This window comes from Setaria viridis, chromosome 1 (assembly GCF_005286985.2).
Source record: "Setaria viridis chromosome 1, Setaria_viridis_v4.0, whole genome shotgun sequence".
NCBI lineage: Eukaryota > Viridiplantae > Streptophyta > Magnoliopsida > Poales > Poaceae > Setaria > Setaria viridis.
The window spans coordinates 6328054-6469992 of NC_048263.2; the positions used below are offsets into that span (position 1 = coordinate 6328054).

The 141939-nt window shown below is 45.4% G+C and overlaps 10 protein-coding genes and 1 long non-coding RNA gene across 19 annotated transcripts; 6 read left to right on the forward strand and 5 right to left on the reverse strand.

The window, feature by feature from the left end:
* Positions 1-23517: 23517 nt before the first annotated feature.
* Positions 23518-28206, reverse strand: LOC117865581 (glyceraldehyde-3-phosphate dehydrogenase GAPCP1, chloroplastic). Its single transcript, XM_034749807.2, has 14 exons — positions 28004-28206; positions 27467-27540; positions 27313-27371; positions 27175-27213; positions 26735-26835; positions 26133-26245; positions 25507-25606; positions 25266-25412; positions 25059-25119; positions 24870-24967; positions 24654-24796; positions 24143-24226; positions 23969-24058; positions 23518-23875 (listed from the first exon to the last, which is right to left on the reverse strand). The coding sequence occupies exons 1-14, from the start codon at positions 28076-28078 to the stop codon at positions 23821-23823; spliced, it is 1239 nt and encodes a 412-aa protein (XP_034605698.1). The 5' UTR covers positions 28079-28206; the 3' UTR covers positions 23518-23820.
* A 3985-nt stretch (positions 28207-32191) lies between these two features.
* Positions 32192-39755, forward strand: LOC117850902 (uncharacterized). Of its 5 annotated transcripts, XR_004639894.2 has the most exons (15): positions 32193-32400; positions 33510-33719; positions 34206-34256; positions 34510-34640; positions 34734-34850; positions 34943-35065; positions 35793-35848; positions 35934-36103; positions 36734-36787; positions 37391-37500; positions 37972-38085; positions 38172-38297; positions 38622-38684; positions 39259-39322; positions 39539-39755. XR_004639894.2 is itself a non-coding variant. In XM_034734107.2 (14 exons), exons 2-13 carry the CDS (start codon positions 33543-33545, stop codon positions 38647-38649), a joined length of 1257 nt encoding a protein of 418 aa, XP_034589998.1. In that variant the 5' UTR covers positions 32193-32400; positions 33510-33542; the 3' UTR covers positions 38650-38684; positions 39259-39755. The 5 variants fall into 5 exon arrangements, 1 of the variants encoding a protein (XP_034589998.1); XR_004639587.2 differs by having other exon boundaries at positions 32192-32400; positions 38172-38684; XM_034734107.2 differs by having other exon boundaries at positions 39259-39755.
* Positions 39756-40080: 325 nt separating this feature from the next.
* On the forward strand, positions 40081-41317 carry LOC117852910 (uncharacterized). The gene has a single exon (XM_034735566.2). The coding sequence runs from the start codon at positions 40768-40770 to the stop codon at positions 41170-41172; it is 405 nt and encodes a 134-aa protein (XP_034591457.1). The 5' UTR covers positions 40081-40767; the 3' UTR covers positions 41173-41317.
* Positions 41318-43052: 1735 nt separating this feature from the next.
* Positions 43053-46418, forward strand: LOC117857661 (nuclear transcription factor Y subunit C-4). 4 transcript variants are annotated; one of them, XM_034740467.1, is made up of 3 exons: positions 43059-43210; positions 44667-44724; positions 45294-46418. In XM_034740467.1, the coding sequence occupies exon 3, from the start codon at positions 45334-45336 to the stop codon at positions 46099-46101; it is 768 nt and encodes a 255-aa protein (XP_034596358.1). In that variant the 5' UTR covers positions 43059-43210; positions 44667-44724; positions 45294-45333; the 3' UTR covers positions 46102-46418. The 4 variants fall into 4 exon arrangements, with proteins under 4 accessions (XP_034596349.1, XP_034596358.1, XP_034596364.1 ...); XM_034740473.1 differs by having other exon boundaries at positions 45300-46418; XM_034740458.2 differs by lacking the exon at positions 44667-44724 and having other exon boundaries at positions 43053-43210.
* Positions 46419-51369: 4951 nt separating this feature from the next.
* On the reverse strand, positions 51370-52224 carry LOC140221526 (uncharacterized). Its single transcript, XM_072291297.1, has one exon. The coding sequence runs from the start codon at positions 52222-52224 to the stop codon at positions 51379-51381; it is 846 nt and encodes a 281-aa protein (XP_072147398.1). The 3' UTR covers positions 51370-51378.
* A 4549-nt stretch (positions 52225-56773) lies between these two features.
* On the forward strand, positions 56774-62834 carry LOC117844849 (disease resistance protein Pik-2). The gene is made up of 3 exons (XM_034725657.2): positions 56774-58081; positions 59550-60209; positions 60658-62834. The coding sequence occupies exons 1-3, from the start codon at positions 57020-57022 to the stop codon at positions 62515-62517; spliced, it is 3582 nt and encodes a 1193-aa protein (XP_034581548.1). The 5' UTR covers positions 56774-57019; the 3' UTR covers positions 62518-62834.
* Positions 62835-67821: 4987 nt separating this feature from the next.
* On the forward strand, positions 67822-70295 carry LOC117833918 (MADS-box protein ZMM17). Its single transcript, XM_072290834.1, has 6 exons — positions 67822-68354; positions 69300-69369; positions 69464-69625; positions 69737-69778; positions 69869-69910; positions 70019-70295. The coding sequence occupies exons 1-6, from the start codon at positions 68167-68169 to the stop codon at positions 70262-70264; spliced, it is 750 nt and encodes a 249-aa protein (XP_072146935.1). The 5' UTR covers positions 67822-68166; the 3' UTR covers positions 70265-70295.
* Positions 70296-80679: 10384 nt separating this feature from the next.
* Positions 80680-84080, reverse strand: LOC117865297 (uncharacterized). The gene is made up of 2 exons (XM_034749467.2): positions 82449-84080; positions 80680-81109 (listed from the first exon to the last, which is right to left on the reverse strand). The coding sequence occupies exons 1-2, from the start codon at positions 84023-84025 to the stop codon at positions 81028-81030; spliced, it is 1659 nt and encodes a 552-aa protein (XP_034605358.1). The 5' UTR covers positions 84026-84080; the 3' UTR covers positions 80680-81027.
* Positions 84081-84821: 741 nt separating this feature from the next.
* On the reverse strand, positions 84822-88712 carry LOC117842396 (uncharacterized). 2 transcript variants are annotated; one of them, XR_011897107.1, is made up of 7 exons: positions 88272-88712; positions 87261-87462; positions 86794-87160; positions 86553-86675; positions 85990-86469; positions 85831-85912; positions 84822-85313 (listed from the first exon to the last, which is right to left on the reverse strand). It is a non-coding gene; the product is annotated as an uncharacterized lncRNA (long non-coding RNA). The 2 variants fall into 2 exon arrangements; XR_004637499.2 differs by having other exon boundaries at positions 86553-86680; positions 88272-88709.
* Positions 88713-96089: 7377 nt separating this feature from the next.
* On the forward strand, positions 96090-98091 carry LOC117866981 (uncharacterized). The gene is made up of 4 exons (XM_034751292.2): positions 96090-96246; positions 96348-96485; positions 96670-96731; positions 97556-98091. The coding sequence occupies exons 1-4, from the start codon at positions 96198-96200 to the stop codon at positions 97781-97783; spliced, it is 477 nt and encodes a 158-aa protein (XP_034607183.1). The 5' UTR covers positions 96090-96197; the 3' UTR covers positions 97784-98091.
* Positions 98092-98577: 486 nt separating this feature from the next.
* LOC117866972 (glycine cleavage system H protein 2, mitochondrial) lies at positions 98578-100690 on the reverse strand. The gene is made up of 4 exons (XM_034751282.2): positions 100474-100690; positions 99417-99505; positions 99021-99191; positions 98578-98944 (listed from the first exon to the last, which is right to left on the reverse strand). Exons 1-4 carry the CDS (start codon positions 100562-100564, stop codon positions 98819-98821), a joined length of 477 nt encoding a protein of 158 aa, XP_034607173.1. The 5' UTR covers positions 100565-100690; the 3' UTR covers positions 98578-98818.
* Between the last annotated feature and the right edge of the window lie 41249 nt (positions 100691-141939).

Consider the following 141939-nt stretch of genomic DNA (forward strand, 5'->3'; position numbering starts at 1 on the left):
TACCACCGTGCATCTTCTGAAATGGATGTGTGTATTCGGGTCCCCATACTCGCAAAAGCTACAGCAAAATTTACTATATGCATACATATGCTATAATGTCGGAGTGATTTCTTTTGTCATTTCTTCGGAGCATTTTTTTTGCATCCTAACACTTATTTTAGACACTTATTTTAGGACAGAGGGAGTATTGATTAAATAAAATTAATAGGAGTACTTGTGAGCTGTGCATATCCTATACATATAGTAACTGTTGAGATATAATAGGAAAAAGTGTATTTTTTATCTCTTAAGTATTGTAAAAGTGTGACATTCATCCATAATGTTCCATTTAGTGCAAATCCTAATGTTCCACTCTCTCCGCTCCAAATTGTAGGTCATTTTGACTTCTCTAGGTGTATAATTTTTACTAAACATCTAGATATAGTGTACATCTAGATACATAATATCTATGGAACGGAGGAAGTATAATATAATTGCTCGAGATGCCGCGCCTCCGCTGCGTGTCTTCGTGTTTCCGGCCACCATCCATTCGCTAGCTGCGAGTCAAAACTTAAAACGGCTATTTTTTGACCGTGAGTAACTCGTGCTGCAACTATTTTCTAGCATGGACACTCGCATTATTTTTTTATCTTTTTATTTTAGTGTAGATGAAGACGTACTTAGCGACTTCATTCATTCCAAGATATATTGGCATATACGTAACATAACAATTTTATTATTATTGCAATTAAATCAAATGTGGAGTTGGCATGCACAAGAGACTCACTCCATCACACACAATCAATGACCCATCATGCATGTCCTCCGACTCTCCGGACCCTTGTCGTCAACTCCGCTAATGGCTCTTTCTCTTCTTCCTTTAGTGGCGGCGGTTTACACCCTCCACCGACTGGTAGTTGGAATGGTAATGGCGGGGTGATCGGCAATGGCGGGTTGATGGTGGGCCGACTGGTGGGGCTTTATCTCCTCCCCGTCTCCGCCACCACCATCACATTCCTTAGTGCAAATGCAATCCTTGATTGATATACCTTTGCAGAATCCTCTGGTATAGTGCTCGCTGACGCAGAGGCTGTTGGAATTATCTGCCTAAAATACATTCCAGATTTTATTCGGAGGAAAAACATATAGATAAAAATATGCAAGCATATAAAACATATAAACAGCCAACATACTGACTAGAACATGATTAATATTTAGAAATTAACTCAGATTTGGATATTCTAGCAATTGTATCAAAATCAACATGATTAATATTTAGAAATTAACTCAGATTTGGATATTCTAGCAATTATATCAAAATCAACATGACAGAACCTTGAATGCCATACATCAGCAGAATTTTTATTCAAGGCAGTAGTAATATTCAAACTATAACAAGAATCCATAGTATTTAAGCGGAACAAGCCTCCGCTGGCATAGCCTTTTCCTATAAAAGCCCCAAACTTAGACACTACAACTTTATTCGAGTCGAATACTAGCTTATAACCACTCCTATACAGGAGAGACCCACTCAACAGGTTCTTGTTTATCACAGGCGCATGCTGGACATTCTTCAATTGGATGGTTTTTCCTGAAGTAAGCTCCAGATCCACTGTACCAACACCAAGAACAGAAGCACGCGTTCCGTTTCCCATTAGGACGCTGAAAGCCCTTGCTGCCTGATATGAAGAAAACAAGGAAGCATCAAAACACACGTGAACATTTGCACCAGTGTCAACCCACCAGTCGATAGACTGAAATACAGAATAAACAACAGGAGATTTACCTTACCCTCCTGGAGTCGAGGCCTCGCCAATGGTCAGTGAGTAAACTTTTTGCTCAGTTCAGTGGTCCTGTCCTTGCGGTCACGACAATCCTTGGCAAAATGGCTAGGAGTACGGACACGAAACACGTGAGATTCTTCTTCTATGTTTGCTTCTTTTTTTAAAGCTAGTAATCTTATTCATCTTGGGACCCTCTTTCTTGTTAAAATGTTTCATCTTTTGAACAAAATTGGCACCGTTCTGCACGTTCCTCACCTGCACATCTTTTGCCCTTGCCTTCTCTTCCACATCAAGAGCTGCAATGAGATCTTTAATAGAAATCTCTTCTCTTTTGTGCTTCAGAGATGTAGTAAAATCACGCCACTCTGCAAGAAGTTTAGCAACAATCGCTGTTGCAACAAACTTTGGAGGTAAAGCACATCCTAAATGTGCAATCTCGCCAACCAGAAGCTGGAGGTCGTGTGCTTGAGTTACAATTGATTTAGCACTGTCCATACTAAAAACAAAGAACTTTTCGCACACATACAGCCAGCGACCAGCTTCGACTTCTGCATATTTTTGCTCCAAAGCCTCCCACAGCATGGTGGCCGATGAGTAATTCATATACACATCATAGAGTTGGTCCGCCAAGATGGTGAGGATGCAGCCTAATACGGTGTTATTCACATTCTCAATCTGCATAGTTTGCCATTGCTAGATCAAAGAAATAGACACAATCAGGTTTTTGACTGTTGGAATTATGTGCCTAAAATACATTTCAGATTTTATTTGGAGGAAAAATGCGCACAATTTTATTCCCAAGTCACAAGTCACGCGATTTTCCACGCGAAGATGCGCGCAAGCTGCGCGTGCGTGTAGCAACAGTCTTCTTCTCTCTCATTTGCACCTATTTTGCATAAAGAGGAGACTTTCATATTTAAGCAAGACAACCTCTCCTTGACTTAGCAGTATGGGACTAAAAGTTATACATGCTTTGAAATTTGCAAATTGGGCCACACATGGACCTAAATCCAACAGAGGCAGCACAGTTCTCACTGTGGTAGCACCACCATTTGAAGGTCCTGCTGCGCGAGGAGCAGAGGTCGGCCTCAGCACCTGTATGCACAATCAAATTCGATCAACCACTCTACCATAATGTAGCTACTCCCTCCGTTTAAGTCGTAGGTCATTTTGACTCATACATAGGTTTTACAACAAATTTGGGACGGCGGGAGAGTACTAAATATCATGTCAATGTTTTAAGTTTGGATGAAGTCACTCACGGAAGGTCAGGGCCAGGAGGAGCAAAGCCAAGGCCGTTGCTGCAATCTCGCTCTTCATGGCTGAGCTTAACTGATGGAGCTTTGTTGGGCGAGGAGGAAGTGAAGGGCACATGTGTCTTTTTATAGAGTCCAGGGAGCATCCGATCCATCACCACCATGAATCCGAAAATGGATGTGCATATCCGGATCCTGGATGCTCTCTGATCGATGAGTTACAATATATGTTGCTAAAAGAATTTATTGATGTGCATTACTGCATTATTGCATATCTTGGTCTCGAGTACCCACAGCTAAATGGATACGCTAGCTGAGAGTTTTCTCTCTCACTTTATTACGGTAAAGAAATGCAAACGGTTTCTCCAACTCACTGTATGGTTCTGTCGTAGGGCTAAGGGTTGTACACTTGTACGCGTGTAGCAAGATTCTTAGCTAAGGGCAAGTACATTGCTACACGTCAGCGGTCTCATAGGTCGTCTCATGCAGTGCCACGTAGAATTTTTGATGATGTGGAGGAGAGAGAGCGAGGAGAGAGAAAGAGGTCGTTGCTTCGCGAAACAACCATCTCATGAGCTAAATTGTAGGACTACGAGACAACTTAACAACCATTGTGCGAGTTATTATTGCCATGCAACTCATAATATTTTATTTTTCTTATGCACAAATTAAGGAATTATATACCACTATCAGACAAATTATAGGACAACCCATTGTACGGATTGCCTGTTGAATCGTCTCAAGATTTCATGTCAATGCATGAGACCGCCTATTAGACGACACCAATGCACTTGCCCTAAGCACCTTTTGATTCGCAGCGGTGCCTAGCAGGGGTGTGGCTGGTAGAAGTTTTGGTGTTCTTGCATGCTACTGTTGTCGCAAACTCTGTGCACATATCGTTCTTGTCCTTCGAGAAATCGAAATGCTCTGTCTAGCTGGTTTACCATTTCGTACACCTAATAGAGTTGGGCCCTGCTTGCAGTTACTGATCTTGCTAGTTTCTGATGCCAATCCTGCAATTCAGCGTATACTCACTCCGTTCCAAATTGTAAGTCATTTTGGTATTTCTAGATTCATAATTTTTATTGTGTATCTAGACAAATTATATATCTAGGTGCGTAGCAACCTAGAAATGACATGCAATTTGGAATGGAGGGAGTAGGTACAAATGTGGCAGGTAAGGAGAATGGCAAACCAATATATAATCAACACACAAAGGGTAACAAATCCATTTCATTATTTTCATCAACTCATCAAGATCAGGTTGGCATGCACAAGTCACCCAGTGACACACAAATAGGTGGGCTAGCACGACTGATCTGAGCAGTGACCTAGCACTCTCTCAGTCCTGTGTTCATGGGTGTTCATGGATGTCTTGTAGCTCTTGGGGCCCTTGCCATGAATGCCTTTGGCTCATCGTCCCCAAAGCCATCAACACCTCGTTCTCTTCTAGCCCTAGCACCACCTCCATCTTTGCTGTCCTTATTGCACTTGCACTGGCGCCAGTAGAAGCTGCAGTGGCCGCCGGTGTAGCCCATGCCAATGCAAACGAGGGTACAAATCAAGTCGGAGCAGGACCTGACGTCCTTCGCCTTGGCACCTGCTCAATGAAATCAAATGAAGTGAACCAACCAAGCAATCAATAGCAAGGCATGCAGGATAATAATACAAGTATATACATGACATGGGTGATCGTGCTTTGGAGTCTGGATGCACTCTCGATCACTCACCGAAGGTCAGGAGAAGCAGGACCAGGGGCCGTTGCTGCGATCTTGTTTTTCATGGCTGAATGAACCCAAACTGAACTGAGATGAGCTTTGTTTGACGAGGAGGAAGGGAAGGGGCAGAAGAGACTATTTATGATTACCACCCCACCGTGCGTCTTCTGAAAATGGATGTGCATGTCCTTGGTCTTGGATACTCGCAAGTTATTTCAGGGGAAAATATTTCTTATTGAATGCTGCATATTATGTAATATGATGTATCAGTGATACTCTATAGTCTATACTATAATGCCCAAAGACTGCCACACGCTGACGTCATATCCCACATCTCTATAATGCCCGTCCAATCTTTCGGCTAGCTCTAGATCCTACGCTTGGCCTCCGGCCCCCCGCCGGCGGCCCGTAATCCCCGTCGCCCGGCGGTAACAAATTCCCTCCACCATTGTCTCCATCGTCACTGCAGTCTTTGGTGCACATGCACTCTCGGTGGAAGAAGCCCTTGCAGAAGCCGCCGGTGTAGTGCTCGGCGACGCACACGGTGGCGCAGTTCATGTTGAGGCCGCACCGCCCTTCGAAGGTTCTGCTGCGCTTCTTGCACATGTCGGCCTGGGCACCTGCATTACAATTTACAGCTAAAGCGATCAGCACAAATCGGTCGATCGCGAGGAAATTTTAGTCAATTACAGTTCATGGCTTTCAAGATTTGCAGTTTGGATTAGCTCAATAGTCACTCACCCAAGGCCAGGAGGAGCAACACCAAGGCTGCGATCTTCCCATTCATGGCTGAAGTTTAAACTGAGCTTTTCTGGGTGAGGAGGAAGGAAATGGTAGAGGAATCAATTTATACAGAGTCCACAGTGCATCCATATCTGTCTGAAAATGAATGTGCATATGCCCCTGGTCTTGGATACTAGCAAGTTTTAGAGAGTACTGATTGATTTCAATTATTGCATGCTTATCTTGCATTGGTACCGGAATGAAACTGCTATTCAGTTCAATCCTTTTCAACCAAGATAGGCATGCAATTGGTTTCAGCTAAAAAAATTTCACAAGAATGAAACCGCTATCGATTTTAATCATTTTGAACCAAAATGGTAAACAGTTCATGCATTTGATAGAGGAGTTGTCTGATCATACATGAGTGTAAAATTATAAATATATATATTCATGAGCTTTACACGCCAAACCAAGAGAGGAATTAATCATTCACGAGGATCTTCATGCCCTGGTCGGCTCCACCGACGATGGCGGCCGCTCGCCCTGCGCCTCTTTGGAGCACGGGTTTTCGCAGATGCAAGCCCGGCGGTTGACGCCGGCGTAGCAGGCTCCCGTGCTGTATCCCTTGTGGTAGCACCAGGTTTCGCAGGCGTCCGCGTTGGGGGCCTCGCACATCGGAGCCTCGCTGATGAGCACGCCGCAGTTATCAGCTTCTGCGCCTGTTAATTCAGAGAGAGATTTTTTCCCAAAAAAAATTCAGAGAGAGATTGTGGCATTGTGTATATATAAAAGGGTAGTAAAAATTACTCAGATCAAATTAGATCCCAGCCATAAGATTTGTTTGCATACAAATATTTGCTGAACTTACCAGATGAAGACAAGAGGATTAGCACCAATGTCATGAGAGCCGGCACAGTTCCTGTGATAATGTTGCTGCTACCCATGGCCAAAATTTGGGATTGTTGGGATCGAGTAGATTGAGGGTATGCAAATGCTGATCAAAACCACCTACTTATACAGGACTGCTGCTTATTAGTGATATCTCGTGGAATGTCAGCTGGATGGACAGCTACGCGTACTATTTAACTTTGCCAAGAAATTACTGCTGCCTTGAAAATCAAAATTATTAGAGCCAACTATCTATTCCCATGATCCATTGAAGGTAAGGCGCTGCTTGACATGGAACATTCCATCGAGAAGCATCAATAATGCTTTTATTTGTTGAAATTGCAAGGATTGATGGTGGGTTATAATGATAGTGAGGTAGTACTTGCGCAGAAATGATGGTATGCAAAATGATATATCCTTTTTTTCACAGTGCCCCGTGATGCTTCCTCTCCTGCATCTCCATTTGCCTGCTGTCCTAACTGTTCGTTTCCGTCGACGTTCTATGACGATCCGTTAGTTCCTGAGGGATTAAAAATTTAACCAACACACAATAAATGGTTTTATTTAGTTTTCAAAATAGATGATCTATAATTTCAAATGTACAAATATATTTAGGTTATAGATATTCTGTAGCAAGAGTGCAAAAAAATCATAATTTCGTAAAATGCTGATTTTTTTGCCTTTTAATAGACTAACAAAATAGAGCAATAAAAATGATATAATGCATTACATAGCAATGGAATACATCAAGAATCATCGTGTACTCGCGGAGATCACGGTCACCACACTTCATTCGTTCACGCCCAGTTAGCTAGTTAGGATCTTCGGTTTGTTAGCTGTAGAACCGGTCAAACCTTGCATGAATGTACGATATATGTAAACCAAACAGATCAATACAGGTTGCTGTGTTGGCCATCACTCTCTTTCAGAAATGGCACTATAGCAGACGTAAATGACGAGACTTTTCATCTTAATTTGCTGCAGTGGCTCAGTTAGGGGTCCGATCAGAAAGGCCTCATGTGAATACTTATGTGATTAGGTTTAACACCACAGGCATCCTCATGCCGTTCAAAGTTATGCAGTAGCGTGGTGGTAACAAGCTCAACAGAAACGAAAAAGATTAGATGCTACATGCCGTCCGTCCGGACACAAGAAGTCAACACTGAATTTTCATTTGCTTGTTTTGTTAATTAAAAACAGTACAAATTCGTTAACACGGAAAATCGCTGCATAAACTCGATATCATCAATGATCTTTCAAAAAAAAAGTCGATATTACCACCCATTGTTTCCCTATCATCGATATAGGTCACCGTCGTCCATTCTCAGCCATATATAAGCTACACCGTATTTCCCCGAGACGCCGCCGCCGCCGCTGTCTCCGGCCCGCATGGCCCGGTGCACATGCAGACACGGTGGCCTGGGTCGGCGACGTCCTTGAAGCAGTAGCCGTCCGGTTACCCCTCGCCTCCGCAGGCGGCGACACAGGGTGGCTTGCTCACGCAGGCGCCATTGAACGTCTTGCTGCGATCCAAGGCGGAGCACACATTTCGCCGTTGTTTCCGGCGCTGGCCTGCAGATCTTGCCCACCTGCGGCATACAGTTCAAAAGATACATTACAGATCTTGCTCCCAGAAATAAAGCAATGGAAATATAATAGAGATTTACTTTGTTTTGAGCTCACGTACGTACCGATGGTCAGGAGTAGCACGAAGATTAGGGCAGCTGCTGCTGCGATCTTGCAGAGCTGCAACTCCATGGCTTATAGATCGATTTGATCGAGCTCAACTGCAAGTTTAGTGGTGGGTGGCTATTTGTACAGTTGAGGTTGTGGCGTGTGTTGTATGTCCATTTTATAGAAGGGTGCTAGCTGCAGGCATACTTGTAATGTCCATGATTGGCAGCCAAAATATGGAAGTGCACATATCATGCTTTTGGATACTCTGGTACGTCAGCAACAATTATGCGCATGTGATCATCCTGGATATGTGCAATCAGCGAAATTAATGGGCCTGCGTATCTTGTTTTCAGAGGGATTACTTCTTTAAATAGTCTGACCACTAATGCATACACAAAAATTATGGTTGGTCAAATGAAAAATATATTATTACTCCCTCCGCTTAGATGAGGCATATCCAATACTTTCAATTAAATATATTTTTTAATAAACCTTTTGTTACAAATATATTAGTTAAAGACAACAATGCAAAACAAACGTCACTCTGTATTAATTTTGTAAAATGGTAGACATGGGTAATTTCAAGCTCGATTTGTGGAGGATTCAGATTTGTATTAGGAGTATTTTTGTTTTTTATTTTTGGTAATGGCAAATGTGGACAATTTAGAATAAGTATTGAGTGTGCTGAGTTATATATTGTTTCATGATAATGGTTGGAAAATAGAAACAAATTAAATCCAATAACTATCGTCATCAATTGTAACTGAACCCACTGATACATCGAGATGGGATGTTTCGCTTTCTTATATATATAATTTTTAGGATTCATATTTCTCCTAGCACGTCAAGTGAAAATTAGCATGTTTCGGCAACGATTATAATGTCGTGAATGTGGATTCTGATTCACGCAGAGTATTCCGGTGCGGGGACATCATGCCATTTCGATTCGTTCCGATGACGTGCACGCACTGGCTGTCGTTTTTGGTATATGTAAAACGCTTGCGAATTTCACCACGATGCGATGCATCGATCGGTCTCTCCATGCCCACATTCCACAGAGTTATTTTTATCTCGATCGCACGATACAAAACCATGCAGCGTGCATATGATGCTCGCTGCACATTTCTACTGAGTATTCGCCGCCGGCGGCGGCTCGTCGGCGCACTTGAGACAGACGCAGTCGCCGTTGTCCAAGCAGGCACCGCCGCGGAAGTCATGGCCGACGTCTCGGCACTCATCGCCGCAGGTCTGGACGCCACGGCCGCCTCCACGGCAGGCGTTGATGTCCGGCGCTGGGTATTCTAGGCACCAAGCATCCACACCAGCATCTGCTCGATACATAAAAGATCTTTTTTAACATAAAAGATCTTTCTATTAAACCAAACATGGTTCATAATTTCATCTGAAACAAGAATAGCATGAGTATTTTTTTTATTCCGTGTGCTTACCGTAAGATATGAAGACTAGTGCCAGTAGCAGGGCAGATGCAACCAAGGCTGTGACCTTGCGAGCCATGGCTCAAGCTTGGATCGACTGGCTTGCTTGACTCAAGTGTGACTAGGTATCCAGGATGAGTGGACTTGGGGAGTCTGGAAAGGCCAAAAGGGGCTTATATGCAAATGAAGGGAAGCCTTGCATTAATTAGGTTTCACAAAAGATGCTGGAAAACTTGGACAATATTGATTGGGATTAAAGTCTGCTTCTTTTCTTAATATTCAAATACTCCATCCATCTAAAAATAATCCAATTTTGATTATGCACCTGGACATATACTTATCTTGGTGTTCTTTGCGGGATGGAAGGCCAGAGTAGTTATACAGCAAAAGTTGACTAATGTGTCTTTTGGATAATATAGGGAATCTATAATCCAGCAAAAATAATCACTACGGGAAACATGAAAATTACCGAGTGTATTTTTTTTGCCGAGTGTTTTTTTTCGAGCACTCGGCAAACAAGCTCTTCGCCGAGTGCCAAGCCAAAAACACTCGGCAAAAAAAAACACTCGGCAAACCGGGGCTTTGCCGAGTGTCAAATAAAAAACACTCGGCAAAGAGGGGGCTTCGCCGAGTGTCAAAAAAAACACTCGGCAAACAGGGGGGTTTGCCTAGTGTTTTTTTTGACACTCGGCAAAAAAATAATTTTTTTTCCTCTTTTCACCATGAAATTTTTTCTACTCCCCACATACAACATGTGGTACTCCATGTTAAAATTTGGTATATTTTTGGATTTATTTGCTATATTTATTTAATTAATTGCATTTCAAAGGAATTTTTGGTATAAGTCAAATTTGAACTGCAAGTGATTCAAATTATGGAACAAAATGAGTAGAAAACTGATATTCATGTTTTTTGGCCCAATTTGAGACCAGACCCATGAAATGACAAGAAATTTCGAACATCTTGTTCAGCAAACACGACCACGAACGTGTGGCAGTGATATTTTTAAATTATAAAAAAAATAAACAAAGTCTGAAAATCATGAGATTTGTCATGATGTGATGATATCATAGGTGGAGGCTGTGGAAAAAAATTGAGAATGTTTTGCACATTTCATCACGTACGATGTTTACAAACCGAAGTATTTTCGAAGAAAAATAGTAACGTTGAGAAGGATCGCATAAGATTTGGAGTCAAAATGACGGTCAAGTTTTGATTGGACTACAAAACTTTTTGTACAGTGAATAGAGAATATATATTATTTCATCTAAATTTTTGACAATTTTTTGAAATTGTTAGATATTTTTTAAATTTTTTTTAAAATAACTTTGCCGAGTGTCCTAGTGTAGACACTCGGCAAAGCACCCTTCACCGAGTGTTACCCCTAGGACACTCGGCGACTTAATGCCCGGCCGCCAAAGGACTTAAGCGCCCGCCCCCTCACTACCCCCGGCCCCCGTCAGTACTCCCTCCTCTCTCCCTCCTCTCTCCCTCCCGAAGCCCCCCGCCGCCCGAAGCCCCCCGCCGCCGCCCGGCGCCCCCCGCCGGGCGGCGCCCAGCCCCCGGCCCCCGGATCCACCGCCGCCCGCCCGCCGCCCGGCGCACGGCGCCCCCGGATCCGCCGCCGCCCCCCGGCGCCCGGCCCCCGGCCCCCGGATCCGCCGCCCGCCCGTCCCCTCCACCGGATCCGCCGGCGCCGGGGCCTGAAGAGAAGAGGAGAGGATGGTGGTGGCGGCGGCGGTGGCGGCGGAGCAGGTGGCGGAGCATGACTTTTTTTTATTTTTTTTCAATAACTGGTTGCCAAGTGTTTTTTGGGCACTCGGCAAAGTCTTTGCCGAGTGCCCGACACAAAACACTCGGCGAATCAGTGTTTGCCATCAAGATTTTTGTACACTCGACAAACGCTTTGCCGAGTGTTTTTGGGGCTTCGCCGAGTGCCCCTGGCACTCGGCATCTTCCCTGTTTCCCGTAGTGAATGATTGTTCAATCCGAACAGATTGGATTCTAGCCCGAATTTTAAAAATCCAAAACCTGGATGCTTATAATCATATTATCCCTTACTATCTAGATATAATGTATTATCACTATCCAGAATCCGTATTCTCAGAATCACTATCCACTATCCGAAAATCACTATCCACTATCCGGATTATCATAATCTCAATGGATCCAAACGAGTACCTTAAGATCTATGGTTGGTAAAGAATGGCTAAACCAAATACTACTACTAAGGCCCTATTTGGTATGGCTCCAACTCCGGGTGGAGCTGCTCCACTCCTGAACTCCACATGGAGCCAGCTCCGCTCCAAAACTCCAGAAAAAAAATGGGGTGTTTGGCTAGATGGGTGCTCTCAGCTCCAAAAAAGATCAATTTCAGTGTGGATTGCCATTGTTGCCCCCCAATTAAGGCCCCATTTGTCATCCTATCTATCCCATCTTCTTCTTCCCCTTTTTCCATTGCACTGTGCTGCACACGGGAGACCCACCACGGGCGGCGGGGTGGGTGGAGGGCTACGCGGCGACGGGCGACGGGCTCGACGGCGGGCGGCGGGGTGGGCGGCGACGGGGGCGGCGACGGGCGACGACGGGCGGCAGGGTGGGCGGCGGGCTCGACGGCGGGCTCGACGGCGGGCGGCGGGGTGGGCAGCGATGGGGGCGGCGTTGGGCGGCGACGGGCGACGACGGGCGGCGGGGTGGGCGGCGGGCGCAACGGGGGCGGCGCTGGGCGGCGACGGGCGACGACGGGCGGCGGGGTGGGCGGCGGGCTCGACGGCGGGTGGCGGGGTGGGCGGCGGGCTCGACGGCGGGCGGCAGGGTGGGCGGCGACGGGGGCGGCACTGGGCGGCGACGGGCGACGACGGGCGGCGGGGTGGGCGGCGGGCTCGACGGCGGGCGGCGGGGTGGGCGGCGACGGGGGCGGCGCGGGGCGGCGACGGGCGACGACGGGCGGCGGGGTGGGCGGCGGGCTCGACGGCGGGCGGTGGGGTGGGCGGCGACGGGGGCGGCACTGGGCGGCGGGCTCGACGGCGGGCGGCGGGGTGGGCGGCGACGGGGGCGGCGCGGGGCGGCGACGGGCGACGACGGGCGGCGGGGTGGGCGGCGGGCTCGACGGCGGGCGGTGGGGTGGGCGGCAACAGGGGCGGCGCAGGGCGGCGACAGGCGACGACGGGCGGCGGGGTGGGCGGCGACAGGCGACGACGGGCGGTGGGCGGCGGCGAGCGGCGACAAGCGACGACCGGCGGCGGGCGGCGAGGGGCGACGGGAGGCGGCGTGCGGCGACGGGCGGCGGGCTGGGCGGCGGGGTGGGCGGCGACGGGCGACGACTGGCGGCGGGCGGCGACAGGCGGTGACGGGCGGCGGGCGCGGCGGCGGGCGGCGACAGGCGGCGGGCGCGGCGACGGGCGGCGGGCGGCGACGGGCGACAGGGGCGGCGACGGGCGGGGCTCTGACGGCGAGTGGGGCTCGAGAGAATAGAAGGGAGAATAGAATGAAATGTTTTTTTGTGTAACCAGTGGCATTGGTGGGTAATTACCCACCAACTACACGAGGAGGTTCAAAAGAGAGGTTTCTGGAGCAGCAAAAGAGGTGCTCCAAAACTCCACCTCCATTTGCACTACAGCTCCATGGAGTTGGCAACTCCATGGAGTTTTGGAGTTGGGGTGTTTGGCTGAATTTTTTAATGAAGTTGCTGGAGTTTAGGAGTGGAGCCGTGCCAAACAGGACCTAAACTTGAGTAGTTCTTATTTTGGTGTGCACTAATTCCTAAATAAAGGTTCGACAACCAGCTGGTTAATTAATGTGACCTTATTTTCTTTCAAGAGAGTCATGCCTCTAGGTACAAGTCAAAATTTCGAATATATTTTGATTAATGCAAAACTTTGAAACTAATCAGATTCATCCATGTCTCTTTTTGAATTTTCAAATTCAAATTAGGTGCTCCGATTAACTTGGTAAATTTTCAAGAAATGAACATGTTAGGAAGAAGGCGCGCTACCAAATTTTAAAAGGCCAGCTAAAGAAACTCTCATTTTACATGGCACCTTTCATTAACTGATGTTTCGGAGGACCAATCCACATGCATCACAATCAATAAGATAATGCTTCAATGATCACCAATCAGCCAAACATCCTTGACATGCATTTTCATAACAAAGAACAACCAACCCGGTAACTAAAAATGCATGATTAATAAGTGCAAAATATATATTATTCCCATATACATGGTGGTTTCTTTGTCGAGACGCCGGCGTTGCGGAACGACCCCGGCCGGCCTATCCTACACGTCGATGCCCGGCAGACAGACAGTTGATGCAGCAGTCGCCGGGGCGGCCGTTGGGCAGCATGTCGCAATACCCGCCATGGTAGTGGTGGCTACGACACTGAGCTACGCAGGCAGCGAGCCCGGGGGGATGGCGGCAGGCGTCGATGAGGGCCAGCACAATGATCCGCGGGCAGTCCTGATCCGGGACTATCATTTTATCAATCTTTCAGTTAGCTCCACGAGATTACTTATCAGAAGAATATATAACCCCTCTGTTCTAAATTATGGGGTGGCTTTTCTAGATGCACAGTTTTTACTATGTACTCCGATCCCTCCGTCCCAAATTACTATTCGTTTTGACTTTTTTAATATAAAACTTTTGATATGGATCTAGATGTACGTATGTCTAGATACGTAGCAAAAGTTATGCATCTAAAAAACCAAAATAAGTAATTTGGGACGGAGGAAGTATTTAGAAGCATAGCAAAAACTATGCATTAAAAAAACAAAACCCGTTACAATTTGAAATGGGGCCATGTGGACCAGGTTGATCAGTAAGTACCGATTGACTTGGGTGGCAGCGGTGGCGAGGCTTCACCGGAGTCGGCGGCTTGAGTACCTGCAAGCATACAACGTATGAACAACGGTCCCACTTCTAAACACTCCCACTATTTGTTTGATGCACACGTATGGTTTATATGTATATATGTGCACTTACCAGGAGACAGGAGGGTTATCAGCACCAACATCACGATCATCGGACGAGCTCGTGTGGTGTTGTTGCTAGCCATGGTCAAAACTTGAGGGACAACGAGTAGCTAGACGGATTGAGGGTTAGTAGTGCAAGGGCTGTCAACTACCCATTTATAGGATTATCACTTATGGAACACACCTATTTTTCTTAATTTTATCAAAAGAAATCATCAGCCACCTCTTGGAGGACTAATGCTAAATATTTGCACAAAATAGGTGTCATCTTATGGAAGGCAAACGAGGCAATATATGTTTGGTTTGGCATATTTCATCAAACATCAACAGTTGAGGTGTCTAATAATTTATTATCTAGATTTTTTGAATTGGAATTAGGCCATTGTTTGGATTCACTCAATCAATGCTGTCAAATCCAGCTAGCCGTATAGTAACTATGCACCTAGAACCTTCAACCCAGCTAATCGCAGCTAATGAATATAAAAGACCGAAATGCCAATGTGCTTGCCCCCTTCTCCCCATGTATTGGCAGAGTAGTAAATGCAATTAAAGCAAGGATAGGATAGCAATTAGCTGGTGGGTCAAAACAAACTAGCAATTAGCTGGTGGGTTTAGCTGATGAATCAAAACACTCCACGGCTAATGGTTAGCTGGTTGTGGCAGCTATCCATTAGCTACCCCTAATAGATGTGTTAGAATCAACTTCCACGACACTCATCCTAACACGCCTAATGCATGTTCCACCTATCGATCCCTAATAATAGGCTAATATCATTGCCTATGTTTTGATGAAATCCCAAACATTAATGATTTGATAACTGTACGGTGGGTTGGTTGATCGACCCGGTTCATAATCTTTTATTTCTCGATTCGCACTTCTTTCATTTGAAACAAGGTAGCGGTGTCATACCAAATGGTTAAATTTTCCTTCGTGCTCTAGGAGCACAAAAGTCAAGATATGGTCAGATGATGATGTAGCTAGCCCTTTTTTTGGCGAATTGTCGGGTTCTTTTTTTCAACGAATGCTATATTAATATGGGAGCTTCCATCTTAATCCTCCGATGAGACATGCTAGAAAAAGAGAGAAATCATAGAATTATTAATTAAAAATAAAATATTAGCCATTTAGTTGGTAGAATCTAATCATCAGTCGCAACCATAACCATTGGATATAACATGTCTCTAAATTACCCACGTTTATTAGTCTACAAAATATTGGCTCAAAATACCCTACTACCTTTTTATAAATTAATTATCCACCTGTGACCAGAAATGGCGTTTTGTCGATAACTCTGTTTGTAAAACTCGAGACTTACTAAAAAAATCCAAACCCAAAAGGATAAGAATTTTTTAGGGATGGATTTTTTTTTACTAAAACGTCAAACTTCTAATTAAGCTTCTTACTCGAAAATGTTGAAAACATTAATTATGACAGTGCCTTCCAAGTTCCATCATGACCAAGTTCGATCAAAGTTTGAGAAAAATTAGCATGGTTGCTCCCCTATAACAATGAAAAAAACGAGTTCCTGGCTCCACCCCGATAATGACGGTCTTTTAGATTATAGCTTATTGGCTTACAGCGGCCTTTTAGCATGTGTTTGGTTTTGGAACGATCTGGATTAGGTTGGAACCAACCCACTTTTATGGGTTGGAGTTGACCCATCTCGTGTTTGGATGAGAGAGATGGAGAGGGATGGGTTGGACCCAGTTTTCTGTTTGATTGGAGGGATTGAGAAGGTTGGGATGGATATCATTTTAACACCATTAGCAACAGGTCCCACCTATCAGCTGCGGGGCCCACATGTCATCCTCACTCATCTTATCTTCTTCCTCTCGCCACCCTCCCTCTCCCCCTGCCGCCGCTCCTCCCTCCACCGCGCTCTCCCCGCGCCGCCGACCCTCCCTTCCCCCGCGCCACCGCTCCTCCCTCTCCCCCATGCTGGCTGCCGCTCCCTCTCCCCGCGCCGCTCCTCCCCCGTGCCGGCCGCCACCCCTCCCCCCCCCCCCCCACGCCGCCGCTCCTCCCTCTTCTCGTCCCGGCGCACCGGGCCCCGCCGCTCCCCTCGCCGCACACCTTCACGGCCTGCCTTTGGCGCGCACTCTCCGCCGACCCCTCCGCCGCCCTGCGCCTCGTCGCGGGTGTCACCGCCTTCGCGTCCGCCTCCACAGCGCAGCTCCGCCAGCTGCTCCGCCTCCTCGTGCTTGCGCCCAGGGGAAATGGAGCAACGGCGCCATCCATCTGGGTTGGAATGATCCACTCATTTTGATGGAATCCATCCAACCCGGATCTAGAGGGTATATACCCTCCTAGGTCCGACCCAACCCAAATCCCTTTTAAACCAAACGCAGGACGATGTGGGTCGAACCCGTTCCGACCCACATCAACCTAGTAACCAAACACACCCTTAGATTACTAGATGTTGGGGCGCACTGCTGGCACACCACTCTTGCATGGATATGTGTTCATATTAACGAAAGTGATACGTATAGACTTATAGGAATGCCGGTGCAGTAACATTAAAATTATATAAAGATTATATTAACAAAAGTACGAAGCCAGAGACAATTTAGAAGCAGCCAATACAGCCAGTCATGACACTCCTGACCTCAGTATACAATCATGCATATGCATCCTTCTAACAACAATTTAATTTGCTGTGCAACCCAGGAGCCCTTCCGCTAACCTAAAGACATCGTCATAATAGAGTTTGTCATCTAAAATATGATTGATGCACCTCAAGAAAAGCATATCTCCAGGGCTTACGTCCTAAAAAGAATGCAACTCTCGCTTCTCGAGGAGTCAAACAATTTCAAGTTTAACCAAATTTATAAAAAAAATATTGACATTCACGCCTCCAAATAGATTTGGTATGAAAATATATTACATAATTTAATATTTATTTTGTACCATAAATGTTAGTACTATTTTGTATAAATTTAGTCAAATTTAAAATTGATTGACTTCTCGGGAAGCGAGAGTTGCGTTCTTTTTAGGATGGAGGGAGTATACCAAAGCCAACTATATATCACTAACACTCCCAATGATGCACGATGAATAGTCATGCTTTTTAAGATGTTCCTTCACCCCATTACATGAAAATCATAGTCTCATATTATGATCTTTTACCCTACCCAATGCAATCTTACCACATGGTCAAAAACCGCGAAGTTGTTGTTAACCGAGGGGTCGGTAAATGTCGAGTCGTTTTCATGTGTGTCTCACCAAACAAATTGTTTTAAGAGATACTAGTGAGAGGAAATATGACATGCTTAAAGGTATAGGACCAATTTAATTTGTTCCAAGAGACGAAGTAAGGAGAATTTAAATGTGTTAGGTTGCTATACTTTGCGGGATACCACATAATGGTTCTTTGACGAATTCAGAAACAAGGACTCCTTTACAAAGTGACAGCTCAGATGGATCCCACAAATAAGATTGTCATATGAGAGACAAATACCAAGCATAATATCAAATGTTAGCCAAAGACTGGCACAACAATCCGCAGTCAGTTGTAGATGGTGATTTAAGGCCCATACATAACCGCTCGGCCAGAATAAGACTTAGTCTCTACGCTGATGATGCTGCGGTCTTTATTGACCCTGAAAAATCTGAGGTGAAAACTCTTAAAGGAATTCTAGATACATTTGGTGTGGTCTCGGGGCTGACAATAAATTTAGCTAAGAGCTCGATTTTCCCAAATGCAATGCATGCCCTGTGAGGTCAAAGACTCCCCTGGCAAATATTTGGGACTGCCACTCAGTATTAGAAAGCTTAAGCGTGTCGAAGTGCAGCCACTCATCGACAAGGTTGCCTCAAGATTACCTACCTGGGTGGAAAGGAAAGCTGCTAAACAAATCTGGAAGGCTGACAAGGGTAAATTCCTATATATCACCTCACTGTTTTCAATCTCAAGAAATGGACTATTAAGAAGATAGACAGGATCAGGAGGAGTTTTCTATGGAGGGGGGCTGAGCATGCTAATGGTGGGCACTGTCTTGTAAAATGGACTGTTGCTTGCCTTCCAAAGGAACTTGGCAGCCTGGGGATTTTAAACTTAGAATTGTTTGGCAGAGCTTTACGTTTGAGATGGCTATGGTATGCTTGGACAGTGGGTAAGAACACCCCCACCTTGTGATGAGGTTGATGAACATTTTTTCAGAGCTAGCATAGTGGTGCAGATTGGGGATGGCAGGCGGGCTAGTTTCTGGCTGCATTGCAGTTGGGTTAATGGAAGGGCACCCAGGAACATTGCTCCTGATTTGTTTAAGTTGGCATGAAGAAAAAATAACTCGGTCCGAGAGGATGTCACAAATCAAAAATGGACAAGAGGTCCATGGAGAATGTCATCTGCGATTGAAAGGGCTGAATTTGTGCTACCTTGGGACGAGGTTCAGCAACTTCAGTTCTCTGAAGAACCTGACAGGATATCATGGAGATGGACAGAGAATGGTTGTTACTCTGCCAGGTCTGCATACAAAGCACAGCTGAATGGTACATACACTACATTTAGAGGGATGTGGATTTGGAGAGCTTTGCAGAAGGCAAACACAAGTTCTTCACTTGGCTTCTTGTACAACACAAAGTCTTAACTGCTGACAAACTTCTTATTCGGAATTGGCCTTGTGATCAGATTTGCCAGCTTTGTGACCAGGCTAATGAAACGGCGCCACATCTTTGTTTGAATTGCTGTTATGCTAAACAAGTCTGGGTCGAGATTCAGTACTGGACCGGTTTGCCTATCTTAGTCCCTCAGCAGGAGGAAAGCTCCTTTGAAGACTGGTGGAACAGATACTTGCAACAGGTGGATGGTCGCTCACGGCGCTCTCTGGCAGATATTTGGAAGGAGAGGAACAGGCAGATTTTTTAGCATAAAAGGCTACTGCCTGGTCAAGTGCTGGGGCTTATCAAGGAGGATGTAGCGCTACGGCAAGCTGCCTGTGGCACACCGGACTTAGAGATCCTTTAGTTTTCCTATGTTAAGTCATTTGTGTTTGAGCCTGTGTTTTAAGTTATTTTTATGTAATATCAGTCCTCATGTAAAACTCGCATGCTTCCTCCTTAAATGACATAGCAGTGCTCCTGCTACTTTTCAAAAAAAAAAGTTATAGATGGTATTCATGGTTGGTTCTTGAATCCACGCCACACGTGCGCTAGTAGAAACCCTTATTATTAGCACAATTGAGCGAGCAACCGATAGTCTTAATGCCTTGCCTTCATCGGTTTTGTATTCAGATGATAAAAGATATGAACGTTCGTATAATGTCAGTTGGTGTCAAAAAACCGATGGTAGTAACATTCCCAGGCAGCATGCAAATCTGAAATTTGAATTCATCAATATAAGCATTCTTCATAGAAAGATATATACAAACAACACATTCACCACAGAGGGTTCATCCACATTCAAATATCGATTATATGAATCCACGAAGTCACAGGATATGTCATTCTTTTTTTTGACGGAGGGATTATATTTTCATAACAAACAAACCAACCAATAATTAAAAGTGCTTAAAAAAGGCAAAATGTTCTTCCCGTATACACGCGGTGGTTTAATTTGTTTGTCGAGGCGCCGACGTTGCGGAACGACCCGGGCCGGCGTAGCCTACGCGTCGCTGCTCAGCAGACAGTTCTTGCAGAAGCAATCGCCGGGGCGGCCGTCGGGCAGCATCTCGCAGTACCCGCCGCGGTAGTGGTAGATAAGGCACTGCGCGGCGCAGGCGCGTAGCCCGGGGGGGCGGCGGCAGGCGTCGATGAGTCCCGGCACCTGGATCGGCGGGCAGTCCTGATCCGGGACTACCATTTCATCAATTCTCAGTTAGTTCCAAAGGATTTATCAGGACAAATTAACATACGATCCGTGCGGCCTGCAGGCTGCGTGTGTAACGTACTGGCTGACTTGGGCAGCAGCGGCGGTGGCGGCGGCACCAGGCCAGCGCGGCGCTCCATCGCCGGCGGCAATGCGTCGCTGGAGTCGGCCTGAGTACCTGCATGTATAACACAGCGATTAAAATGCACACGTGCGGTTCACTAATCTGATCTCTGCCCAATGATTAACGAGAGACCATGGCGAGGTAGATCGAACTTCATGGGTCATCTCTAAACTCTCCATGTTTGCTAGCACACGTATGATTCACATATGTCTACTTACCAGAGAGGAGGATTAGCACCAATATCACGATGATAGGGATAGCTCGTGTTGTGTTGTTGCTGCCCATGGCCAAAATAAACTTGGGATTGATCGAGTATTCGAGCAGCTTGACTGATTGAGGGTTACTAGTGTAAGGTACTAAGGTGTTGATCAACTACCCATTTATAAAATTATTTCTTAGAGAGATGTCATGGAATGCACTGATACAAAGAGGTAACATCTGAATCAAATCCGGGCCTTTAATTTTCTTAATTGATTTTTTCTCTATATAATCAAAGACCAAGATTTGATTCAGATTTACTCCCTCCATTCTTAAATATATGACGCCGTTGACTTTTTTCATTTGTTTGATTATTCATCATTTTTACAAATATTTTTGCAAATAGATAAACCTACAAGTACATTTGACAATAGACATAATGATACACATTTTACTTTAGTTAACTAACTCGTTCAATATCTAGTCAAAGTTAGAGTAAAAAGTCAACGGCTTTATATATTTAAGAATGAAGGGAGTATTTTTCTTATTTTATTGCAAAATTATTAGCCACCTCCTGGGAAATTAAGGCTAATTGTATATTTGCACGAATTAGGTGTGTGTCATCTTTATCTTATGAGAAACGGCAATGCATGTTTGGGTTCGCACATTCCATGAAACATCAGCAGTTGGGGTGCGACTAAATTGCATGGAACCAGAAGAAATGTCGACTAAATCGGAAATCATGAATAGAATCCGGAAGACTAGCCAATAGAGACTAAGCTTCCACATGAGCACATGACACACATCCTAACATGGGTAATGCATTTGCCACCTATTGTCCCTAATAACATTTAGAGTACTTGTTGTTTTGATAAAATCATGAGTATTGATGATTTGACAACTATAAGGTAGGGTGGTTGATCGACCTGTTCATTTTCCCCGCTCGACTGGCAATTTAAACGCGTTAATGGTGTCATACCAATGTTCGGTTTTCCTCTCTCCTTTTTTTGGTGGCTCTGGGAGCTTTCAAAATGGTTTAACAAAAATTAAGGTGGTCAGATCATGTAGCCCTTTTTAGAAATATGGCACACCATGCAAGTTACCATTAAAAATCAAGATTTTTATGTGGTACTTGGGTTATACTTACAAAAGATAATCTAGCGAGAAGGAATTGGAATGGTAGTAAATTTTGTTGCTTTTGTAATGTGGAAGAGTCCAGTAAACACATGTTCTTTGACTGCATATGCTAGGTTCCTGTGGAGGGTTGTACATATTGTGTTTGGTATTGTTCCTCCTTTTAATACCGATGATCTATTCGATAATTGGATAAAATGGGGGGACAAAAACCAAACTTAGACTTATTGACAGGGGTGGCAGCTTTTATTTTGGGCAATTTGGCTAACGAGAAATGGCGTGGTTTTTAATAAATGTCAACCGAAAACTTTTATGAAGGTCTTGTTCAGGGAACTTATTGGCTCCGACAATGATGGGTGCAGTTACAGCGTCGTGATGAGTAAAAGGAAGTGATGATCCAAACATGCCGGACGTTGGACATTTTGGCGCTTCATTTCTTCGCCTCCCATGGATGGCCCTTTAGTTTACGGATTAATTTTTAATCATGCGTGATGAACATATAAACAATAGTCATGCTCGCATATAGTGCAAGCATACTACGTGAGCATACTACATGTAATAATTTGTGGACTGATCCCTCCTCTACGAGGTGGTTGAAGCCGGATTTTTTTTATCCATTATCTAAAAAAATGTAGCACTTTTTAGATGAATTATTGTTAAGCAAGGAGGGCTACATTAATATGAGAGCCTCCATGTTATTCCTCTAATGAAACATACTAAAATAAGAGAGGAGTCATATAATATTAATTAAAAAATAAAAAAATCCAGCCATTCAGTTGATAGAATATAATCATCAGTTGAAAACAATAACAATTGGATCTAACATGTCTCTAACCCACCTTTATTAATATTAAAATATGAGCCAAAAAAACCCTAATACCTTCTCCTAAATTAATTATCCACCTATGTTTGCAACTTGTTTGTGGCCAGAGACGATGCACTGTCTATAACTCCATTTGTGAAAGTCTTGCTTTAGTGCGTAACTAAATATTGTGAGACTGACTGACAAAATTCAAAAAAACAAACAATTTAGAAATTTAAGGTGGATTTTAATTGAACGTCCAACTTCTAATCAAGCTTCTGACTCGAAATGCAAAAGCGTTAATTCTGTGGCGGCGCCTTCATCGCGATGTCCTCTTGATTATGGCTTATTGGGTTGAGATCTCTATTCCGTTGGTCCTATAACTGGAGCTGGGGATATTAACATGATTATCAAGTTTCGTTACGATCCCAAATCCGTGAGGGGATGCAGCTCAGATGGTAGAGCGCTCGCTTAGCATGCGAGAGGTACGGGGGGATTGATACCCCGCATCTCCATTTTGTTTTTTGGCAGTTCTTTTTCTTGCGTTCCAGTTCGACCCTGCCGCGCCGGCCGCCCACATACCTCGTCAGCCACGCTCTGGGTAGTCCGGCTGCTGCTGGAGTCAGGCGACGCCGAGCTCGGTGTCCCGCGACGCGATGCAATGCCCTTAGCGCCATGCTGCTGATCTCCCTCGCGATTGCTGAGTAAATCATCAAGTTCCGCATCTGCTCATGCCCATTCGTTAAACATGCATGCGTCGACAGTCGATTCGTGATCGGGAGGTAACTCATTGCCTGCCAGACTGGCAGGCCCGGAATCTCGGCCACATGAGCAATGACGATAGAAGTACACGGCAAACACGCCTACATGAGCACCTTGAGGGCGCGCTGACGGCGAGACGTACGAGAGATGCATTGTGGCCGCACAACTCACGCTGATGACTTATGGGCCACACGCAGATGGTTCAAACAAAACGAGATAGATCCAATTGGTCATCGCTCAATGCCATCCTATCATCACGCTTGGCTCCAAACATGGACTGCCTAATTATACCACCTTACACAAAGGGCACAAATCACAAGCAATGAATCGAGTCGACGGGCCATATGGTTCACTCAATTCCGCAGATGCATGCCTTGGCACTACGACCAAACTTTACCCCTTCAACAACTAACATACAAGTCATGGATCTGAGTCCATTTATGCTCTCAGTTTGAAGTGGTCCACATCATCTTATTCCAAAGAAGAGCTACGAAGAAAATGGCCGTCAAAATTGCAGCCTTTCCTACTAGGCTACTGGAGGAATGAGTAGGGATCTCCGCACATCAGTGCTTGGCGCTGACGAGAGCCATGTGGGCGATCAGGTCCAGAACCCGGTTGCTGAAGCAAACCAAACAAAGATAAATGAATCCTTGGGCCAATTGGAGAATTATAACATTTAAAAATGCAAAGAAATAAGCAGCGAACTCTCACCTGTAGCCCCACTCGTTGTCATACCAAGACACAAGCTTCATGAAAGACGAGCTCAGTCCAATACCAGCCTTGGCATCAAAGATACTTGACCTGGTACAAAGACAGTGATGCGATTTCAGCTACATTTTCCCAGACATGGAAAATTAGGTTATGAACCTAGAAACAAGTAATCACCTAGAATCACCGACGAAATCATTGGAAACAACATCCTCATCTGTGTAGCCTAGGATACCTTTGAGTGCACCCTCTGATGCCGCCCTGAAAAAATGAGGTGATGTATAAGATCCACTGTAGGTCAGCAGATAATATGAACATGATTGCTCTGCATAAATCCTAGTGGTAGGAATACTGCAGCAGATCACACTTCAAATGAAGTCCACACAGAATTTCTTGTGCAGCCAGAGTAACATGAGCAAACAATTGAGCTACCTAGTGAGCAACTGAGATATTTTATACCCCCTCAGCAGCCAACACAGGCTACAACTACCTCCAATCAATGCGCAACATGCACTCAGGGATCTGTAGTATGACCATGTGGGCCCTCAAATTGGGACCAAATTAGGACTCCTCTATCAATAAACTTGTGTGAAAGCTTATGTATTACTCAATGGGATGACAAACCAGAAACTGAAAGGTATTGAAAAAGGAACCAAACGGTAGTAACAAATGAGAGAATTCTACGTACTTGATGGCTGCTTTCACATCATCATAGGAAGCACTTTTCTCAATCCGACATGTCAAATCCACCACAGAGACATTTGGTGTTGGAACTCGGAAGGCCATGCCAGTGAGCTTTCCATTCAGCTCAGGTAGGACTTTTCCAACAGCCTAAAAGCAAAACAAGTAAGCCAAAAAACACAAGTTCTAAAAGGAACAAGATGCGCCTTTGACTTTAAGGTACCTTTGCTGCACCAGTGGAGCTAGGAATTATGTTTTGGCCAGCACCACGTCCTCCCCTCCAATCCTTCATCGAAGGACCGTCAACAGTCTTCTGGGTGGCTGAACATGATAAAGTAATATTTTCATGACAACTAAGCTTCAACAAATGACTTAACAGATAAAACACACTGGAGAACAACCAGCAACCAACCTGTTGTGGCATGAACAGTTGTCATGAGACCCTCCACAATGCCAAATTCCTCGTGGACAACCTGCACAGCGCCACAGCGTAATACAAATGAGTGTGTTTGGAAAGGTAGAAAAATATGAGCCACAGAAGCCATTTATTGTGATTGCCATCAACTGTTGCTCGACAGAAACTGAGGACTTGTAAAAAGAAAGCAACAAGAAAAGTAACCTTGGCAAGTGGAGCAAGGCAGTTGGTGGTGCAACTTGCATTAGAAACAACATTCATCTTTGGGTCATAGCTATTCTCATTAACTCCAACAACAAACATGGGAGCATCTGCTGATGGCGCAGATATCACCACTTTCTTGGCACCACCCTGTAAATAAAGCAGAAAACTCACCATTTTGTTTGACATCAAAATGTATGCACTCGCTAATTAGATGGCATTGTTGAAGAACTGGTACACAAACCTTTAAGTGTGCTGATGCTTTGTCCGTTGTCGTAAAAACACCAGAAGATTCAACAACATATTCAGCTCCATAGTTACCCCATGGAATCTCTGCAGGATCTCTGGAAATATTGAAGCAAACAGTTGCAAATTCTTAAAACAAACACTAAACTAAGAATCTAAGACTGCTAATTGTAAAAAGCTACAGAACAAAGAAGCACAACAAATAATTATATGACGATAAGAAGTGCAAAAGATTGGAATGGTGCATTACGCTAATATACAACAGAGTGCTTGTGCTCTGAAAATAGCATAAGTATGTTGAGAACATTACGCATTTACATGAAAAAGATGTGCATGGTAACAGGTCAAAGAAATCTGTGATGCTGAATGACATGCTTGCTAATAAGGTGTGCCTTTGAAGCAGGCTGGAATAAACATTTGCCAAGTGATTCAAAAGTAATTCAAGTACAAGCCATCTAATGTCACCGAAACAGAGAGGTACGTATCCATAAGAAGCCAAAAATCCAACCTTGTTACCACAATTGCAAGAGTGCAATGCCATGTAGAATAAACAAATATAATACTAAGATTGGGAACAGTAGCAATCAAATCAGATAATCCTGCAGTGTCAAATGTCAGCATTACCTTTTGCTTGTAATTGTGATCTTCTTCCCATTGATCTCCAGGGTTGATTCATCCACGACATGAATAGAACCCTTAAATGGACCATGAGTGGAGTCATACTTGAACATATAGGCCTGGAGAAGGGTAAGATTAAGTTGTTAAACCAACAGTGAAAAAAAGAATGTAATAGTAGAATAAAATCTGTAGATTCAAATGCACTGCATTGTTCCACTGGATAATATGCATTCACTGAACAGATAAGATAGGGAAGACAGTTGTGAAAAAAATAAATGGAAACAAAAGTTGCAAGAAAAATGGAAACAATGCTTTTGTATGATCATACATCAATTATCTTGTAAAGCCAACGATTTCATGTCATATTTAAGCAACTGTGTGAAAGCAGATAAAGCATAACATCCATGAGCCAACAGAAATATAGTTAGCATTAGATTAAACAGTATAATTTCAATTAATGTAGTAAAACCTTGAAGTAACTGTGCAGCTCTCAAAGGTACAGAAGGAAAATTCAAGCAAACTTTTAATCAGTGGTTGCTGTTAAACAAATTGTGCAGAGTCCAAAATTTGAGATATTATAATTAAATAATTTCACGTTGCTCCCTTACCATGTACTTAGCATCAATGAAAGGATCATTCACAGCCACAACTTCAATATCATCTCTGCTGGTTGCAATTCGCAGGACCAACCTGCCAATCCGTCCAAACCCTACAGTAACAAGAAAAGGGCCAAGTACAACTCAGAACTACTCTCCTACTTTATACTCTATGTAACGAACTGCAGATTAACAAAGAAAGATGAGAACGATTCAATTGCTCAATGTAGTTAGCTAGTGCACAAAATAGTCAACTGAGAGCTAGAAAGTAGAAACTGCCCTTGTAATACCTCACAACATGATATCTAAAGAAGTGCATTTCGTTTTTGCATTGACCAGGACTTAAGACTGAATGCATTGACCAGCAAAGCCCAAGGAGGTCTATATTTGATCATTCAGATTACAATAGTTTTTATATCAACTTAATTCCAACAATGTCATTTAGAACTCACCGTTGATGCCAATCTTTGTCTTCTCCCCACTCGAATATTCTACATAAAAAAATAAAAGAACAACAAATTTATAAATCCACCACAAGCTGCACAATTCTCTCGGAATTTTTCTGGTCGGTGAGCCCAACAGCTACTTACGTGGGACGGCAGGGGGTGCCTGTGTAGCTATCGCCCTCAGCGGCTCGACGTTCCTCGCACTTCAGTTCACAAGAAGTTTGGCAGACCACATCAATATACAAAAATTACAGTTACAAAGGCAACGGCAACTAGGGAATCAGGAGTGGTTGCTCACGATGAAGAGGAGGCCGCGATGGAGGGGAACCTGCAGCCAAAGTGTGCCGAGCCGGTGCTCCTCACGCTCGAGACCTACAACATAGCAGCCAAATCGCATCAGTGGGGCACCGCAATGTCCTGGAAATTACACATCAGGGGTGAGGGCATTGGAATCAAACAGTAAACCGAGGTCCTTGCGAGGGGACAGGGACAAAGAGGGAACTGCTGGCGCATGCGAACAGAACTTGGGACAAAATTCGGGCCCCAGAAACAAGGACAAAGCTCCCAGTCCCTCCAAGCCCAAATGGTACGATTTTACGCCCAAACATACAACGAAACCGCAGGAAAAAGCACACCGTAATTTTCGCCAGGGGCGCGGTTGGCAGTCACACCAAACTAGGATCGGAGCCAAATCTAGGCGCAGCAATGGATCCATGAAAGGAATTAAGGAACCCGCAACCACCCGGGCGAGCTCCAGTAAATCGCCAGTGGAATCTAGAGAGAGAGAGAGAGAGAGAGAGAGAGAGAGAGTACAGGCATCAGACGAGTAGTATACCTTGATGGGGTCGACGGCGGCGCGGGATCCGGCGGCGGCCGCCGCGGCGCGGAGGGGCACGGAGAGCGCCGCCATGGGGAGATGTGGAATGGGATGCGGGCGGGTTTGCGCGTCCGCCTGCTAGGGTTTGACCAGGGCGGCGGGGAGGGGACCGGGGGCACCGGGGCAGGGAGGGTTTTGCCTTTCGGGGGCGCGGAAGAGGTGGAGGGAGGGAGGGAGGGAGGGAGGGAGGCGAGCAGGGGGGGAGGTGGCGGCGGGGCGTTCAGCCGTTCAGCGTGTTCTCGTTCGTATAAAAAAGAGGAGGAGGAGGAGGAGAAAAAACAAAAAGGTGGCCGCGCAACGCAACGTGCAGCGCGGCGTCCCGGCCGCCCGGGGGTAGGTGGCGGGTGCCCGTGCGTGCGATCGCCGCGGCGCTCCTCCACGTTCCCTGCTCGTGTTCCCTCTTCCCTGCGCTTGCGATGCGTTGCGTGCGTCGCCTACCCCCACCAAACCTTCCGAGGCTCTGGGCTCTTTAATATACTGCTAACCACTCCGGTAAAGACAATCAAGGGCCCCATCAGGGTTTTGATTATTGAGAAAAGAGATCGATTTCTATTCGTCTGTATGGCTCTATGCAAGCTGCCTTTGACTACATCGATGCCTTTCTACCAATCTACCAGCCAATTGATTTCGATTTTGGCTTGCTCTCCTCTCATGTTTCGTGATTAGTTTTCTAAGTGGTTACTTAGGGTTTGGGCTTCGCTCGCAAACACCGACATCCTAGCTCCATTTTGGAGCACAGGAATTTTCATCACCTGTAAAACGGATTATGAGTCTAAATCTGTACTCATAAAGTTCATTACCGACTCTCTTTAATTCAGTTAATATATTTATTATTTCTACTAAAATATGTTATATATTTATTTTTCTAAAATATGCCATCTTTGAAAAAAAAACTACTCATATAAATTAATGAAGGTAACTATAAAAGATCGGTGGTGACCTTATGTGACCTAAAACACAGATGAGTAAGAGAGTAGGTGTTTTCCTTCTTTTATGTTACTTTTTGGATAATGGAAAAGTATTCCAGCTTCGGATGAGGAATCATTTCATAGTTATCACTCATACAAATAAAAGTGCATAAAAATTTGGCAATCATAAATTAAAGGATCGAAATGAATAAATATAGAAATGATGTCTCCAGAGCGCGACATGCTACGATCAGGAGCTCTTAGTCATCGCCAATACGCCACAAAGCATTGCTATAACAATTTCAAAATGCACAAGTTCTGGGGAGGTAAGTTTGAACTACTATTTTTTTAATCATTATGTCGACTCGGAATGCACTCGGTTAAAATTATTAACACCTCATATAGTAGGATGATCAATGTATGTGTAAGGAAAATGCACTTAGGCTATCATTGATTTTGTTGATTGTGTGTCAACACTAACCTATGGACTAACAACATTTGCGAGTATACAAGGTTTAGTCATATGGATGCAAGTGATTGACTTGGGGAATCAAACAACATGGAACAAAAGTCAAAAAGGACATGTACAAGATCCTAGAAGATCTTAAAGCAGAAAGTTGCAATGGTTGGCAACGGCTAGTTTTTTGAGTTGGGCTATTTATACCCAATTGCTTGGCTTTTTGAAGGGTGTTAGAGCTTGGAGAAGATATAGGCTTGATTCTCACATACACACAAGTTCTCTATCCACCAAAGTGCTAAAGAGAAGATTAAGACAATTAGTATAAGGCTTAGATCTTGATTAATGCTAGTTTAGACCTATTAGCGCTTTGCTTCAGGGATTAGCCTAGAGTTAGATGAGGTTTGCACAACTCCTTTGTATCGGTGCTTGTGCGCACCAAGAGTTGTAAATCCAGGGCTTGTAAGTCTTTGCGAGACTCTCCAACCGCGTTTGTGGAGTGGCCGCCGGTGCTTGTGATAGGGAGGAGATGCCCTAGGCGTTTTTGCCGAAACTCTACCAAGTGAAGAGCGGCAAGGAGCATCCGGGAGAGATTAGGCGGAGATCCACTTTGCGCGTGGGGAAGGCCCGTCGGCTATCCTATGAAGTTACATGATCGGGGAGTTTATACCCTTGCGCGGGCATTCCCTTTGAGAGGGGCTCCAATAACGAGGAGTAGTGGAAAGTTTTGCTTTCCGATACCTCAGTAAAAATCGTCGTGTTGTCACGTCGGGAGTTTGCATTCTCTACCTCATTTACTTCCTCATTTCTTATTGCACTTATAATTCAGTGTTTAATTGGAACCTAAGATGCAAAACTTTTTTACGGTAAAGATAGCAACACATAGAAAAACCTAGTGCACATCTTAATAGATTTTGAAATGGATTTTTATACGTGCTTGGAGCCTTAGTTTTTAGAACATCCAATTCACTTCCCGCCGCTCTTAGGGTGTCACGTACCAAAGTAGCAAGTCGAGAATACCATTTGGCTTCTCAGTGCTCACCCTCGATTGCTCGAGAGCTGAGATGCACCATCAGAGGCTAAGTTGGAAAACAGTCACACAGTAGCACTTTGGAAGCACAGCGTGCAAACGAATGTCACCTTCAGCGAAAGCAGACAGGCAACTTTGGTAATCAGAACAAATTCGTGCCTGGTTGCCCACGCTAGAATCAGAACTTTGGTAATGAAAGGCATTAGCAACCGGTCGCCGTTGCTCTGTGCAAAAGAGGAAGAAAAGAAAAGATTGCAGATTCGATTCCCCACTCGATCGCTACGAGAAAAGTGCCCCCCATACGCCGGTCGGTCGATGGCGACTATGAGCTATCAAGACAAAGCCATTCCTTTTAAGTTTTAATTACTAGGTTACGCGTTGTCTTCATCGCGGATGGCAGCAGGTTATTTTTCGTAATCAAAGCCTAATCATCAGAGGCGCCCTAAAAAAAAAATCAACAGAGGCGTGAGAGGGAGTGCAGTCGTTGTCGTGCAGCTTTGGAAATGGGCCGAAAAAAGCCTAGAAACCTCCGTCGGGGCGTTTGAGCAATTCGCTGAGGCAGCAGCCCGCCAATCAAATGCGCAGCCCACCATCTCGGAATAAATATTTCAAACCCGCCGGACCTGGGGGAAAAAAAACGAAAAAGGCCTTGTCGAGTTCTGTCAGTTCGATGGGGAATTGGGGAGCGTCGTGACTTCCTCCAATGCTGGAGCAACAAGCCAAAAGGCAAAAAGGCGACAAAAGGATATCGCCAATGAACGGAATGCGTTCCAGGTGTTGCTAAAACTCAGGAATGGCTAAATGCCTAAATCTCTTTTTTTGAAATATAAGGAATTGCTAATTCCTTTTTGAAAGATCAGGAAATAAAGCTCACACAAACAACACTTGAATACGATGCCTAAGATTATAGGCGATCGTGTCTATCCGCGCTAAAGTGAACGGGTATATCCAATACTCTTGTTTCACGATATTTTGTGCTTATGCACACAGTGCACACAATGTGAAATTGGAACATATGAAAGACGAGAAATATACGTGTTTTTGAAGACCGACATATGGCAAAATTTCAAGTGGAACAAAGAGGTTAAGGAAGAGATTGCTTTTGTGCAAGATGGCCTGCGGAGGGCTGAGCTATTGTGGTTTTCATGTTATCTATGTTAACCGAATTTTATGAGCTACTTTTATATTATATGATATCACAACGTACAAACTCACTTGCTTCCCTTCTTATATGATATAGCAAGGCTCCTGCATTTTATTTAAACAAACAATATTTTGAAACATCTCTCCTAATTTAAATCAAGAAACCATGGGCAACTTATCATTGTATATGCCTCCAGCTAACGGGATGGCCTCAAGCTCCCAAGGCAAGCGGTTGAGGAGGCTGCACACGAGAAGGACATGATTTGTGCAGTGCAGGCGCCGTGCAAGTCTGGTGCACCGACGGGCCATGCTTTATTTGATGTTTCAGCCGTAGCGGGATGCAACGTCACTTTGACGTGACACCTGGTCCTGTCCAAGAGATCATCAGTTCATCGCAGCACAGGAGAGCTCAGAGTCAGAGATGACCCAGCAACGCCTTCGCTTCCGTCCGACGCGACGCGGTTGGTCTCCACCCTCTGTCCGCCCTCGGCCCTCCAACCCACGAATCCGATCGGAAAGGCACGGACCCACCAGCCAGGCAGCCACCGGGTCGCTGCTGCCCGCCACGTGTGCCCGCGCCGCGCGCCCCCACATTTAAACGTCCCGCTCGCCACCCATCCCTCCCTTCCCTTCCCCTCTTCTTCCAATTCACGCGCCCCTCCCCCTCTCGTCTCTCCCTCCGTCCCGGCCGATCCGGCGATTCCCCATTCCGCGAAGCCACCGCGCCTCCCGAATCCCCGTCGAGTCCGAGCTTCCAGAGGCACCCGTGCGCGGGATCTCCCCCAATCGCCTCCCAATCCCGCGCGCCCGCGCACTGGTGAGCTCGATTCGCGACACACCGCGCTCGATTGTTTTTCCACCGTTCTCTTCGTTGATTTGGCGAGACGGAGCGAAGTCTGTTTAGGGAGGAATCGTTTATAGATTCTTGTTTTCGCGTTAGATTGCGAGGTGCGCTATTGCACGGGGTGCTTGCTGCTTGCGCGTTCCCTGTGTTTGGTGGGAGCGCTGGTGGTGCCAATGCGGGCAGGCTATTGATGTTCTGGTGGCCTCACTGTGCGGCGTGTGCGTGACGCTACGGCGCGGCAGGTACGGTGGCGTGGGGATGTCTCTGGGTGGCCGCTCCATTCGCATTGCGTGCGGCTCTCATCGTTTGATGCTTAATGGGTGGCGGCGTGGCGCTCCATTTCTTGTGGTGGTGCTGATGACTGTTGTTGCGTTGTGCGTGCGTCAGTGCTGGTCTGCTGGATTCGGGTCTGCGCTTCTGTGCCGAAGCGTTGATGCTTAATGTTCTGTTGTGGCGGAAAGAGCTTGCAGTGTTATGTTCATGTTGAGTCCTTTTTCTTCGGCCAGATTAGATCACCATTTCAAACTTTGTGTGCATGCTGTCCTTAGTTGTAGGTCGTGTTTTATATTTCCTTTCTCTGTAATTTATTTATTTTTTGTCTTGTTGTCAGGTCGTGTGTGTTGTAAATTCTCGCTCCTTCTTAATGAAATGGTTTGCTTTGCTACATTCTGCATATTTTTACTCAATGTCTGACTTGAAATCTGGACGCTCATCTGGTATCATTTGTTTGTTTGTTGTATCTCTGTTTTTTTGTTAACTGGTTTCATGTTATGTTTATGTGTTTGTCAGATAGGAGTATTTGAAAACTAGAAGTGTTTTCATCTGCAAGTGAATGCATATTGGTCAGAAACTTGATTGCTCTTGCTATCTATTAGGATTCAATTAACACATACTCTTTTATGGTTATCCTGTCATCAACTTTATGCGAAATATCCATCACTGTCTCCTGCTAAACACCTAAAACCTTTTTGACCTTCTATACAAGTCCAGAACATAATGCAGATGGCATCGGGTTTCATTTACTCAAAGAAAATAAGATACCATATGTCATCTTTAACCCCTTTTTCTTTCTTCTCCAACAGAGATCAACATAAACAACTACTGATTGGTACAAAATGCCCATAAGCTTCAAATATTGGGATGACTGCTTGGATCCAGAGGATATGAGATTAATGTGGCAAGATCCTGTTGTAAGTAAAGAGTGGACTGATGCTGGAGAAGAGCAGGGACAGAAAGTTCATCTCTCACGGGACCCTGATGGTGAGGCATATCTCACACAAACTGAAATGATGGTGAGTGGTCAGTTGAGTTATGTAATTTTGATAGCACTAGCTCCAGAATAATGTAAATCATACTGAACCTGCTAAATAAATGATAACATATTTTCCAACATGTAATATTGTTTTCTCAACACATGAGGTCTCTGTCTGTTTGTTATTTGGCTCATTTGGCTAGTCAATTCTATGATGCAACTGCCTTCAAAGTTCCTTAAGAAGGCTATCAGTAGCAGCTACCAAATTTTCACTCGATTTGCTGAAGGCAAAGAAACTACCAACAGTGTGAATTTAGTTGCAGCCATATTGTTTTCTTTTGCTATATTTAACTAAGTGGTTACTGAGTATTATTGGTCAGGAGTTTTTTCTGCAAAGCTGTTTGAAATAAGTTTGCTAAGGTATAGAAAAATAGATAACAAAGGTATTCTTTATTCAAATTCCATCTGTTCTTTATGCAACTGTGGCTTTATACTGATTGTTGTGTACATCCATTGATTCTTTCAGGCGGTGGCTTCAATCATTGTTCATAGACATTTCAAATCACAACTAGACCCGGTATTGGTTCAATTTCTCTATGTTCAACCAGTATATGCACTTCCCTTTTTTACTTTCTGTAGTCATCACGTCCAACAGTGAATACAGCTGCATGCTAACTACAACGCGTTGGCTGTTATGGTTCTCTGGAGTGAGAAGATAATAGTAAACAAATTCTGTGAGACAAAGTGAAGATAATATCCAGCTACCTTGTTACTGGTAGAGCGGTAGGTATCCTTGACGACCTGCTGAGCTTGACTTTCTTCTCGTGCAGTATATGATAGGCGCACTTGCGGAAATTGCAAGTGGAAGGAGACTCTTTGTAGATACCTATGATCGCAAGACAAAAGAGACCAAGGTTGGCATAATGCAGGTAGCACCTGAAGTTGCTCAATGGCTTGGAAGGTAATCATCACAAGCTTGGTTAACACAATTAAGTTACTATATTTTTCCTTTCTATGTTCTGAAATTAAATTTATTGTCTTCGTTATTTTTAAGGGAATTGGGTTACAAGAAATATGATATTGAAGATGATACCAATTTGCTCTACTGGCCTCTTGTAAATGTCTACTTTGGTGCTGCTTATGCCAAATGGCTCTTCTCTTGTGATGACAAGTATGCATTTCACTTGGCACACTGTTTTAATGATATTATCATCTCTGATCTGTCAACAGTTAAGATGCAATTATATCTTACAAATGTTGCAGACAAAGAACTGAAGAATTTGTAGTTAGAGCATATAAGGGTGGCAAAAAGAAGGCTTCTCACAAATCAACTTCCCCCATTTTCCAGCGTTATCTTTATGTGAAAGAGAGCTTGTTGTCTATAAGGTGTCTTTCTTAATAGCTTACTTCTATATCATGCATAACTAAATTTATTTATCTTAGCACTTGTGGTGCATGAAGGACCTGCTTTTACAGAGCTTGACTTTTGTGTGAAACTAGTTGGCCTGAGTTGGAAGAAGATTGGTGTGGCCATCCAAAGAAGGGCCCTGTGCCAAACTTGACAGCTTTGACAGTATTTAAGCCGGCAGTAGGATTCATGTCAAGTTTTAAACCTCTAAAATATTTTAGTTCACAAAAAATGTTATAAAGCCTTAAAATGATGCTAATACATCTTTGTTATCGTAAAAAAGGAGAATGCTTCTACATATCATTATACTATTATAATGGAATATAGTAACCTACACAGGACATCAAGATCATTTCTGTTAATCTGACATGCCAATGAACTAAGCAGTTTTTAAGATATGTTTTCCCATGATGAATGTATCATGAAATAGACCTAGTATTCAGAACTTCATGCTACATGGATTGTATTTGTATCTCGTCTAAACTTTCATTGCCTTAAAACTCCCTACATCTCATTACTTATCAAGTCATCTTAGTGCAATAGAAACTACACAATGGATTAAAGTCCAAATACGATTGTTTTGCAGATAAAGCTGTGCCTTTGTTTAAAGCTAGAACTTATATCCAGCTTCATCTATGCACTTCTATACATTTCCTTCGGAAATTTGACCCTGTTGACAGAATGTTTCTCACTGTTTTTTGGCAGACAACCAGAAATTTGCAACGAGATCACTCCTGACCTTGAAAATTTATCAAGCACAGGTTACATTTTTGCTGTGTTGTTATTTTTCCCCTTGGCTTTCTTGCTTTAGCTACATGTAATATCTTGTCATCATTTTTGAGTCAGAAGCACAGTTGATATATTGGGATTCCAAGGTATCAGAGGCTGATATGGATGCAATGTGGAAACATCCTGATGTGTATAAGGAGTGGACAAAATCCGGTGAGCGACGTGGAAATGTACGATTCTCCCATGATGCAAAGAAGAGGCCTTACCTTTCTCGCGTGGAGGTGAAGGTAAATCTGGTTATAAACATTTGCACTAACTTCTGCATTTCTTTTCCAAAGTCTTGAATAACATGTGTTTTTTGTACACTAGAAGCTCAGGAGTACAGCCACTTTTGCTTACACCACTAAGAGTGCAGCTTTATGATTTATAAAATATAGATAGTTAGGAGATCACAGAAACTGTACTCAACTGCTTAATACTCTTAACCTAGTAGATTGTGATTTTGATGTCACCTTTCATGTGGATGGCATGTAACAGAATACTGTATCATTTTGCATAGCCCATGTTGCAGACTTGCAGTATAGGCATAGTTGTTTGCTGCTTACCATGCACTTCAGACATTTCGTTATGGTCAAGTCTATACGTATGCGACTGGTTCAGCTGTTTCCTCATTACATGTCTTCAGTGTATCTTGACAATACTTTGTTAATGTTTTGGCATTTACTAGTCCGAAAAGGTTGAAAACTTCTAAGCCTCAAAATATTGTTCGGAGGAACATTTTCTACTGTTTATTTAGAGTCCATCACCTCATTCCTTGTTTGACAGGGAAAATATTTATTGTCACACTGGTGAATTTGCTACTGATACATAAATTTCCCTTTATCTCAGACTTGTCCAATTCTGAATTATGATTTCAGGCTGTTGCAGAAATAATCATATCACGCCATTTGACCACTAGAGGATCAAAACCAGTAAGTTTTGGATAGAGAAGCCATTGCTTGTTATTCTAGTGATTAATGTATGCCATTATCGAATTTGATAAACTCTTGTAGCATGACTTATTTATTATGAATTTGTAATATAGCAAAATATGAAAACTTTTTTGCAACCAAAACATGTCATTCAGCATAATTTAGCTCTGGAGATTTCTTTTAAAAGACCTACAGTTATTATTCAAGCATGAGAATCCATCACGTCACATGTTATGCTCATTGTATTTTGGGTTTTCAGTCATGCAAAATTATTGTACACTGATGCATTTGGTAGTTATTTACCAGAATGCTTCCTCTATATTTTTTATGCTATAAATAATTGAATATTATGTAAATGTCCTTAAATGCACAAGTCAATCACCTTGGCATGTCTTCCTAAAAAAATTAAAAAATATATAAGAATTAGTTTGAGTTGAAAAAACCAGTTGTATTGACCTATGTTTAATCACTGCTAGGTGCGGTGATGGGTGATCAGCCAAGTACCGGTTACTGATTTTTAAAGCAGCGTTCCACTAACAGTAATATATTGTTTGAATTTCAGTTTCTGATTGGATTCTCTGTTTCCTATTGAAATCTGCACAGGAAGCTCTTGCGGCACTTGCAGAGGTCTGCAGTATGCGTTTTGTTCATGGAGTAAGTACCCGGACTGGATTGATGGGAATAGACTATCCTACTGCTGCATGGCTTTCCAGGCAAGTATGATATTGTGTCTAACATATACTTTCACTAGCCATGAAGTTGCAAACTGTATCTAAAAAATTATGATTAGCAAATCTAGAATTTCAGTAAGCACTTCTCAATTTTGAATTGTACTGTTCATCCCAACGAACTGGAAACTCCCTTTTGTTTTACCAGTCCTTGTTTCTTTTGCCAAGAATGCAGCTTCACAGTGTTGCAATGTCATAGGCAGTTGAACTTCAGTCCTGCCCTATACAGTTCCACAAGTATGTACACAGTGATCAGTATAATATCTATACAAGAATTATATCCATAATTTTAGAAGTCAGATAATAGTATTATCAGTGGATTGACTGAAAAATAACTAAGGACTAGGAATAGTTGGTTGTTTTAGGGTATCGGAAGCATAATTGTCACTGCTCTGGGTATTATATAAACGCACAGTTTCCATGCAAATTTATCTGTACTTCCCTTTGAATGCACAGGGATTGTGGTTACAGGGCGTATACAGTGATCTCTGTGGATGATCTCTACAATCCTTTTGCATCAATGTACTTTGGTGCATCTTACTTGGCATGGTTGTCGCATTACGAAGGAAGGTCAGTGAAACTTATGAAAAGCTATATTCATCTTAGAGGATCTATGAACTATTGTTTTACTAAAATCTGGCGCATTCTTTGTTCAGGGAACAAAGTTATGAATTCATTGTTCAAGCTTACCTTGGGGGACCAGAGAATGTTAACCTTCAGGAGACTGGTCCACTTTGGAACCAATTCTTGGAGGCATTAACACAGTATCAAGATCCAAAGAAGTGGGCTTGTGCTTTCACTTTGCTTGACATTTTTTTCCAATGAATTTTTTAGCTTAAAATGAGACGTGGGAGTCATCAAAACTTGTGTAACTGAGTAGTCAGCCAAGAGTGTGACAAGGAGCAACATTGGCATATAATTTTTCTGACATATAAAATGACATTCCATCACCTGAGTAACCTCAATATTGATTCTGACATGTTCATAAATGCAAGCAATTTTATACCTCAGATTATCATTTGATAACCATATTAGCACCTAGCAATTACATAAATGTTCTTGGCCTGCATATTTCTGACCATAGTGGCAAATTGTACATTTTTCAGGGATAATAATAGCTGCTGTATTTTGTGAAGTTGCTGATATGCCTCCGTCTTTGGTTACTGAAGGTATTGATTTCATTCCAAGCCTATTTTTTAATTATGATTTATATTACCAATTATTTTTTAGCAAAGAATGCATGCTTTTTCTTGTTTTATCTTATGAAAACATCTGAGGGATATGGTACTATAGAACAACTTTCACTTAACATTTTATGCTTAGTATAGAATCTGAGGTATAAAATGTTTCCTTCCTTGTTCGGTAGTTGGAGAACAAGCGGACATTTTGAAATGATGGCCTACTCCATTTCCTTGAATGCCATATGGCTTTATTAGCTTTTATTTATGTCAAACCATCTAATCCATGCTCCATAGTAAAGTTGTGCACCGAACTGTTTGCTATGTGCCTACATCAGCTGCTAGGATATTGGGTGGTGACTTGGGTGCCAGACTGAGCACCAGTTGGAGTGCATTATTGCAAGAATGCTCTTTATAGACCCTGGTTATCTACCAAGTCAAATCAATGAATGCTATAGGTGGTATCAATAATAGTGTAATGAGATGATCTGCCACCACTTTGCCCGTCTGTTTCATCTGCTTATTGTTTCCACAAGAATTCAGTCTCTGTTGTGGATCATTTCAGATTGGCTCCCAAGGGTTCAGCATTGGTAAGCAACACGCTTTGCCTGAACTACATGATGCACAAGGTAACAGGGGCTGCCAATTCGTATATATTTTGGCTGTTCGTGCTCTGTTCATGCTCAGGGAAATGCACCAACGTGATTGAACCCGTCGCCGTTCATAGAGCCCTTTCCAGCTCCTGTTCCATTTGTTTTCTTTTCTTTTTTTTACCATCAGATGCCAACGGTCTTCCTGTCCTGTCCACTTATTGGTGTATTGTAAGTTGTACTTTTGTTGTGTAGGAACTCATAGAAGCCATGCATTTGTAAAATCATCCACGGTCCATAGTTTATGAGCTAGGCTGCTACAGATGGTAAAACATGCCAGTGCCTACAGAAACAGATGTAGATTCTTGATTGTACCTCTCTCACTGCAAGTCTGCAACCATTGATCCCGAACGTTGTTTCTTTGCCTGGATTGAGGGATGAATGAAATGTCGTCACAGTTCTGACTTCTGAACGTAGCCATGTTACCACTGGTCCCGGGTCCTCAGTAAAAGCCAAGCAATACCACCACCTGTACTGTATTCATTCATAGCTGACAGATCTGTTGGTGGTCGTGGGCCAAAGTGCGACGCATCTGATTGTTTGAGCTACGTACTATCATTGTAATCTGGCTGAACTCATGAGATTCCTGTACTGCACAGCCGGGGATAGATGGAATGGACGGTTGCCCCAATTCGGCCTCACTCGAATGCTGTTCTTTACTGCTACCTGCTGCTGTTAGTCTGTTACGCTGAGCAGTGATTTGTGGTTGCACGCACGCAGTGGGCCGATAAGCGCCAAATGAAACCGTGCGGTCACGTGATGATGACCCGATGGATCTCACTCACCACTCACCACTCACCACACCAGCAACAGTCACCCAGCGAGCATCCAAAGCAAAGCCAGATTCCGATTAGCACGTAGATGTGCTGGCTAGGAGGATTACGTACCATACGAGCACGTTAATAACATCAGCGTGCTCCACGGCGATCTTGTCCGATGCAGGATTGGACGCGGACGGACAAAGCGCCGGAGCTTTTCACTTGCTTAATCATGGAGCCGTCCGCTTGAAGCAACTCTCCCTTTTATCCCCCCTCTCTCCTGTGTGCTGCTGCGGATGAGAGCGTTCAACCCAAATCCAAGCACTCGCGCTGCGTGATCAAATCCACCCCCGATTCATCTCGGATTCCCTCCCACTCCGGTTCATGGCCGCGCTAATGCAGGATCCTCCAACGCAAGCTCATCCCGTAATCGGAGTGATTAGGTAGGCAGCCCTATAAATCACGGACACGGGACACCCCACCCACCCCACCAAGAATCCACACTCTCCCGAAGTCCCGACTCCACTCGCCACTCCCGCCGGCCTCCGCATACGCCCGGCGCCCGCCGGCAGCCAAGTAGCCAACAAGCTACACCACCACGCGCGCACGCCACACTGACACGCCCACGCACCCACCGCACCAAGCAAGAAAGCAGCCGGGGCGGCGATGGAGGAAGGGCTGGACGCCGCGGTTCCGCCGCCGTGCCGGCTCGGCAGCGAGGCCGGGGCTGCGCCGGGGCCCGGCCGCCAGTGCTGCGGCGGCTGCGGTGGGTGCGGGCTCGGGCTCGCGTGGCTGGTGCGGCGCCTGCGGCGGCGGGGCAGGCGGGCGCTGCGCTCCGCGGCGGCCTCGGCGGCGTCGTCGCAGCAGCGCCGCCGCGCGTGCCAGTACGACCCGCTCAGCTACGCGCGCAACTTCGACCTCGGCGGCTGCGACGGCGACGCCGACGACGCCGCGCGGGTCTACTACGGCTGCTCCTTCTCGTCCCGCTTCGTGCTCGTCCCCGCCGCGTCGCAGTCCGCCGGCGCCGTCTCTGCCGGCGCTGCTCAAGCAGCGGTCGCGACTGCTAGCTAGTACCAGATGGATGTTAATTAGAGTAGGTGGCCGGTTTGATCGCTGCATCATCCTCTTGTCGTCCCTGTAATTCAAGGGGAAACATGATTATATTGTACATACGCACTGAGCAGCCCGGTGATTCTTGGTTTCTTGTCACAAATCACTCATCTGTTCATGTGTGCAAAATTTTCCAAACTCTGAACTGCTGGCTGCTGTCTAGCTGTGCACCTCTTGCGCCGCACCAGGGGTTCTTGGCGCTCGTGTCGCCAGCCATGGCGCTGCCTTCCTCGACGCCGTCAGCCTCCGTTTCTCCGATGCTGATGGTGGCATCGAGAGAAGGGGGGAGGAAGGAATGCTCGGCTCTCCACATCGTCGTCTTCCTCTCCTCATCGGGTGCCAGCAGATCAGTACCGCGATCGCAAGCACATCGGCGGACGCGACGCGACGCAGGGACGACGGCCGGTGGCGAGATTTGGGCGTCCGTTCAGCTGAGTGCGTACCCGCCCGCCGCTGCCAGACTGCCGTCCTCCGCCGAAGCCCGCCTTTCACGCCGAGCATGTTCTCAATCTGGACACAGGGGACGCAGCGAAAGCGAAGGCCTCCCAGGCTCCTGCGGTCCTGCCTTTGACGCCGGCCGCCGGAGACGCGAGGCGAGCGGCGACCGTAGCAGCGAAACCGTGGCGTCGCTTGCGCTGTAGCAGCTCAATCTAGACCGCAGATCAAAGGTCCAACGGCCCGCGTCGCAGCCTATGGCAGCGTAGACCGCGGTCAACTAAACTAGCACATTAGCCCCTCATTTTGATCTACATATATTTATATAAAAGCCCCTATTTTGAATAGCGAATTCGCGATCCAAATGTTCGCATAATTCCTCCCTTTTATATCCGTGCTCTTCTTGCTTCTTGCAAATGGATCCCTTTATTTTATTTCCGTGTTCTAGCCTCGCCCCTCCATCTGCCGTTGGCAAACATCTACCGGTTCCTATGGTAAGGGCTGGATTACGGGTTGAGCAACCAGGTCGGCAGCTGCACTGTACAACCGCACCCTTGTCGGCTCATCCTCGCTTATTTGTTAAGGCCTGTTCGCTTCAGCTTATCAACTGGCTGAAAAGCTGAAACGGCTGATTTGTTGTGAGAGGAAAATGCTGTTTGGTGGCTGATAAGCTGGCTGAATAAACTGAAACGAAAAGGCCCTGGCTCAAAGGTTCCGGCTATGACTTTCCTGGTGAAACGAGTTTTTGATAGAAGTCGCCGACTGCAGCGGCCCGCCCCGCACCTTCCCACACCACGCCATGCAGCTCCTCCGTCACCGTCAGGACCAGGATAAAAATCTGCACCTTTCGCATTACTTTGGCCCAGTTTCTTTGCTGCAGCGAAATTGCTTGGGGTTCGGATGTGACCTCGTACATCTTTTGATATTCTGCTTGCTTGTCTTATGAAACGATTCAGATTATGATCGTTGGTTGAAAGATTGAGTAGCTAGAGCCTAGATACCCCCGTTACATTACATGTTTCTTTTCAATGCCCACAACAAAAATATTGTAGACGGCACTAGCATGTTCTTGCAAGATTGCAGGTCGCAGAACGTCTACCCGATTTGTTTAACTGACGGGAAAATAGCAAAACTCCAAACTTCGTTCCTATAGGAAGAAGAGAAAGATAGCTACTGTAGTTCTCTTTAGTTTTTAATCTTCTATACGTGCATAGTCTGAAAGTTCATATAGTAAAAGAAGTATGGAAAAAATGAAGCTGAGATTTACACACAAAAAAGGCCGAACAAAAGCTTTGGGCCAAGTTTCCTCTAATTACGCTGCCATAATTGAACCCAAAAATCAAAAAGAGCCCTCGGTTGCCTTCCGGCCCAGAACGGCCCAACATGTGCGCGTTCCATCTTCTTCTTTCCTCCGCTGCTTTCCTTTTCCCTTCTCTGCTCCACACCCCCTCTCGGGTCTCGGCCTTTCTTCCTAGCGGCGAGTCGGCGACGCCGACGACGGGGCTAGCGGCCGCCCTTGGCCTGGTCTTCGTCGGGCGCTTCGCCGCCGACAACCATCAAACAGGTATGCCCTCCTATTCCCTTCCCTTCATGCGGTGCGGAATCGAACCCCCAAAACCCTGACGTATGCTGTTTGTATTCAGATCTGACCATGTATTTACTTGCTAAACTTCGATTTTTGTTCTTTTGCAAAATTATCGGGTGTACATGTGTACACCCGTGTCCTGTACTGGGTCTGCCCCTGAAATTGTGACGACGTGTGCATGTTGAACTCATGCGGGTTTCAGATTTATTCGGCTGAGTAGTGGGTAGGTCTGAATGTCTGATACTATGTTGCTCTCGTCATTTGTTTGCTCATGAACTGTCGTGAGTCGAGAGTATTCCTTCCAGCCGTCGAAGAAGACCTTGCTATTCATTTGCCATATGCCATATGCCATGACTAACACCCCTAATCTTGGCAAGGACCCACTTCTACAGAAATTAAGCTTTCATCTACCTTTGATAGCTGGCTGTAATAGCTTTAACAAGTGCCGTGCACGTTGTGTTAAGTTCTGCATGTAATTTCCGTTAGTGTGAAATGAGAGCTAAGAAGCAACAAGTATGCAAATTACTGTGTTTCTATGAAGTGCTCATTCCAGATTGCAGTGGATTACATTTCTGCAACGTTCTTAGATGTGGCCATTAATTTAGTTCTAGAGTTGTAGTTCAATCTTTCACAATTCACATGCTATTTGCTCTAGAATAGTAGAATTTGCTGCCTCCCCTTCTCAACTTAGAATCCTTAATTATAGGTACACCTTTGCTCCCATGCATCTATTGAATCTGTTTTTGTGAAGATGTCGGAGTCATTCCCAGTGCCATGTCCATGTCATGTTGACTAGACACATGTCAGCTTTACTCCACTAACCCAACTAGCCAAAAAAACTACCTGATTGCCATGTTATTGAGATCCTATTTTGGCAGCTGCAGCAGCTTAAGCTTACTTGCAGAACATACTGAATTTCATTTTTAACAGACCTAATGATGAAGTACCCCATCAAACTAAATTGTCTTTTCCACCATCAAAGTTCATATGCATAAGCTATGTTATTTTGTCGCAGGTCTGCTTTTCCCTTGCATTGACTTGCTTAGGGTAGTAGTCTTTTGCACTTAACTTCAGTTGTAATCATTTTAACTTTACAAGCCCGGCATATGGGTGTGGCATAACCTTAATTTGGACTCCCTTTTGGTTAGCATAAATATAAAACACACTGCTTTACTAGTTTAAGTAGCCACCGATACCATGTGTGTGGGGATCCCAACTGAAAGTGCAGGGCTATGTGCTTTTCTTGTTGATCTATGACTATGAGATCTGCATAAATTGAGCATCGTTGTGTTCTGTACAAAGTACACATACTGTTTGTCACTCTCAACTCCCTGCATGATTCATGCTGTTGGTCCATGCAATTTGGCTTGTTATAACAGTCCAGAACTTAGATACTTTTGCATTTGTCCATAACCTATTTGACCAATACTGGCAGGGACTGACTGGTTGTGCAAATACCTACTTATAGATTATTGAAAGTGGGAGCATGAAAGGTAATATTGCCTTCCTGTCATGCATTATAGGGAGTTAAGGACAAGGTCAATAGGTGTTGTGATTTTTATTGATCTTGTCTGCTTTACCGTATCATTTTGTGTGTTTTATGATGATAAGTCCCTTCTGATTTCACTTGTTTTGGGTAACCATATATGACCATATATTTATGTTTGTTCCGTTTCTTTGTGTTTTGTGATATTGGTATCGACCATCAAGATGAAATGTTATCCTCATGAGCAATGGCACCAGTGCAGTTGCTAAGATGAATTTTTCTTAGGATGAAACTTTGCAACCAAGCATCTTTTTGTTCCTTCAGTCGTATTATTTTTTGCACTCAAGCGTAGTCTATTCAAGCTACAAGAGTATAAGATAAATACATGTAATTTCTTTCGTACGCAAAAGGCATTTCCATTCATCTATGTCGATCTTTGAATTTAAGTAATGCTATAACCTGCAGTTTAATTTCTGCACTTTTATAACTGTCATAACCTGTAATTTTGCAATCTTTCTGGTTGATCTGAATGACAAAAAAAAAATCAACTGATCAAATCTATAATTGTTTTCCAAGGGTCAGGACGATCATTGATTTTGGACAAACAAGATCTTCCATGGAACCATCCTCCTCACAGCCACAGCCTGTGACGGGTGTTGGGTCACAAGCTTATCCTGCTGCCTATGTGCCTCCAGCAATGGTACCTGGAGCTCCTTCTGTTGTTCCTCCTGGCTCACAGCCAGCAGCACCATTCCCCAATCCAGCTCAACTCAGTGCTCAGCACCAGATGGTCTACCAACAAGCTCAGCAATTTCACCAACAACTACAGCAACAGCAACAGCAGCAGCTCAGGGAGTTCTGGACTACCCAGATGGATGAGATCGATCAGACAACTGACTTCAAGAACCACACCTTGCCACTTGCAAGGATAAAGAAGATAATGAAGGCTGATGAGGATGTGCGGATGATCTCTGCAGAAGCTCCCGTAGTCTTTGCAAAGGCATGCGAGGTATTCATATTAGAGCTGACATTGAGGTCATGGATGCACACAGAAGAGAACAAGCGCCGGACCTTACAGAAGAACGACATTGCAGCTGCCATCACCAGGACTGACATATATGACTTCCTGGTGGACATAATTCCTAGGGATGAAATGAAAGAGGAGGGACTTGGGCTTCCAAGGGTTGGCTTGCCGCCTGCTATGGGGGCGTCAGCTGATAGCTATCCACCGTATTACTATATGCCAGCACAACAGATGCCACCAGGAGGTGGAATGATGTATGGTGGTCAGCAGGGTCACCAGGTGACGTATATGTGGCAGCAGCCTCAGGGGCAAGAGGAAGAGCCTCCTGAAGAGCAGCAGCAGCAGCAACGGTCAGCCTGAAAGTAGCTAAGAGATGATACGGCTAAGCCATTGCATGGTGGTCCCTGAACTTAGGCCTCTAAACAAACGATTTGGTTATGTTATTGTGCATTTGTGCCCATGATTGCTGGCCGAGACAGTTATTTGTCCTTAATTAGGTCGTAGTTTCCTAATGGTAGTTTCGACTCCCGATGCTGCCATGGCAGCTGTAGAAAAGGATTGTGATTTGGTAGGCAATTTGCAACTAATGTAGTAAGATTATCATTTTCTGTCCAATCTAATATTTGAACTGCTGGGCCAATGGAGGCCCTTAATGTGTTTGCCTATTTTGTTGGTCATTGTGCTCTTGCTTGGTAAAAATCTTTGTTCTTGCCTTCCTGATCTGGCAGTCCCAAAATTTTGAGCAACTAGATGTCTTATGAAGAGGGTTTCTTACAAAAAATAAGAAAGTGACCACGCTAAGCGGTGTACTGGTGGGCCGTTGCCGCCTCAGACGGAGAGCCCACAATGTTTATCAGTTTTGTATGAATAGAGTACGAGTTTAAACCCCAACTTTTGTGAAAAAAATATATCAAGATATAAATGTGCTAAGTTTTTTTTTCAGAACTTAAAATACGCTTTTCGATGAATTTTCACCTTTTTCAAAACCTGGGCATTTTCACCACAGATACACCCTTGTTTTCACAAGTTGCTCCCGGATGTTACCCAGGACGTAGGGATAACTTTTTTTTTTGGTAAAAGGCAACAAAGTACAGTATACGCTTGCTTCTACTGTTACTCTGATTTCAACGGTAGAAGCAATCGTATCATGTCGCAAGCTAGTTATTGAGGAAGTAAATAGTCAATCCATGGCAGCAACAATTTATATATGATTCCTGTGAAATTTCTAGTTCCGGAGACATTCACCAAATTTTCACTTCAGTTTGGCCACTCTGGTTACCCTCGTAGATTCCATAAACAAATCGGCATCTCACAACCTAAAAACACAGCATGGACATACACATAAGAAAATAACATGAGGTGCAAATTTTTGTTGGCAGTACCATTTCAATACATGTTGAACCCCACGAAACAAAAGGCATCTTTACATCTCTGTTCTATTTCTCAACCTTTCTGACTTGCTCCTACGGAACTACGGTCGAAAGGATTCTGTTATATTTCTCAACCTTTCTGACTTGCTCCTACGGAACTACGGTCGAAAGGATTCTGTTATATTTCTCAACCTTTCTGACTTGCTCCTACAGAACTAAGGTCGAAAGGATTAAAAAAGTCATTCACAACCACTGATGAAAGATTCCTCGAAAAGTTAAGGATTAGTAGTTCGAAAAAGAATGGACTCGGTCTTATACACACGCGAGGAAGGTAATAAAAAAGAAAGAAGACCAGTTCTTCTTTCTTTTATCACTTAGGAGCCGTGCGAGATGAAAGTCTCATGCACGGTTTTGCATGAGAGAAATTAGTGAGGAATCCTCTTTTCGACTCTGACTCAGTGCGGTTGTTTCTTCCAACCGTAGTAGTTATTTTGCAAAAAAGTCCCTCAACTTTTTTTAATCAACCCACAGTTCTTAGAATATATTTTGATGATTTTGCAAAAAGGTCCCGACCCTATTCACACATTGCGCCGCCACCGACTCCCCGCTCGTGCGTTGCCACCCGCACGGTGCCTACAGGAGCACCAACGCCACCGCTTGCCGGCGACGGACCTCCAGCAGACCGCCGGTTTGCCACGCACGGCCACACCACACGCGCAAAGCGACGACCTGCAATCCTGCATCTCTGACCCGCAAGATAAGAAGCTTTGCAGCTCTCCCTCGGCTCCAGCGAACTCTCGTAAGTTGTTCACCTGCGGCTTGTTTACCGACCGGTTAGCTCTTTCCCCCTTCCCTTCGCTTTGCTCAGTTCCTGTCGAGAAGGGCACTCTAATGAGGCCGCAGACATGGAGACCATGTTGGCCTTTGCTCAATTCCTATGCTTAGACATCATCTGAATAAACAGTAGCTCTGACAATGCTACTGCTGTGATAAGGAATTCAACTTCAAAAGCACTCTACTTGTTATGTACTAGAACCTCTATTCTCTGCTATTTGCCTATGTTGGACTTGTGTTTATTGTTGTGAACAAGATATGCATTGTCGCTCGTGTGGCCAACCCTTCACGCGCTCACCACACACTACTGCCGCTCATCTTGGCGGACAGCTGCTCCCTCGGGCTGCACGCCTACCCAAACATGGACCTAAGGGGTGAAGGAGAGAGGAGGAAGGGGAAATGAAATAAGGAGCCGAGTGCCTCCTTGTAGTCAACTAAGTAGAGCCATGTACCAACGAGGGCATGGCACCAGGGTGGTGGGGGGGCAGTGGCAGTCAGCAGGCAACGCGAACAGGGGACGGAGGTTGGGACCTCACACCCCCCTCTTAATAACGTCCATCCCCTTCAGATTTGGAACTAAGGCCTCCACATCTAGCAATTGGGGGCTCGATTTTGCACTTGGAACGATTTGGAGTGGATTATAGAAGGGAGGTGGATGGAAACGGAAAGAAGAGGATAATGCACTCCTGCTCATGGCAGCCAAAGGCGATGTGGCCTAACACCCAAAGCGGGAATGAAGATGGCAAGATGCGCAGCGCCTGGGCTACGACGAGGATGGGGCAAGATGCGGGTGGTGCCGATGGACGAAGGGGTAGCGACTGGCTGGATCACGATGAGTACATGGGAAATCGAATGAATGGATAGAGCAGAAGTTAAGCGGTGAATTTTTTTTTATTTCCATGTGTGGGTCCATATTAGGAACAAGTGAATAATAACGTGAGAGTAAGTAAGAACCGTACCAACGCACGGGTATTTCTGCTAGTAAATTAAAAGGCTGCATCCATCTGTAATACTGAATGTCCTAATTTCATCTCTCCAGTTAATTGCTTCGCAGGCTGTCTTGTTCATAGCTCGAATAAAGTTGGCGTCCCGAGCAGGATCAAAATAGATGTAGTCCTCTCCTAATATGCCTACTGGGCAAGCTATTAGCTCCCCATGACTGATAATCCGTGCATTGGTGACAGGATGTCTTCCTGTAGCCATCTTCTCGAAATCCATGAAACCTCCACAATAACTCTCAACTGGATGCACAATTCTAGTACCAGCAACGGACTTCTGCAAGGAAAAATATGTAAAGGAAAAAAAATCAGATTCAACGTAGAAAGATTAGTAATTAAAATCCAAAGTTATTTAAAAATGGCACAAATATTCAGATGTATCCAGTGTAGGGATTTCCTTACCACTTGTTGAGAGGATTGACACAGGCTGACAAAAAGACCGATGATGTTCACTATCTTCATCATGATTACTGACTTGGGCAAAAAATAAGGTGAGGCATGGTTTATCTTTTGGACTGGCCAAAAAATTGACATGTGAATATGGGTATTTTAAGTCTCTGAATTTTTTAGTGCCCACACTCTCGTTCACAGTGCAAATGAAACGAAGTTCATATTGTTCCTGTAAATCACAGATGTAAAAAATTAGCAAACACATAAATGCTAAACATTCAAAGTAAGTTAAGCTATGACGACACGTCTGAAAAAGATAGCCTTAAAGAAGGAAAAAAAAAATCTACTTTTGGTCCTACAACTTTGGCGTCGATTATTGTTCGTGTTTAAGAAAACTTGATTAGTTTAACATAGGACTGGAAGTGAGAAAAAACTGCTGCAGAATCCCCCCATGTGCAACTGATTTAGAGCCGTGTCAACCAAGTTCAAATTCCATCACTCAAACTAAGCTGAGACATGAAATTGTCTGCCAAACCTTAACAACAGGAGTTACTTCAGAGTTCTAAGCAACGCCAAGAATGAGCATCCAGTGGGGTTTGAAAGTAATAAAGATGGCAAATATCATGAACATGCAAGGATGGTGGAGTGGCTGACTATGGATGATCATATTACTGCCCCAAAAGTTGACCCAAATGGTTAACCCAAAAGCTGATGGTAAGGAAAGGGAGCCTACGAAGAAATGGAGATCCTCTTTTGGAACATTAGAGAGTTGGGAAGTGCAGGAAGAAGAGGCCAGTTAGTTGAAATAGTTCAGAATTATCAGGCTGATTGTATCTTCCAGTTTGCAGATAGGGAGCTAAATAGTTTGTTCCAAGGGGCTCCTTTTAATTGGTGTTGGCTTCCTTCAAAAGGGCACTCTGGTTGATTCTTAGGGAGGTGTGACCTATGAACTTGTGGAGGTGCTGTAGGATAAATATGGTGAGTTTATTCAGAGTCTGCTACTTCAAGATCTAATTATATGTGATCCAAGCAAAACAGAAGAAAGATTTTGTACTCCAAATCTATCTCCAATATGGGTGAGCTGATTGCCTAAAACATTTTGTATGGAGTGTCTGCCTAAAACTTTATTCTCTTTTCTTAATGAAAATGGCACGGAGCTCTTCTCGCCTTCTCCAAAAAAAAGATTGATGTCTTGAACTAAATAACTGATTTTAAATTTAAGGGCTGCAAATTAAACAGCACCGCAGAGTGGAGGGTATAAATTACATTGAGGGACCAAAAGTGAACTTTTACCTACTTAGCAGAGAGGAGAAAAGGAACTAACCTTAGTTTGCTCACAATTCAGCAATGTAGCTCCCACCTTTTTGCGGACACAGTTTTGTTGAGAGAAAAAAATTTCTTTGTAGCTTGAGACCATCGACAGGGCATCTTTTGTTAACTCATCAGTTGGCTCCAACGATTTAGAAGGGTGACTACTTGAAGATGACAACAGCATGGAGGGCTGAAGAATCTTGTTGGAAGAGAGTATTTGTGTAGTCAACAATTCCATGACAGCAGACTCCACCACAGGTAGCGATTCCATCACAAAATGCAAATATGCCTCACGTTCAGGATGCGATGATGCATCTACTGCAGATGTGTATGCAGCGGCATCCCAGCTAGATGTCTCATATCCATCTTTTCCCGCCATCTGAATTGCTCGAGAAAGTTCCAGGTCACTCTTGAGCAAATAAATCATCGCAACATGTTCTGACAGTCCAGAGATGCAAGCAAGCAGCATGTTGATGAGGACCGAGACTCGACACGTATAAGAATCCGAGTGCAAATCATGTCAAGCTCGAGTGCTTGTGGTGCAGGAAAAGCGGTATCACACCAGATGGTGTTAACAATGATGTTGAAGAGTGGACTGAATGGACCATAGCAGTAACCAGCTTTGAGGAAGCCGCGGTGGTAACGACTGCGGAAATCTTCAATTGGAATCTGAGTAATTGCCTTGAGGTACACTGCATGGATCCTATCGAGAAGAATGGCCCGGACTGATTCCTTCAGCGCAGGCGGACCTTCATCTCATATTCCTGACAGCGAATTGCAGCCAGATCAAAAGGAATGCTCGGTTTCTTCAGTTCCAGTGTCTCTTCCAGCAATTCAGACAACCTGGTCACGACCGGAACAGAGAGGCGGCGGCCGAAAATCTCCGCGGGCATATCGTCGAGGCAAGAAACTAGCGCAGACGAGCCGGTGAGGAATGCATCAACATTGGGCAGCCTCGCCGACAAAGCAGCACATTTGAGAGCAGTCTTGACAGCATGTGAGTCGATGCTGAATTTGTCCTCGCGACGGTGGCAGCGGTGTAGCTCTATGAGGTGGACGGCGACGAGGAGATCGGCCCGGGACAGGCAGAGGTAGCGCAGCGCGTCCCAGGTGGGGAGGTAGCGGAAATACGATGTCAGGAAGGTGACCAAGCCCTCCAGGGAGCGCTCGGCGATGGTCCGTGCCTCCGGAGGAGAGGGGGCGTCGCCGGCGGCGATCTTGGGGAGGATCTCCTCCCTCGCTCTTGCGTCCCACGAGGCCTTCTTCCGCTTCCGCTTCCTGGCGCCGTCGGGCGCGGGCGCGGGCTCGCCGTCCACGTCGTCGGGGGCACAGGAGAGGGTGTTGGCCATGATGTTGGTGACGGGGTCGCCGAAGCCGAAGCAGACGCCGGCTTCAAGGAGGCGCGAGGCAAGCGCCGGCATGCGCTCCAGTGGCAGCGCGTCGAGCGCCTCATCGTAGTAGCCGAACATGAACCCCAGAATCAAGCGTCTATTGCGAGCCATGCCCGCCCGCGAGCCGTCGGAAAGGTTCGGGGCGTTGCCGGCGCCTTCGCTCCCGCAGCGCCGCCGTCGGCAGGCCATGGCCGGGGATTGGGGTTAGGGTTGGCGTCGATCGCACGGGGATCGGGGCTGGGGCAGTTCATTGATGTTTTTTTAAGTCCAAATTACTCCTCAATCCTGATCAAAGTCCAGGAAATCCCATAAACACTTTTGGATGTGCTAGCGTCCGGCCATCCGCTTCCCACCGGACACTTTGGTGGTCAGTTGCAACATTCAAAAATAACGTCTGCAACATAGAAAATCAATATTTGTAACATCGAAAATCAACGTTTGCAACATCAAAGAACGTGTAAAAAACTTCTTATTGATTCATTGATGATGGAAAAAAACCCGCTGCAACATCTGTACCACGTTGCATGTGACATTCAATATCGCATCGGAAAAAATGCAACATCCAAAACTAACTATTGCAACATCATAAAAAATATTGCGTAACATCCAAAGTAACATACCAAAACATCATGAAAAACAAACCATTCAACATCAAACTGTCGATGCATGAAACATCTCATCCCAATCAAATCGCAGATGCAACATCGCAAATCACAGGTGAAACATCACAAAAGTCATTGTTGAAACATCACAAAATCATGTTGCAACATCACAAAATGGTGGCCTCGCTCTTCCGCTTCACCATCCCCGTCCTGCTCCTCTCCGTCCTCGCCGCCTCGGCGCGCAACGAAGAGGACGCCTGCGCACTCGCGACGCTTAGGCGGGCACTTGACCCGGCCGGCCAGGTCCTCAGCTCCTGCAACCCCTCCGACGACCCCTGCGGCGGCTCCTTCGTCGGCGTCACCTGCGACCCCGCCGGCCGCGTCACGGGGGTCTCGCTACAGGGTTGCGGGCTCTCCAGCAGCCTCCCGCCTGCGGTCGCCGGGCTCCGGTGGCTCTAGGGCTGTACCTGCACTACAACGGCATCAAGGGGCCCATACCGCGGGAGATTGAGAAGGAAGGCTGCAGCGGCGGTAAGGAGCGCAGAGGATAACGAGCAGAAGTAGCAGAGGATAAGGATGTGCCCGTCGGTGCAAATGAAATGCATGGATGAGAATGTTTTATCAGACAGGTGAGCCTGCGCGGAGCGTCCGGCGTCCGGACAACTGTAGCCTAGCATTTCCGAAACACTTTTGGGTTCATCTATGTCGGTTAGTAAAGTTTATCTTTTTATTTCTCCATATACAAGTGAGCATTAAGTTAAAATTTTGTAATATAATATTAGACATCATAATTTATGATAAAAATACCGAAATTTATTATTAGATGGCGTAGGCTATCAACATAATGCTGGAATTTTTGCAATGTATTTTAACTTGATTTTTTTAAATACGTTATGGTGTCCGCAATCACCCATAGACTATCAAAATAATGCTAAGTGTTATTTCATCCTTAACACTTCAAACGTGAATTAGTGAATATATGAATAGACACTTATGAAAGTGCATTAGTAATGCTAGGAATTGTGTAGAAGACTCAGTATTTACAGGAGAATTGGACACGTGATATGTACCTGACTGAAAGTAGCATAACAGTTTGCAGGAAGTAGATTGGGAAAGGAAACTTGGCTAACAGAAATTAAGAACAGGGATCACTACTCATCTACTCCCTTCGTCCTATTCGTTAATTACATAATTTTTACAATATATTTAGATATAATATATATTTAGAAGCTAAAATGAATAGTAATTTAGGATGGAGGAGTATTTAATTGCACAGAAACTGAGTTGAAACATTTTTAAAATTTGGAGTACATTTGTCTCATGCCTCCTGCTACTCCATGTCGAGTTGTCGACAATCACGGCGCCGGCGCGCTGTGTGACAAGCGGGAGGGTCTCTCCAGCCGGGCTGGCTTCTTCTCCATGGACGTCGCCGGCTGGTCAGCCTTCCAGGTGGCCTCCACGACGATCGCCTCGGACTCGGGAGTGGACGGCCTGGTCCCGGCGCGCTGCACCCTCCGATCGAGTTCCAGCCGCGCGAAGCGGCCGCCGCCAGCCCGCCTCAATCGCGTCGCGTCGTCCCGGCGCGAGACACTGGCGAGCTCATCAAGGCCACATGCATGTGCCGGTGTGCGGAACCAGCGAGCTCGAGCCGCGCGAAGCAGGTGCCGGTGCGACCGTTCGGTGCTGGTGCCGCCGCCTCCGCGGATCGCGGCTCCAGTCTTCGGCCTTCACCCGTCGCCGGCCCCTTGGCCACGCGTCCAAAAGTGTTTGCGGGTGATGTTTGCGAATTGCGATTCTGTCACGGTGGCGGACTGGACTGGATGGAAGTGGTCATGGGCTCATATATAGCTCCACGATAATTGGGACTTGGCCCATCAACAAACACCAGTGCAACTCTCACAGCACAGCCCAAAATGACGGTTCGGCCTTACTGATTTCCGTTTTAGAGATTCATGCGGCGTCCACCGGCCGTTCCGCCTTCCTTGCTCCATCTCGTCACTGCCGTGTGCAGCTCATGGAAAGTTGGAAACTTTAGTGCATCTTCTAAAAGGTAATGTTAGTTTTTTAAATAAAAAGTCAGCAGTAGCTTTCTAAAAAAACTCAAAAATTGCCGTTCAAATAAATAGGCCCTCGGTCATATGCGCCGCTGCTAGATCTCGCTCTCTATCGGGCCTGCAGGATTATTTATTAATAAGTATTTCTTTCTTTTTTCAGAGATAAGTACTTCTTTCTTTATTTTAATTTTGAAATAGGTCTACAGTACTTGATTATTTGTGCCCGCGCAGATCTCGATAGATCCATTCAAGAGGCACCAGCTTTCATACGACTAGTTAATTTATCGCCTACTTAGTTAAAGAGAGTAATTCTGCGAGTCCACAGCAAGTCAATTTGTTAATTAGCTCCACGAACGAATATCTCGTAGATGTGACTAATCTTGTTTAATTAATACAGTAATCACTTTAGACGATGTGATACTTTGTAAAATTGTAAGTAAAAGCACCGTTGGGATTCTCGAGAGATACAACATTATAAAATTTTCACCTGTTGCTTGGGCTAAAGTCTAGTCCATATCACATCAAATCTCAGAAGCTAATTAGGAGGACTAAATATGAATTAATTATAAAACTAATTACACAGATGGAGTCTAATTCGCTAGACAAATTTATGAAGCCTAATTAATTCATGATTAGCACATGTTTAATGTAGCAACACACTGTCAAATCACGGATTAAATAGGCTTAATTCATCTCGCAAATTAGCCTCCATTTGTAATTAGTTTATATTTAATACTCCTAATTAGTATCTAAACGTTCGATGTAATATGAACTTTAGTCCAGACTAAAGAACCAAACATAGTCGTCTTTAGTGACAGTTGATGCAGATTACGGGGGTGTTTGGATACTCTTTGCTAAACTTTAGGGACTAAACTTTAGTCCCTTTTAGTCCCTAAAGAGCTAAATATTCTTACTTATTTGAGCTAAAGTTTAGTCCATAAGCTAACTTTGGGTTGCTTTTTTGGACTAAAAGGTGCACTGGACACTCATTGCCCTCATTCAATGCCTGTCTGATTCCTCTCTCTCCCCACCTGTTGCAATGATTAGAGGCAAACAGGTCATTCTTCATCTCATTAAATGTTGTTTAGCTTATGGAACAAAAAGGTAGGACTAAACTTTAGTTACTCCAAATAACTAACTTTTAACCCTAAGAATATGCAAGTGGAATCAAAATAGTATGTTGATCTGGCGTCAGCTTTGCTGTGCTACCTTGGTCTCTGGTGCAGACTTGCAGATTGGTTCTGTCCAATAGGATTCTTAAGTTAATTAAACAGTTCACAGATCTGTCCCGCTTCCCAAAAGGCTTGTAAGCCTTTCAGGCTAGTGCGTGCTTTGATCAATCGCGCATCCATCCTTATCGACCCCACTCGTTTTCAAAATAAATACTTTTAAAAAAAAATCGTATAAAATAGTTATATGCCCCTGGTCAATTTGTTACTAAACTTTAATAACTGAGATAACTTATGAATTTCTGAACGATTAACTTTAAGCGTTTGCAGTCGAGGTAGCCGTGGTTGAACCTGTATATAGTTTTTACCGCGAGGAGCTTAACAACATGAAACTGTTTAAACTGGTTTTTAGTTAGGATCACTTCAAACCCTTCAAACCTCACTGTTGCAAAACAAATTTGAAATCTTTTTGGATGCTCGCTGCTATGTGCCTAGTTGAATCTCAATGGAGGATTTCATGGAAGTTTCATGAGCATTAAATTCTATGCTACATCAGCAATTTTGCTGATTTGTCAGAATTATTACGAGGAAAGAGGAGTGAACCGTTACAAATGTTAACAGTGTAATGAAATTGTGCACTGAGCCAACAGGCAAGATGCGTAAAAGTCTCAACTCCAATGACCGTCTCATCAAATGGCCCTGCTGGATTATTTATTAATAAGTATTTCTTTTTTTTTCCCAGAGATAAGTACTTCTTTCTTTATTTTATTTTTGAAACAGGTCTACAGTACTTGATTATTCGTGCCCGCGCAGATCTCGATAGTCCATCCAAGAGGCACCAGCTTTCATAGGACTAGTTAATTTATCGCCTACTTAGTTAAAGAGAGTAATTCTGCGAGTCTACAGCAAGTCAATTTGTTAATTAGCTCTACGAACGAATATCTCGTAGATGTGACTAATCTTGTTTGATTAATACAGTAATCTCCAAGCTAGCTGTGCATCCCGGTCATAGCTGATCCAAGTCCTAGCCATAGCTGATCTCCCTTCTATAAACCCTACCTCCAGCCGCTGAGCCGTTGCACAATTCCTAGCATTACCATCAGGCATCAGCTCCAGCTCTCCGTCAGTTACTGAGAGATCAAGGGAGAGACAGAGAGCAATGGCGGACCTCGCACTTGGGGCTGCCAGATCGGTGGTGAAGGGGACGCTGGACAAGGTTCAGTCGGCGATCGAAACGGAGAAGAAGCTGCGGCAGGTTGCGCAGAGTGACCTGGCGTTCATTACCGAGGAGTTCCAGATGGTGCAGTCCTTACTGGAAGTTGTGGACGAGAGGCGCGCCAAGAACAAGGTGGTGAAAACCTGGGTGGGGCAAGTCCGTGACCTGGCCTACGACGTTGAGGATGGCATGGAGTTTGTCGCCCATCTGGACACCAAGCCCGACTGGTGGCACCGCTGGCTCCTGCCTTGCATGGCTCGGCCCCTGGATGAGGCGGTGGCCGAGTTGAAGCAGCTCAAGGCAAGGGTTGAGGCTGTGAGCAACAGGAACACTTGCTACAACCTTATCGGTGAATCAGGCTTCAAGCCCATCACACAGCAGCAGCTGGTGCCCAGTGCTGTCATGGGTGAAACATCATCCCTTGACATGCTTACTGAAATGAAGGCCAATGCAAAAATGCATCAAGACTTTGGTGTTCTCACCCAGTTAATCACAAATGAAGGCAATAATAATGCTCTTCGAGTGATCTGGGTCTGGGGGACGGGTGATGATCTTGGTTTCATGTCGATCGTCAGGAAGGCCTACCAAGCTCCGGATATCTGCCAAATCTTTCCATGCCGTGGCTGGTTTAAGCTGACACATCCTTTCAGTCCCCATGAGGTCCTACGGAGCTTGATGGCTCAGTTCTACACAAGCTCTTGCCTGCAAAATGGAGACGCTGCAGACGTAGGTGAACTGGCGAGTATGGAGGAGGCAGCAACGACGCAAGCCGGGCTCATCAATAATTTCATGAAGCAAGCAAATGAGAAGAGGTACCTAGTCGTCCTGGAAAATGTGTCCACCATGGGACAGTGGGATGCCATCCGGACGTACCTACCGGATAGCAACAATGACAGCTTGGTCATCATGTGCACGCAACAATGTGAAATTGCAAACATGTGCGTCGCAGATTCATACCGAGCGTTGGAGCTGAAGCACTACTCGGCATGTGTTCTCTTCAAGGAGGTAAGTTACTTTAGGAAAAAAAGAAAGGTTACGTACTCTTAAGCTAGTTCCTGTGCATTGTATTATTCCACATTTTTCAAGGTTGCCACATCATGCAAATGAAAATATGGTACAACTCACCCAAAGTATAGTAATATCTTGATGTTGTTGTTTAGGCTTTGCACTTTTTCCAATAGTGCCATGTCGTATAAAGATATTTTAGGTGGTGAAACACGGTCTCCCAAAGTTCCAATGCATCGTTTCCATTTCACGATCTCATAGGCTAGCCAAAATATTTAATTGTGAGGCATGTTATTGGACGCAATAGAATGAAATGAAACTCTCTAGCCCCACTCATTGTCATTGTCTTGGAAACAATGTATACTCAGTTTCACCTTCACCCTAATGAAACACATTCCCTCTCTTTCTCTATAATTATCTTGTCATGTCATCATAGATGATGGTATATCATCCTATTTAATATGCATGAAACTTACACTAGGTATGGCCAACCCGGTCAATTATTGCATGAGTTGTGTCTATGGTAATGGGATCAAAGAGCACACATGATGTTATGGATGCATTCTTTGGCAGGAAGTTCTCTCGCAAGAAGAAGCAGAGTTCTCCCTGAGTCCTGTTTGGTCGGTTTGTTTAGATATTTGTTTAGGAAGTTGTTTGGATTACGATTGGGAGAGATAAGTTGTTAGGATTCAGTTGTTAGAGATAGAGTTGAAAAGGAGTTGTAAGCCTGCGAGATTGTAATTGTGCCAACCCTATATATATACGAGGGGAAGGCAATCAGGTAAGCAAGAATTAAACCTAATCAACTCAAAGCCTCACGTCGAGAGGGCGAGTTTCGTTTATCTCGTGCCTAATTACTTTCTATCCCTTGCTAAACCAACGCCCATATCACATGATTTTTTTAGTCTTGGATACTGAGCACAAGCTTCTCTTCAGATGCATGCCGTGTCACCCAAAAATCTTATGTCGAACTTATTTGATGCCCATGATATAATAAACTGGAATTAGCCTTAGTTCTCTTAATTTGTAATTTTAGACACTTAACAGTCTCCAATAATTTGTGGAAGCGAACATGTGATCGTGGCAATGTGCGCCTAGTCAGCAAGACATCAAGTCTTTGACTTGGTTTCTGTGTTCATTAATTTTAGAGTCTGAATGCTCCGTGAAGACTTGGTTTCGGATAAATTCTGTCTACGAATGTGCATACATGTCTGTACGCCTACCATATTGTTCTCCCTGTAAAAGGATATAGTAGTACTAGATATCTTCGTCCAAAGGTATAGATTGCTCCACGCCACAAAATGGTCACTTGAGTTATTGCAAAACAGTCGATGTTTCACTGACGTGACCAAAATGGTCACTTTGTTAACATCTGTTCCTCGTTACTAAAATTTCTTCCCACATCCCTCTCTTACAAAAACTCTCTTTCAACCCTCTCCTGACAACCTGAATTACATCCTATTTACAGGCTCCTCAGTACAATGAGGATGAACGGAGATACAAGGGTGACGGAGAGGATGAAATGAAACATGGAGGTGGCCTTAAGCACTTCCACAGAATGCCCACACTTAGAATTGATGCTGCCCGTGGATGGCTGGAGCAATTTTCCCTTGTTGGACGTGAGTCACTGAGGAATCAACTTGCTAACTTCGTGACCAAGGGAAGGTTTGGAGGTTGGCAAGTGATGTCTGTGTGTGGGATACCGGGCGTTGGGAAATCAGCTCTTGTGAAATACTGGTACTATGAACGGATGACTAAACGCGACGTACGGTTTGACAAGTACAGTTGGCTCCATGTGTCGCAACCTTTCAATTTAAGGAAGTTCTGTCAGAGTTTACTGCCAGACCTACATTCAGAATCTTCTCAAGCCTCGGGAGCCGAAGACCCCATTGGAACGTGCAGTACGATCCTGAAAGAACACCGGTGCCTTGTCGTTGTTGATGACCTACACTCCGACGAAGAATGGGACTTGATACGGCCTGTCTTAGCACATAAAAACTCCCAAAATGTTGTCATCGTCATTACAAATGATGCGAGCATGGCCATGCGTTGTGCAGATAATGAAGAGCTCGTTCTTAACGTCAAATGTCTAGAACGAGATGCTGCCATTGATGTCTTCAAAAACGAGGTGGGTTTTACTCGCAGGATACGCTTTCTCTGCCATGTTCATTTCTGTCTAAATTGCTGCTTGTATGTCACTGCAAACTTAACATATCATGCATGGGTTCCATTCTTTTCCTTTTTACTCATGAAGGATACGAAACTGCATCATACTACTATCTCACCCATGATTATTGTGTTGGTCTAAATTCTGTTATACTAATCCAGTACTGCGACCTAGTGAGAGATGGATGTCTTTTAAGAATTCTGGCTTTTAAAACTTGAGAAAGAAAATTGCACTAAGGATAGATAAAATTAGCATGAGACTGAATGGTATCAACTATTGCCCTTTCAATATTATGCATTCATCAAGTGTGTGTGTTTCCTGTTCACATTTCGTTTTTTGTGTTTCAGACACTAAAATTTCAATTGCACAATACCAACGATGATTAATTCTTATATTGCTTGAAATATAGGTGCATCGGAGGAATCCATACTCCAGTTTGATTGGTAGCGCATATTGTGATGAGATAGAAGAACTTATTTTAAAGTGTGGCGGAATCCCAAAAGTAATAGTTGCTATAGTTGATGCTTTGGCAACAAAGACAGTTACCGCTTTCAGTAGCGCAAGAAATTTAAATGCCCGATTTATCCCAGAACTGGAGAGCAACCCAGATTTGTCTGACAGTGTCCGAGGAATATTCAGTTGGATGGATTCCTTCATTCGTACCTGCCCAGATTACCTCAAGCAATGTCTTTTGTACCTCTCAATTTTCCCACGGCAACAAACCATTCGAAGGAGGCGTCTAGTGAGGCGGTGGATCGCAGAGGGTTACTGCATGGACACTGAATCTAGTTCTCTGGAGGAGAGAGCGGAGTGGTCCTTCTCCAAGCTCGTTGATTTGAGTATGATCCAACAGCCACCACATTCAGCCATTGATGTACTCAATTACAGAATGATTTTCTGCCAGGTGAACAACTTCGTTGGTGAGTACATCTTCTCACAGCCAATGGAAGAGAAGCTCGTGCTTCAACTGAAGGGCAGTTGCCCCCTAACCACTCAAAGCACAGGGCGTCACCTTGTCATAGACAGAAGCTGGGACAGAGACATGATTGTCTTCAAGAACATCAACTTCTCGAGGCTACGGTCGATGACAGTGTTTGGGGAGTGGAGATCATTCTTCGTCTCTGGAACTGAAAGTATGAAGGTGCTTCGAGTGCTTGATCTGGAGGATGTGACTGGTGTGACAGATAAAGACCTCGAGCAGATGGTGAAGCTGCTGCCTCGCCTCAAGTTCCTTTCCCTGCGGAAATGCACAGACATCCATAATCTGCCAAGCTCACTGGGTGTTCTGAGGCAGCTCGAGACTCTGGATGTCAGACACACCTCCATAGTCACCATGCCAGTGACCATCGCGAAGCTAAAGAAGCTGCAGTATCTCCGCGCTGGAACAGTTATGCCGACAGAGGAACGACAAACAGCAAGCAGTTCGTCCAGATTGTCTGAATTAAGAAGACGTCAACAAGTAGAAGGTGTTAAGGTGGCTACCGGGATTGAGAAACTGACAGCATTGCACACACTTGGCATCGTGAACGTCGGTGATGCAGGAGGGAAGGCCATCCTGAAAGAACTAAGGAAGCTCACCCAATTACGCAAGCTTGGAGTGTCCGGTGTCAACAAGAAAAATATCAATGAGTTCTGTTCTGCCATCTCATGCCATGTTCATTTGGAATCCCTTTCAGTGCGGCTGAGCAAGGATTATCATGACCGTTTGAATGACACCAAGTTATCTCCAGAGAACCTTCAGAGCCTTACGCTGTTTGGGTTCGTCCAAGGGCTGCCTGCATGGATTGGAGGTCTTCACAAGCTCACAAAGTTGGATTTGGAGATAACCATATCAGCAAAAGTTGACATACATGGTGTCCTTGGGAGGATAATACAGCTATGCATTCTGCGTCTCCATGTCAAGTTGCTTAACGATGATGACAATGTGCGGCTTGATTTTCGTGTAGAGATGAATCAAGTAGAGGCCCGCTGTTATATGAATGTTAAGATCCTCGATATTGCCTGCAGCAGTTCCACGTTACATGTGTCCTTTGGATCAAAAGCAATGGAAAATCTTGAGGTGCTGACGGCTCGTTGCTGTAGTGGGTCCACACTGCAGTTCTCTGGGCTAAAGGATCTCGCTATATGCAGACTCAAGGAAGTTCGGCTTGTGGGTTTCCATGATGACAACATACTTGAGATAAGGACTCAACTCGGGGAGCATCCAAACAAACCTTTGGCGGTGAAGGAACAAGTTTCCTCGCGTCGTCCTCATCGATATTCAACTTGAGACGGTATTTTTTTTTAGGCATAGGCATCTGAAAGACTACATGGCATTGTGCCGTTCATTCCCCTTAATTTCCATGCCTCCTACTTGATCCCGTCAGGCAAATATCCAATCTTACCTCCTACTTGATCCAGTCAGGCAAATATCCAATGCAACCATCATGCCTAACGGGCACTGAACTATATGCTGCTTCATTTATGGTCGTGATTATAATAGCTACTTCTACTATGTGTATTTCCTATGTATAGCTAGCTGCCTCGCTTATGTACTCTCTTCTGAAAACCGAATGGTGTGTTGATGTATGCATATGTGTTTACTAGGACTGGACCAGCCACGCGCAAATAGTGATTTTATTGGGCTGGCTTCGACTCAAAATCACGAGTATATTCTGATTTCGCGGTGTAATACTTATGTTCCCTTTGGTTCGTTGCCAGAGGTGTAGCGAACTGGCGATGTACTATAAAAAGAAATTGCAAAATTGTAATACGTACCTCTCATCTCGACCTTTGCCGTTGCCTTTTTCCCCTTCCAATCCATCTCCAGTCTTCGTTCTTCATTGTCGCAATCGCGGGCTCGCGGCGCCTGCCACTGCCATGCCGGTCACCTCCGTGCGCTCTCCGCGGTGCGCCCGCCGCCCCCTGGTGCGCACACGCATGGCGCCTCCCGCGCTGCGCACGCCGCCTTCGCCCGAGGCCCGGCCCGCTCCGTGCCTCCGCCCCCGCGGACCGCGGCTCCAGTCTTCGGCCGTCGCCCCGTTGGCGGCCGGCGGCGACGCGTCCAAGGAGGGTTTGCGGCAATGTTTGCGACTGTGTCACGGTGGCGGGCTGGAACCAAAGCGATGTTTGCTCGTAGCTCCTCGATAACTGGACTTGGCCCAAACAAGCTCTCTCACAGCCCAAATAACGGTTCGGCCCGACGCCACTTTCTTTCTGCCGTCTCTTCCCTCAGCCTGGCAGCTTCAACCCTAAAAAGAAAAAAAAAACCTTGGCAGCTTCGGGCTCCGATGAAATCATGGAGTGGGGAAGGGTAGCACTCGTAGAGAAATAGGTATGTCGAGCACAGCATCCTACTTTGCCATACTGCCCTGGGGTCCTGTTCGTTATGTAATTTTCTGGTGATGGGGTGGTGGCTGATCGGGTTGGTTCCCATGGCTTAACTCTCTATGTTAAATCAATTGCTAAGACCTAAAACTTTAAATGTTTTACTGTAGATAAATGGAAACTTCATATTTTTTAGAGGGTACAATAAGGAGGCACACGACCTACGCACTCCACACACGCGCGCGTGCGCGTCCATACACATGCTTATGGAAGAGATTGAGACGCCTATACCTCTAGCACGCGGGAAAAGCACAGTACCACTGAACACGCACGTGTATGCACCCAAGAGAATCCGGAACTAATCCTATGCATCAAGGGAAAACCCACCTTGAGCCCAAAAAATGGCATTACGAAAGTATGTACTCATGTGTTAATCTGTTTCATCTTAAACAAAGCTGGTTTTTAGTATGCGTTTTAGTGGAGATGTTTTTTTGTCATTTGTCAGATGATACTTTTTTCTAGGAAAGTTTGTCTGATGCATCATATTGTGGACCCACAAGTTAGACTCCATTTTTTACAACTACATCATATTTTTAATAATTTGTTTAATTTATTATATCACAAATCCGCCTTCAACAAATACTAGAGTTGATATATTTGAAGATTACTCCTCCATTTTTAATATATAAACTAATGATTTTGTCTTGAACAACATCATGTAATTAAAGAAAAGGAGTACTTCGCAGCTAAGTTACGTATACATGTATGTCATATATGCTTTTACGTCTTGTACTCCTCACCAGACCAGCATAATAACCTTCCTATTTGTGGCCCCATTTCATTTTGCACTGCAGGATGGCAAATGGTATCCAATGGTGTCCATCATACATTTTGTTTTGAGTAATCCATCCTCCGTACATATGTATGTCCGCCTAAGCACAACTGAAAGCTCATCTCGATCAGTAGGTTAATCTTACTGTCTTCAGGTGTTCATGATCAAGTTCTAAAATCCTGCATTATTCTTGTACCACCTATCCTGTATTATAAATCTGATTTATATTTTTGTTCTTTTTGTAGTGAACAACACATTATTGCGCATGGTCAATCCAGATTATTTGATGAAAAAACCATCATCTGGATGGACTAGCGTGCAAAATAGAAGCGAATTTTCTTCATAATTGATCTGAACTGTATATATCAACTAGTGCTTTTGGGTTAACTTTTACACCTTTCACCCTCTGAATTTTTACCATAAGTAGCCAGATAGGAGAAAGAATATTGACGTACTTGTCATGATCAACTGAAGAAAGCTGAAGTTGGCGAACATTTCAACTCTATGGTCTGTTCTACCATTTTCATGCGTCATCTATATAAAGATGGCAGTTTCTTTTCACTATCATCACAGCACAAATGGAAGCCATATCCCCTTTCTATCTATGCACTACATGCAGACAGCCATGAGCTAGTTTTCAATTATTTTTTTTTTTGGTTTGGGTGTGAAACTAGCAGGTGGCCAATCATACGTGGGTAATAAGAACGGACAACCGTACTAGTACAATTATTTACTTTTGGTTAATGAAAGATTTTTCTAAAAACCAACTAGCATGTTTACACAGTTCTGATGAACCCAAGTTTTGTGCTTTTGCTCACATGCTTGCTCTCTGTGTGCACATATGTATGTGCTCAGAAATGGCACTGTAAACACTTCAAACATGAACATGAATAGCCACTTATGAAAGTTCATTAATGTTTCTTCCAAAAATTTACTTTAGCATTGCCAATTGAGACATGATGTCCCACAATGGTAATGTCAGGATAACTAGTTGGCAATTTCTTTTTCTTCAATAGGACTGAATTGATTAGTCTATGAAAAAGGATTTAACACTTATCAGTTGGCTTCTCAAAATGTGGAAAGTGTTCTCTCCTGTACATGGACTATAGAAGACATACAATAAATTCAAACAAATGGATCACATATAGTCATTTTTTCTTTTGTGGAGAAACAAATGGATATACCTCAGGAATACATATCTGAATGAATTTAAGATGCACCGACAAAAAGGAACACTGAAGTACGCACATTATTCCCTCGCAATAAAAAAGAGTCATATCACATCATGCATGATGCAAAATACCCCCTGCATCGAGCCAAGATTTTAGCTAACATAAAGTCAAATCCACGTAAAACACTAAACCTCTCAGAACTTGACACGCATGCGCAGATATGAACCCTAGCAAATCCATCATATGGGCAATTGAACATCGCTCATCAAATGATTCTTGAAGGGGAAAAAAAGGAATCTCATAAAAAAATTCCTGCCAAATTCAAGAGGATTTTTTTTTTGAAAATGAGCTCAATAGGAAATTTCCTGCTTGCCAAAACGGGAGTAGTGCAGGCCAACCCCATCACCACCCCCATCCCATCTGAGCAAGCAGGTGGCATCATGCAGTCCCCATCAAGTCAAGCAAGCAAGCAACCCAGCCACTGCGATTCAATGTGCGCTAGCAGCAGCTAGCTAGGGTTTCCCGGGTCGTCACCTGCCATAAGCGGGAGGCGTCCCCCTCGTGGCCTCCGCGAGAACCTGCCCAGATCGGCAATGACGGAGGGGACCGGGCGGGGCCACGCCGTCAGAGGGCGGTTACAACTCCGCGTACACTGAGAGGACACTGAGCTCACCTCGACGTTGCTTTCCATGGTGCCTTGTGCGGCCATGCAGATCGGTGCTTGCCGCGCGCGAGAGAGTTCATGCTCATCAGATCACACGCCTCCTCGCACAGGCCCTCACTGCACAAGCTGCAACGAGAGGACGCATGATTAATTGTGCTGTGAAGTGCAGAGCCTGCATTGCAGCACTCCCATGCATATGAACCATGAGCGGGTAGCCTGTGTCTGATGATCTGAAGAATAAACGAGCCTGTTCGATCTGAAGATCGGGTGTGCGTCACAGGGCTCGTGCATCTGTGCAGGAACGCATCATGGTATATGCAGAGATGTGAAAGAAGCGTATGCATGTATCATATATGCGTGGACCGGTCGTGCTCATGATTTTGGGTGTTTCTCTCACTCGCTTTGACTCGTTTGAGTGGCTCTCAGTCTCAGGTAATCAGGCCCCTGTATGTAAACACACATGAGATATACTTAGTGTTTCTAATCCCTCACTAACTTTTGATAGATTGCCTTATGGTTATGCGTTATACTAATAATAACTCAAAATATTCTAGCGATGGAATTCCATCGTGAATCATTTATGCTTGCCTGCTTTAAGATATGATGACTAATCGAACAATCTCAATCTTTGGGGGAAAAGAGTTTACACCGCAGTAGTAAAAGCAAATTCCTGAAAAGGTTTTTGACACCCATCTATGCTCATATAGTTTGGTGAAGTTGTGGTTGCAAGCGGACGGGTGCTCCCATCGTGGGCGCCACCTGCCCAGGCTCGAACCCGGTGTGTCGCACTAATAAAATCCCCCTTCTAGCGCGACTAGGGTTTGGAGGGTTTTTTCGCGGCCGAAAGCCGATTACACTTCCTGCTTCCTCTTAATGAAAAACCGTGGGGACGGTCTTCCCCCCCCGGCCACGTTTTTTTACGTTGTGGTTGCAAAACAAATTGATAAGGTGTTCAAAGGTAAGGTAGAGGTGATTTCAAGCGTGATCAATGACGTCATTGAGGAGGTGCAGTGCTGGATTGTCACGATGGCGAGCATGGTTGGCTTGTCGTTTTTAACCTCTCCAAACGGCTAGTTTTTTGTTGTGCTAGTTGTAGGCCGTTTCTTCTTTTTCCTTACGCTGTAACTTTTTCCGCACTTTGGTGCGAGATCGCGGTGCGTTATGTAAAACTCCTGTTCCTTTTTAATAAAAATGCTTGCCTTGGTAACTTCTCTGAGATAAAATATATATTCAATTTAATCTGTAGACTCTTTATGTATTTGGTAAATTTGTGCCAAACTAAAGCTTGGAAATATCAATACTAACCACATATACATAGCAGATGGCCAATCTGCAGCAAGCAAAAATAAAAAGCACATTAGTAAAAAAATTAGCATGTACGCGCTCCATCACAATCAAAGATAGGTCACTGCTGACGAGTGGCATTTCCTGTGGCAGAAGGGTAACTCGAGAGGCTGCCCGCGGCCACCCCTATGCACCTTGCTCTCCTTCTATAAATGTCTCTCCTTCTGCCCCTCCAGCCTTTGCCTTTCAAGCAAGCACCTCTACAAGGTATGCACCCCCATAGCTCTTAGTCCTCTCTCTCCCTCCCTAGCTCCCTCCATCTACTCCTCTCCGATTATTTCAAGAAAAATGTAGCCTTTTCTAGTTCTTCATCCTTCGCAATGAAACTAGATAAAATTTCTACTTCTGATTGCGCCCCCTTTTATGTGTTAGGTTTTCTTTGTGTGACTGCTAATAGGTTCATTTTGAGCTCATGCATATGCCTCATGCTACTTACTCCAAACAAGATTTTCAATTCGTGTTCGTCCATTACTGCGTTAACCCCTTTGTTTTCTGCTTCCTCATGCAGGCAAAAAGCGCTTTGCATCCTGATCTCCCTGGCAGATAGCTCTAGCGAGAGATCGACGTGCTGCTTGGATCAATCGTAGCCGGCCGGGTGCCATGGGTCGCGGGAAGATCGAGATCAAGAGGATCGAGAACTCTACGAACCGGCAGGTCACCTTCTCCAAGCGCCGGGGCGGGCTGCTCAAGAAGGCCAACGAGCTCGCCGTGCTGTGCGACGCGCGCGTCGGCGTCGTCATCTTCTCCAGCACCGGCAAGATGTTCGAGTACTGCAGCCCTGCCTGCAGGTTAGATCCACATCCCGAGCCGCCGATCGATTGGTCTCTTGTTTCTCAAACACAGTTCATTTCTTCAGAATTTTTCTGCCTTGTGTTTAGGGCTTTGCACAAGTACAATCAGTCACTGTTCTTTCAGATATTCCCTTGGTTTTTAATTTCCTGGCTCAAGAATTTCAGATCAATGATGATCCATATATGCGCAGATCTCATGAACGAATTCCCCCTTTTCTTTGATTCTCCCAGCGATCTGTATGTACAGAATAATGGAGTATATCCCTTGATTGTTTTTTTATTGTTTGCTGAATTGCAAAGAGTTCATGGTCAAAATAGGCATCACATATCCCCCTTCTGCTCTTTGTAATTTGTTGAGAACTAGCTAATTGCACACTTATTTTCACTACAAGAATTAGGAAGTTATGCTTCTTCTAACTGAGAATTTGGGAATTATTGATTGATCTTACATGGTGTACATAAAGCGTCTATTATGCGAGAAATTTGCATGATCCTATGTTCTCAAGTATCAATCTAGGAAAAATATATTAGCTACCTTTGTTTCCTCATCAGCTCTCATGATGCAAAAGTGAAGTGGTTTATTAAGCAAGTTAATCATATAAGCACTGAGACGGCAGATTAGAATGTGTGTACTCTGATTTCTTGGTTTAGCGTGTATTTTAACTTTTAAGTAGCCTACGAACCTAAGATCTTATAATCCGTGCAAAACCTGAAATTCCAGATCCATGTTGATGCTAGCAGTTAAATTAATCAAACAAAATTCCAGAGATGATAAATTCCATCGAGTAATTTTCTTACTGAGATTCATCATTAGCCACCGATGCTTAGCTATGATGAGTGCATCTGTAAATCGCATTCAGATAATTAAATTACAGACTTTCTGACATGCATACATATATGTTTGTTACGACGATGTTTGACAAGTTAAATTCAATTTATCAGCTTGAAGGAGCTGATTGAGCAGTATCAGCACGCTACCAACACCCACTTTGAGGAGATGAACCAGGATCAGGTAGCTTGAACACCAAACAAATTAAGAACTACCAGTAATTTAACTGCTTATAATTTATATATGCACGCTGTATGATCCGTCCGAGTTTGTGCAGCAAGTATTTGTGGAGATGACGCAGATGAAGAACGAGATGGACAAGCTGGAGACGGGCATCAGGAGGTACAGCGGCGACGACCTCTCCTCCCTCACCCTCGACGACATCAACGACCTCGAGCAGCAGCTTGAGTACGCCGTCAACAAAGTTCGCGCAAGAAAGGTATTGCTGGTTGCGATTCTTGTCTTGGCACTAGTTCTATTCTATCACAGTCGTAAATACTACCACCTGAATGAACTGATCATTGTCTGAATCCTTATACGACTCTTGCAGCATCAGCTCCTGAACCAACAGCTTGACAACCTGCGTCGCAAGGTAATCCACAATCCAACAACAGGCGTATACGCATGATCATATGAGTGATATCTGTCTGTTCTGAATGCAATTTGGTCTATCAATGGTCAGGAGCACATCTTGGAAGACCAGAACACCTTCCTGTACCGCATGGTACGTGATCCAGAAATGTTCTTCCTTCTGTTCTTCAAGCTTAATTGTATATATGTTGTGTTGTTCTGCTGCTCATGCATGATCGTGGATGTGATGGTGTTGTTTCAGATCCACGAGAACCAGCAGGCGGCGCTGGGCGCCGAGGTGAAGCTGGGGGAGATGGCGCCGCTGGCGATGCTGCCGCCGCCGGCGTTCGGGGCGCCGCACCCCGGCTGCTACTACGGCGGCGAGTCGTCGAGCACGGCGCCGCAGCTGCACCCCGACGTCGGGTTCCGGCTGCAGCCGGCGCAGCCCAACCTGCAGCAGGACCCGGCGTGCGGCGGCCTCCATGGCCACGGCCTGCAGCTGTGGTAAGCCGTCAGCCCAGCACCGCCATGCACACATCTGATCAATCAGGTGTGTATTTTTACATCATGAAGCATCAATTCATACTACCTGGCAAGATTGTTTTTTCTTTCTTTCTGCTTTTATCCTATAAATCTGTGGTTAATTCTTTCTTTGTTGCAGATGAACTGTCCATGGGGAAGGAGAAGACTATCATGCATGGCGGAAGAGGAGTCTGGGTGTTCTTCAGAGAGCTCATACATATCAGTGTTGGCATCTGAAAAGATATACATATGTATGTAGCAGTGTATCTGGGTAATTCAGTTGTGCGTCTAAGATATAGCAGCCTGATTGGTTGGACATGACGAACCTGGTGTGATTGAGCTAGTAGGTTTGTGAACCCTGTCAGTGCAATGGTAATAATAATAACAGTAATTATGGTCCAATTGAGTGTTTATATGAGTACGATGATATTTTTTTGAAACTGTGAGTATGGTGATTAGAATCATAGAGTGAGTATGACGATGATTAAAATCGTAGAGGGTGAAGTATTTTTTCCATAAGACGCAAGAGAGAAGTGCATCTTTGTGCTAAAGGAGAAAAGAAAGAGTTTGTTATACACAGTTTAACGAAGAGCACCTTACGCTCAGGCTGACCCCACGAGCTCCAGGAACCCCGCAAGGCGCAAAGGAGCAGCTGATGCCTGATGGGACCTTGTGTGTTCGTATCAAATTAAATGGCAAGAACAACAAAGGTCCAGGATTTGAACAGTATGGCAAGCGGCGTGGATTCTCTAACTTGCTGAAGCAAAGTCACAAGTGACTTCCCCCTCTTGGATGCCACCCATTCTTCATCCAACGGTTGCTGTAGGTTTTAGCCTTTCTCAATGCATAACAGGAGAAAGAAATGTAAGCTGCTCTTCAGCCGCTAGACACAATTTTCTCTCTTTTGCAACCAGTTTCAGCAAAAAAGAAAAAATATTAAATAAATGGTTGGGTCATGCTGAAGAAAGGCAACAAATGCAGCGTGACAAGCTAAATATTATGCATAATACAAATAAGTTGGCTATTGGTGGATGAAGCACTTGATTGGCTTGGTAAATAAATAGAGGAATTTTTTTTTTGCATCTACTAGTATATTGGGCAATATATATAGTGTCCAGCCTTAGATTCAATACGATTACGACGAAGATTTGCTTAATGCTAGTTCAATAAAAAAATCAAAGTGACATAGAACTTACTTCAACAAGACATGAAATTGTTGAAATTACTAAACTGAAATGTTTGTTTAATTCTGGTTATTTGGAGTTTTTTTTTGCGATCCTGGTTATTTGGAGTATGAAAGTGTTCAAAATGCTAAAGTCAAATACCTCATTAATTCTGCACTAAAACAAAGTGTTTGTATATGTCTTCGAACTAATTCCTGCATGTTTGTAGTCTCCATTCCGAGATGGGCTCGTTTCCCTGCTTAACTGGGCCTTTATTTGGGCTAAAACATCATCTAGGCTGACTTCTTGTGAGTTGAGGAAGCTAAAATCTTTAAACAGCCGTTGGATGGAGAATAAGGGGGGTGTTTGGGAGCACTCCACTCCACAAAAAATTGCTCCACTCCACCAACTTCGAAAATTTCGCAGCCAAACGCGTCTAGCCCCAGCGACCCCGGCTCCAGAAAAAAGGTGGAGCAGGGGGTAGATCCACGTTTTTTGTGGAGTACCTCAAGAGGTGCTCCAAAAAACCCATGTACAGACCTCCTCGTGGAGTTGGTGGGTATTTACCCACCATTACCACTCGTTACACAGTAACGGTTCGCGAAAACGAAACAAAAACGGTCATCCCGTCGCCCCGTCCCACCCGCGTGCCGCCCCCGCCCGCCCGCCGGCCGCGCGCCGCCCGCCCGCCCGCCGGCCGCCCGCCGCGCCGCATGCCCGCCGCCCGCCGCGTCGCATGCCCGCCTGCCCGGCCGCCGGCCGCGCGCCGCCCGCCCGCCGATCTCCCCCGCGGCGGCGCGGCCGGGTGACCTCCCCGCGGACGGCTCCCTCTGGAAACTGAGAAGAGAAGAGGAGTGGAGAGAGAGGAAGAAGAGAGGAAGAAGAGAGGAAAAAATAAAAGAGTATGACACGTGGGTCCGTTCTCAAAGGCTAAAATAGACCATTCACAACAAGTGCTCATATTTTTGGAGCTGGAGCACTGCCATCAGCCAAACACCTGCAACAGCTCCATGTTTTTTTAGAGTTGGTGGAGTGGAGCTAGGAAAGTGTGGAGCTAGTGGAGTGGAGCTGGTTTTTCTGGAGTGGAGTGCTCCAAACAGGTCCTAAGTGCCACCCGAGCAGGGGAGCGTCACATAACTTTGCTTTAGCAAGTCAGAGAATCCACGCCGTACTGCAAGAGGTCTCTCCTCCTCGGCTTCTCCAGCTTTCTTCTTGTGAAAAGGAAAGCTTGACTTTGCAAGTGACCGAGTGAGCTCTTGCAGTCTTTTCTTGACGATCAGCTGTACATGCTCGCCTCCTTCTCCTTGCTCACCCTCTCAAGAAGGATGAAAGATCGCATTCCTGGGCATTTTTTGGTAAGTTGGGGGGGGGGGGGTGTTAAGGCATGCGTTTGCATTTTTTATAAGTATTTTTTCTATACTGAAAGCATTAATACTCAATTTATCCTATATGCAAATTTCTGTTAATTATACGTACCATAAGCTATATATTTTGATGGCCGTGCTCCAGCTAGTCATTATGATGTGACAAAAAAATATGTTTACCTCATGGCATAAATTTTTTTTTTACCCGGCCCACCCAAGGCCTGAAGCCCGAGCCGCTTCCGGCCCATAAAGCCGAAAATGGAGGCCCGCTAGCCTTACTCACAACAGTTTGCAGCCCAGAATAACCGGGAAACCTATCTAGCTACTTCCTTCTTGCGCGGTCGTGGTGGTGGTGCGGCGTCGCCGTCTCCGGCCTCTTGGCGCCGCCCGCGGCACGGCCATGGTGGTGGTGCGGCGTCGCCGCGTCCTTCTTGATCATCTCGGCGCGCTGGTCGATGGAAAAGGGCAAGCCCATGCCCATGGCGTCGCCGAACAACCGCAACGACCTTGTTGAGGTAGATAGTACTTGTGCTTCAATGCATCACTCTGTGTTTTTTTTTCTGAAAGGAAGTTAATTTCATCTTCGGGTTGGATGTTTTTCAGATTCCGAGTGAGGAAACCAGCCGGCCCAGAGGCTCTGATCACGGCTTGCTACAGCGCTGCTCTGTTTAACTCATCCAAAGTTGGGAGCTTCAGGAAGCAGGCCAAGGACCTTTCAAGGCTTCTCCTCCTCCAGGTCCAGGAAGGCCGCGGGACCAGAGCAACTCTGCTTGATGCGAGGGTTCAGCTGGCTGCTCAGAGTGCACGTACTGATTTCAGCTTGCTTGATGAGAAGATCCTCTTGGGCTCTTGGCGCTCAGTTGTGTTGGTTCAGTTGAAATCACCAAAGTCTCCGGCACTGACTGTATTGCAGCCTTCTTCGCACTGCACACTTCAATTGAGTATCTTCTGTCTTGTACGCATGTAAGGCTGATTTTGCTGTGCGTTTTTCTTCATACATACAGTTAGCTACTATGGATACCATGTCAATTGACTATTTTATGTCTGTGCTTCCGTGTCGTCCCTGATTTGAAAGAAAGTAACAATCCTGAATCATCTCAAATTTGGTTCAAAGAATACAATTTTAATCATGCTATGCATAGTGAGCTGGAGTGTCTAGGAGTAAATTGACTCTATAGGGCCATAGGGGTGTAGGGCGGCTTCTAATGGCTGACATTTCATCTTTTTTGTTGCTTGTTGCTTCTAAACTGCTCATCACTTTCTAAGTTTCATTTGATGAAAGCAATCAGGCATGATTATTCTGTGTTTCCACCACAATGTGCTACTATGATTACCATGCAACTTAATTATTCGGTGTGCATAGTCCCAGGTCGAGACGTACATACCTTTTCTTTTAAGTTAATAAGAGAAGAGCTTCTGAATTTTCTCCAGTTTGTTCGCGCAATAGTACTTGAATTGCGCTATGCATAATAGTGTGAAGTTTTAGGGCTACAACTCTATCTACAGGAGGACTTATTCTGATTGACTCTCTGTCCAGGTTGGAATTGGAGATACGGATGCCACAAAAAGTTCTTCTCATGGGACATGTTGATGTCAATGAAGCTGATCCTGAAGAAAACACTGCAATACTTGTGCCTCGGTGTTAGCTCAAGAACACAGGAGCCAGGGTATCCTCGCCTTAAAGCCTGCTCTGTTAACCGTTAAATTATAGCATAGGTCTTTAGCTCTTTCCAGTTCTACTTTAGTTATCTTTTGTCTTTCTGCAGGATCGTGTGGTTTCTGCTGAACAATGGTGCTGGAGTTTTCAAGGGGAAAAACATACATTGTATTATGCCAGTAATAAAGTGTGTACACTTGCCTGAGATTTTCTTCTTTCCTCTGTCAGATCATCAGTTCCCAATATCTCCACCTATCTCCAATATCAACGAGGACTCGCCTCAGGTTGATGCAAGCAGCAAGAGCAATACTGAAAGCCAGCAGGATGGTGATGCTTGCAGAAGTAGAAGCCAAAATGTTCCTGTATTCATAAGGCATTTTCTGGATTGATTGTATTGACACTCAACATGGATGAATCTTCAGAACATATGATGAACTTGTATGAACAGAAGACGAAGACAAAAATCGCAAATAGGTATTTCTCAGATGGGCTGGAAAAAAAATCGAGACCGAGCGCACCTTACGGTTCTATGGGATAGCGCGAAATGCTGAAGTCCATCTTTGTGGCCGGCTGCTCGGGGGAAAGTAAGTTCAAGATAATGTTCTTGTGTCATTGTAGAACTTGCCTTTTTGTTAATGTTTTCTTTTCACTAATAGTAAAATTGTGTATATTTCAGGACTGATACCCTGGAGAATTACGTCAGTGATAATGGAGAGAACTTCTCAGTGGAGGTTACTTTACCAGATGGAAATGTTTCATTGGATATGACTAAGCTAGGATGCTTAATCCTATTAACTCCCTAAATGCTTCACGCATGCATTTGCTTAGTCCAAGAGCTGGAATGGAGACATTACAATGAATGATTTAAAGTAACCAGCATGGATGTGCAGAGGCGGAGCTTGGCCTGAGAAATAGGAGGCAGAGGCGGAGGATAGTTATGGCCAAGGTGGGCCATGGGCCCCCTGCTTTTGTATTTTCCCTTTGAGTAACAGTGATTTGTGCAACTTAATTAAGCACTTACCAGTAGAAATGGCCGTGCGTTGATATGGATCCTTACTTGCTCTCATGTTATTATTCGCTTGTTCCTAATATGGACCCACACATGGAAATAAAAAAAATTCACCGCTTAACCTTCGCTCTATCCATTCCTTCGATTTCCCCCGTACTCATCGTCATCCAGCCAGTCGTTGCCTCTTTGTCCATCGGCGCCACCCGCATCTTGCCCCATCCTCACCGTCGCCCAGGCACTGCGCATCTTGCCGTCCTCACCGTCGCCTAGGCAAGCGCTTGTCCTCCCGTGCCTAAGCTCATTCCCGCTTCAAACGCTAGGCCACAACGCCTCTGGCCACCATGAGCAGGAGTGAGTTCTCCTCTTCTTCTCGTTTCCATCCACCTCCCTTCTATAATCCACTCCAAATCGTTCCAATCAAGTGCACAATCGAACCCCCAATTGCTAGATGTGGAGGCCTTAGTTCCGGATCCAAAGAGGATGGACATCATTGATGGGAGGGAGGTGTGAGGTCCCTGCCTCTGCCCCTGTTTGCGTTGCCTACCGATTGCCGCTGCCCCCTCTCTTGGCGCCATGCCCTCGCTGGCACATGGCTCTACTTGGTTGACTGCAAGGAGGCACTCGGGTCCTTATTTCCTTTCCCCTTCCTCCTCTCTCCTTCACCCCTTAGGTCCAGGTGGCGGGTAGGGCATGCAGTCCGAGGGAGCAGCTGCCCGCCAGGGCGAGCGACAGTAGTGCTTGGTGAGCGTGGGGTGGGTTGGCCACGCGAGCGACGGGATATATTGCCTTGCTAAATTTCTCACATGTTGACCAAAATAATTGAATCTTTCGCCATTAGAGAACTCAATCACCACATAATCATTATGTTACAAATATCTAGGAAATCATCTAAAACCCAAAAGATCCAGATCGACGCATAAGCCACAATTTTCCTGACCAAGCATCCCGTGAATTATCCAATCAACCCCCCCCCCAAATCAGATTTGCAGAATATACAGAGGAAAGAGAGAAGAGCAGGGGTAGTAGAATGCGTTCGGTGAGGAGCTTCCAGGCCCAGCCGATGGCCTCCTCCTTGAAGTAGTCGCCGAAGGATCAGTTCCTGAGCATCTCAAAGAAGGTGTGGTGGTAGGTGTCCTTCCCCACATTGTCGAGGTTGTTGCGCTTCCCCCAGCACGGATGCACTTCTGGGTGTTGCAGGCGTGGCGAGCGGCGAGTCCGGGGCAGCCATGCCGAGGAAGACCAGCTTGAACTGGTTCATCCCGACATTGGCGAATAGCAGCGTGGGGTCGTCGACGGGGACCGTGGGGCTCGACGGCCAACGGGTGTGCGACTTGGACTCGAAGTAGTCGACGAACGTCTTGCGGACCCAATTGGCTGGCCACTTCAGCGACGGCGACGCCATCCGGGCAGTGGTGGTGGATGCGGAGAAGGGGAAGGATAGGCGGATTGCGGCGGCGGGACTTTTTTGCAAAATCATCGAGACATATTCCAAGGACTGCGGGTTGATTATGAAAAAGTTGAATTTTGTTTTTGCAAAACAACCATGACGGTTGGAAGAAACAACCACGCTTTAATATTAGGTAAAGATATTGCTCATTCCTTTTACTGAATGTTGTTGGCCCCCTCTGGATATTAGCTCAAGCTCCGCCACTGATAGGATAGGAGGGGCCAGTTCATGTAACTGACCAATTAATCACCATTGTACAGTAGCAAATTTACTGTTCAATTAGTGGAGAAATACAGAGGGGTTGGTATGGCCTACCTTGTTGTCTACAAAGTTCCGCCCCTGTGGATGTGAGCACGAACCATAATCATTCTCCCAACCTTGGTGACTTGGTGACCAAATCCTCTTTCCAACCAGAAAGTTGATCTGCAGTCTGATTGATGATTGGATGAAGTTGTTGCTTTGTCAGTTTGAAAGTCAACAGTTTTCACCCACAGGTAGTCAAGTATATAGGCTTTTTTGGCATGGCTCTGGAGTGAACTCCAGCAAAAATTCCAGCCAAACACCCCAGCTCCAAAACTCCATAGAGCTGCCAACTCCATGGAGTTGTAGTGCAAATGGGGGTAGAGTTTTGGAGTATCTCTTTTGCAGCTCACAAACCACCTCTTTTGAACCTCCTCGTGGAGTTGGTGGGTAACCACCAATGCCACTAGTTACACAAAAAAAGTTTCGCTTCTATTCCTCATGAGACACCCCCCCGCGCCACATCTCCCTCCCACGCGCCTGTTCCCCTGCGACTTCTTTGTTCTAGGGCCCAACCCCATGCCGTTGGTAGGGTTTCCCTGCCGCCACCCACATCGACAGCCGCCGTCCACCCCCACCGCCGACCGTCCGAGCCCCGCCCGACCGCTGATGGCCGCGCGAAGCAGTAGTGGCGGCAGCGGTTGGGCGGCCACGCTTGCTCCCTCGGCATGGCCTACCTTGTTGTCCACCAAGCTCCGCCCCTATGGATGTGAGCACGAACCAGAATCATTCTCCCAGCCTTGGTGACTTGGTGACCATATCCTCTTTCCAACCAGAAAGTTGATCTGCAATCTGATTGATGATTGGCTGAAGTTGTTGCTTTGTCAGTTTGAAAGTCAACAGTTTTCACCCTCGGGTAGTTAGGTATATAGGTCCTATTTGGCATGGCTCTGGAGCTGAACTCCAGCAACTCCAGCAAAAATTCTAGCCAAACACCCCAGCTCCAAAACTCCATAGAGCTGCCAACTCCATGGAGCTATAGTGCAAATGGGGGTGGAGTTTTGAAGCATCTCTTTTGTAGCTCCAAAACCACCTCTTTTGAACCTCTTTGTGAAGTTGGTGGGTAATTACCCACCGATGCCACTAGTCACGCAAAAAATGTTTCGCTTCTATTCCTCCCGAGACACCCCCGCGCCACATCTCCCTCCCGCGCACCTGTCCCCCGTGACTTCTCTATTCTGGCACCCAACCCCCGCCGCCGGTAGGGTTTCCCTGCCGCCACCCACACCGGCGGCCACCGTCCACCCCCGCCGTCAGTCGCCCGAGCCCCGCCCGACCGCCAGCGGCTGCGTGAAGTGGCGGCGGCGGCAGTCGGGCGGCCGCGCCTGCTCCCTCGGCGGCTGTGCGAGCTTCCTCATGGGCGCGCTGTGGTCCCGTCAGGCGCGCCACCGTGGCCCCTCCCTCACGCCGCCGGCCGGCCGCTGTCCATTCAATCCTGCGATCCGTTGTAGCTTCAAATGGCTTGTTGATCTTTGATGTTCCTGTCATTATGCTGATTATTAGTGTATTGCGCTTGAATCTAGGCTCTCTGTTCTTGACATGTGAAGGAGATGACATATGTTTGCATTCCATCTAAGTTTCCAAGGCACATTTTCAGGAGATTGATTTTTTTGTTATTGTTTTAGTCGAAATATATACGAACCTAATGCATGAGGGAGAAAGTTAACTGGCATGGATTGCATTATCAGATGTGCATTTGTGTAAAGAAAATTGTACATGCTTGTGTAAAGAAAATGGTATATATAATGATTCTGCATGTATAACAAAAGATATATGCCATGCCTTCTGAGGAAGAAGAAGATGGGATGGAGAGGATGACAAGTGGGGCCTGAATTGGGGAGCAACAATGGCAATCCACACTGAAATCGGTCTTTTTTGAGTTGAGAGCACTCTTCTGGGCAAACACCCCATCTAGACCGCTCCAACTCCACTCAGAGCTGGCTCCACCTGAAGTTCTGGAGTGGAGCAACTTCACCCAGAGTTGGAGCCAGCTTTATATTGTGTCGTTACTTGTATTTCATTCTCTATTTATTACGCTTATCTATTTCTCTTAAATTTACCCTTGGTGATGTATTTTGGATTTTTGGTAATAGGTTCCAAGGATGGAGGACAATGTTCAAAGGCTGGAAAACAGCCTGCATTGCCCACCCAAGGAGCCCAAGAGAAATCTCAGGTCGTGGTGCTCCAAAGTGCTCCAGCAGCAAAAGTGCCGCCACAATCATCAATTCCCAAGCCTCTGCCATGGGCAAATCGCCATCATCCAATGACAGTCAATCCATCCATGTCATGGATAAGAAGGGTAAGAGAATCACGTGTTAATAATTCAATGTGAGCATGATGATGCATCTTCTTGTGTTAATAGAACGGGAAGTCAAATTCCTCGCATGACGGGATCATCTGTACTTTGATAGCAGCTTTTATATGCTTCTATGTTAGCAGATTTATGTTGTATCTTAGCCGTATTCTGTATTTCATTATCTCCGCTTCCTAGGCGTATTTATATCTCTTAACTTGACCCTTGATATTTTTTGGCAATAGATTCCAAGGATGTAGGAGGATCTTCAAAGGCTGTAGGACAATCTGCATTGGCCACCCAAGAAGCCCCAGGAAGACCTACATTTGCACAACTGTTTAAAAATGCAGCGCCGCCATCGATCCCGAAACCCCCACCACCGCCATCCGAAGACGACCAGTTTACTCTTGTCATGGGTAAGAAGGGTAAAAAGAAATGGCCAAGGGGGTGAGGGTATGAAAGGGAATACCTGATGTATCTTGTCTCATTTGCATTGCCAATGTCAGTCAGTAGGATGGTGTTTTTTCAGCATTAAGCAGTCATTTTTGGCATGGACAAGCACAAGCTGCCCGAGGTCATCCATGTGTGCTGCTCGCTTCATTGTCTGCATGCAAGAGAAATGTCTCGTAGATCAGTTTTGCAGGGTTGTAATTGAGAACGACGTATTGAAACTTGCTGTAATCCCCTTTGGAGTTGAGTTGCATTTATCAATAGCTCCAATACTCGGACGGTCGGACCTAACCATGACCTGCTTTGATGTGCTTGTCGCATAACTCAAACCTAAAACCAAGCAGCACATGTTTTATTTACTTATTATTACTGTGACACCCTTGAGCAAATGTTGAAGGCAACAATGCGTGCATCGGCATTATGGAGCTATTTTGACTCCAGACCCTAAAAGGCTTGGCCAAGGTTGGTCAATGCCAATTTTTGGCAGTTTTTGGTGTTTGGTTTGTGATCAAGTGATATTTCGTTTGGTAGGTCAAGGTGGAATGTGTTTTTGGTTTGGTAGCCTAAATGCATTTGCAAACCTTTGATAGTTGAGAAGGCGCCATTTGGTTTGATTCCCAAGTTTACCTTTTTTTTTTTAAGCAAATCAGGGTAAAGAAACAATTTACGCAATGCATTACATCCTGCTAATAAAATGGGGGTATCAACACCATGGCGGTGCATAGAAAGCGTGGTACCTTTGGATCTGATCTCCCAGCAAATGCCGAGTTGTGCTTGGCGCTCAATACAACCATGCCACATCTAGACATCACAATAAATCAATGCCCCGTAGAGCAAAAAGAAAGGAACAAGATTTAGCTTGACTAGAGCTTTACTTGGGAATGCTAAATATTCGTGGTCAGGCCAAATTTTGGTTAGGGGGGCATGCCCCATATTTGGTTACATAGGAAGAATGTTCATTCCTCCAGTTGTCCTTTCAAACTAGCCGAGGCTAAAAATCTCCATGGAGATCTTTCAGTGTCAAATTTGTTAACACGCATCAAAGCCGCATGCCACCAAGCCATCCTCAGTTCAGCAAAATCACTCCACTCTTTTGCATCGCCCTTCTCTGTATTACTTTCTTCTGCATCACGTCACTTAGTTCCTGACTGCACAAAAAAGCAAAATCACAAGGATTAGTGCAGGTGTGTAACTAGTTCCTGCCTTAGTACATGAAAATAAGCAAATGCAGACAACAAAAACGTAGCATCACAACAAGAATTAATAAAACAAGGTTGGCATTACAGAGATCACTGAATGTAGGGTGCATCAGATCAGTATAACTTCTGTTCTCATAGAGGGTTTTAGGATGCAACATGGAAACTTAAATAGGTCGTCAGGTTTTGTGTAATAATAATCCGTAGTAGGTACTAGGTAGTACTCAGTGGAAGGTCTAGTGACTATTCCCATCGGGCTTCTTTATGTCATCATAAAATTACCAAGTGTTGTAATCTCCTTTGCCTTACTAAACATGTTTCTTCTTCATGTCATGGCCTTACTAAACATGTTTCTTCTTCATGCCATGATATGCTTGGGACTAAGTGGAAGATCACAAGGTACCATCCTTGATGAAAAAATAAACAAGCTAAAGGGAAAATATTACCCGTTTGTATTCGCTCTAATTTTTTCTAGAATACGCAGGAGCAGTCAGTAGTTTGTGGTTTGGGATCCAACTCTAAACCAACCGAACCCAAGCTACACCCTCACCCACAGGTTACTTTCCAGAAACCACCCTGGCCCAAACCAAACCAAGTGTTATCACTTTCTTCTTAATACAAAGATACGCAGCCCTCCTATGTATTCACGGGAAAAAAGAAGGCCTACTGACTGCTCCAGAAGAACAAAACTGACTAATTACAAATTGGGAACCGATTGTCAAACAAAGTCTGAACTGAACAACATTTTGTTGGCTGTCATACTGCATAGTGTAGCATAGTTGGATTAGTTTTAGTTTGACACTACAATCATGACTTCTTGTTCCCAATCCTCCTCTCTCGTTCACAGTTATTATTGGGTAACAAACAACCCTGAACAAATGATCATGTGCTGGAAAAATCAATACAATTCACACGAAATGAGAAATTATACTTGTTCAACTTGGTTCAAAAAAGAATTAATTGGATTGAAATTTAATTGGGGTACAGTACGTGTGCAAGCTCACACGTGGAGATGTGAGCATAAAACCAAATTGTTGATTAGCTAATTACAAGAATGACTAAGCAGGTATTTAGATAAATATGTTTGTAGTTCAACATGTCAAATCATTACCCACAGATTGGTCAACCATTTACTTAGCAAGGACGCCTCTGCTAGTTTATGTTTCATTATGCTAATTGCCTAGCTAGCTACTTCAATATCATGTTATTAATTTTCACGTTTTAAAACGTACACACTGCCGCCAAGAAGCAATGGTGAGGATAAACACATACAAACAGGAAACATAATTACCTTGTGATGGCATCCTTCTCCAAGTATGCAGAGAACTTGCTGGGGATAAAGCAATGACCATCAAAGAAGTTCCTTGGGGTCTTCTTAGAGGAGTACCGTTCTTCTTCTTCTTCATTAATATAGATGGCACTGGACTGCAGCACCTCGGTCCTCATGTTAACCTCAATCATCCAGAAATTGTGGCTGTCCTCCTCCTTTAGCAAGAAGCAGATGACATCCGGATCAACCAAGCTTACCACTGGAAAACTTGGATGTACCCATGGAAGATTCAGGCCGGCGTAAAGGCCCCAGAATTGGATGTCCTCCATGGCGGTGCCATTCTTCTCCCATACACCTTGGTCCATGTCAACCAAAGTCCATGTTGCTATGGTGAAAGAAGGAGAAGTACCTGTGATAATGCACACGAGCTTGATGGTGCCAGAATCAGTGACGCTGACACACCTAGCTGGGTCTGGACAGCCTTCGTCGTAGTTCACGCGGCAAGACAGCAGAGTCTCCGCGGGCAGTGGGATGAAGTTGAGCTGCGGATCAACATCTGCGTGGAGGACATCCACAAGAAGCATGCCTTGGTAGTAGTCGACCCAGGCCAAGAAGCAACCGTGGATGGGGATGACAGCGTCGGAGTTGAACGAGAAGAGGTCGAGGCCCCTCATATGCATGTCAGGAGGGATCTGCAGCCGCTCAACGCTCCATCCAATTTCAGCGCGGCGGCCAAGAGGCGGATCATGCAGCACGCAGAGCTCGACCTCGTGGTAGTAACAGTGAGTAAGATCCGCCACAGTGAACTCACCATCTTCACCATGACAGAGGAGGCCCATCCCTCGGTCCAGCATGACCCGCTGCTGCTGGCGCCGGTACGGTTGGAAGAACCTGTCATCGGGCTCAGTGTGCACACCATCTTTGCAAACTGGGAGGCGCCTGAGCCGTGGCGGCGAAAACGGCGAGCAGGGGGCCGAGTAGACGAAGTAATCGATGGGGAAGAAGCAGGGTCTGTGGCAATGAGGATCACAGAAGGGCACGTAGACCTTGAAAAGGATGGAGTGGCCGTGGGCGGCGATGACGGCGGGCTCCTTCATGCCCTGGATCCACGGCCTGCTCGGCCAGTGGAGATACAGGCGGGAGACCGCGGGAGACCCGGCAATCCTGAGGGAGGCGCTGATGCGTCTGCCGATGCAGTCCTCGGCGGGGTACGAGGCCGTGGCGTCACAATCGACGACCCCGTACCGCCTGCTGCGGTGGACGAAGCGGTCGAGGATTAGCCAGCTTGGGGGCCGCGGCGCGGTGGAATCCTTCGAGCCGGGGAGGGGCGTCGCGGAGTGGGGGAGCTGCTTCGTCGGCCCCGGGAACGGGCCGGTGGGGTACGTCGGAGAGAAAGGGGCCTGCTTCCTCGAGCCCGAGCCGGCGGGGCGCGCCGGAGAGAGCCGCCTCCTCGAGATCAGGACGGCGGGGAGCGTCGGATAGGAAAACTCTCGTGGCTCCCCCAAGGTCGGGCTAGGGGAGCGCGTCGGAGGAGATGAATGCTTCCGGGAGCGCCTCTGCCGGCTCCGGAGGAATTCCTCCGCGCGAGAGATGTTCATAGGGTACCACGCGGCGGCGGCGGCCGAAGGAAGGGGACGAGGAAGAGGACAAGAAAAGTTTCTTCTCGGGCCACGGCCCACCCAAACATATGAACCATCGACCAAGAGAATAACCTTTATACCCTTCCGTGTTGGAGTTCTCCTCGTGACCTACAACAAGACTACAGTGGTTTCCTATTCCTATTTCGAGAGTATTAATTAGGTAATAAATTATGTTTATGACCGTCAATTTTCATCGTAGAAATATCTACAATGATATGTACTGTAATAATAAAGGTATACACTTTGTGTAAATAGAAGTACGAGTCGTTATCAATATATATAAAGGGATGGGCTACTCGACAATTTGGACGCATCACTAGCACAAGGGGTGAGGTTCCTAACAGCCGAAAACCACCAGCACAATCAAAACCGTCAATTCCTGACGGTTCCGTCAGGCCTACACCAACAGGGACAGCTACTCAGTAAACCTACTGCTCCTGACGGTTGGCCGACAGGGAACAATTCCCGTCGGTAGTTCCTGACGGGAAGGAGCCGGGCGGCCAGGTCGAGCTACTGTCGCCACAACCGACAGGAGTTACCGTAAGGAAGCATACACCGACAGGAACAAATGTATTTCCACTGACAGCAAGACTCCAGCCAGGATAGAACTGTAGGCCGACAGGAATTCATCAGTCAGGTTCCTGACAGTGTAGACCGACAGGGAAAACCTATTGCATTATATATATATATATATATATATATATATATTAACATCATCAATTTAATGTAAATCCACGATAAGACACAGTACACATTAAACATGTCACATGAGCCATCCAGATTAATTCAACTAGCACTAACAGATACCCAAATCATCCAAAGTGTCCATCATGTCTGGCTAGCACTCAGGCATAGCAGCATGCATGTCCAGCATGCCCAGCTCCAACACTTGTAACCAAGGAGTAAGTCAAGATCAGTAGTTCATGAGTTGATTACATAGGATGTCAACTGCACAAAAGCAGCAAGTCTTACTGCTTGCAAAAGGAGAGGCATTTTCACTCTCTACCACATGATACTACACAAAAAGCAAGTCTTCACAAAAGAAAAGAGGCATGCTGCACCCTTCACCATTTCATTCAAGAGTAGGGTCGTCTTCATTGTCATCGTTGCCATTGTTAGAAGCGTCGTTGCCATTGCCAGATGCGCCGATGCTGTTGCCAGATGCATCGTTGCCATTGCCACAAGCCCTGTTGCCTAAAGTGCCGCTGCCAGCACCATTTTCAGCTTCAGATGACGACTGACTAACCTGCAAGTAGATGGAAAACAAAAGGGTGAATGGTTGGAAGAACGGCAATATAAATTTGGCTACATATGAGAAGCTCAACTTGTCTGATTAGATCTCAAGTGCTAAAAGTATTGCACCAAAAATTTAGTTCCATCCAGCACACAATGATGGACAGTAACATTTTAACACAAAGATAGATTAGAAATGAACATGATGGACAGTAGCATTTTAGACATACTGGAATGTGTTTACAACAGTCAAGGGGGGCAAACTAGACCATATCTTGGAATGTGTCTTTAATTTGACACTGTCAACAGTCATATCTTTGAATCAAAATTTATAATGGTCACAAGAAAAGCTCAACAGATAGCTCAGTTCATGGGCAGAAAGTTGAGTTGCAGCATGTAACACTAGTGATCAAATAAAGTATTCCAGGACAGTAACACTAATGATCCTCTGAGATATGCAATGATCCTATTTGCAACAACATGTACAGAACAAGATCAAATAAAGTGCATGGTAGTACTGCACTGCTCACTTGATGGTGCGCAAGTATTTGCTTCTTGCAGAATGGCGACTATGTCTTCTGGTACTGGCATGTTCATCTTGGCAAAAAGATCCTACAACACAAGGTGATTAGGAAATGCTTCCAAGAATCATTAGGTGACTACAAAGTAAGTTGAGTTGACTCAATTACCGGCACATGTTGCTCAAAACTAGGCCAATCTGGTAGCCCTTTCCAGTTGTGCGTTCCGCCTCACAAGATATTGATAAGACCCCGAGTTTGATTGTCTTGTAATCACATTTCCTTACAGTGCCATTTGCTATTGGCACATGGCAAAAATAAAGTCCTCAGCTAATATGTGGATAACAGCGGGAGCGAGAGACCTAGCGGCCCTGCTACCGTAATCACTACGATACGACTCCCTGCGCCGTTTTTTTGTTTTCCCCCTTCATTTTCCTTTCTTCTTTTCTTTTAATCTCTTGACCGCTCCGTCGGTTGTATCTCCTCTATATCAATGAAATAGGCACACTCTCGTGCCCTTTCCGTTCAAAAAAAATGAGCCAAGCCATTCCCACTACTCTGGTATAGGGCATCAGCATCAAGCTTCCCATCATTCTTACGCTGCTCAAAGTCATTTGGATGCAAAGCTTCTAGAGTAGCAAAATAATCATTCTAATAAAGGAAAAGGCTCAAGTTATCTTTCAGATTAGGGTTATAAACATGTAAATTTTGAAAGGAACAGTTTGGCAACTTACAACACGCCTTTGGGCCTTTTCTGTTGGGATTGGACCGCTTTTGCCATTGCTATCGCAATTTTTTACACCTGACTTCATGCAGCAGTAATTGTTGATGTCAGTGGCAACTTCAGGGCCATACTTCTTGCCTTGGACATAGGAGACGCAATCAGCAACACAGCGGCAGTAACAAAATATAGTAGAAACTAATGCACAATTCAGAAGTAACTAAAATACAAGATAGAAAGTCACATTGACTTACCAAATATCACTTGGTCTAGCTGTGTGGTCGAGATCCACCTCTGTTTTGAGCAAAGTCAGGCTGCATCCGGTGATCCTTGAGCAAGACGGCGCTTCTTTAAGAAACCCGGTAAGCACCAATAAGCACATATCTTGCGCCATGCCTCATCAGAAATCCATTATGGCCGAACCTTCAAATATTGGGTTTCACGGAGCACTTCCTTGTGAGCCACTTTGTCATTTATCCGCTGATCTAGGAAATCGTCATAATAGGCCTTCACAGCACTCACACGAAGCTCGTACATCATGTTTTTGCATTGCTTAGTAGCAAACCTCTCAAGAACTTCCTCAGCATGTAATCTGTCTTCCTCACTCACTGAATAGATACTCTGCATTGAAAAATAGAATACTCAGCCCATGTACACCTATGCTAATAAATCCCACGAAGCTGAACAAAAAGATGACATATGTTTGAACTTTTTTACTCACCTAAAACACTTCTCTGAAATGATCAGCAGCAGTCATCCCATCCTCATCTCTGGTAATACTATAATGATCCCATGTCTTTGCATAAAATGTTTTCTTAGGACCATCTTTAACAATGGAAGGGTATTCAAGTTTCAGGATTGCTGTTATTTGACCACCAATCCCCATTTCCTCATCAGATGAATCATTCACAAACTCAAATTGTCTACGAGAAAAAGTGAAGACTATTATAGGAAAGCAACATTATACAAGAAAAATTTGTGGACAGCAATACTACATATCCATTAACTAGAAAAGAAAACATAGGCATCCACTAGTGAAGCAAACCACAACTAAAGCATTAACATAGACAACCACTAGTGAACCACTACTGAAACATTAACTAGGCAATGAAACCAATCGATTCTATGAATTTCCCAAAAGAAAAAGGGTCTCAGAAGATGTACTCACTCATCTCCAACAGGTTTAATAGGAATCTGTTGGCCATTTGGAGGCCTTTTTAGCTTAAGCTTCTGTAGTTTTCTTTAAACCCATTTTGACATAGGTGTAGCTCTACCTTAACCTTTTCATGCTGAAAATAATTTCGACACACAGAGCAAGGGCATTTAATGGTACCATATTGTACTACACTATGATTAGCGAAGGCAAAATCCAAGAATTCCTTTGTATGGTCAATCCAATCAAATGTTGGTCTACCACTGTTCCATCCACTATACATCCAATCACGCTCAGCCATAGCTTACTTTCACTGTTACCATTCACAAATTGTTACAGTTAGTGATTTAATACTACTATGGCTACATCTATTCTCTAAAACAAGGAATCACAGTGCTTATTTGGAAAAAAAAAGGTTATGCATCCAATGTTTCGTATTGGTTATCACAACATGAGCAAAAAAAAACTTAACCAAGGCATCCATAAAGCACACATGAACAAGTAAAATGGCACATGATATTGTTAATGCATTAACTTCTATATCTGAAAGTAACAGATGAAAGAGGACAAATTAATCACCTGAGATGCAGGTGGTGGCGGCAGGCTTCACTATTGGATCTTGTGGTCAACGCTGACTCCCTTCCTTCGCCTCTTGTGGATCCTCCCTTCTACGCCTCTTGTGGATTCCACGAGCAGAGAGGAGTGTGTCGGGGAGGCGGCGATGGCGGGGGCGACGACGGTGGCAGGAGGCTTTGGCGTGCGTCGGCGACGGTACTTGTGGGGAAGGGCATCGGAATGTCAGTTGTGGGGAGGACGGCGGCGGAGGGTGTCAGAGCATCGGTTGTAGGGAGGACGGCGGCGGGGGAGCAGCGGTCGTTGGGGAAGGGTCGGGATCAGGGGAGCGGCGGGTGGGACGGTGTCAGGGGAGCGGCGGGTGTGGAGGGGAGGGACGGCGTCGGGGAGTGGCGGGTGTGGAGGGGAGGGACGGCGTCGGGGAGTGGCGGGCGTGGAGGAGAGTGCACGTTGGCCAAGCGGCCAAGGCGCGAGGTGGCGGCGACGAATGGAATAGGGTTCGGAGGGGAGGGAAGGGTGGATATTTTGTTGGGTGGATTGTCAGTATGTGGGTCCAAGTGTGCAGTAGCGCGGGATAGAGCATGCCGGTCAATTTTTTTGTGCTCGAGTGAATTTTTTGTGCGAGTTTTTTGCTTGCACCCGTGGCGAAAGATTTCCCGTCAGTTTTTTCACTAACAGAACTCTTTCCTGTCGGTTCTATGTGCACCATCAGGTACCGCTAGATCATTCCTGTCGGTTTCTTGCTATCCTATCAGTTCTACTAAGCACGTGTTTGGTTTTGGGATCATGTGGAATGGGTTGGGTTTATCCCACTTTTGTTGGTTGGGTTCAACCCATCTCGTGTTTGGATGAAAGGGATGGGTTCATTCCAATTTTTTATTTGATTGGAGAGGTTGAGAAGGTTGGGATAGATACCATTTTAACACTGTTAGCCATAACTGTTTGTGGACCCACTTGTCATCCATTAGGTCCCACATGTCATCCACCTAACATTTTCTTTTTTTCTTTTACCCCACCTTATCTTCTCCCCCGCGCCCACGCCGGAGAAACTCCTGCTGCCGTCCGTCCCTCCCTTTTCTCCAGCGTCGGCCGCCGCCGCCCGCCCCTCCCTTTTCCCCAGCACCAGCCACCGCCACCCGCCACTCCCTTTTCCCGCCTGCTCCTCCTCTCGGACGAAACAGTGGGAGACGTCGTGCATGTGGGTTGGATGCGTCTGCTCGTTATGGGCGGATGCATCCAACCTGCATCTGGGGAGAATATTTTCTTAACTAGGTCCAACCCATTTCAAACCCCTCCAACCAAACACCTCCCTAACAGGATCCAACTCATTCCAACCCCCTACAACCTTCAAACCAAACACACCCTAAGCTGTCAGGATTTGATATGCTATTTCCTATCGGTTTTCCCCATCCGACGGGATTGGGTGAAGGTTTGGGGAAGGTTCAAACCAACAGGAATTTCCGGTTTTCTGGTAGTGCATGGCAACCATTTTTCACCGTTGGATCCAAGTAAACGGCGCAACTTCGTTAATTCATCTCTTCCTCCCAATTGTTGGTTTACTTACACCGCCCAGTTGCCAGCAATGCTCTGACCTAGTGTGCTACCGGCGACAAGCTCCTTGATGTCACATTGCTTCTCACAACCATACCAGAATAAGTTTACAACACCTGCATGTCACACCACCTGCCAGAGCCACACCATGGGGTCAGAAAAATGGACAAGCAAGGCCTCAGGATCAGATGCTAAAACTACTAAAATTAGGAAACAAGTACGTACTTTGTTTATCCTTCAAAGCTTGTTCCCTGATGCCAATTTTTGGTGTACCTAATGCGTGAACACACCAAGAAACAATATACCTTACAAATTTAAAAGTTTTTTTTAATTTAATGCACGTGAAGGTTGGATGGTGGGATGATGGATATGGCAGGTTGGGGACTTCATGATACTGTTAGTTGCCATAAACCATGGTAATATTTGTGGAAGAAACAAGATATTATTAATGAAACGTAGATTTTCCATAAAAACAAAATAATGACGACCGAAATAAAGCTCATACCATCGAAGACACCCGCTGTGGCCGGACAAACGCGTAAGGTCGATCACCATGCAGCAGGCCTATCACGGCACGCCTGCATGGCTGCATGCAGGCCAATCACCGCAATGAGCGGCCACCAGAGACAGCTGATCCAATTGGGTACCATACCAACACATGAGCTTTAGGTCCCGTATTACCTATCTCTGTCTTAATCCTTCGTGTTTTCTACCAATTAGGTTTGTTTTCGACCGCCGCCTCCTCTCAATTTTCGTCCGTCAGCTTGCCGGTCCCACTTGGTCCATCTTCAGCCCGTTCCTACCATTACCTTCCATAAACCCGTGATGGAGCTGCACACGGCAACGTTCCGTTGCTGAGGCAGAGTTCGCGTCCAGAGCTGAGATCGCACATATAAATCTACAGAGGCCGAGCATGAGAAGCCCCCGAGCTCAACAACGGTGTGCCGTCATAGTCGTCGTACATCTTGATGTGGCTCCTGTCGTAGTTGTGCCGCAAGTCTCCACCAGCCATCACTGCCAGGCCCGCCCTCCGCTTTCGTCGGAACGCACAAGCTGCCGCTTGTACACCTCACCGCTCAACCCCTACCCCGCTTGCCTCCATGTTGGCTGTTAAGTGTTTTCTATCAAAGAGTTTTTATATGAAAGATCTAGGAGACGTTGATGTTATTCTGAACATTAAGCTGATTAAGAATGAGAATGGGATTACTCTTTCGCAATCCTATTATGTGGAGAAGATCTTGAGCCGCTTTGGCTACATGGACAACAAGCCTTCTCCAACTCCTTATGATCGTAGTGTAATACTTCGAAAGAATAAAAAAAATTGCGAAAGATCCAGATACTTTCAGATTATTGGTTCACTCATGTACTTAGCTAGCGCAACAAGACCCGACATATCTTTTGCTGTGAGCAAATTGAGCAGGCTCATGTAAAATCCAGGTATTGATCATTGGCATGCACTTGAAAGGGTTATGCGCTACTTGATGGGTACTATGAGTTATGAGATTCACTATTCTGGGTACCCTGCTGTGCTTGAGGGATATAGTGACTCGAACTGGATTTTTGATGCTGATGAGCTTTATGCTACGAGTGGGTATGTGTTTACCCATGGAGGTGGTGCAATATCATGGAGGTCTTGTAAGCAAACCATTTTGACGAGGTCAACTATGGAAGCAGAACTTACTACTTTAGATACAGCTACTGTTGAGGCAGAGTGGCTGCGTGAGCTCTTGATGGACTTGCCTGTGATTGAAAAATCAGTGGCGGTTGAAAAACTAGTACCGACCATCCTTATAAACTGTGACAATCAAACTATGATAGTCAAAGTGAACAGTGCTAAGGATAATGCGAAGTCATCAAGATATGTTAAGACTTAAGAGACGACTGAAATCTGTCAGAAAATTGAGAAACTCCGGAGTAATAAGTGTGACTTATATTCAAACAGATGAAAACCTAACAGATCCCTTTAAAAAGGGGCTATCACGGAATGTGATAGAAAGAGCATCGAGGGAGATGGGTATGAGACCTGTTTGAGTTGCCATAGTGGTAACCCAACCTATATGATCGGAGTGTCTGTGTTTAAACCCGGCAACCTACCGAGGGGTGTGCCCAAGATAGTGTTTAGTGAGTGGGGCTCGCCGAAATCTGGAACTTGAAAGTAAACTCAGACACACGATTTAGACAGGTTCGGGCCACTAGATCCCGTGAATTAGGATCTGGGAAAAATAAGCTTTTGGTTAACTAAGGAGAGTAATTATTTAATCCTCTCTAAGGGAAGATGCAATACTCTCCCCTTTTTTGGGGAAATCTGGTGGCCCTTTTGTCAAATGTTGTAAGGCGGGTATGTTGTAAGGCAGGTTGGTTATATGCCTTAATATGATTCTGTTGGCTTTAATAAGCGAAGATGTTGACAGAACATACCTACATGAGTTCGGATGTTAAACGTTGCAGTCTATGAGACTTGCGTGATCTCCATGGAGTACGACGTATATGCTCCACCCGCGGAGTAGGTTACTAGCAACCAAGTATTGGTTATGACTTTGAGTGAAACTTGTCCACACAAAACTAGCAATTGAAGACGTAGTCCATTGTCAAGTTATGGATGAGTGTAGCTTGAAGCTCTAGGCAAGAGTCCAACTTAACAGTCCTTGCTGAAATATTGGTATATCAAATAGTAGTGAGAAACATGCAAAACACCTAAATGTGTATTTAAGATGTGGTGGGGATTGTTAGATATATGGGCTTGACCCATATAAATAATTATGAATAAATCTCAAAGGTCCATTAGCGTAAGAGGGGTACACCATCTATTAGTCCCGTATTGCTAATAAATGAGGGTGTTGGGGATTTTCCTCCCTATAGATATGGACCACCCCTTATGGAAAAGACGCACCATAGGCTACTATAGGGAAGGTCCCCAGGTTAGGGTATCTCTAAGGTGGTCTCTACGAGTTAGGATTTGCCTCTTCGACACTGCTGCGCCGCTACTGTAGTCTTCTCCATTCCATTGCATCGGCGTGCACCAACAAATGGGAGAGCAGGTCTTTGGAACCAGTCGTCCTTGTGATCCTGCACCAGGAAAAGGCGAATAAGGTTTTTGGGAAGCACTCCGCGCGACTGCTATGTTCGTCGCCATGGCTCATCCTCCGTCCAATCTTCGTGTCACGGCGTACCATCGTCTTCAATGCTGGCTGCTGCGATCCATTCACAACATCATCGTCGTTCCGTCAGCGCCGCTCATCATCATGGCTTCCCGGTACCTGCATCGTGATCTCATCTGATTGTTAATCATGTTTTCTAAGATCATGATTATGTTATTCATGTTGTCTAGTATGTTAGAGTTTTGCATGTTAGAATTATCTCTTGTCATGATTTATTTATTTCGGAAATTAATACAACAATTGAATAATTATCCAACATTGGCTACCGTTGACGACACGGGCCCAGGGCAATAGCTAGCACGGGCGCTCAGGCTCATGGGCTGATGATGGAGGCTCACGGGCGCCGCCAACTGCCACATCAAGGCCGCTCGAACGATACTGAGTGGACCACACCTACACTACTACCTGCTTACGCTTTTATTCTTGCTTTGCATAAAAGGGTTAATTTGAGGTTGTAATGCTTCCTAGAGATGGCTATTTAAATTGGCTCATCCCACTCTCCACTTCCCATTTGGAACTCTAGAGCTACCATGCATCATGCATGGTACTCAAATTGTTGGCCCAATTTGACCCATAGGCTATTACATCCACCCACCCTTAGGACTCGACGTCCCCGTCGAGAGCGGATCCAACTCACCCGTGAGGGGCAACGATTAAGGTTCAACTTTCCTAGCCACATCCGTACATCCAATGCCACGCATGTGCCATATCGTGTCCACATAGGGCCCACGCGACATGCGCACCATGTTCGTGCATCTGACCCGCACGTACCCGTGACACAGCGAAAGTTGGCTCTGATTACCATTGTAATGACCCAACTTAGAAAAATGGCTCATGGCTACTCTGCACGCTGAGTGGATCACACCTACACTGCAACCTACTTCTGCTTTCGTTCTCGCTTCGCGTAAAAGGGTTAACCTAAGTTTGCACAATACTTCTTAGAGCTAGTTACTTAAGTTGGCTTATCCCACTCTCCACTTCCTTTTTGAGACTGTTCTAAGCTACCATGCTTCATGCATGGTACTCAAATTATTAGCCCAAATTGACCCATGGGTTGTTACAGCATGTGCTCACTTTATTGAGCCCCATTTGCGCATAAACTTAGAGGGTGTTTGGACCTTTAGTCCGGACTAAAATTCATGTCACATCGAATATTCGGATGCAATTAGGAGGACTGAACATAAGATAATTATAAAACTAATTACAGGGATGGAGGCTAATTCGTGAGACGAATCTATTAAGCTTAATTAATCCATCATTAGCACATATTTACTGTAGCATCACATTATCAATCATGGACTAATTAAGCTTAATAGATTCATCTTGTAAATTAGTCTCCATCTATGCTATTGGTTTTGTAATTAGTCTATGTTTAATACTTGTATCTAAACATTTGATGTGATAGAAATTTTAGAAACTCCTCAAGAAACAAACACCCCCTTAAAACTTATGTATTTGATGTCACCGCTCTACACCCACATGTGAACGTTTGTCTATGCCATGCACATTGTTGTCATGATTATTGGAGTCTCAGTGCGACCTCATGGTCCCCCCATAGTATGGCACCGTACATAAGGTTGGTTCGTCCATTAATTTGAAGTCTATTTTAGGAATACTCGTTGCCGTGGATCATAAATCAAGTTATCGATAAATGAGTCTCTGTGTTTATTAGGTAGAATAATGGTGCTATGATTTTTTTTTCTACACATCACAACGCATGGGCATGTTAGTTACTGGTTATAAGACGTGATTTGGGTTAGGAAGTGAGCCTATCTCAACTGGTTAGGGTGGAAGATGTGGTCGTGCATTCTAGCTCGAATTTGGATGTTTAGTTTTTCTTTTTAAGTGAAAAATCGCCTAGCTTCTCCTAGGTTGATTTATTTTTTGATCTAATTTTTTTAATGGCGTTATTTGGGTTCGACAATTCTTCACACGTACACTACTAGGGAATGGACCTTTCGTCCACTACATTAGTACCGATTGGTTTTTGATCCGATACTAATGTGTGCATTCGTACCGGGTCTAACGGATAGTTCTCCAAGAGGCCCCTGTGACCCCTTTAGTACTGGGTGGAGCCTCCACCCGGTACTAAAGGCCCTCAGGTACAGTACCGGGTGGAGGCTCTACTCGATACTAATAGGTGACCTTATCGGGTGGAGCTTCCACATAGTACTAAAGAGCCTCTCACCTGCTCACCTTATCCATCCCCCGGTACATGTGCTCCCGTCTCCCCCACCCCCTATCCTCTTATCTCTCTCCTCTCTTATCCTCTATCTCTCTCTCTTCTCTTATCCTCTATCTCAGCACCTTCTCTCCCCCTTCCTCTCATGCGCTGCCGACACCTCCCCTTCCCTTCCCCCTCCGCTCGCCCCTCACCAGTAGTGAGGAGCAGCGGCGGGAGGGCGGGAGGTGGGGACGGCAGCAGGAGGGCGGGGGCTGGCCATGGGATTCTAATTTTTTTATTTTTTAATATTTTTAGTATCGAACTAGAAATACCAGTTGCGCAACTGGTACTAGAGGGTTTCCAACCGGAACGAAAGGTTAGGTAGTGGTACAGAGTCCGCGAGGAGGGCCACTATTACCCTACACATTCGATTTTCTTTTTTATAAAAGGCATATATAATACTCCCTCGTTCTTTTTTATTTGACGTTGCTTAGCTTAAACTTGAGCTAACCAGCGTCGTATAAATCAGGAGTATATTATAGCGCAGCAGGAGCACCTTCGCAGAAGGTGTTGAACACGAACCAAGCCAACATCGGACACGTACACCACACACGTATTCATGCACTCCTATACGTGTCGACATTAGGAAGCAAAGTAAACACGCGCAGGTGGATGGGTCCCTGTAGTCAACGACGCCGGCGCCGGTGAGCAGTCGACCGTAAATCGGCGAGAGAAACGCCGGGGCGACACTGCAAGCGTAGGTTAAGGTGGGCCCACGAACCTTCCGTGGAATACATCTCCGACGAGATTGAATGTTGAATTGAAGGAGCTTGGCGCCGGAGGGTAGAAGATGGGCTCGATGGATCCCATTTCTGACTTGGCTGAATCACCGTCTGTTCCTTGATCCACCAACTTGGCGGGCCAAAAATACATGGGCTTTGTATCCACTTAGGCCCAATACGAGGCTCCGAGAAAATTCCCAAACTGCTCGGTGCCCTTCTTCCTTCTCTCTGACTCGGGCGGCGGACGAGGCCGAGGGCGAGGCCGCCGACGGCGACGATGGGCAGCGAGGGGAAATCGAGGAAACGCCGCTCCTCTCCCTCTTCAGGTACCCGGAGATCCCTTTCGTCTCCCCTCTCTCGGTCGAACCCATCATCCATTTGTTTGTTTTGGTATGGAGCGTTAATCCTCTTTTCTTGGTTGTTTCAGGGGAGGAAGAGGGGAGGGAACGGAAGAGGCGGGACAAGAAGGAGAGCAGGAGGAGCAGCCGGGAGGACAGGGAGGAGGAAGACGACAGGCACAAGAAGAGGAAGAAGAACAAGCACAGCGACAGGAACAAAGGCAAAGGTTGGGTGCCCTTGTTTCTATCGCCATAACCAACCAACAACCAGTTCTGGTTCTTCAACACTTTATGTTTTATGCCTGCGTCCACTTATTTTTTGTGTAATTTTGTTCTCTGAACGAGTACACATGGTAGTGCGCAATGAATTGTTGCTAGGTTTTGATTTTGATGTGTTTGTTTGTGTTGCAGAGAGGGATTCGAAGGAGAGACATTCCAAAGAGGAGAAGAGCAAGAGAAAAGACAAGGATGCAGTGAGTTCTCTGAACGATTCCTCTGTTTCATTGGCTGTTCCTGAGCAAATAGAATGATTTTTGATGTATTTGAACTTGGTACATAAATTGTGTAGAAGATTGAGCTTTCATGGGTATAAAGGTCTAACACTGCTCTGAAATAGAACCAAATTGAGGAATAGTGCTAGCTTACTGTAGAAATAAAAGTGTAGACCCAAACTTAGAACTTTTTCCAGTTCTGGGTGTGTCTTGAAACATGAATCAGGGATAAGGACATAAGGTATCGCAAATTTCTACAATTAATGCACCCAAAGTATAAGTCACTTGTGTTGTCGTAGACAAGGGAGCTTCATCGAAATCTCGAAGAATCTATTTCTCACCAGTAGGCTGAATAGAAGATCAAAAGTTGCCATAATGTGTTTTAACTTATGAAGGCAGAACATGATTTTTTGTTACCATTAACCTGTAACTGCGATGTGAGTAAGCACTTATTACTTTATAGGCTATTGCTTCCTTTCATGCAACAAATATTAGTATGTACATTCCTGAAATGTCTTCACAACCCTGGTGTGCTTACATTGAGTATGATGTTTGTTACATGCCATCTTTCCTGAGCAACTGGGATTCAAGAAAAGTGGCACTGGGACTATCCGACTATGTTAAAAGTAGCTAGTTGCTAAGAACAGAAATAGTTAATCAAACTTATTTGACTGGACCGATGGGGTATGCATCTCATTGCAAAAACATTAGTGTTTGACATTTACTGAATTCAGTCTCTTTCTTGTCCGCCCCCTTTCTCCTGCCTTGAATACCTTGTTTCTGATATCCCCCCCTTGCTGAAACAGGTCGTCAAAGAAATATCTAAAGATGACTACTTTGCAAAGAACAATGAGTTTGCAACCTGGTTGAAGGAAGAAAAGGGCAAATATTTTTCAGATCTTTCTTCAGAGTCTGCTCATGATCTGTTCCTTAAATTTGTGAAGCAATGGAACAAAGGAAAGCTGCCATCACAATACTACGAGGGGATTACAAGCGGTCCACGATCAGCACACAATTGGAACATCAAAGCGTGAGGCGTGTCTGCTTCGTTGGCCTGCAGCGCGATGCATGTTCTGGTTCGTTATGACCTGCAGCGTGAGGCATTTTGTGTTTTCCTGGCAGGATTTTCACATAGTTGCATTGTACCAGGCTACCAGGCTACCAGCACAACTACTTTTGATGTTCTAGGTTATTGTATTTTAGCTGATGTGCAGAATGTGCCTAAAGGAGGGTAAATGTTAGGTCTCTCTAGTGTCCAGCGTTCAATGATCATTACTGTTAGATCCTGACAGTGAGCAAAGCACTTGCTATTTCGTGTGAAAAATCTTTGTTTTGATCGTAAGTGCCACCGTGTGATGTTGCAATGTTAATTGCTAGGTTTTCAACAGGGTTAGATGCTCCTGTCAAAGTTTATGTTCTTTGGCAGGGATACTTGTTATCTGAGTGGACCATATTTCACCAGACAAGTTATGGCAAATCTTTCGCACCTCCTGACATCTAACATGACGTGCAGCTTAACATGCAGTGTTGCAGTGCCATAGATTTGCTTTATTTTCTGTTTGTGCGCAAACTGAGTTCTGGCATTGGTATCCTACGGCCCTCCATTATCTGGAAGGTTGAGGAGATGCCAAGTTGGGGTCTTTCAAATACTGAACTATCGTTCTGTTTGGAAGAGTTTCATATCGTTCTTGCTTCAATTATTTCGGCTGCCTCATAATTGCAATTTCATCAACATCGAATCAAAAGGTGCGGTATCGCCTAGTCCCCTGTTTGCCCACTACGCATAGTACTACCAGTATACCACCGAACATTCTGAACCAACCACAAAGGACCAAACAATTTGTATACCAAGGAATGAAACAGAGACAGCAAAACGAAAACTCATGAGCATTACAACTACAAAGAGATAACGAAACTTGGACATGTCCTTTACACGCTCGGATCTCAGACTAATTTATTCCATGCGATGAACCTTGCCAATTTGCGACAGCGGGTCTCAGAGACCAAAAGCACTGATAAAGCTTGAATTGAAACACAGGTCCTTGATGTCAGAAGACACTCTTTTTTCTTCAATGATTGTCTTCTTCCTCGCAGAATTTTGAGTACTTCTCATCATCCATCAGTGAATTGAGCTCACCTGAATCGCTGAGCTTGACCTTGATAATCCATCCCTTGTCATATGGGCTTGCATTCACCTAGTCAGAAAAGATAAACATTGACTATCTATCCAAGGAAGATTTATTTTCACATGAGTTCTGACGCAACACTTACCAATCCAGGTTCCTCACTTAGTTTCTCATTCACTTCAACGACCTCTCCAGATACTGGTGAGTTGATATCACTGGTTGCCTTCACACTCTCAACAGCACCAAAGTTCTTTCCCTGGGATACACTGATGCCAACTTCTGGCAGCTCCACATACACAACATCACCCAAATGATCCTGGAAGCCAAAAGAAAGAAGCAAATGTTAAGCGATGCAAACCCTGATACTGTATGCTGAACACGATAGATTTATTTGAACTCAGGTCCAGGCAACAGATTGCATGCATTATGTATATCGGTATAACAAATGCAGTACTGGATAACCTAACATATGGAGGGCCTAACACCTAGAATTGTTTCACACTTCACATTCACAGTAATAGAAATATACAAATGTATCAACCTGGGCATGGTCCGTAATCCCCACAGTTGCTGAATCACCCTCAACCTTCACCCATTCATGAGTATCAGCATACTTCAGATCCTTCATCACTAAAAAGGGAATTGAGAAAGATTCAGAGCGTGAGATGCTGACCGACCCCTGACTTCTTGAATCTATATATCAAACTGAAGAAAGGATGTTTTCAGCAATCAACATTTAGTCAAATATTGATATAAAATCAATCTCCTGCGAGGGGAACCATCAATTTACTCAACCACTTTTTACAGAACAAACCCCACAGTAGAAATCGATTCCCGAGACCATTTCTTCTGCGCCTCTTCTGAAGCACAATAATTACCAATACAGCTATCTATTCATAAGATAAAAGGTAAAGAATCGCAGTGTTGTGGCATTCCATCTTGTTATTAGAAACCTGTGTCTGTAGTTTGTGCTATGTCAGAGATTAGTCTTTTTCTCATAAATCTTTCATACAAACTTATTCCTAAAACTTGATGCATGTATCCAATTCTAATGTACTAAGAATCCTGCAAATACCAGTCTGAAAATTCCAGAGTCAGAAAATTGCAACATGGTATCGGTACAATAAAAATTAATTTCAGGCTGCGAAACATTGCCTTACCCATCAACATCTAAGGCTAATCTAAATCTGAGAAATCAATCTTCCAAAGAAGCAGTGTAACATACACCCCAAAGGCAAAACCTTTTTCATACATGTCACTGCGAAATCATTCCGAACGGACACAGCATTCATCTTCAGAAAAGATTATACCTTTCACCGCAAGAATCAAAACAACCGAAAATAAAGAGCGGCGGGGGCGGCGCCTAAACCCCGTCGTAAACCCCATTCCCCGAACGTATCTGCCGCCTGATAGGCTGATACGCACAGAGTTCCCCAAATCAAGGACCATTCCACAAATCCGATATTTGCGCACACAGGGCAACAAGATCGTGCCGGTCCAACAGCGAGGAGCCGTGATCCCACGAACCGGAGCGCAAGAAACGGCAGTGCACGCGCCCGAGGGCAAGGTGGAGACGGAGAAGACTGAGAGACACGTACCGGTGGAGAAGGCCCTGGGGAAGGTGGAGATCCTGAGGTAGGCGGCGGCGCGGGACGCCCACATCAGCCGGGAGGAGGCGGCCATGGCCATGATCTGGGGCGGCGGCGTGGGGAGACGGCGGGATTGGTTGCTCGGCGCCGCTTTCCGCTCTGTCGCCGGGCTCGTTCGTGCTTTCGTTTGGTGGTGGCTGACTGGTGGCCTCGTTTCGCTTTTCTTCAGCGCATTGGAAAATATAATGGAAAATGCAGAAGTTGGTGGTGTGCTTGCAAATTGCGAAAACTGTTTCTTACTAGGCCATGGCCCATTGTAGGCCTTTTAGATTATGATTGGTTGCTCGCCAAAACAAAAAACTTGCCAATATTTTGATAAGATAAATGGAAGAAGTTGCTAAATTTTGATAACAAACCAGACGATGGCTAAAATATTGGCTGGCATGCTAAAATTCTGGCAACAAACCAATCAAGCTCTTAGCTCTTAGTACTTCCCCTTTATTTTTTGCAATTTTATCATTTTACCCCTTGAGTTCTCTGTTCTCATGATCTATGGAAAGTTCACGTGTTCCCTTTCTTTCTACTTTAGCAAGAACCAAAAGCCATGAAAATCAAGAAAGATAAGAGGAAAAAGTTCCTATCTTGGGCCATGTATGTATTACAAGAAAAGAGAGGGACATGAGTGTTTACGCAAAAAAAAATGCAATATTTAGTTGGACAAAGACTGTTATGTGTATGATCACTCCCTGTTATTGCCAATTCGTGAAGAAGGGTTACATCACGAACTTGGCATCAAATTCCATGTCCAATGGGCTCGATGCTGATTTGAGGCTTAATATAATCACCAAATTAAACTGATGCTGCAGCAACCGCAACGCTGCCTTGAGGGAGCCACCAACCACCCCACGCACAAAAAATTTCAACTAAGGGGGTGTTTGGAAGACAGGGGTTAAATTTTAGCCCCTATCACATCGTATGTTTGGACAGAGTATTAAACGTAGTTTAATTATAAAACTAATTGCACAACCTCTAGGCTAAATCGTGAGACGAATCTATTAAGCCTAATTAGTCCATGATTTGACAATGTGGTGCTACAGTAACCATTCGCTAATGATGGATTAATTAGGCTTAATAGATTCGTCTCGTGATTTAGCCTAGGGGTTCTGCTATTAGTTTTGTAATTAGCTCATGTTTAATCCTCCTAATTAGCATCCGAACATCCGACGTGACAGGGCTAAAATTTAGCCCTTGGTATCAAACACCCCCTAAGCCACAATTGTTGCTACTCCACTAGTGTACTCGTTTTTTTTCTTTTTTTGAGAAGATCACGGGGTGGGAGTTGGGGCATGGGAACGCGTAAACAATCACCAACGACACGAGTGCTCTCTGACACCGATCAGACTTCTGAACAGCGGTTGGTGGCTGATGCAGACTGCAAAACAACAGCAGCTGCAGTTGGTGAGGGGATCTATTGTTTCCTATGCTCTTTGGTGGCTCATGGATGTTCAGTTCAGTACTCATGCCACATCAGTGACTATTATGTTTTAACACTGAAATTTGGGGTCTAGAACAAAGCCACAAATGTGAGATATCGCAACAGGTCCATGGTTTTTTTTGGGTCAAAGCTAATTTATCTGTTACTGAACTCTGTTATAATCAGAACAGCCCATTTGTACCGTACAGTTAATTCAGAATATCAGAAGTACAACGTTGAGAGTTTTATTTTTGTAAAGAGACATTGGTAATCTTTTTTGCGAGGGGATAGAGAGCTTTATCGATTCATCAGGTACAAAATGATCGATACAATTAGGGATTGTTTCTAGCCAAACAGCTTAGCATGTTGTGCTAGCTCAGAAACTCCTTTGTTTTGCTCTCTATTAGCCTTTGATAACTTAACACTACAAAAAATTCTTATAAGTATCCTGCATTCTTCAGTCCAGCTTGCATGTAATGAGCGGTCAATTCCTTGCTTAGAAATTCCCAGCAAAAAAGAATCTTTGTTTAGAAAGAGATGCAAGGCAAATATAACATTCAAACTCTCCAATATAATGCTAGACTTTGTATCCAACACATACCAAGTGACAAGCCTTCTTTGCATGCAGGAAACAATGGAACAATTACCTCCAGGAAGAGAGTGACACCTGTCCTAAATGATCCTGAATTCCTGGATGATGATACTTGCTGAAGCTTGTCCCTTGGTTTCAACAAAGCTGCCATCTACATTGATTTTAACCCAACCATCTGCTGGAGGCTGCCACGTAAGTTTTGGCATCAGTTGGTACGGTGTTGTTTCTTTCTTCAGCTTCCCTGCACTTTCGGTGGATGAGGATGAACACAAAAAAACAGACAGGAAAAGAACTGGCCATCTTTTTATTAACTTCTCAATTTTAAGCTTTATAAAAAATAACAATTAGCGGATTTTCATATTGGCACAATGGCACCTCTCTAGCTCTCTCTACTGCTCTCATGCAGTTATGCTCAAAGTCAGGTAGCCCATGGAGGCCTACCGGGCCAGCTGATTTGAGCCCATGTGCATGCATAGGTAGGAAGGCAATGGCAGGCACATCGAAGTCCAACATAATTAACATGCTTAAAAAAGAGATTTTGTTTTCCCTAAAAAAGAAGAGATATTGTCGCTGCCGGATTAAACACCTATACGCCCAGGAGGGCAACATAACTGGAGAAACACAACCTCCCGCCGCTGCTCCCTTTCCCCATGGCAGACCGGTGGCGGCGCGGCGTGAGCCCGGACACTTGGGACGGCACCTGAGAGGGTGAGATTTTGGACATAATCTACGGGTACTACAAGGAAGCTCTCGACCTGCTGCCGTTGGAGGACAAGCCGGAGCTCACCCCGCGCCTCCTCGACGCCGGCGTCTGCTTCACCTGTCACCAACATCATCGCCAATACCCTCTCCTTCTGCGAGCCCGATCCCAACGGCGGCGCCAAGAGGCGGAATAAGCGCGAGCGGAAGCCAAAGACAAATGCCTCAGAGGAGGCAAGATCGAGGGAGGAGGTCCTCTCCAAGATCGTCGCCGGCGACGGCCCTTCTCCGCTGGAGGCGTGGACCGTCGCGGAGCGCTCCCTCGTGGGCCTCGTCAGCTTCCTGACATCCTATTTCCGCTGCCTCCCGGACTGGGACGCGGTGCGCTATCTGAGTCTGGCCAGGGCCGACCTCCTCATCGCAGTAAGCCTCATCCAGAAGGATCACGGGTGGAGCTAGTGGGTTGTCCGGGTATGGCACGACATACCCTAAGCAGCCCAGCCCAACAAAGCTACCCCTCTGTAAAAAAAAGGACCGCATGGTCCGCACACCGTATCCCATCGCGAGGACGCTAGGCACCGTGCAGCAGCGCAGGCGATGCCGACCGAGCGGCGAGCGCACGCTGCGCAGGGCCCAGGCGCGGCCCCCGCCGTCGCCGGCTGGCCTTCCCCGCTCCTCGGCTGCCAGGCCAGGGCGCCAGCGCCCTCCGCCCGCAGCGGCACAGCCACGCCAACGCCACGCCCCACGCCCGCGGCCCCGCACCGGTGCCCTGTCCGGCTTCGGCTGTCCGCTGTCTCCTCTGGTCCTCCCTCAGTCCCTCTCCGTGCATCGCATCACCCGGCCACCAGCGTCCCCTCCATCTCCCTGCTGAAGCAAAGTACTGCCACTGAAGAAATTTTCCCCCAAATCTCTAACCCTAACTGTTAGTTGTTGTTCAATTTATCCTCAAATTAGTTCAATTGATGTTGTTGTAAGCTGTGTAGGTGTACTTTTGTAGGTAGTGAGAACTGAGAATTAGGAAATAGGGATGAATTAGTTGATTATACTTATACAGTATGTCCTTTGTGCTTTGTAGGATTTGTGAACTATGAAGAGAGATGGAGACATTGCTTCTATGTTTCAGAAACAAGCTGCAAAGAAACGTGCTTGTTCAACTCCTGTTGTGGAAGAGCAAAATCAAATGGAAGAGGAGGATACAATCATTGAAGAAATTGTTGATCCTTTTGTAACAGAAGCAATGTTGTAGAACCAAATCCTTCACGTTACGATGTTGATTGCCTTACACATGATCCAGGTGAAAGGTTGCCCATTTTAGATTATCATGCTAATGATTAGGATGCAATTAGGAGAGCATACATTCTTAGAGGGCCATTCCGTCCTTATGCTCATGAGTTTCCAAAAAGGAAAATTGGAGATAGAGATCGTAATTTCACATGTATATGGTTTGCCAAATATGATTGGGTTGAATATAGCATCAAGAAGGATTCTGTGTTTTGCTTTGTGTGCTACTTGTTCAAAAACAAAAAATACAAGGGCAAAGGGATGGATGCATTTATTGTAGATGGATGGAGAAATTGGAATGTAGGAGATAATTCACTTTTGAAGCATCATAAATCTAAGGCACACAAGGAAGCTCAAGAGAAGTACATTGGCTATATGAATCCTAATGCAGCAATTGATAATAAAATTGAGAAGTGGAGTGATGAAGAAAGAAAGCATTACAAGATCAGATTGACTTATTCGCTAAGATGTATCAAGTTTCTTTTGCATCAAGGGTTGGTTTTTCGTGGACATGATGAAAGTGAAGAGTCTAGCAACAAAGGCAACTTTATAGAATTGTTGAAATTTCTTGCAGCAAATAGTGAAGAAGTGAACAAGTTTGTGCTGAACAATGCTCTAGGTAATTGCTCATTAACTAGCCCAATGATCTAGAAACAAATTATTTCATGTTTCTCCATAGAGACTAGAAAGAAAATAATTGAAGAGATTGGTGAAGATTGCTTTGCTATCTTAGCTGATGAATCTAGTGATATCACATAAAGAACAACTAGCCCTTTGCTTACGTTTTGTTAATAAATTGGGAAGACCATGTGAGCACTTTATTGGAGTAGTTCATGTAGATGATACTACCTCTTTATCACTTAAGGAAGCAATTGAAGCTGTACTTGTTAGTTCTGGTTTGACTGTAACTAGCATCCGTGGTCAAGGCTATGATGGGGCTAGTAATATAAAAGGAGATATTAAAGGGCTAAAAACATTGATCATGCAAGAGTCACCTTCTGTTTATTATGTCCATTGTTTTGCACATCAACTCCAACTAGTTCTTGTTGCCGTTGCTAAGGACAATATTAATTGTGTATGGTTCTTGGACCAAGTGTCTCTCTTGCTAAATATTGTTGGAGTTTCATGTAAGCGTCATGGGATGCTTCGAAATGCTAGACTTGAGAGTATCACGAAAGCACTTGAATGTGGGGAACTCAATACTGGGATAGGATTGAATCAAGAGATAGGGTTGGCTAGGCCTGGTGAGACTCGGTGTGGCTCTCATAATCCGTGATGTACTCATCATTCTTGGGCAAGATACAACACTTGAGGTCTAATGGATGGGATCAATTCCTTCAAAAGGTCACTTTGTTTTGCAATAAACATGGTGTCGGAGTTCCTGATATGGAGGCTAATTATGTGCCTTATGGAAGATCAAGAAGGTTTGTCCAAGACCAAATAAATGATGATCACTTCAGAAGAGAGGTATACATCGAGGTTATTGATAAAATCAGTCAAGAGCTTGATAATCGGTTTGATGAGGTTAATATGGAGTTACTTTCTTGTATGTCTGCTCTCAACCCATCGAATTCATTTGCATCATTTGATGCACATATGGTATGCCGACTTGCTGAATTCTATCCTAAGGACATATTTGGCTCCGAATTGCTAAAGCTCGAATTGCAACTTGATACCTATATTGATGTCATGAGACAAGATGATGGATTCAGTGGTCTAGAAAACCTTGTTGACCTCTCAGTTAAGCTAGTGGAAAAAAAATAGGCACAAAGTTTATGATTTGGTTTATTTGCTTATCAAATTGGTATTGATTCTACCGGTGGTGACGGCAAGTGTTGAGAGGGCATTTTCTGGAATGGATTTTGTCAAAATCAAGCGGGGAAACAAAATGATTGATAATCTCTTAGATGATTGCCTTGTCACATTCATTGAGAAAGACATTTTGGATGAAGTAGATGAAGATGACGTGATCAAGACTTTCATGTCTATTAGAAAGCGTAGGCCCAAAAAGTAGTGTTGTAATCTTATTTGGTCAATTTTCTATCATGCATATTCTGAACTATTAGTGTGCTATTTGAACTATTTCTATCTTCATTTAAGACTTATTATGCTATTTAGTAGTTGTGTACTGAATTGTGAGGCAATTTTTATGATACTGTACCTAATTGCTAAATGGATTTTACCGGTTTGCATATATAAATTTTCGTTCGACATACCCTTCGCAAAAATCCTAGCTCCGCCACTGAGAAGGATCACTGCTACCGGAGCAAGGATCGTTCCGAGTCTGCTCACCTGCTGTCAAGACTGCTCTCAAATGCGCTGCCTTATCTGCAAGGCAGCCCAACTCTGATGGATTTCTCGCCGGCTGCTTCGCACTTGTCTCATATCAACATGATTACCCACACTCTGTCACCAGATCAAGGCTCCACCTCACTGTTCAGTACATCTTCTTGTTGTCCCGATTGCTCGCGAACCCGCTCGAGCTTAAGAGGCCAGACAAGCCCATGGATCTTGTTGCTAAACGGTTTCATGACCCAGAACCAGAAACTGACTTTTTTATTTTAGCCCTTTTCGTGAATTTTTTTCACAAATAGACCCCTGGTGGAACTAATTCCAAAAATGGGCCCTTAGCTTGGCGCCAGCGTGCCAAGCTACGACGTCTTGGCACCAGCCTCCATGGCGCCAAGGTCCCCACCATGGCGTGGTCACGTGGCATGGCGTGCCTTACGTGACGAGCGGGTGGCGTGGCTGGCGCCAAGGCTTGGCGCCACCGATCTTGGCGCCAAGGCTTGGCACCAGCCTGCTTGGCGCCAAACCTTTTACCATAACACTGCACGTCCCTTTCTTTTTTCATCTTCGTTCAAACCCGCACCGCCATCGCCGTCGGATCCTGCTGCCGCCGCTGCCGCTCGCCCCCGCCTGGAGGCCGCCCGCCCCCGCCTGCGTCCGCCCGCAGTCCGGCCGGAGGCCGCCCGCCCCCTGCCCGGGCGCCCGCGGCCACCCCCGCCGGTGGCCCCCCGCCCGACGCCCGCACCCTCCCCAGTCAGAGGCTGCCCGACGCCCGCCCGACGCTCGCCCCCATCCCTTGCCGCCGGTGTGCACCACTCAGGTAAGAAGAGTTATAGTTAACTAGATAGATAAAGAAGGTAGAATAGTTAGGTGGAATTTAGATAGGTAGGTAGAATTGGTAGATAAAATAGTTAGATAGATAAATTGATAGTTAGATAGAATTGTTAGATTTGAAAACTAATTTAATTTGGTAGGATTTTTGTATGAATTGCAATGATAGAAGGAATAGAGAATACTCATGACACTATTTAACTAGGTGGATGTGCTTATAGAATGATAAATAGATAAGAAGAGAGAATTGTTAGATAGAGAAATAGATAGTTAGAAGTTTCTTCGTATGCAATTTTGTTTACATAGTTAGATGTATAGTTAGTTACATAGTAATATAGTTATTACGATATTTAGTTAAGTAGTTGTATACTTAAGTACATAGGTACATATTAGGTGACATAGTTAGTTAGTTGTATTTAGTAGTTAGTAGTCAATTGATAGTATCTCATTTCATACTAGAGACCTTGTACTTAGAATGCTTCATTTATTATGGACTAAATGAATTGTGCGTCGTTATATTGATGTACTAGATGGATAATGTAGTGAGCATATATCATGGAGGCACCGTGGAAAGGGATGACTATGGATGTGTTAAGTTTGTTGCCATGCAGTGTGAGGTTGTGATATTCGATGAGAAACGCTCGTTTAGTGAGTTGCTTGCAAGGGCTCGGGAGGAGCTACATTGTCATAGAGATGATGACATCGCAGTCGAGGGCATACTTCACCTAGGTTCCCCTCTCAACATTCAAAGGAAGATGGTCCTAATTCGGTGTGCAGGATAGTGGGAGAAATATGTGAGAACAGTTATGAACAGTCATTCCCCAAGTGTGGAAGTGGTTGTTCATTGGGTGTTAGTTGATCCAAATCCTCGTCGGTTTTCCTAACCAATGGGCCAACAGGCACACTTCAACCCTCCCGTCCCAGAACCTGTAATGGACGTGTAGGTTGCACCTACGATTCCCGATGCTGAATCTGCCCCCAATGAAATAGTTGGAGATGTTTGTCGGATTGTTGATGATGTGGCAGACTCTCCTAATGAGTTCCTTTTCACACAGAATGATCTGAGTAAGTGTCTTATTAGTTTCTATTGTTGGGAGCTAACCCCTTTTGCTCCATCAATTTGTTCTTTACTCATATTTGTACTAATGTCGCAGGAGACATTCCAGAAAATGTGGATGTGCCTCTAGTTGCTGCGCAAGTGCAATGTGGAGATGGATTGCGTGGCTCCAATAGTGTTGAAATTATGAATGATGAAGATGCATATGAGATGGGAGTGGATCTTGATTCTGATGATGATCGCCCTGCTGGAGAGATGACAGAGAGTGATATTGAGATGTTCAGGCGTATCTTCCTCGGACGCCGTGATCTGATAGTTCACGAGTTTAGCGATCTTACTCTTTCCGATCAGGCGTTTGCAGAAGGACGAGATGATGAGCTCCTAGAAGCTCCTGAGGCTGGTCCTAGTATGGTTATTGAGGAGGGTAGGGTATTCAAGGACCTTCCCGTATTGAAGAGGTGGTTGCAGGCGTTTGCGGTGATACGGAAGAGACCTTACAAGGACTTGCGTTCATATGCGGAGCGCCGTTACACAGTTGTGTGTGACAAGGAACGGTGCCCATGGAGGGTTTGTACAAGGAAGCAAAATATCATCGGGAAGTGGAAGATCACAAAAGTTGTCGGTCCACACAATTGTGCTGACCATGAGCTTACAGAAATCACAACATTCACGTGAAGGCATTCACACCACAAAAGACAAAAGAGTACAGTACACCCGTGCACCTCCCTTGGAGAGTAAAGGGACAGAGTGTTTTCAAAATAGCAACGACAATAATTGGCAACTGCACGACTACTCAGCTAGCACCTAGATTTGCTCCCAACGACAAAGATTGACAAAAACAATCATTCATTGGACTTCAAATAAAATTCAGAGATTTTCTCGGGTAAACAAAATACTCGGCAGATTACAAGAATATACAAGCCTAAGGCTTTTCCAAAGATACAAACTCAGACATCTTCGAAGCAATTGGCTCAGCCTCCTCGAGATATTGCGTGTAAGCAATATTGCGTGTAAGCATCCTCCGTGTAGTTCTGAGCAACACCGTCACCAGCCGCTGTCAAATATGCCCTCGGGTAATATGACTTGACCACCGCAAGGACTTGTTTACAAACAGCCTTGCAGAGGCCAGCAACCTTACCCGGAGCAATCTTTAGCCGCTCGACTAGTGAACGAGGCTCAACATTATCCTCAACAGGAGCAATGGCATTTACCACATCTTGCGCAGCATCAGTCAATTCTTGGAGCTCACCTCGAAGTTTTCCTATGGTCTGGCCATGATCTCTACAGGCCACCATGGCCATAGCGAGCATAACTCCATTCTGATTTTTTCTATCCCTTTGATGCTCACATGCAGCCTGAGCTTCAACTAGTGATGCCCGGAGACGGTCAGCCTCGTCAGCTACTCGGTCATGTTCATTCCTCCAGTCAAGAAGCTGGCTGCTCACAACAGCTTCTTTTCTCTTGAGCTCTGAAACAAAGGAACAGATTAAAACCCTTGACTATAGTCAAAAATACTCAAAAATCGCGAGTACTCACCATGGTACTTCTTGTTCAAAGACTTGTAGTGATTCTCCAACTTCTCTTGCAACACTTCATGGTCCCTCCGCTCCACGGCAAAAGACTTCACAGCCTCCTCATGAACCTTCAAGGACTCGGTGAGACGGCAACACTCTTGCTCCAGTTGCGCCAATCGCTGTACAGAATCATTTCGCTCCTGGAGGGCTCAAGTATTCCTTTGAGCTCTATCATAAAGATCCTGGAACCAAAAGCAAGTCGTCAAGTTTCAACAAAAAATAGTCAGTCAACGTTCAAAAAAGATCACACACCTGAGAGCTCTGGATAGCTCCCCGAAACTATGACTCCGACGGCAGCTCAAGCACTGAACCCTCAGTATTTTTAACAATCTGAGGCTCTAGAGCTCCACCTAAGACAGCACCTGACAAACAACACACATTAGTCGTTACAAGACACTATACATCGACTTCAAAAAGAACACATGTACTTCGGCTACATATCCGGTGCACCAGCCTCATCCACTTTAGTCACATCAACTAAAGCCAAGGGACCACCAACATACATTGAAAATGGAACACCACCAGAACCCGAAGGGACCGAAGGGCTCTCCACTGAGCAGATTACTTCTTGAAGCATGGAGATAGTCGCACCAAGACGGTTTGTGTCAACCTCGGGTGCGTCATTAACAGTCAAATCAACCAAGGGACCAGAAAGAGTAGTCGAAGGACAAGAATCCACTCCTGTGTCCATAGCCCACAGGGATAGTGTCCTCCGCATCCCTGCATCAAAACACGAAGTCATCACACGTCCTTCAGAAAGCTCAAAAACACGAAACAAAGAAATACTTATGCAAATCTCACCGAGATGATTGCGGCGGCAACCGCACACGTTTCTCTCAGTGACTGTCGGTTGAGTACTAGGCACAACAGGGACAGCCGAAAGCACGATATTCTCGCCAAGTCCTGAAAAAATCGAGGATAAGACTACGAAAACTTCAGACTACCAAAAATAGTCAGAAAAATTCACCACTAGCGATAACATCGGATAACAGAGCGCCAGTAGCAATCACCGGTGTCTTCGCGATGTCTGTCACCTCAGAAGACACACCCACGACTACCTGTTCGAGGACTAGCAGCTCGGTAACTGACGGCGCTGGGGCCGCGGGCTTGGGGGCTGCTCCTGAGTCTACAAGCGGCACCCCCCACTGACAAATCTTCAATAGCCGCAATGCTAATAGCGTCCTTGGCGATAGCGAGTACCTCACCAGAAGTAGCCTCATCACCACCAAGAGTCGCGTCGACAGCCTTTCCAATCAACTAAAATCATCAAGGATTCCAGAACAACTCTACAAAAATTACCAAGAACAAACGACTATGTACCTTGGTACTCTGCAACCCTTTAGGGGTCAAACTCGATGTCGAAACAGACTTCACAGCAGCCCTCTTTCGAACTACTCGTTGTTTTTTTGTAGGAGGAGAAGGCTCATCTTCAGAGTCAGCCACGACTATCTCCTCCCCCTCAGACTGCGACAGATAGCCAAAAAGAACCCGGGACTGCAAACAAATTGTTACTCGAAGACATCCCAACATCTCGAAGAATACAAGTCAAGCAAAAAAACATACCTCTTTCGGCCCATACCAACTGTCAAATTGATGAAGGACTCCTGGAATAACCGGTACCCCCTTATAGTTCCTGAACAACTTCGATAGCAACGCTTCCACAGATATGTCATCAGGAGACATATGCGACGGGTCATCAAAACCCGAGTACTCTGAGCCTAAGGGAGCCCGCTGCTGCAAAGGCTGAACCCTCCGCTTGAGAAAACTGGCAGCCACATTGATGCCAGTCAAGCCCAACGACTTCAACTCAGCAATTTGAGACAGTAGGTTGAAAATCTCAGGGGTGTCTTCAGGCTCGCTCCCTCAATTCTCCACGTGCTTTGGAGCATGTCCAGTGACTACCGGCAAAGCAGGGTCATGATTCCCAATATAAAACCATCTTCTCTTCCAGTCACCATGCGAGTCAGTCAAATTGTAGTCAAGATAAGCACCCGAGTTCCTGAGCTGGAACTCGGCACCTCCAAAAACTTTCATCCTAATCACACTAGGTTGTGGCTTACAGCAAAACAGCTTCCTAAAAAGCTCAAGACTAGGAGGGACACCCAGATATACTTCACACAAGTGTACGAAGATGGACATATGAAGCACACCATTGGGGTTCAAGTGAACCAACTGAAGTTTGTAATACGCAAGGATACCTCTGAAGAAGTCAGAAGTAGGCACTGCCAGTCCTCTCTCACAAAGTGTGCAAGCATGACAGTCTCATTTGGGTGCTCCTCAAACTGCCACGCATTGCCAAAAGCAGGCCTCCACTCGAGTTCAAGCTTTGACTGAAGAAGCTTAGCATCAACCAAAGCCTGGTGATCCTAGGCAGCGGTGGCGCAGTCTGTTTCGTCGGGCCACACTTTGGCGCCGGCAGCACAAGCTCTTTCCCCTTTTTTGATTTGGATCTCACCTTACCAGCAGCTGCGGTCTGGGCTTGAGTTTTCTTGAGTTTCTTCCCCATCTTCTTGATGCGCATCAGATAGCCTCAGGGACAGCAAAGAAGGTAAGGATCAACGTCAGATCTCTCTCAAGGGTAAGGAGAAAGCAACAATGGTGGTAGCGGCACTGGAAAGCACGACGGCTCAAAGATGAACAGGAAAAAGGGGGGGGACAAAATAGATCTGCTAAAAAGAACGTAACCCTAACCATAAGCGGGCCCACCCATTATATCGCCATCACCTCCGGATTCCAAGCGTCAATTACGCAACGACCAGATATAAACTGGATTTATTACCATAATACCCAACGGCTACTCAAATCAAGAGGTTTGACCACTTCATCGACCACGGAAAATCGCCTAAGTGCTCGAGGGCTGCGGATACCGTACCCACCGGACAAAGTTTTCTTTTTTCGGAAGACTACTAAAGACAAACAAACCAGAACACGGGATTGACCCTTAGCCTGATTTTTCGATTCAAACTAAGGCTCGGGGGCTACTCCATATGGAGTGCGATTGTCATCGCACTACCATATAATTTCTCAAGATAGAAGCAACTCGAAGCAAAAATAGACGAAGAGTCCCTTAGTCACATGACAGTATTCGAGTACTTGAAGACACTACAACCGCTGAAAACTGGGAGTTACTCGGATAGCAGCTTCTAAGTACTCGGAACTGTGCCACTCGACTACAAAATACTTAGGGGCTTGTCAGGCATACATCCCAGGCCCACGAGTAGGCCTTGTACGGCCCACTAAGGGGCGTACTCGGACGTAATCAAGACTCGGGGGCTACGCGGCATAGGAGCGTGGCCCACTCAGACTCCCAAAGACTAGTCAACATACATATGGAAACTACTCTGTCTACACCGAGTAGAACTCTGTAACCATATCCGACTAGGATTCTAGCCTGTAACCCTGCTCCCTCGATTATATAAGGGCGGGCAAGGACCCCCTCAAAGACAACTCTCTCAACTCACCCAAGTTCAATACAATCAGCACACAGGATGTAGGGTATTACGTGATCTAGTGGCCCGAACCTGTCTAAATTGTGTTCCTTGCGTCACCATTAACTCCTTGATTCTCGACGGCACCCACCGCGCAAAAGACCTCCTAGGGTACCCCCTAGGCAGGTTGCCGGTCTAAAACACCGACACTAATTGCCAAACGGATGATAGGAATATTAAAGGAACAACCCAACATGAAAGTTAGAACAATTATCAGAACCATTGAGGAGATTTATGGAGGTTATGTGATAACTTATGGTAAAGCTTGGAGGGCTAAGCAGCGAGCATGGAAGATGATATATGGGGATTGGGAGTCTGGGTATGAGCAGCTGCCAGTGCTTTTCAATGCAATCAAAGTGGTGAATCCAAGCATGCATTTTGAGTACATCTCCGAACCAAATGCTTGGAAGGATGGGAGGAATATATTCGGGCGTGCGTTCTGGTGCTTCCCTCAGTGTGTGGAAGCCTTTAGGCACTGTCATCCTATGTTCTCTATTGATGGTACATTTTTTATTGGCAAATACAGGGGCACACTTCTTATAGCCATATCTTGTGACGCGAACAACATGTTGGTTCCTTTGGCATTTGCATTGGTTGAGAGCGAGAATAATGACAGTTGGGGATGGTTCTTGAGACTAGTCTGAATACATGTGGTTGGGCCTGGCAGGAAGGTTGGCGTCATATCTGATAGGCACCAGGGCATACTTCATGCTGTGCAAGAGCAGATAGAGGGGTATCCACCTTTGCATGATCGTTGGTGTACTCGGCACCTTGCCGAGAACCTACTTCGGAAGGATGGTGTGAAGGATAATTTTGATCTGTTTCAGGTTGCTGCTCGTCAGCTTGAGGACTATTAATTTCAGCGCAAATTGGAGCAGGTCAGATCCGCAACAAATGCAGAAGGTAGATAATGGCTTGTTGGTTTGATGAGAGATTTGGATAAGTGGACTAGATTTCACGACGTTGGTGGATGGAGGTATGAGTTTCAGTACAGTAACATGGCCGAGTCATTCAATAAGGTTCTATTGGGGATACGTGGTATGCCCGTGAACGCAATCATTCAATTCACCTTCTACAGGCTTGTTGCGTGGTTCAATGAAAGACACGCCAAAGCAGAAGCGTTGCAGAGTGCTGGGGAGAGATGGGCTGAAAAACCAAAGAGACACCTAGGCATTGCAAATGAAAGGGCTGCCACACATGAGGTCCAATGTTTTGACCTCGCCACAGGGACTTATCAGGTGGAGCATAGGGGCGGGATAATGTCCTACGGCGAGATCCGAGAGTCGAGGATACATGTGGTAGTCCTCCGAGATTTCAAGTGCACTTGTGGTAGGCCAAGGCAGTACCACTTCGTATGTTCTCATTTGGTGCCAGCAGCTAGGCATCACAACTTTGATATCGAGAGCATGATACCTCATGAGTTCAGTGTAGACACGCTTGTGTGCACATGGAGCCCCCCGCTTCGTGCCTTTTCGGGATCCTAGAGAGTGGCCTCCATATGATGGGCCAAAATACGTTGCGGATCTAGCTTACCGTTGGAACAAGCATGGAATAAGGAAGAGAACGAGGCATAACATGACTATGGATCAGGTATCCAGAAGAACGAGGCGTGGTAGAGCAACACCATTTTCTTACTGACTCAGAGTAGAATGAGTGCGGCAAGTACGGTAGATTGGGCCATAATTCACGCAATTGCCATTGGCAGATTAGTGAGGTGCGACTAATGGTTCTTTTTGTTACTTCATATGTGTCTTCTTCATTCAATTATTTATGTGTCTTAATTGATGTTTGTAAGAGTACCTTTTGCTTGTACATCTCTAACTTTATGTTTCATTGTTTACTGATTTTATTTGTTATTGACTTTTTGTAGGATGGTGCAATTCCACCTACTCGACCAGGCGTACGACCAGACCCACCGATGATGTCTCATAGCGGGAGGGGAGGTAATAATCTACAGTTGATGATCTAATTTTTGCAAGCGTACACGTCTTGTTCCTCAAATAACGTCAGACTCTGTTTGTTTGCATGCAGGTCCTTCCACTCCTACATTCTAGAGCCCACGATGGGTTTTTGGTGTTGCAGTACGACGACCGCTACACTCCTTTCCTACAGATGGCAGGCCTAGATGTCATCTCATTTCAGGTTCGTCGTGGGTTGCCCAAGTTCAACTTAGTGGCCATAACTGCGTTGGTTGACAGGTATTATCTTGCTTCTATTGACTCCGTTCATGTTCACTTTTTTATGTCCTTACATTTTGACAAGTAATATTTGTGTCCTTACATTTTGACAAGTAATATTTGTGTAAAATGTAGGTGGCGGCCCGAGACTCACAGCTTTCACCTATCGTTCGAAGAGATGACAGTGACCCTACAGGACTATCAGAAGATGCTGGGTCTGTCGATTCACGGCAATGCAGTGACTGAGCCGTGCATCTCAAAGGGTTGGAGAGCATGAGTGGCGGCCTTCCTTGGTCGTGAGTTTGAGGATCAAGGGACTTGCACATCTGGAGTGCTAATCTCCTAGCTGCGGGAACACTTCGGACACTGCCCCCAGGACATGGATGCGGAGACAATTGGGCGCAACTGCAGGGCGTGGATCCTGCACCTGTTTGCCTGCGTTATTTTCCCAGACGCTACAGGTGACACTGCGTCTTGGATGTGGATCCACTGCCTCACTGACTGGCAGCAGGCGGGTCAGTACAGTTGGGGCTCAGCTGTGCTGCGTTTCCTTTACCGGTAGCTATGCGAGGCGTGCCGTCGGACTTCAGCCTCGACGTCAGTTGGTGGGTGCGTGTACCTATTGTAGTTATGGATGTGGGCCCATCTACCAGTTGGTCGTCCCGAGGTTATGGGTCGTCGACCGTGGTTCCCAGGTCAGCCACCGAGATGGCAGCCGACATGGGCGTATCTTTGGGATCAGGTTAAGGTTGGCCAGACGAGGTTGGAGCGGGCGTACCTAGATTACATCAACGAGCTAGACGCGCTCACGGCTTATACTATAAGTCAATTTTTTTTGTACTACTGCTTTGTATTGCTTTAGTATAACAACTAACATTTTGTTTTGACATGTTGCAGGTAGATTGGCAGCCGTATGAAGGAGAGGACGCACCTCCTTTTGCCGTTAGCGTCATGTGTGCGAGCGACAATGATCTATATAGGATGAAGTGCCCTCTCATATGTTTCTATGCTGTCGAGTTCCATATGCCTGATCGAGTAGCACGTCAGTTTGGGATCAGGCAGATTTGGCCAACACCTGCGACCTCGACTAGTGTGGAGTTACACAAGTAGGTGTTTTACTATTTGAATTATTTCCATTACCATTAACTAAATTTTGCCTAGGAGTAACATCTAACGTGACGTGCAACGTGGATCGTAAGAAGAAACGGAAGGGCTCTGAGTCGCACACGTTCCACCAGGCCTACATTGAGGAATGGGAGCAGTTCGAAGCTAACGTGGACGAGAACGATGACCCGCACACAAACAGTGAGTACAGGCGATACCAGACTTGGTACCAAGGTGCGATGCGTCACAGGCTAAGGGTACAATGGACGCAAGATGACTACGCCGACATCCACTCGTTCGACGATGAAGACACGGTGTACGACCAAAGTACCCGTGCTGGAAGGCAGATGGAGACAGGACCAATCCTGGATAGGATGGTAAGATAATTGCTTTACTTTTCTATGTTAAGTTACTTAGTGATTTAGTGAGTTAGTTAGATAATGACTTAGTGACATTCTTCATTTCTTGGTGTAACATCTAAATTGCCTTAGTGACTTACTGACTTAATCATTTAGTCATTTAGTGACTTAGTGGGTAAGTAAGTTAATGACTTAAATCATTTATTGGTTTAGTGACCTAGTGACTTAGTGGGTAAGTAAGTTAATGACTTAATCATTTGGTGGTTTAGTGACTTAGTGACTTCTGGAAATTTATTGCAGGGTCGTACTGTAACGACCTCGGTTAAAATCCTTCATGTTAATCTTTATCCGAGTCCCTGATCCCCTGTCTCAGCTTTACCAAGTCTAAGTGCTCAACCTCCAGTTTGGTCCCGACCCCTATGATCCGACCCCTCGCCGTTTTCCCCCAGTTCCGACCCCGCCGACCCCAACTCGCCCGCCGGATCTTTCTAAGTCCTCCCACAACGCCTCCCTTCAATCTGAGCAGTGGACCACCGAGACTGACCGGTGGACCCACGAGATCTTTCTCCCAGATCTCCCGCGACAGGCGCACTCGAGTTGCATGCCCGCTTCAGAGTTCCCTTGCCGCGTGGCTCGACTTATCCGATGCCCGCCGCTCCGCCTCATCGCCGGCCACGACCGGATGGATTCTCGCTCCCCCTTTCCCAATTGCAGCGGAAGCTCCTCTGCTACCCTTTCTGCAGCACCTCGCCGCCCGCGCCCATCATCACCTCGCCAGATCTCGGCTACAGAGCCCGATGCCGCCCGTCTTTTCCGTCGCCCCTCTACAGTCGCGCCGCCCCGGTCCGCGCTACACGACGATTCCTCCTCCACCAACCCAGACCACGGCAGCGACAGCTCCTTTCCTGCCCTGTCAGAGCTCTGCCCGGACAATCTGTTGCTCCGCGCTCGCCCGCGCGACCGCAGCCGCCTGTCTTCTCGCCTGTGCACCCTCGTTTCTAGCGCCGTTCCAGCGGTCACTTCCATCAATCCACCGCACGACGACGCCCGCCTTTGCCAAATCTCAACCACCGGCAAAACCGCGCCCGCGCCGCCCCGCCTTTGGTGCCCAATGACCGCCGGTGTCATCCCCAAAGTCCTGCTCCACCGCCCTCGTCGCTCAATCGCCGCCCCGGTAGCGCACTCCATCGTTTCTTCCCCGGCCTTCGCGCCGCTCCCCCTTCTCTCTTCTGCGCAGCTATAAAAGGGAATGTCGAAGCACCGCCGGAGTTCCCCTTCGCCATCGCTGCCCTCCCGCTTTGCTCCCTGTTCGTGCTCACAGCGCCACCGCCTAAGTTCTGAGGAACTCTCCTCTCCGCTCCACACCGCTCTCTCAATCCGCCCAGCCTCTTGCTCCCCGTGCTGCACAAGAGCTTGCTTGTGGTTCACGAGAAGCACCGCCGCCGCCGGAGTACCACCGGGCATCATCGCCGCTGCCCAAGCCTTAGTCTTTCCGCCCAAGCCTTAGTCTTTCCGCCCAAGCCTGTTCTTTCCCGACCCCAAGCTTCATCTGTAAGACGAAGGTAAGCCACCGACCCTTTGTTCGTCTCGTCCGACCCCTCCTATCCGTCCGACCCCGGTTCCGTCTTGCCCGACCCTATCTGTTCCGCCGACCTTTCTCCGCCTCGCCCGAGGGCTCGGCTGTATCTTTTTCCTTGAACCGAGGGTATATGTGTAAAACTTGGGGACTTTTCAGCGTTAAGTCTGAGGACCCTTAGCACATCTAGTCCTCTAGATTAAGGGTCTGATCATAAGTTCCTTCCCATCCGACCCTTATATCTTGATCTCCACCAACTCAAGCGAACCTCCCCACCCTCCCGTAACTTGCCGCAAGTTTCTGGGCTCAAACTTGCGAGTGTTGTTGTTGAAATAATCGTCTAAATGCTAACCCATGCATTGCATTCGTGTAGAGCTGCGTCTCGCCGACGGCTTCTACGAGCTGCATCCGGTGCCAGAAGACAAAGGTGTGGTCGAGCTCCCGCCTCCAGAAGCCGAAGCCGTCCAAGCAGAAGAGCAGTTTCCCTCCTCCTTGTTCGAAGGCAAGCCCCGGATGCATGAATCCCCTGTGTTTTACCAAACTTGTGCATGCCTGCTTTATCATGCTTGTGCATTTACGTATAGGAGTTGTCTGGAACCATAGATGCATGACTTAGATCCGTTGATCTGATCACTAGCTGTTGGACCGAGTAGATGCTTGCTTAAATAGGAAGCGGTAAAAGCCGAGTGATTTCCTGTCACTCGCGAGTTGTAGGAGTTGGTTGTTTTCCTTCTGTTACAACTATAAGGACGATGGACGGGGCAAGGTGTTGGGTAACTCTTTGGTGGTCGGCTGATCGCCCCGTCTGTCTATGAAACTTGCTAAGGCCCGACAGTAGTGGTGTTCGTGATCAAGTGTTTGAAAGTACTAATCTCATACCTAGTATGGGATGGGGAAGCCTAGTACCTGATCGAACTAGGGCGTGGCTTATACCCCTGCTATCCCTGGAACGAGGTTCCCATGGTGCATCATGTGGGTGCAAGTGCGGTCGCAGTACGGTAGAGACCTGTACTGTGGAGCATTGCATGCCAAGGGAAGTTTGGACCTGACACGCGCCTGGGAATTGATGGGGACGGCCGACACAGGAAGCAGCCCTGGTGGTGCGCGGATGTCATGAGATTAGGTTCGCCATGCATGGTTAAGAAACCCGAATCGATTCGTCTGCCTCTCACAGTTTGAGACTGCTTGATCGCTATGTCACCCTGAGTAATAAATGAATCTGATGATGACATGGTCTTGATGATGATGTATATACCTTTGGTTGGTTCTACGTTTGCTTAGAATAGGTTGCAAACTTAGACCGGATAATGATCTTAGAACCTGAGCTAAAACTTGAAAGTAGGGATACACCTAGCGCTTTTGGCAAACAAACCCCTCAGCCAAAAAGCCTTGCATGTCTAGAAGTGGTGGAGTAGCGTACTCCCTGTCGGTTAAGTCTTGTTGAGCTTAGTAGCTCAGCCTTGTTGTGGCTCTTCTTTTTCAGGTGAAGTTGCTGCCCCTGAGCCCTCCTCTGTTGGCACTTGGCCGCCCCAACTCCCTCCGGGTTGGATGGTTGAGCGGGATCCCTCCTCGGACGGCGAGGAAAGGGATCACTGACGTCCCGGTTGGCCTCACCAGGGATGTCCGACCCCGACGAAGTAGCTTCCGCTTGTTATTTTACCTTCTGTTGTTTTTCTTCTGAACCTTGTAAACTCTGATATTGTTTTATGGACAAACTAAATGGTTAATTTGATAACTCAGTGGACTTATTATATTCTCTGGAACCGCTCACCTTCGTGTGGGTTTGCTATTCGGTCCTGTTCAAGTGGTTAAATCGGATGAAATCCAATGGCACTTCGTGTTTACTTGGTTAAGGCATGAGTGTCGCATATTAGGCGGCTTAATCATGTTTAATCAAGCAAATCCGAAGTGGATCCGCCACACGTACGCTCCAAAGCTCGGTTAGAGATATTGAGCATTTCCGTCCTAGAGTTACAGACCCCGAGACGTAAGAATCAAATTATTCTTTCAAATACTTTGTTAATACATTACATTCTTTCATTTAACTAGTTTTTTCACAACAACGACTGTCAAGTCGGCTTCACCGTGCAGCTGCTCGTTGTGGTTGCAGGACTGCCATGACACTAGACGTGCACGTTCCATCCCCACACAAAGGAGGCGTTGGTTTGTCTAGGCAAGGCCCGTCAGGGTTGAAAGCAATTGCGTCCGAGGATGAGGATGATAACGATGATGACTAGAGGCCCGAGGAGCTTGGCTTGTCTCAGCTCCACGACGCTCCCTTGACTCAGCCTACACAAGTTGTAGGCACTAGACTACGTCGCCCACGTTCTCCTTACACTCCAGGCACCAATGCCCTTGGTCACAAGGGTAAGGGTAAGACTAGAAGACAGTGAGGGTACGTATTGCGAACTTTTTGGTATATGAACTTTGTGGTATATGGACTATTTGTGTATATGGACTTTGGTTATGAACTATTGTGGATTTTATTATGAATGTGCCATATGCTTGTATGTTTGTATTTATGTTAACTATTTATCTCATAATTTTGTATGGATTGCATAAAAAAGTAGGGGAAATTCTGCCGAAATTTCACTAACAAGTACCCTTTTCATTTTCTGCGGAAATTTCACTATAGAGTCAACTTCAAAGTGCATTACGTCGCAAAATAAATATAGGTCGTCTACCACTTGCATGCCCATACTTAAAGTGCATCATTACATGGCAACATAATAAAAGTCTCACAGTAGTAGAAAATATTGTTCATAAATAAACCATAGAACTAGAAACTAATTATGACTACTGAGTGCAACGAGGCCACTTTCCCTTCCTCAAGGCATCGGGATCCTCCTCAATCGCTGCTTTCGCTCGGTGTGCACGCTTAAGCTTCTTCTCCCTCTCCTCCCTGTTCGTAGCAACACGCCTCCTTTCCTCCTCTTCCTTATGCTCATTTTCTGCAGCCTCCTCTCTGAGCCTCTTCTCCATCATCTCCTTCCTCTCTGCATCCCAGTGCAACATATACTCCATCATCTCCTTGTCTTCAGGATTGATCTCAGTGTCGATCCACTGCTCAAAATCACATAGCGGTGGAGGGGTCTACAACAAATGCAATTGTTAGAAAACAAAAAAATATGGACAATAATTATAAAACAACAATAATTCCTTACCAAATTGTTAATGCGGAGCTGATGAAGTGTAGGTTCAAACGCAAAGTTGGAACACATCCAATACCTCTGCCTATACGTGTCATGTTCATCGGACTTGGCTACCTTGCAAGGATCACTGCAAAAGCACATAGGTACTGGAACACCACTAGGTAGAGGTAATGGATCGAAGGCATTTCCAGTCAGCTTGGCTCCATAACTACAATTTAGTTTATTTCGTTGTAAGAACCGAACGCACTTAACAATAAACCTACAATTAAGATTTTTCATTTGATCCACAACAATGAGCACATAACATAACTACGTGCGTTGGGATTACCTTGGTTTCCTAGCTTTTCCCGCCTCGGCATCCTACAGTTGCATGAAACCCTAAGTTAAAAAATGCAACTAATATATAGCGAATCGATGTGAAAAAAAGCTACGAGGGAGAGAGGATACCTTGCTCTTCAAGATCCACGGATCAAATGAAAGTTTCCTAAGTTAAAATGCTGATTCGTAGTATAGGATGAAGTGTGGAGAGTAAAAACCTGAGAGGGAGGAGAAAGAGGAGGAGGAAGGTTCGGCCAGGAAGAAGGGGGTGGGGGGCTTATGTAGGAGGCTTGGCGCCAGGCTGCCTGGTGCCAAGCCTCAGCCACGTCAGCTGCCCGGTCAGCAGCGACAGCTCGACCTTGGCGCCATGGAGGCTGGCGCCAAGACATTTTAGCTTGGCGTCAAGCTAAGGGTCCATTTTTGGAATTAGTTCTGCCAGGAGCCTATTTGTGAAAAATTTTCGTGAAAAGAGCTAAATAAAAAAATAGTCGGGAACCAGAAATCACTGCAAGTATTGATGAAAATGTGCCAGGTGAGCTGACGGAATCACTTCGAGGGGTTCTTATGGATAGAGTCCATGAACATTATCTCAAGGCGGCGTCTCGGTGATCTTCAGACCCATCACCACCACGGCCTTCTCAAGGCAGGCTACTGTTTTAGCCCGTTCGATCCTGTGTCAAACATCATTGTCAACACTGTTTGGTACGATACCGCTTTCCCCCCATTGGAAGAGTTTGAAGTGGATATGATCTGCACATTGAGGCATGTTGAGTCTCGGTCTACCAACGGATTGATGACATTTGTGCGTTCATGCTCCCCTGTGATATCAGAGCATAAGGCTATGGTTTACTTGCTCAAGAGTAATTTGGATGTCTATGAAGCAATTCGAATGGCAAAACGGGAAGGATGTGATGTATCGATCTGTGAGAACAATGGATATAAGGCAGCAACGGAAGCCGCATATCATCCAAATCCTGAGGCATATTGTGAGTTTGTCATGCAGTCCTTGCCTGCCGTAAGATCTACTGTTAGGTCACTGCTGCAAGCCTCTCATATGCTTTCCCTCCATTGAGATTCTTCGTCTCTCTACATTGCTGTCATTTTCAAGTGTTGAATGAGCCAACTATCCAGCTAACTGAAGATGCCTTAAACCAGATCACAAACTACAAGGAAGATTTCCTCACTCAATAAAGTTTTGTCCGCGGAAAGGTTGAAGCAGCATTGCGGAAATATGAGCAATCTAAGGTCAGTTCCTTTTGTTCATGTTATTATGTTTCTTCCAAAATTCTAAGCACATATATAGATAAACATGCCATGTATCATTTGTCTATGTGTTTTCTTATCTGATATTCTTAAGTTGTAGGGCTGTTATTATGATCCAGGTGTCATTTGTGGTGTGAATGATAGTGTTGGCAAGGAAACTGGGATTTTTGACACGAAGTTTCAGTACACACATGCCAACTTTTGGGCAAGTCAAGATAATGGAACAAATACATTATTTTTCACCGAATTTAGTAATGATGAAGACAGTAACTATGATGTGCGGTCTACCAACACAAGGTATTATTTTTATCTCCACATCGCATGCATCTACAAAAAATTGTATGTGCATATCGTCTCATGCTGTCTTTTTTCTTTGGAAGTCCGCTGCTGTTACTGTGAGTATTAAGGAATCCGGATTGTGCATCCGATTGAGAATTGCTGGGAGCACTACCGGACACAGTCAAATTGCCGAGTGCTAGGGGCACTCGGCGAAGGGCAGAATACCCTCGGCGAACCGTTTGCCGAGTGTAACACTCGGCAAACGGCACACGGCAAATATAGAGTCGGCAAACACTAGTTCGCCGAGTGTTTTGTGTCGGGCACTCGGCAAAGACTTTGCCGAGTGCCCAGAAAACACTCGGCGAACAATTATTGAAAAAATAAAAAAAAATCACGCACCGCCACTGCTCCGCCGCCGCCGCCGCCACCATCCTCTCCTCTTGTCTTCAGGCCTTCTCTTCAGGCCCCGGCGCCGGCGGATCCGGTGGAGGGGACGGGCGGGCGGCGGATCCGGGGGCCGGGGGCCGGGCGCCGGGGGGGGCGGCGGATCCGGGGGCGGCGGCGGATCCGGCGGCGGGCGGCGGCGGATCCGGGCGGGCGGCGGCGGATCCGGGCGGGCGGCGGCGGATCCGGGGGCCGGGGGCCGGGCGCCGGGCGCCGGGCAGGCGGCGGCGGATCCGGGGGCGCCATGCGCCGGGCGGCGGCTGATCCGGGGGCCGGGCGGGCGGCGGCGGATCCGGGGGCGCCGGGCGCCGGGCGGGCGGCGGCGGCGGATCCGGGGGCCGGGGGCCCGGCGCCGGGCGGGCGGCGGCGGATCCGGGAGCGCGGGGCGGCGGGCGGCGGGCGGCGGGGCCGGGGTCGCCGGGCGGCGGCGGGGGGCGCCGGGCGGCGCGCGGCGGCGGGGGCCTTCGGGCGGCGGCGGCAGGGAGAGAGGAGGGAGAGAGGAGGGAGTGAGAGGAGGGCCGGGAATGAGAGAGGCCAGGGGGCCGGCCGGGAGGCACTTATTAATTGAGGGGGCCGGGCACTTGGTTTGCCGAGTGTCCTACGTGGACACTCGGTAAAGAGTTTCTTTGCCGAGTGTCCAACATAGGACACTCGGCAAACTTTTTTTTGAAAAAAATTTAAAAAATATCCAACAGTTTCAAAAAATTACTAAATTTTCACACGAACCAATATAGGTTTTCTACTGACTATACAAAAAGTTCTGTAGTCAAACCGAACTCGACCGTCACTTCGACTCTAAATTTTATCGAATCCTTCTTAAAGTTACTATTCTTCTTCTGAGATGCTTCGGTTTGTAATCATCGTACATGATGAAATGTGCAAAACCTTCTCAATTTTTTTCCACAGCCTCCACGTATTATATCATCACATCATGACAAATCTTAAGATTTTCAGACTTTGATTGTTTTTTTACAATTTAAAAATACTACTGCGACACGTTCATGGTCGTGTTTCCTGAACAAGATGTTTGAAATTTCTTTTCATTTCATGGGTCAGGTCTCAAATTGGTCCAAATAACATGAATATCATTTTTCTACTTATTTTATTCCATAATTTGAATCACTTGCAGTTCAAATTTGACTTATACCAAAAATTCCCTTGAAATGCAATTAATTAATTAAATATAGCAAATAAATTCAAAAACATACCAAATTTTAACATGGAGTACCACATGTTGTATGTGGGGAGTAGAAAAAATTTCATGGTGAAAAGAGAAAAAAAATTATTTTTTTGCCGAGTGTCAAAAAAAACACTAGGCAAACCCCCCTGTTTGCCGAGTGTTTTTTTTGACACTCGGCAAACCCCCTCTTTGCCGAGTGTTTTTTTGACACTCGGCAAAGAGGGGTCTTTGCCGAGTGTTTTTTATTTGACACTCGGCAAAGCCACAATTTGCCGAGTGTTTTTTTTTTGCCGAGTGTTTTTGGCTTGGCACTCGGCGAAGAGCTTGTTTACCGAGTGCTCGCAAAAAAACACTCGGCAAAAAAAATACACTCGGCAAATTTAAAGTTTCCCGTAGTGGAGGGGCTAAATGGCTTTGAGAAAATTGCCTGTGGAGAACAATATTTTACAAACACAGAAATTGTTAGTCGTTTGAAGCTGATAGATATTCGGGTGGGAATATTTGAACAAGACTATGTGTACCTAGATCCTGCTCATGATGCCAAGTTAATCCAAGCTGTAAACAAGGCTGTATGGGTGAGAAATCTTGATATGGATGCTGAAATGCGTAGGATAAAATCAAAGCCTGCTGCTGGCCATTAACTGCAAGAAGCTTCATTTCTGATCTGATCTCGCAACAGGTATGTTAAATTTCCTTGCAATTTTTGTCATTTGGATGTGAAAATTGAATGCATTCATTTATCGGGAGTGTTTCTGCAAAGCTTTCAGTGAGCATGTAATCCCAAATCTTGGGACAGTTTGTAGGACAAAGGAACACAATCTCCATTGATAAATGATAAACGAAAACTTCGACTCATGTAATGGTCATGCTGCCAGTGTGTTCCATCTTCTGAGAAATCTTGCACGAAACATTCTTCATGAATCTGATCAAGTTGAAATACCTTGCACATCGAGCCAGATTGCTTGATATACAATCTCTGTATAGGGGACTCACTAACCAACAGCAAACAAATTGGCAAATCTCTTTTGTTAATGCAATGATACATAATTACATGTTGACACATGCATGCAAAAATGATTGCTCAAGGTGTGATTATCACATGTAGTGACAAAATTAAGCAACTTAAATTACCAGGACATGCAATTCCTAGTTAATTCACAAAAAAGTTTTCCTAGTTGACATATATATATGCTTAACAATTCATAGTAAGTGACCTGGAGGCATAGGATATCCATCATAATTCATTTTAGTTGTGGACAAATTTGGTGCTGATGATTGCTCTATTACTTATATTAGTTGTAATCATTCATATTAAGGTTTAGTTCACTTTGGTATAGAGGTGCAGAATTTGTTAATTAGGCATTTTATTATGTATAAGGTAAGCAACATATACTTATTTTTGTACTCGTACCCAGCGGTGGAGCCTCTTAGAGTAGAGGTGAAACTGGGCTCTGGCCCCTCCTCCTCCTCTGAAAAGATTTCTGAAGGCCATGTATATATACTCAGCTCATTTAGCACCAGGCATCAGCCTCAAACCTGAGCTCATCCATCCCATTTCTGCATCGATCACATGACATCGCATGCCTGTGCTTGCTGGGGCGTGGACACGCTCGCTCCTTATCGTGTAGCACTGCTACCATCTCGCAGGTTGTAGCGCTATCCAAGCGCCATCCCCCTGGAGCCCTGGACGAACTGTACAGGCTTATAACACAGAACCACAGCTACTCCTTTTGATTCATCAGTTTTCCTTTAAGCTGAGTTGAATGCTATCGCGTTGGCATAGATGGAGATGCTGCACTATGAAATATGAATTGATAGCTTTGATTAAGTAAATAGGCCACATGCAGGACATCAAATGGACATATAGTTTGTTCAGAATTCAGATCACAGTAAAAGCTAAAAGGATTGGCAGATGAGCAGAAGACGTATTATAAGAAACAACAAAATCTAAGTAATAAAAAATATCTTGAATACCAATTATACCTGCATTGGCATTGCTTTCCCCAGATTTCCTCGCGCCTAAGCAAAGCGGATAAGCGAGAATCGGTGGAAATAAGCAAAGCGTTTGGCGGGATTCTTGCTTATTTCCACCGATAAGCCGCTTATAAGCGGATACAAACGGGGCCTATGTAAAGAATTTTTCCGCTTCTACCACAGATAAATAGTTCAGATTATGAGCACAATATAGTGTATGAAAATTCTAGAATATAAAAAAGTGAATGAAGGTAATAGTTACACAGCCTTTTAAGTCCCGAATTAGTAATGCAGAGCATCGACTTGCAAAAATTGTGCTGATCCGTGAAAAGGAACACAAAATGCCAATCATCTCTTTAGTTTGTCACTGACTGCATGATTTGCTTAAGATGTCATCTTGTACCACTAGCTAAGGTGTGTGATTTCTATCCATCCTTTCACTGCCCATACTGCCATCACTTCAGGGACCTATCAGTTTTTGATATACTCGGCCTCCAATGTGCACTGCAAAAATTGGAATTCAGTTATAGACTATAATTTCTATGTAGTGCACTTTCCTGCTGATCTATCATTGGGGGTAGATTACATATGAATGGAAATTTTATATTTATAGTTTAAGATATATGCTAGTCAAAATATATATTTTTCTCTCTCTTGATGATACGGCCTGTTTATTCAATCTATATAGCAATGGCAGATTGGTTTACAGCTAACTCGCCCTCCCCCCCCCCCCCCCCTAATCTCCTATTATCTAGCCGGCTAATCTAATCCGGCCTAACAAACCCAAACAAATATCTCTAAGCAACAGATCTGAACTAACTGCTAGTAGAGGCCTGGGCGGCCTTCTTCCTGCGCAGGAACTTCTTCCTAAAGGAGTCCATAACACTTGAAGCTCTGTTCAATGGTAAGCTATTACATCTACTAATTTTGCGTGCCCTCTTCTGTAAACAGCCCTTGAAATGGAGAGTGGCACCAACATGATGAGTATTCTTCAGCAAGGCAAGCAAAGGAAGGCACGGGAAAGTGCAGAATTGTGGGTACTCGGTATTAGTCGTTACTCAATACGTATCAGCAGAACATCATTTTTCTGTGCAGCCTCTTGCGCCAAATGCCTAACTGCCAAGAGTTTGACTTGTGTTGTTATTCACCTGTGTTGTATGCTGCATGACTTGTGTTGTTAGGTGCTACCTTCAGGCTTCAGCAATATAGTAATGCATCATTGCCTTCACAGAATGCGCATCTCGGTTCATTATCTCTGCATCCTGCTCCAGTTGTAGATCTGCACTTGATCCCCTGGCTTTCAACACTTGATTCCACCCAGCCACCGCGTGCGCACCAAGAAGAAGGCTGCCCATGGCAGCACCAAGAAGGCAAGAAGGTTCCGCTGAACGGGGGAGTTGACAGTGTCCTCCCTGCCCACGGCGCCTTCCTTCTCCGGATCCCAGTGGTGTGGCCTCCTTTCCAACAGCTGTTGAGGGGTCTGTGCTCTTTTCAACGGAAGATGTTTTTTCATGGCCAGGAGAAGCGTTGGAGGCAGTGTCTAGCATTTCTCCTATCCTAATGCCGAAATACATGGGAAGTTGAGTTGTGAAGCATCTTAATCTAACTTATCTATCTGTTCAGTTTCTAGCAAACAACCTGTTAATTGATCATTACTGTACCATTTATCAACCAAAAAATGAAGGTAAACATGGCATATTATATGAGTGATACTGAATTACTGATACTGGATGAAATTTATATCTTGGTGGATACAAATTAAATCTTTTCAGCTATTGAGGGTCATTTTTCTACAGTTCGCTTGCCTATTTTTCTTTAAGAAAGACTGCCAGATTCAATATTGATCGATGTTTGAGATTGTGAGAGAATCTTTTGCTGGTTTATTGAGATCAATTGAAAGAGAACATGACAAATGATTTTTCTTGTTCTGGAACTGGCTCCTGTGCATTACAAGCAGGTTTGCTCCTTTACAAATGAGCTACTCCCTCCGTTTCAAATTGTAAATTATTCCAACTTTTTTGGAGAGTCAAACCATTTTATATTTGACCAAAATTATAGAGAGGATTACAACAATTTAGGGTGCTAAATAGATATAGTATGAAAATATATTTAATGAAAAAACTAATGATACTTATTTAGTATTTTAGTATTTCATTATATAAATTTAATCAAATTTAAGATGTTTTGATTTTCAAAAAAATTAGAATAACTCACCATTTGAAACGGATGGAGTAATAATCGAAGGACGCTCCGAGAAACACCGCTGCCACGAGGGGGATGAGCCCACGGCCCACGGCCCACGGGGGCATCGCGATTCGGGGCGTTGGGCCATCGGGCGGCCGCCGGGTGCTGGCTACGTCCAGCCTGGCGCAGGCAGTGAGCGGGAACTCGACCGAAGGGACCCACCGCGCAGAGGGAGGGGGAGAGGGTTTAGGCGGGGGCAAGTCCAAACCTGAATTCCCCACCTCTCCCCCGGCCAATCGTCCTCCTCCTCGGGGATTCCGGCCACCGCAACTAGCTCCGGCTATGGCTCCGGTACGCCGTGCTGCCCCAGCCTTCCAAGGCCCGTCCCGGTTGGATTGGTTGCTGCGTGCGCGGCGCAGAAGGGCGCCTCCTCCTCCTCCTCCTCCTCCTTCCCCCTCCCCTTCTCCTCCTCCGGTCCCGCCCCCTTCCCTTTCTCCTCCTCCTTCCCCTTCGACGGAGGTGATGCCGAACGCCTCGCCTTCCCCGACACCTCCCCACGCGTCCCCCGTGAGGACCCCGATCCCCTCGCCGTCCGTGAGTCCGACCCGCGCGACAAGGAAAAGGAAGGCGGAGGAATCACCGATAGCGGGGTCTGATTCGGACGGGGACGGAGAGACCTCGTCGGCGGCCATGGCTCCTCGTCAGAAGATGCCCCGTACTACCTCAACCGGACCAGAGGAGTCCCCGACCCGTGCATCTTCGGAGAGGATCCCGGCTGCTCCCACCACCGTGCCACCCGCCCCCGCGTCTTCAGAGACGATCCCGGCGAGCAGTGGGGAGGTCACGTCGGCGACGGTTTGGACGAAGGCGATGACACTTCTGGAGAAGATCCGGGCGCTCCCTCCTTCGACCTTTCGCCCTTTCTACCCGCGGACCGTGGAACGTGGGACAAGAAGTGTCAAAGAGGCTAAATCGTGGACATGCCAGCAGTGCCAGCATGAAAACAGGCCAACGAAGCATTTGCTCTTTGATCTCCCTGCGGCCAATTGCGACGTTTGTGGCTTCCCCCCGCCAGAGGTAACTTGACAGCAGTCTCTTGAATCTAGCGTACGGATGTTTGTGATGGTATAAAGGGTCTTGAAGCAGTTCTGTTGGGTGGAAATCATGTTTGCATAGATGGATTTGCCATTGAACTTGCTTAGAATTATAAAGATGAGATGAACTATAACTAAATTGCGTTAGAGTTGCCCATTTTGTGCATGTTCAGAATGCTATCTGCAAGGCTTTGAAGGTAATAGACTTCTAGTTATTAATCATGGTAGCTGTGGTGATGTGTTTAAGTTTCTGCATTCTTCCTAAGATTGCTTCAGAATTGTATCAGCTATAAGCATTTAAGTCTTGTAGTTGCCCCCTCTAGTCATGGACCCATTGCTGCATTTTATGCATTACTATGTGCTTACAATTTCTTTCCAACTTTCTATGCTTTTTCAGATATTTATTATTTCTCTAGTCATTATGGAGTTTTGGCACGCTGAATGATGTTTTGATTCACTCACAGTATCAATATGATTTAATAGGGTGCTGCGGACTTTGCATTTTGTTATGCGGACCTTGGAATGAATGGATTTTGTCCGATTGGCAATGTGAAGAAACAGAAAACAAGTAGGTTTCTTTGCCCAATTTGAATTTGAATTGTTATCACGCTTTGATTTTTTTTTCCATTCTGACTATGTTCCTTATTTGATTCTTTAAATGCTAGATACTTGTGTGGCAACTGCTCTTTCATCGGCTGTTGAAATAACCCATCGGGTTATGATGATTGTTCTAGAGGAAGTTCTTACCAAAGATGGGCCTTTTATGAACATTGAAGATCTTCTTGGCAAATACCACAAGAGATGTACTGGGAAAGGAGATGGACCAAACTATGAGTATAATCTGCAGTCGCTGCTCGATATGCTTAGTATATTGGTTGCTGACGGGGTAAGGGAACTGGTATGTTTTCTCTCTCTAATCAATCGTGGCAACTTCAGATTGAATTTTACTAAGATTGATTAACATATACCAATGTTCTTTTCTGGTTTGAAGTAGTTACTTTACTAGGGTATATGCTATTTATAGAAAAATTGGAGGAAATTATGAGGTTCGGTGCCACTTTTTAAAATTTTCTGCTTCTGAGTTCTTGGGGGGTTCCAAATTTTGTTGTACCATGTGATGGCTAACAAACTATGTCTTCTATGTGAGAATGCTAATCTGTTATTATGTCTTCTTATTGAGTAGGCCTACCATTTCCCGCTGTGAGATGAACATCGAATCATTTGGTGCATGCTAGTTCTTGTTAGGTCCACCTGTTCTCACATGTTCTATTTAATAGATCTCTAATTAATTTGTTGACAAATGACATAACTAGTCGAAGTTAGACACCACCATTTAGTATCCTTGTTTGATACATGAGAATGCATATGAAAAGTAAGTGAACAGTATGTATTGGATTGAAGATATATAGAATATACTACTAAATTGTATACATTCTTTATGTAGTCATCATATTAGTGAATGACTCTATTTATGCAGGCTCAAAATACAGATAATATACTCATGTAGCCAATAAAAGCAATGTATTAGTGAGGAAGATTTTGACCAGAATTGTTATAATGCGACCCCATGGTGGTGGTGGGTATATCTTTTAATCTGAACTGTTATAACTCGGCCACACGGTTAACGTTGGATCTTTCCTAGAGTATCTTATTAGTATATGTATACAATTGCTGTATATATAGATTTCCTGATGCTAATTTGATACATGCTTTCATGTTACCTGCAGGAGCACAACAACGTGCACAAAATTGCTGGTTGGACTTTCCTAGGCGCTGATGACTTTGCAGCAGTGTGCGCTGCTTTAGCCGATGGCTACCCATTGATTACTGGGTTCAATTGTGGGAAGAGAGCAGCTCTGCTAAAGATAGGAGAAATATATGTACCACCAGCATTAAATAGCGTCAGCGCGGATGGAAAGAGAAAACCAGTAGGCCATTGTGTTGTGTTAGTTGGAGCTGAACAAGCAAAGACCGAAAAAATCGTCCACTTTCTGAACAGTGCTGGTGAAGAGTTCTGTGAGAGAAGTCATAAAGAAGGGGATGTCATTCATGGAGGTGTTGGCGCAATTAGGTTTAAGGATTTGCTTCTGCCGCCAATTCAGATTCTGAGGTTTAATGAGAGGTAAAAGGATTCAAATTTTTCATAGAATCTAAGGTTATGGAGGGAAGATTAGGGAGCATTTAGTGTTTAATATTCATAAGTTTTATATCCCTTGGTAACTGATTCTTTTTTTTTAATGTGCAGACGTGAACAAGTAGACATATCCCATGAAGCCTCCTAGTTCATGATAACCATGTAAGTATCAATTTTAAATGAACATTATTGTTTTGGTAATAATTATAGAGACTGTTTCTAAGGTAGCACTAACCAGTGTTAAAATGTTACTATAATGGTCCGATGCCTATATGTTATATGTTCCAGTCTAATTATTTCAGTTAGAGCAAATGCTACTGATTAAGCCTTAGAGTATGACAATTCTGTTTCCTGTTTAAGCAGTGTGGCTTCTGTAGTATTGGTGTATTTTTCCATTTTGTCAACACTTAGTTGAAGCGTAGGGTGGTATCATGCATGGACGATGGGGAGTTTGCAGTTTTGACTGTTTCTGTTGTTCACTCTCCTGTCTTCTTCTCCTTGTATAAGTTGTATCTTCAATAATATGGAATTACTCCCTCCCTTCAAACTTATAGGTCGTTTTGGCTTTTCTAGATGCATAGATATTATTATACATTTAGACATAGGGTATATCTATGTGCATAACAAAGTCTATGAATCTAATAAAGTCAAAACGACCTGTAATTTGGGACGGAGGGAGTAGAATCTAAATCAAAGATTCAGAACTGTATAATGGATCTCTCTGGCAGTAAGGTGTGCATGTTGTATGGTGTATGCATTTACTAGCAGCATAACAAATTATTCTGTATATTCTCGTTCAGAGAAATTTTGTGGTTGTTAATGAATTTTACTTCTGAACTGCAGCTTTTGGATCGGATTCAATCTCCATGTGAAGATCTAAGGGTGGAAATTGATTTCTCTTCGTGGTTCAAGCCAGGACTCCCTGTGTTGCACCAGAGCACCTAAATTCAATAGCAATGCACTTAGACCGACCAACCAGTAACTACTGTAAAGTTCTTTGACTCAAGTGGGTGAGTTTGGAAAACCAAGCTTTCAAAATGTGGAACATGCCTCTTCTTCATGTTTGGATTATCTAGGGCATCAGAAATTAAGGTCTTCAAAGGTTGTTCCATTACAACAATGTGGCATCCTGTGCATGCCATCTTTCTTTGTAATGGAACAGAATTATTCTGAGCAACAGATGCTTGCCATATATACTGCTACTCTACTTTGAGATTTCATGCACTCTAGCTTGTGATCGCTGCATCACTGGTCAGCAAATTCTCATCTAATACGTTCTACTCATTTTCTTGGTTAGATCCTACGGTTAACTTGATTAAGTTATAGTGGCACTACACCCAGAATTGTTTGTTACTGCCTGCAGGTGTGGTACGGGTTATCTCGTTTCCCCATTTTGGCATAAAAAAAAAGGAACAAACAGTTTGTTACTGCCTGCCTGGGCCTTCCTTAGGCAAGCCTTTAGACTTACTGAGGTTATTAGGTGAGAGTATGATCTGGAATCTACAAACATTGAAGCAGTATACTAGTACCAGCAATCCAGCATTTGTTAGCTTTGATCATGCTGAGATTTTTATTGCATGTTTGTATATGAGATACACCACGCACTACTATACTCAAATGCTGATGGCCGATGGAAATATAAGGTTGCAGGTCTGATTCATGTAAAGACTTGATTGTTACTTGCCCTGTGCGGCCTGCCCTGTATTTTGGTTTGACCTGCATCGATACTTGTCTGACATCCATGTTCGATTATCTGAATAAATTACCAGAGCCAGTTAAGAAGATGAAGCTGCCCATTTATTCGCGTTGATATGGCACAAGTGAGGTAAGGCTTAAAAAAGAATGCTTCTTTTTTTTTCGAAAGACCCGGGACAGATTTGCCGGCTGTATTCATAAGAGAAAGCAGGTTACATTTTACAGGCGCAAGATATGCCATGGGAGGCATGCTCATCAGACAGAAGCTGAAGCTGAATGCGGGTGGAGCTGCTGCTCAGAACTCCCCAAACAAAAGAAAAAAAAACAAACAAAAAAAAGGGATTGCTCAAAACTAAGCACAACAACTGTATATGCCGGCCAAGTCTTTTGCACCGGCCGCACACCGTGTTTGGAGGGGGTTTAAACTTTAGCTCCCTATTTTAGCTAAATTTTAACCCCTTGCCTCCCAAACAGGGATGCTAAAATAGGAGTGCTAAACTTTAGCCCCTTCCAAATCCTTTAGCTCCTCCAAAAGGTGCTAAAATGGGCTAAAGGGGCTAAAAGTGATCTCCTATCCAAAAATTCCCTTGTTGACCCCCACCCCCATCTCTCTCTCCTCCGCCGGCCCCGCTGCCTCCGCCGGCCACGCCGCCGCTTCCCCACTGGCCCCGCTTCCTCCGCCCAGCCCCGCCGCCTCCACCAGCCACGCTGCCGCCGTCTGGCCCCGCCGCCTCTGCCACCCAACCCACGTCCGCCGAGCCCCGCTGCCTCCTCCGCTAAAGCTGCCTTCAGCCAGCCACGCTGCCTTCGCCCAGCCACGCCGCCTCCGCCGCCTCCTCCGCCCAGCCCCGCCGCCCAACCTCACCTTCGCAGCCCTCCTCCTACTTCCGCCACTACCAATCCGCCGCCATCACTGCAGCCTTGGCCACGGCCGCCTGAGCCTGCTGCGCCCAAGCCTGTGCGTCCTTCACCGATGCCGGCGAGGTGGAGAAACGGGTTGAGGTCAAGGAAGTGCCTGCGCGTGGTGGCAAGCTCGGCTACAGTAGGCACGGCGCGGGCCAGGAGCAGCGCTCGGCACAGGCCGGCCACGCCTAGAGCACGCGCCGCACTAGGCCTCCGCCCGCATGCGGATCCGGCAGCCATGTCAGAAAAACGACGGCGGCCCCGATTCTCCGAGAACCAGATCAAACAGCAGGGGGAAGAAGTTGAGGGGCAAAGGAGAGGAGGAAAATGAGGGGTAAATAAGTCTTTTGTCAACACAGGTGCTAAAGTTTAGCCATCTACCCAAACACCCCAAACAAAGCCTTAGAGTGTCTTTGGTTGGACTTTCCAATCCGCTTTTGCTTTTACAAAAACCAAAAGACAACCAAAGAGCCCCAAAGCCATTGATGCTTTTGCCAAAAGCAGCTTTTATGGTAGTACAAACCCAAAAGCACTTCTCCCTCCTGCTTTCAAGTACTTTTGTGGTAAAGAATTACCCACCTGCCACTGGTTTCTCTACCGCACGCGAAAACGAACAGTCCGGCTCGTCCCCCGTCCCCCATCCCCCGCACAGGACCGTTCCCATCCTCCGCGTGTTCCAGGCGGTCCGCTGGCCACCGGCCGGCCGTCCACCGCCCTCGGTCGCCGGCCCCCTTTCCCCGGACGCCTGCCGCCGCCCCCGGCCGGCCACCACAGCCCACCTATGGACGGCCGCCGCTCTCCGCCCGTCGCACGCCGACCGCCGCCGGCCACCGCCCGCCGCGGGCGGCAACTCGACGACGTCGAATCTCACTAGCTAAGAGATCGACTAAGAAGCAGCAGCCATGGCCAAGAACCACCACCACCTCGTCCACCTCCTCTTCTTCCTCGCTGCCGTCGCGACGGTACGTGCTCCATCCCGACGGCTCCTTCGAGGTGTTCTTCGGAAGCGGCGCCGGCTGCGAGTTCCGTGTCGGCGACCGGTACGAGCTCCGGTACGAACAGCGCATCACCGGGAACGCGTGCGGGGTCGATCCGGGAGCTGCGGGCCGTCAGCGTGAAGGTGTTGTTTGTGTGGCTCGGCATCACAGAGGTTGACCGCGCCGGCGACCAGCTAAGCTTCCGCGTCGGCCCTTCCTCAGCCTTGTTCCCACTCGCCAAGTTCTCCGTGAGGCCCCGCTGCTGCTGTGGCTTCGACTGCGAGGCCGCCGCCGCCGGAGATGCCACCGTCGCGGCGTCCTGAATCCTTCCTGACCCCGTGATGCATCATCGTGTCCTCTTCTTCGGCCAGCATTACGCTGATCAGGCGTCGCTGCTAGCTGCTGCTTGTCACTACAATTGGTGCTGCTGCTGTCGACGTATCAGTGTCATTGGATTATTTGTTGGATGATGTAAAAAAACAACAATCACAGAGACAGGCCTAGTTCTTGCCCTGTTGGGATCTGAATTCTAAACAGTTCGATTTGAGTTTGATGCCATGGATGAGTTGACTTCTGAAGCTGACCTTCGATGTTAATTGCACTCTAGCTTGCTTGGACGAGGGTGTCTTGATGTTAATTGGGAGATGCAGCCAAAGGAGGACAATACTCCTATCTCATGCTTTGGTTAGTGCGTGAGAATAGGAATGTTGGATGACATCATTATATAAATTTTTTGATGAATATTGTTCTATTTATGTGGACCAATCCCTTTAATGGATGAAGAATATATATTTTTTTCTTTCCAAAATAGTCATTTACATGCGAATTAGTGAACACATTATTTTATTATAATTTGTATATAAACACACCCACGTACCTTTAGAGGCATTACACGTATTTCTTACTCAGCTTACAGTTTCACAGCTGGTCTAACCAAACGGTCTTCTGCTTTTCCCACAGCTGCTTTTCCACAGTCCACAGCTTACAACAACTTTTCCAAAAGCTACTGCCCAACCAAACACATTAGCCTCCTCTTTGATCTCCTGCACCATATGAGAGATGGTCTTCTCTTGCTCATTGGAGATGTCCTTGATCAATCAGGTCCCAGAGTTGAACATATTCAGTTAGCAGTGTTCAACGGTGAGATCATGAGATGAGAGATTGTCCCCGATCCATTGTTCGTCATGCGTAGCCTCGGCGACGGTTCTCTTGTTCCTCCTGCTGTGCCGCTACAGGTTTGGGAATAGCAGAGTTGGCGCCATGCCATTAATCCAACTGGATGTCCAGAAGGAAGCTTGTGTTGGATATATAAGCACTTTTAGTTTTAATTTAATCTAGAAATAAATTATGAATACGATGAACAGATAGTAGATTAAACTAGACATGTCTACGCAAGATCTAGACAAGTCTATCATTGCAAATAGAATCACACATTCTACCATACTATCCAGTGCTATCAGACTGCAACAGATCATAATAGCTAGTATGGAAGACATAATTTGAGATAAGAGATCGTACGTTTCTTTCTTGATGAAGATCGGCTCCTGGACGACTACCGGGTACAGCAGGCGACGACGATCAGCAGCCTGACGTTGTTCGCGACGACGAGTGACGCCCGAGCGACGAAGAGGTAGACGAGCCGTGGTGAAGGAGTTGACGAAGAACTTGATGAAGCGGAGGAAGCGATCGAGCAGTCGCGCAGAGCGCTTCCCAAAAACCTTATTCGCCCTCTCCCGGTGCAGGATCGCTGAAGACGACGGTTCCGGAGACCTGCTCTCCCAATCGCCGGTGCACGCCGACAATCGGGATGGAGTAGACTACGGTGGCGGCGCAGCAGCGAGAGGAGGCAAAAACCTAACTAGCACAAACCACCTTAGGGATACCCTAACCTGGGGGCCTTCCCGTATAGTAGTCTATATTACATCTTTTTCATGAGGAAAGTGGTCCATATATATAGGGAGGAAAAGCCCCAACACCCTCATCTATTAGCAATATGGGACTAATAGATGGTGTACCCCCTCTTTACGCTAATGGGCCTTTGAGATTTATTTGAAATTCTGAAATTACTTATGGGCTAGGCCCATTATTTCAACAATCCCCCACCAGATCTCAAATGCCCATCAGAGATTTTGCCTGTTTCTCACTGCTGTTTATATACTAGTGTTTCAGCGAGGACTATTAAGTTGAACTCTCGCCTAGAGCTTCAAGCTACATTCATCCACAACTTGAACAATGGACTAAGCCTTGAATTGCAAGTTTTGTGCGAACAAGTTTCACTCAAAGTCGGGACTTGTACCTGGCTGCCTGTAGCCTACCCCGCGGGTGGGGCATATAGGTCGTACCCCCTGGTCTCTTCATGAGCTTAATAGAGATCACCCAAGTCTCACAGACTGCGACCTTACAACAGTCGGGCTCATATAGGTATATTTTTCCAAGATGTTCTGCAGGGCAACATCTTTGCTAATTAAAGCCAACAAAATATATTAAGGCAGTAGCCAGCCTGCCATGCAGTGGTTTGAGAGTGTTGCATCATTTCTCGAGTGGGTTAGTAGGATACTCTCATGCTATCCCATGGCTTGTTCTTCCCAGATCCTACTTCACGGGATCTCTGATCACATAGGTTGGGTTACCACCATGGTGTAGCTCATATGGGTCTCATACCTATCTCCTTTAATGCATTGTCTATCACATTACGTGACAGCCCCTTAGTGAACTGATCTGCCAAGTTCTTATCAGTTGAGATGTAATCCACTGATATTACTCCAGAGTTTCTCATTTTACTGATAGGTTTCAGACGCCTCTTAACGTGTCTTGATAACTTCATATTGTCCTTAGAATTGTTCACTTTGACTATCACCGTTTGATTGTCACAATTCATAAGTATTGCCGGCATAGGTTTCTCGACAATAGGCAAGTCCATCAAGAGTTCACGTAGCCAATCAGCCTCAACTGTGGCTGTATCTAATGCTGCAAGTTCTGCTTCCATGGTAGACCTCGTTAAGATAGTCTGTTTGGATGACCTCCATGAAACAGCACCACCACCAAGAGTGAAGACGTATCCACTTGTGGAATACAGTTCATCAGCATCAGATATCCAATTTGAATCACTATAGCCTTCCAGTATCGCAGGATACCCGGAGTAGTGAATTCCGTAATCCATAGTACCAACTAAATAGCGCATGACTCGCTCAAGCGCACGCCAATGATCATCTCCTGGATTAGAGGTAAACCGGCTCAGTTTGCAAACAGCATATGAGATGTCAGGCCTAGTAGCACTGGCTAAATACATAAGTGATCCAATAATCTGAGAGTATCTTAATTGGTCTCTACTAATTCTCTTGTTTTTCTGAAGTATCAAGCTCGGATCATAAGGTGTGGGAGAAGACTTACAGTCCTTGAAGCCAAACCGGCTCAAGACCTTTTCCACATAATGAGATTGCGTGAGAGTAATCCCATTCTCTCCTTTGATCAACTTGATATTCAGAATTACATCAGTCTCTCCCAGATCTTTCATGTCAAAATTTTGGCACAGAAATGACTTGACCTCTTTAATCACGTCAAGATTTGTACCAAAGATCAGTATGTCATCGACATACAAGCACAATATAACTCCCTCACTCCCATCATGGCGGTAGTACACACATCTATCAGCCTCATTGACAGAAAAGCCTGCTGATATGAGTGTAGTATCAAATTTCTCATGCCACTGCTTAGGTGCTTGTTTCAGGCCATACAAAGATTTCAGTAATTTACACACCTTGTTCTCTTGACCCTTTATTACAAACCCATCAGGCTGATTCATATAAATTTCCTCATCCAACTCTCCATTAAGGAAAGCTGTCTTAACATCCATCTGATGGACGAGAAGACCATGTGAGGCAGCAAGGGAAATTAATACTCGAATACTGGTCAATCTCGTAACAGGTGAGTAAGTGTCGAAGAAATCTTCACCTTCTTTCTGGGTATAACCCTTAGTCACAAGTCGAGCCTTGTACTTATCAATAGTACCATCAGGCCTAAGCTTCTTTTTGAACACCCACTTGCAACCCACAGGTTTGCAACCATACGGTCGATCAACAACCTCCCAAGTTCCATTAGAAAGAATAGAGTTCATCTCACTATGGATAGCTTCTTTCCAATCATCTGCATCTGGAGATGCAAATGCCTCTGAAATAGTCTTAGGAGTATCGTCTACGAGATAGACAGTGAAATCATCACCAAAGGACTTTGCAGTTCTTTGTCTCTTGCTCCTCTTAGGAGCTTCACTGTTAACCTCCTCATGAACTGGTTCAAGTGTTTGTTCAGCATAATCAGGAAGCACAATAGGTTCAGGAGTTGTCTCAGCAATCATATCAGAAGATAGTCTAGACATACTATGCAATTGTTTCATAGGAAATATATTCTCAAAGAAAGTAACATCACGAGACTCCATCAAGGTATTAACATGAACATCAGGCACCTCTGATTTAACCACTAAAAATCTATAGGCTATGCTATGATGAGCATATCCCAAAAAGATACAATCCACAGTTATAGGTCCCAACTTACGTTTCTTGTTGATTGGCACACTAACTTTGGCCAAGCAACCCCAAGTCCGTAAGTATGAAAGTGATGGTTTTCTTCCAATCCATTCTTCATAGGGGGTTTTCTCCTTATTCTTCATGGGTACTTTATTCAGGACATGACATGAAGTCAATACAGCCTCCCCCCACCATGCCTTAGATAATCCACTGGTATCTAACATGGCATTCACCAAGTCAGTCAAAGTGCGATTCTTTCTTTCGGCAACCCCGTTTGACTGGGGCGAATAGGGAGGCGTCCTCTCATGTATAATACCATGTTCTTCACAGAACAAGTCGAAATCATTAGAGAAATACTCACCACCACGACCAGACCTAATTCTCTTGATCTTTTTCTCAAGTTGATTCTCAACTTCAGCCTTATAGATTTTAAAGTAATTAAGAGCCTCATCTTTCGTTTTCAATAAATATACATAGCAATATCTAGACACATCATCTATCAAAGTCATGAAATATCTTTTTCCACCTTTGGTCAACACACCATTCATCTCGCATATATCAGAATGAATTAGTTCAAGTGGTGCCAAGTGTCTCTCCTCTGCCACCTTGTGAGGTTTTCGAGGTTGCTTAGATTGCACACAACTATGGCACTTAGAACCTTTGACAATGGAAAAATTTGGAATTAAACACAGGCTGAAAAGTCGAGACATAGAACCAAAATTCAGATGACATAAACGTGAATGCCAAACACTAGCATCACTCTCATTAATACCATCACAAATATAGTTCACAGATTTATTGCAATAATCTGAAAGGGAAAAGCGGAATAAGCCTCCGCACTCATAGCCTTTACCATA

Bases quoted from the DNA above. Each gene is read 5' to 3' on its own strand.
- LOC117865581 (XM_034749807.2), bottom strand. From the start codon at position 28,078: ATGGCGGCGCTCTCCGTGCCCCTCCGCGCCGCGGCGGCCGCCGCCGGA. The intron at 25,120-25,265 runs GTTACTTTTCTT...GGCGCTGTGCAG, and splicing joins GCCTTGCTCCACTTGCCAAG to GTTGTCCACGAGGAATTTGG. The intron at 24,797-24,869 runs GTACCTTAAAGT...TTTTGCTTTTAG, and splicing joins GCTCCACTGGTGCAGCAAAG to GCTGTTGGAAAAGTCCTACC.
- LOC117850902 (XM_034734107.2), top strand. From the start codon at position 33,543: ATGCCCATAAGCTTCAAATATTGGGATGACTGCTTGGATCCAGAGGAT. The intron at 33,720-34,205 runs GTGAGTGGTCAG...TGATTCTTTCAG, and splicing joins TCACACAAACTGAAATGATG to GCGGTGGCTTCAATCATTGT. The intron at 34,257-34,509 runs GTATTGGTTCAA...CTTCTCGTGCAG, and splicing joins TCAAATCACAACTAGACCCG to TATATGATAGGCGCACTTGC.
- LOC117852910 (XM_034735566.2), top strand. From the start codon at position 40,768: ATGGAGGAAGGGCTGGACGCCGCGGTTCCGCCGCCGTGCCGGCTCGGC.
- LOC117857661 (XM_034740458.2), top strand. From the start codon at position 45,334: ATGGAACCATCCTCCTCACAGCCACAGCCTGTGACGGGTGTTGGGTCA.
- LOC140221526 (XM_072291297.1), bottom strand. From the start codon at position 52,224: ATGGCCTGCCGACGGCGGCGCTGCGGGAGCGAAGGCGCCGGCAACGCC.
- LOC117844849 (XM_034725657.2), top strand. From the start codon at position 57,020: ATGGCGGACCTCGCACTTGGGGCTGCCAGATCGGTGGTGAAGGGGACG. The intron at 58,082-59,549 runs GTAAGTTACTTT...TCCTATTTACAG, and splicing joins CATGTGTTCTCTTCAAGGAG to GCTCCTCAGTACAATGAGGA. The intron at 60,210-60,657 runs GTGGGTTTTACT...CTTGAAATATAG, and splicing joins TTGATGTCTTCAAAAACGAG to GTGCATCGGAGGAATCCATA.
- LOC117833918 (XM_072290834.1), top strand. From the start codon at position 68,167: ATGGGTCGCGGGAAGATCGAGATCAAGAGGATCGAGAACTCTACGAAC. The intron at 69,626-69,736 runs GTATTGCTGGTT...CGACTCTTGCAG, and splicing joins ACAAAGTTCGCGCAAGAAAG to CATCAGCTCCTGAACCAACA. The intron at 69,911-70,018 runs GTACGTGATCCA...GTGTTGTTTCAG, and splicing joins ACACCTTCCTGTACCGCATG to ATCCACGAGAACCAGCAGGC.
- LOC117865297 (XM_034749467.2), bottom strand. From the start codon at position 84,025: ATGAACATCTCTCGCGCGGAGGAATTCCTCCGGAGCCGGCAGAGGCGC. The intron at 81,110-82,448 runs GTAATTATGTTT...TTTTTTGTGCAG, and splicing joins GAGAAGGATGCCATCACAAG to TCAGGAACTAAGTGACGTGA.
- LOC117866981 (XM_034751292.2), top strand. From the start codon at position 96,198: ATGGGCAGCGAGGGGAAATCGAGGAAACGCCGCTCCTCTCCCTCTTCA. The intron at 96,247-96,347 runs GTACCCGGAGAT...TGGTTGTTTCAG, and splicing joins CCGCTCCTCTCCCTCTTCAG to GGGAGGAAGAGGGGAGGGAA. The intron at 96,732-97,555 runs GTGAGTTCTCTG...TTGCTGAAACAG, and splicing joins AGAGAAAAGACAAGGATGCA to GTCGTCAAAGAAATATCTAA.
- LOC117866972 (XM_034751282.2), bottom strand. From the start codon at position 100,564: ATGGCCATGGCCGCCTCCTCCCGGCTGATGTGGGCGTCCCGCGCCGCC. The intron at 99,506-100,473 runs GTACGTGTCTCT...TTCCCTTTTTAG, and splicing joins CCCCAGGGCCTTCTCCACCG to TGATGAAGGATCTGAAGTAT. The intron at 99,192-99,416 runs GTTGATACATTT...TTTGGCTTCCAG, and splicing joins GGATTACGGACCATGCCCAG to GATCATTTGGGTGATGTTGT.